Here is a 144,179-nt window from a genome sequence, read left to right as displayed (position 1 = left end):
ACTTATATTTGAGCTCTCCATTCCTGTCCTTAACAAGAAAATCATGGGCTATCATGCTATTATAGTCTAGATAAGCATTAGACAACAATTTTTCTTCTCTCTCATAATGTCTAATAGCTATGTTAAAGTGTGCAGCAAGGCGAGAAGCATAATTGCCTCCAAAGATGGGGCCTTTAGTACGGTTCAAACTCAACCTCCTAGCAATAATTCCGCCCATACTGACAGTGTTGTCGCGGTATAAACCATGGAACAGAATAATAATATCAGGAACACGTTCCCACAGTTCCCACGACCAATCAAGCATCGACTAGCAAATAAAGCAAAATAGTGTAACACAGGAAAACGTATGCTAGTGATTCTTGCATCAGAAACCTTCCTGGTTTCTCCCACAGAGATAAGGTTAATAAATGGTTCCAACTCTTTACGAGGTGGTTCCTCTAAGATACCATCAGGAGGTATGTTGCAGACTGTGCAAAATTCAGACAATGGCATTTTCTTCACAACATCATATAAATGAAACTCTACTGAAGGAGGTGACTCTTTAGGGAAAAAGTAGAAGTTTTGCACAAAAGTATTTGTGAGTAAGAGATACTGTGGATGTTGGTCGCGGACGAAGTCGGTGAGGCCAGCATTCTTAATCAATGAATAGAAATCCTCATAAATCCCGGCCTCTCTCAAGAAATTATCAGAAGGCCATTCACACGGCCGGATCTCCGCGATACGAGGCAAATTATATTTGGGCCTCTGAGCTTCTTCATTTTGTTTATCCTTTGAGCTTCGACTCGATGAGCCCCTCAAAAATCTCTTCATTATTTTTCTGAAATAATCTGAATTTTTAGTAACTTCAAACAAAAATGAACCAACTTTAATAAAATTGATAGCAACTACTCCTACAAGTGCCTAGAGCCTATATCAAGCATTAGAACTACTTAGAACCATATAAATTTGACATGCAAGCTCAAGAACATGGTCACCTATGCAGCACAAATTTGCAAAGAATAAAGCACTAGAACAAAAACTAATTGGACCAATGGAGGAGTCACATACCAGGGAACAGTCTCCCCAAGCAGTTTTGCGAGAGGTGCTTTGAGCAAGGAGATCGAAAATCACAACAAAAGTGGCTGGAACTCGTGCTTGAGTTGGTTTTTCGGGTTTTTGTGAGATAGAGGAAGAAGATGGGTGCTGGGATAAGTGGAGGAGGGCCACCGTGGGCACACGAGGCAGGGGGGGCGCCCTAGGGGGGGCGCCCATCACCCTCGTGGCCAGGTGGCAGCTCCTCCCGCGGTAATTTTTGCACAGTAAATCCTCAAATATTCCCAAAAAATCATATTAAATTGGCATGGCATTCTGAGGACTTTTATTTTCGGGATATTTTTATATTGCACGGATAAGTCAGGAAACAGACTGAAAATAATATTTTTACTTTATTTCTACTAATTAACAGAAAGTATAGAGAGGGTACAGAAGTTTGTGCTTCTAGTTTCATCCATCTCATGCTCATCAAAAAGAATCCACTAATAAGGTTGATCAAGTCTTGTTAACTAACTCATTCTGATAATCATGAAACCGGAGAAATTTCGAATAACACTAAGTTACCTCAACGGGGATATGCACATCCCCAATAATAAGAATATCATATTTCTTCTTGACAGTAGGAAGAGGAAATTCAAAACCTCCAAATATAATCAATGGAATTTTTCCAATAGAGTTGATACTATGAACTTGAGGTTGTTTCCTCGGAAAGTGTACCATATGCTCATTACCATTAACATGAAAAGTGACATTGCCTTTGTTGCAATCAATAACAGCCCCTGCAGTATTAAGAAAAGGTCTTCCAAGAATAATAGACATACTATCATCCTCGGGAATATCAAGTATAACAAAGTCTGTTAAAATAGTAACGTTTGCAACCACAACAGGCACATCCTCACAAATACCGACAGGTATAGCAGTTGATTTATCAGCCATTTGCAAAGATATTTCAGTAGGTGTCAGCTTATTCAATTCAAGTCTACGATATAAATAGATAGGCATAACACTAACACCGGCTCCAAGATCACATAAAGCAGTTTTAATATAATTTATTTTAATGGAGCAAGGTATAGTAGGTACTCCGGGGTCTCCAAGTTTCTTTGGTATTCCACCCTTAAAAGTATAATTAGCAAGCATGGTGGAAATCTCAGCTTCCAATATATTTCTTTTATTAGTAATGATATCCTTCATATATTTAGCATAAGGATTTGTTTTAAGCACATCAGTTAATCACATACGCAAAAAGATAGGCCTAATCATTTCAGTAAAGCGCTCAAAATCCTCATCATCCTTTTTCTTGGATGGTTTCGGAGGAAAAGGCATGGGTTTCTGAACCCAAGGTTCCCTTTCTTTACCATGTTTCCTAGCAACAAAGTCTCTTTTATCATAACGTTGATTCTTTGATTATGGGTTATCAAGATCAACAGTAGGTTCAATTTCTACATCATTAGCATTACTAGGTTGAGCATCATCATGAACATCATTATTAATATTTTCATTAGGTTCATGTTCATTACCATATTGTGTTTCAGCATCAGACATAGAAATATCATTTGGATTATCAGGTGGTTCAGCAATAGGTTCACTAGAAGTTTGTACAGTTCTATCATTTTTCTTCTTCTTCTTTTTAGAAGAACTAGGAACATCAATATTATTTCTTGGAGAATCTTGCTCGATTCTCTTAGGGTGGTCTTCAGGATACAAAGGTTCCCGAGTCATTCTACCAGTTCTAGTAGCCACTCTAACAACATAATCGTTTTTCTTACTATTCATTTCATCAAGCACTTCTTTTTGAGCCTCAAGTACTTGTTCTACTTGAGTGGTAACCATAGAAGCATGTTTGCTAACAAGTTTAAGTTCACCTTTAATATTAGCCATATAATCACCCAAGCATCTAATCATATAAGCATTTTCTTTTAATTGTCTACCAAAATAAGCATTGAAGTCGTCTTGCTTAAACATAAAGTTATCAAACTCATCCAAGCACTGACTAGCAATTTTAGTAGGAGGAACTCCAGCTTTATCATATCTATAGAGAGAATTTACCTTTACTACCTGTGTCGGGATATCGGGATCAGGAGGTTCTTCAGTAAATAAAGAATTGAGATCATATGTTTCTTCAACAGGCGGTATATTAAGACCATGTATTTCTTCAATAGGAGGTAAATTCTTAACGTCTTCATCTTTAATACCTTTCTATTTCATAGATTTCTTTGCCTCTTGCATATCTTCGGGACTGAGAAATAGAACACCTCTCTTCTTCGGAGTTGGTTTAAGAATAGGCTCAGTAATTGGAGCAGGAGCTGGCTCAGGAGGTGCCCAATTATTTTCATTTGTCAACATATTATTCAATAGAATTTCAGCTTCATCCGGTGTTCTTTCCCTGAAAAGAGAACCAGCACAACTATCCAGGTAATCTCAGGAAGCATCGGTTAGTCCATTATAAAAGATATAAAGTATTTCAGGTTTCTTAAGAGGATGATCAGGCAAAGCATTAAGTAACTTGAGAAGCCTTCCCCAAGCTTGTGGGAGACTCTCTTCTTTAATTTGCATGAAGTTGTATATTTCCCTCAAAGCAGCTTGTTTCTTATGAGCAGGGAAATATTCAGCAGAGAAGTAATAAATCATATCTTGGGGACTACGCACACAACCAGGATCAAGAGAATTAAACCATATCTTAGCATCACCCTTTAATGAGAACATGAATATTTTGAGTATATAAAAGTAACGCGATCTCTCATCATTAGTGAACAGGGCAGCTATATCATTTAACTTAGTAAGATGTGCCACAACAGTTTCAGATTCATAGCCATAAAACGGATCAGATTCAACCAAAGTAATTATATTAGGATCAATAGAGAATTCATAATCCTTATCAGGAACACAAATAGGTGAAGTAGCAAAAGCAAGGTCGGGTTTCATTTTATCTCTAAGTGATTCTTTGTTCCATTTAATTAATAACCTCTTAAGCTCATATCTATCTTTGCAGGCTAAAATAGCGGCAGAAGATTCCATATCAAAAAGATAACCCTCAGGAATAACAGGCATATTTTCATCATCACTATCATCATCGTATTCAGATTCAATAATTTCTTTTTATCTAGCCCTAGCAATTTGTTCATCAAGAAATTCACTAAGGGGCACACTAGTATCAGGCATAGAAGTAGTTTCATCATAAGTATCATGCATAGCAGAAATGGCATCATCAATAACATGCGACATATCAGAACGAATAGCAGAAGCATGTGTAGGTGTCGCTAGCCTACTCATAACAGAAGGTGAATCAAGTGCAGAGCTAGATGTCAGTTCCTTACCTCCCCTCGTAGTTGAGGGATAGATCTTGGTTTTTGGATCTCTCAAGTTCTTCATAGTGTCCAGCAGATATAAATCCCAAGTGACTCAAAGAATAGAGCTATGCTCCCCGGCAACGGCACCAGAAATTAGTCTTGATAACCCACAAGTATAGGGGATCGCAACAGCTTTCGAGGGTAGAGTATTCAGCCCAAATTTATTAATTCGACACAAGGGGAGCCAAAGAATATTCTCAAGTATTAGCAGCTGAGTTTTCAATTCAACCACACCTGGAAACTTAGTATCTGCAGCAAAGTGTTTAGTAGCAAAGTAATATGATAGTGGTGGTAGCAGCAACAAAAGTAAAGACAGCAAAAGTAGTGTTTTTCGTATTTTGTAGTGATTGTAACAGTAGCAGCAGGAAAGTAAATAAGCGAAAACCAGTATATGGAAAACTCGTAGGCACCGGATCAGTGATGGATAATTATGCCGGATGCGGTTCATCATGTAAAAGTCATAACATAGGGTGACACAGAACTACCTCCAATTCATCAATGTAATGTAGGCATGTATTCCGTATATAGTCATACGTGCTTATGGAAAAGAACTTGCATGACATCTTTTGTCCTACCCTCCCGTGGCAGCGGGGTCCTATTGGAAACTAAGGGATATTAAGGCCTCCTTTTAATAGAGAACCGAAACAAAGCATTAGCACATAGTGAATACATGAACTCCTCAAACTATGGTCATCACCGGGAGTGGTCCCGATTATTGTCACTTCGGGGTTGCCGGATCATAACACATAGTAGGTGACTATAGACTTGCAAGATAGGATCAAGAACTCACATATATTCATGAAAACATAGTAGGTTCAGATCTGAAATCATGGCACTCAGGCCCTAGTGACAAGCATTTAGCATAGCAAAGTCATAGCAACATCAATCTCAGAACATAATGGATACTAGGGATCAAACCCTAACAAAACTAACTCGATTACATGATAAATCTCATCCAACCCATCACCGTCCAGCAAGCCTACGATGGAATTACTCACACACGGCGGTGACCATCATGAAATTGGTGATGGAGGATGGTTGATGATGATGATGGTGACGAATCCCCCTCTCTGGAGCCCCGAACGGACTCCAGATCAGCCCTCCCGAGAGGTTTTAGTGCTTGGCGGCGGCTATTGGAAATATTCCCTAGAGGCAATAATAAATTAGTTATTATTATTATATTTCATTGTTCACGATAATCGTTTATTATCCATGCTAGAATTGTATTGATAGGAAACTCAGATACATGTGTGGATACATAGACAACACCATGTCCGTAGCAAGCCTCTAGTTGACTAGCTCTTTGATCAATAGATGGTTACGGTTTCCTGACCATGGACATTGGATGTCGTTGATAACGGGATCACATCATTAGGAGAATGATGTGATGGACAAGACCCAATCCTAAGCCTAGCACAAAGATCGTGTAGTTCGTATGCTAAAGCTTTTCTAATGTCAAGTATCATTTCCTTAGACCATGAGATTGTGCAACTCCCGGATACCGTAGGAATGCTTTGGGTGTACCAAATGTCACAACGTAACTGGGTGGCTATAAAGGTTCACTACAGGTATCTCCGAAAGTATCTGTTGGGTTGGCACGAATCGAGACTGAGATTTGTCACTCCGTGTAACGGAGAGGTATCTCTGGGCCCACTCGGTAGGACATCATCATAATGTGCACAATGTGATCAAGGAGTTGATCACGGGATGATGTGTTACGGAATGAGTAAAGAGACTTGCCGGTAATGAGATTGAACAAGGTATCGGGATACCAACGATTGAATCTCGGGCAAGTATCGTACCGATAGACAAAGAGAATTGTATACGGGATTGATTGAATACTTGACATCGTGGTTCATCCGATGAGATCATCGTGGAGCATGTGGGAGCCAACATGGGTATCCAGATCCCGCTGTTGGTTATTGACCGGAGAGTTGTCTCGGCCATGTCTGCATGACTCCCGAGCCCGTAGGGTCTACTCACTTAAGGTTCCATGACGCTAGGGTTATAGCGAAAGTATGTACGTGGTCACCGAATGTTGTTCGGAGTCCCGAAATTATCCCGGATGCCACGAGTAGTTTCGGAATGGTCCGGAGGTAAAGATTTATATATGGGAAGTCATCATACGGTCACCGGAATAATTCCGGGGGTTAACGGTATTGTACCGGGACCATTGGAGGGGTTCCGGGGGTCCACCGGGAGGGTCCACCTGCCCTGGAGGGCCCTATGGGCTGTGTGTGGAGAGGGACCAGCCCCTTAGTGGGCTGGGCGCCTCCCCCCCTAGGGCCCATGCGCCTAGGATTTGGGGGAACCCTAAAGGGGGGGGGGCGCCCCCTTGCCTTGGGGGGCAAGGCAACCCCCCTAGCCGCCGCCCCCTCCTCAGATTGGATCTAAGGGGGCCGCCCCCCCTCTCCCTTGCCCCTATATATATGTGGGGGGTGGGAGGGCAGCCGCACCCAAGTTCTGGTGCAGCCCTCCCCCTCTCCCAAGTCCTCCTCTTCTCCCGCGGTGCTTGGCGAAGCCCTGCAGGATTGCCACGCTCCTCCTTCACCACCATGCCGTCATGCTGCTGCTGGACGGAGTCTTCCCCAACCTCTCCTTCTCCCCTTGCTGGATCAAGGCATAGGAGAGTCACCGGGCTACACGTGTGTTGAACGCGGAGGCGCCGTGGTTCGGCGCTTAGATCGGAATCAACCGCGATCTGAATCGCTACGAGTACGACTCCTTCATCCGCGTTCTTGCAACGCTTCCGCTTAGCGATCTACAAGGGTATGTAGATGCACTCTCCTTCCCCTCTTTGCTAGATTACTCCATAGATTAATCTTGGTGATGCATAGAAAATTTTAAATTTCTGCCACGTTCCCCAACAGTGGCATCATGAGCCGGGTCTATGCGTAGTTTCTATGCACGAGTAGAACACAAAGAAGTTGTGGGCGTCGATATTGTCAATTTACTTGCCGTTACTAGTCTTATCTTGATTCGGCGGCATCGTGGGATGAAGCGGCCCGGACCGACCTTACACGTACTCTTATGTGAGACTGGTTCCACCGACTGACATGCACTAGTTGCATAAGGTGGCTAGCGGGTGTCTGTCTCTCCCACTTTAGTCGGATCGGATTCGATGAAAAGGGTCCTTATGAAGGGTAAATAGAAATTGGCATATCACGTTGTGGTTTTGGCGTAGGTAAGAAACGTTCTTGCTAGAAACATATAGCAGCCATGTAAAAACTTGCAACAACAATTAGAGGACGTCTAACTTGTTTTTGCAGCATATGCCTTGTGATGTGATATGGCCAAAAGGATGTGATGAATGATATATGTGATGTATGAGATTGATCATGTTCTTGTAATAGGAATCACGACTTGCATGTCGATGAGTATGACAACCGGCAGGAGCCATAGGAGTTGTCTTAATTTATTTATGACCTGTGTGTCAACATAAACATCATGTAATTACTTTACTTTATTGCTAAAGCGTTAGCCATAGTAGTAGAAGCAATAGATGACGACAACTTCAAGAAGACACGATGATGGAGATCATGGTGTCATGCCGGTGACAACGATGATCATGGAGCCCCGAAGATGGAGATCAAAAGGAGCAAAATGATATTGGCCATATCATGTCACTATTTGATTGCATGTGATGTTTATCATGTTTTACATCTTATCCGCTTAGAACGACAGTAGCTTAAATAAGATGATCCCTCACTAAAATTTCAAGAAAAGTGTTCCCCCTAACTGTGCACCATTGCGAAGGTTCATCGTTTCGAAGCACCACGTGACGATCGGGTGTGATAGATTCTAACGTTCGAATACAACAGGTGTTGACGAGCCTAGCATGTACAGACATGGCCTCGGAACACATGCGAAACACTTAGGTTGACTTGACGAGCCTAGCATGTACAGACATGGCCTCGGAACACGGAAGACCGAAAGGTCGAACATGAGTCATATAGAAGATACGATCAACATGAGATGTTCACCGTTGATGACTAGTTCGTCTCACGTGATGATCGGACATGGCCTAGTCGATTCGGATCATGTTTCACTTAGATAACTAGAGGGATGTCTATCTGAGTGGGAGTTCATTAAATAATTTGATTAGATGAACTCAATTATCATGAACATAGTCTAAATTGTCTTTGCAAATATGTTGTAGGTAAATAGCTCACGTTGTAGCTCCCTGTTTCAATACATTCCTAGAGACAGATTAAGTTGAAAGATATTGTAAGCAATGATGCGGACTAGGTCCGTAGTCCGAGGAGTGTCCTCACTGCTACACAGAAGGCTTACGTCTTTGATGCACCACTCGATGTGCAAACCCCTACAACGTCGTCTGTGGATGTTGTGAACACCTAACAGACACATTCTGATAACTACCTGATAGTTTAGTGCACCATACTTTACGGCTTAGAATCGGGATTCCAATGACGTTTTGAACGCCATAGAACATATGAGATGTTCCAAGAGCTGAAATTGGGATTTCAGGCTCATGCCCGTGTTGAGAGGTGTGAAACCTCTGACAAGTTCTTTTGCCAACAAGATGGAGGAGAATAGCTCAGCTAGTGAGCATGTGCTCAGAATGTCTGGGTGCTACAATCACTTAAATCAAGTGGGAGTTAAACTTCCAGATAATATAGTGATTGATAGAGTTCTCTAGCCACTATCACTAAGCTACTAGATCTTCGTGATGAACTATGACATACAAGGGATGGAGTTGATCCCGGAGCTATTCACGGTGCTTAAGACCGTAAAAGGTAGTAATCAAGAAGGAGCATCAAGTGTTGATGGTTTAACAAGACCACTGGTTTCAAGAAGGGCAAGGGCTAGAAGGGAAACTTCATGGATGGCAAACCAGTTGCCGCTCCAGTGAAGGAACCCAAGGTTGAACCCAAACCCGAGACTAAATGCTTCTATTGTAAGGGGAACGGTCACTGGTAGCGGAATTACCCCAAATACATGGTAGATAAGAAGGCTGTCAACTTCAACAAAGTATATACGTGTTATTAATGTGTACCTCACTAGTAGTCCTGGTAGCACCTGGGTATTGGATACCGGTTCAGTTGCTATTATTGGTGACTTGAAGCAAAAGCTACAGATTAAACGGAGACTGGCTAAGGGCGAGGTGACGATGTGTGTTGGAAGTGTTTCCAAAGTTGATGAGATCACCATCGCACGCTCCATCTGCCTTCGGGATTAGCATTGAACCTAGATAAATGTTATCAGGTGTCTACGTTGAGCATGTATATGATTAGATCATGTTCATTGCAATACGGTTATTCATTTAAGTTAGAAAATACTGGTTATTCTGTTTACATGAATTATACCTTTCATGGTCATGCACCCTATGTGAATGATTCATTGAATCTCGGTCGTGGTAATACACATGTTCACGCCAAAAGATGTAGAGTTAATAATGATAATACCACTTTCTTGTGGAACTGCCGCTTAGGTCATATTGGCGTAAGATGCATGAAGAAACTCCATGTCGATGGATGTTTGGAGTCACTTGATTTTGAATCGCTTGACACATGCGAGCCATGCCTCATGGGCAGGATGACTAAGACCCCGTTTTTAGGTACAATGAAACGGGCAAGTGACTTGTTGGAAATCATACATGCAGATGCGTGTGATCCAATGAGAATTGAAGCGTGCGGTGGATATCACTATTTTCTCATCTTCACTGACGATTTGAGTAGATATAGGTATATTTACTTAATGAAGCACAAGTCTAAAATGCCTGAAAAGTTCAAGCGATTTCAGAGTGAAGTTAAGAATCATCATAACAAGAAGATCAAATTCCTACGATCTGATCAATGAGAATTTCTGAGTTATGAGTTTGGCAAACACTTAAGACACTGTGGAATTGTTTCACAGTTGAAGCCACCTGGAACACCACAGGGTAATGGTGTGTCCGGATGTCGTAATCGAACCTTATGAGATATGGTGCGATCTATGATGTCTCTTATCAATCTACCGTTTTCATTTTGAGGTTATGCGTTAGAGACAGCTACATTCACTTTAGATAGGACACCATCTAAGTCCGTTGAGACGATGTCGTATGAACATTGGTTTGGCAAGAAACCAAAGTTGTCGTTTCTTAATGTTTGGGTTGCGATGCTTAAGGCTTCAGCCGGAGAAGATCGAACCCAAAAGCGGACAAACACATCTTCATAGAATACCCAAAGGTGACAGTTGGGTATACCTTCTATCTCAGATCCGAGGGTAAATTGTTTGTCGCTAAAACGGGTCCTTTCTCAAGAAGGAGGTTCTCTCGAAAGAATTGAGTGGGAGGAAAATAGAACTTGATGAGGTTGTCGAACCTTTAGTGATGCAACACAGAAAGATGTTTTATGTGGAGCCTACATCTGTTGAATAGGAAGTTAATGATAGTGATCATAAAGCTTCGGATCAAGTTGCTATCGAACCTCGTAGGTCGACAAGGTTATGTACTACTCCTGAGTGGTACGGTAATCCTATCTTAGATATCATGTTGTTAGACAACAATGAACCTATGAGCTATGGAGAAGCGATGGTGGGCCCGTATTCCGACAAATGGTTAGAAGCCATGAAATCCGAGATAGGATCCATGTATCAGAACAAAGTATGGACTTTGGTGGACTTGCCCGATGATCAGCGAGCCATTGAGATAAATGGATCTTTAAGAAGAAGATGGACGTGGGCAGTAATGTTACCGTCTATGAAGCTCGACTTGTGGGAAAGAGTCTTTTCACAAGTTCAAGGAGTTGACCACGATGAGAATTTCTCACCCATAGCGATGCTTAAGTCTGTCGGAATCATGTTAGCATTAGCTGTATTTTTCGATTATGAAATCTTACAGATGGATGTCAAAACAAGTTTTCTTACCAGTTCTCATAAGAAAAGTTGTATGTGATACAATAAAGGTTTTGTCGATCCTAAGGATGCTAAAAGGTATGCTGGCTCCAGCAATCCTTCTATGGACTAGAGCAAACATCTCGGAATCGGAATATATGCTTTGATAGAGTGATCAAAGCTTTTAGGTTTATACAATGTTTGCTAGAAACTTGTATTTACAAGAAAGTGAGTGGGAGCACTACAACATTTCTGATAAGTATATGTGGATGACATATTGTAGATCCGAAATAATGTAGAATTTCTGGAAAGCATAAGCGGATGTTTGAAGAGTGTTTTTCAAAGGAAGACCTGGATAAAGCTGCTTACATATTGGGCATCAAGATCTATAGAGATAGATCAAGACGCCTAATGATACTTTCAAAGAACACACACCTTGACATGTTTTTGAAGGAGTTCAACATAGATCAGTCAAAGAAGGGGTTATTACCTGAGTTGTAAGGTGTGAAGTTGAGTAAGACTCAAAGCTTGACCACGGCAGAAGAAAGAGGAAGGACGAAGGTCGTCCCCTATGCTCTTGTCATAGGCTCTATACGGTATGCCATGCCGAGTACCGCACCAGATGTGTGCCTTGCCACATGTCTGGCAAGAGGGTACAAAGGTGATCTAGGATTGGATCACCAGATAGCGGTCAAAATTATCCTTAGAGGAATAAGGAAATGTTTCTCGGTTATGGAGGTGATAAAGAGTTCGACATAAAGAGTTACGTCGATGCAAGCTTAACACCTATCCGGATAGCTCTGAGTAGAGATACCGGATACGTATAATGGAGCAACAATTTGGAATAGCTCCAAGTGGAACGTGGTAGCAGCATCTACGATATGACATAAAGTTTTGCAAAATACATAGGGATCTGAATATGGCAAGACCCGTTGACTACAACCTCTCTCACAAGCATAACATGATCAAACCTAGAACTCATTGAGTATTAATCACATAGTGATGAGAACTAGATTAGTGACTCTAGTAAACTCTTTGGATGTTGGTCACCTGGCGATGTGACCTGTGAGTGTTAATCACATGGCGATGTGAACTAGATTATTGACTCTAGTGCAAGTGGGAGACTGTTGGAAATATGCCCTAGAGGCAATAATAAATTAGTTATTATTATTATATTTCATTGTTCACGATAATCGTTTATTATCCATGCTAGAATTGTATTGATAGGAAACTCAGATACATGTGTGGATACATAGACAACACCATGTCCGTAGCAAGCCTCTAGTTGACTAGCTCGTTGATCAATAGATGGTTACGGTTTCTTGACCATGGACATTGGATGTCATTGATAACGGGATCACATCATTAGGAGAATGATGTGATGGACAAGACCCAATCCTAAGCCTAGCACAAAGATCGTGTAGTTCGTATGCTAAAGCTTTTCTAATGTCAAGTATCATTTCCTTAGACCATGAGATTGTGCAACTCCCGGATACCATAGGAATGCTTTGGGTGTACCAAACGTCACAACGTAACTGGGTGGCTATAAAGGTTCACTACAGGTATCTCCAAAAGTATCTGTTGGGTTGGCACGAATCGAGACTGGGATTTGTCACTCCGTGTAACGGAGAGGTATCTCTGGGCCCACTCAGTAGGACATCATCATAATGTGCACAATGTGATCAAGGAGTTGATCACGGGATGATGTGTTACGGAACGAGTAAAGAGACTTGCCGGTAACGAGATTGAACAAGGTATCGGGATACCGACGATCGAATCTCGGGCAAGTATCGTACCGATAGACAAAGAGAATTGTATACGGGATTGATTGAATCCTTGACATCGTGGTTCATCCGATGAGATCATCATGGAGCATGTGGGAGCCAACATGGGTATCCAGATCCCGCTGTTGGTTATTGACTAGAGAGTTGTCTCGGCCATGTCTGCACGACTCCCGAGCCCGTAGGGTCTACACACTTAAGGTTCGATGACGCTAGGGTTATAGGGAAAGTATGTACGTGGTCACCGAATGTTGTTCGGAGTCCCAGATGAGATCCCGGACATCACGAGGAGTTCCGGAATGGTCCGGAGGTAAAGATTTATATATGGGAAGTCATCATACGGTCACCGAAATAATTCCGGGGGTTAACGGTATTGTACCGGGACCACTGGAGGGGTTCCGGGGGTCCTCCGGGAGGGTCCACCTGCCCCGGAGGGCCCTATGGGCTGTGTGTGGAGAGGTACCAGCCCCTTAGTGGGCTGGGCACCTCCCCCCTAGGGCCCATGCGCCTAGGGTTTGGGGGAACCCTAAAGGGGGACGCCCCCTTGCCTTGGGGGGCAAGGCAACCCCCCTGGCCGCCGCCCCCTCCTCAGATTGGATCTGAGGGGGCCGGCCCCCCTCTCCCTTGCCCCTATATATATGTGGGGGTGGGAGGGCAGCCGCACCCAAGTTCTGGCGCAGCCCTCCCCCTCTCCCAAGTCCTCCTCTTCTCCCGCGGTGCTTGGCGAAGCCCTGCAGGATTGCCACGCTCCTCTTTCACCACCATGCCATCATGCTGCTACTGGACGGAGTCTTCCCCAACCTCTCCTTCTCCCCTTGCTGGATCAAGGCGTAGGAGACGTCACCGGGCTGCACGTGTGTTGAACGCGGAGGCGCCATGGTTCGGCACTTAGATCGGAATCAACCGCGATCTGAATCGCTACGAGTACGACTCCTTCATCCGCGTTCTTGCTATGCTTCTGCTTAGCGATCTACAAGGGTATGTAGATGCACTCTCCTTCCCCTCGTTGCTAGATTACACCATAGATTGATCTTGGTGATGCGTAGAAAATTTTAAATTTCTGCCACGTTCCCCAACAGCGGCTCCGTATCGTAAAACGCGATGATTTCTTCTCTCCGATTTTTCTCTCTCTGAAAGCAAATATATAGAGTTGGAGTTGGCGTCGGAGGGCATCCAGGGGGGCCACGAGGTAGGGGGCGCGCCCTAGGGGGGGGGCCCACCCTCGTGATAAGGGTGTGGCCCCCCTGGTCTTCATCTTTGGCGAGGATTTTTTATTGTTTTTTCTAAGATGTTCCGTGGAGTTTTAGGTCATTCCGAGAATATTTGTTTTCTGCACATAAAACAACACCATGGCAATTCTACTGAAAACAGCGTCTGTCCGGGTTAGTTCCATTCAAATCATACAAGTTAGAGTCCAAAACAAGGGCAAAAGTGTTTGGAAAAGTAGGTAGGACGGAGTATCAGGTATGTCGACCATTTCATCGAAAAAATGATATCTCGAGAAAGATGATAGAGGTGAGGAGGAGTGGGGCGTGGTGGTGACTGGTGGTCGGACTGGGCGGAGGCATGGGGATGGACGGCGTCGGCAACGGCCACCATGCCAGATTGTTCCAGAGACTTCCTTTTTTAATTGCTGGGCAACAAGGTTGTGGGAGATAAGGATGAACGACGCAAGGCCTTATCTGTAAATGTGGAGAGGTGTGGGTATCTTTTGTAAAATTGCCATAGTTTGCTTTCTATCTGTCAGATATAGATCGGACAGTCTATATTATAAGATGGCAGGCACACCATCATCACCAACTCGATTTTTTCTCTACTCCTACTCCTATAAAAGACTCAGTTGGTGATGATGGTGTGTCTGTCATCCGCCATTTTTGACCATTAGATCTGCATCTAATGGTTGTGATGTAAGTTGTGGCCTTTTGCAACAATTCCCACTTCTCTGCTCCAGTTTACACAAAACCCCTTAGTATCTTGAAACCAACCACATTCCTCCCTTACTTCATCAAAACAGCCCAAGGAATATATTTGGAGTGAAACATAAGATATTTTTAGTGATATGTATATCAAAAGTAAACTATTTTCTTTCAAATTTGTGAATATGTATTATTCTACTTTGGATCCGTTGCAACGGACGGGCTCATTGTTATAAAGGTTTATCTCTTGCATTCTCCCGAACCAACACCTAGTGTACTGGTCCGGGCCGGATGCTCGCAGCATGATGACCTGAGTTCGAATTATGTCCTAAACTTTAGCTTTTTTAATATATACTCTTTCGCTACTGTACTGGTAGTGGAACCCACAGAGTACTTAGAATAAAAGATTAAGGATGGATTTGTTTCTTTTTAACTTTCTGTACGAATCTGTAGCCAGCCTGCAAGTCATGTACACTGTACTGACAGTGGAACCCATAGAGTACTTAGAATACAAGATTAAGGATGCAATTAACTTTTTATAGAGGGAGAATCATACACTGTAACGCCTCGATGCGGCTATATCTCCCACGTGTCGAAGCACGACTTAGAGGCATAACCGCATTGAAAGCAATGTCGCAAGTGAGGTAATCTTCGCAAAACAACCCATGTAATACATAAACGGAAAGAGATACATAGTTGGCTTACAATCGCCACTTCACACAATACATGAATAAAGCATTACATCATCCAGATACACTCAAGGTCCGACTACGGAACCAAAATAAAACAAGACTACCCCAAATGCTACACAGATCCCCGATCGACCCCAACTGGGCTCCACTACGGATCAACTAGAACGAAAAAACACAAAGGACAAGATCTTCATCGAGCTCCTCCTTGAGCTTGGTTGCATCACCTGCTCGGTAACATCGGCACCTGCAAACTAGTTTTGGAAGTAACTGTGAGTCACGGGGACTCAGCAATCTCACACCCTCACAATCAAGACTATTTAAACTTATGGGTAGGTAAAAGGTATGAGGTGCAAGCGACTAGCATATTTGGTGGCTAACATACGCAAATGAGAGCGAGAAGAGAAGGCAAAAGCACGGCCAAACAACTATGATCAAGAAGTGATCCTAGAACAACCTACGTTAAGCATTACTCCAACACCGTGTTCACTTCCCGGACACCGCCGGAAAGAGACCATCACGGTAACACACGCGGTTGATGTATTTTAATTAAGATAAACTTTAGGTTTTATACAACTGGACATTAACAAATTCCCATCTGCCCATAACCGCGGCACGACTTTCGAAAGTTCAAAACCCTGCAGGGGTGTACCAACTTAGCCCATCACAAGCTCTCACGGTTAATGAAGGATATTCCTTCTCCCAAGACAATCCGATCATACTCGGCATCCCGGTTACAAGACATCCTTGACAATGGTAAAACAAGTCCAGCAAGACGACCCAGATGTGCCAACAAATCCTGATAGGAGTTGCACATATCTCGTTCTCAGGGCACACCGGATGAGCAAGACGTCGGGTGGGCCAGCCCAGAGTTCCCCTGGTAGCTCCAGACATCGCTCAGTTTGGACCAACACTTAGACAAGCTCTGGCCCGGGGGGGGGGGGTAAAATAAAGATGACCCTCGAGATGTGTGACTCCCAAGGGAAAAAGGCTGGGTGGCAAATGGTAAAACCAATGTTGGGCCTTGCTGGAGGAGTTTTATTCAAGACGAACTGTCAAGGGGTACCCATTATAACCCAACCGTGTAAGGAACGCAAAATCCGGGACCATAACACCGATATGACGGAAACTAGGGTGGCAAGAGTGGAGCAAAACACCAGGCATAAGGCCGAGCCTTCCACCCTTTACCAAGTATATAGAGGAATAAATTAAATAAGAGATATTGTGATATCCCAACAAAATATCCATGTTCCAACAAGGAACAAACTCCAATCTTCACCTGCAACTAGCAACGCTATAAGATGGGCTGAGCAAAGCGGTAACATAGCCAAACAACGGTTTGCTAGGACATGGTGGGTTAGAGGCTTGACTCAACAATATGGGAGGCATGATAAGCAAGTGGTAGGTATCGCAGCATAGGCATAGAAAAAGAGCGAGCAACTAGCAAGCAAAGATAGAAGTGATTTTGAGGGTATGGTCATCTTGCCTGAAATCCCGCAAGGAAGAAGAACGAGTCCAATAAGAAGACAAACAGATGTAGTCGAACGGGTCCTCACCAACGCGACGTTATCGGAACCAACCCGAAGAAGCAACACCAGAAAGAAGCAAACCACATAGTAAACAACCACCACATGAACATGGCATGATGCACAATCAAGTATGATGCATGTCCGGTTTAATGAAGCATGGCATGGCAAAGTGCACAAGCAATCCTACAAATTAAGTGGAGCTCAACATGCAACTCCGGTGCATATTGACGAAACACCACATTCAAGTTATTTAGTTCGATCTCGTTTATGTACCCAACAATATTCAATGTTGTTAGCATGGCAAGAGTTGAAGCAAATGAAAACTACCTATCTAGGCAAGTTTAAATGAGGCCGGAACAACAAGAAACAAGTCCGGAAAAATCCTCATGTGCATATCTTGGTTATGGTACTGATCTGCCCTAAACCATATTTTAGAATTGTTAAACATGCAAAGTGTGGCCACCATGTTAAACTAGGCATTTTTCCACCCCATTTACATATAAAGTTTGTTAGGTTTGGAGCTACGGTTATTAAGTTATGAATTAAAGCATTTCAACATGGCATAGGAGCAAATTTAACCAAACGTCATCTTAAACATTTTAAACATGGATGAAAGTGGCATATTATGAAACTAGACGAAAAACTAAGCATTTTACATATAAAGTTCGTTTTAATCCAATGCACGATTCTGAAGTTATTATATGCATGAAGCACAAGGGGTTTTCTGTAAAACATGCAAACTCTGGATATTTAGGAAAATCCAAGGCGCTGGAAAAAAAACATCGCGGGCCGAACCTAGAACAAGATCATGGGAGCGGAATAGTATGTTGCACCCAGTGCGTTGTATAGGTGGGGGCAGCTCACCATGGGCTTCGGCCCAGCTGGCAGCAGAGGAGGCCGGCGATAGCGTTTCTGGGCCTCGGGCCGTGCGTTGGGCTGGATGAAGCTAGGGCGGCGCTGGGCCTTGGCGCCTGTCGATGGAGGCGGCCCAGTTCAGTGGATCTGGAGGCCAACTGGCTTGGCGCTGGGCCTTGGCGCGATCGAACCAGGTGGCAGGGCGTGGTCAACGCGCCCACGACCACGACGAGCAGAGGACGCCCCGGTTGCAGAGGAGGCAGGAAACGAGGCACTCCGACAAGGAAGATGGCCGGCACGGGCTCTCAGGCATGGGGAAGCTTAGAACAAATGGATCCAGGGCGCGGAAAGCCCGTTCCCGATGGCGGTGGGCTTGACGAAGAAGAGCAGCAGCGAACAGGAGCGGCTCAAGGAGGGGAACTTGGCAAGGGGTTCCGCAGGCGCGGGAACACCGCAGATGGCTGGGGATGCGGGGACTGCGTCGGATCCGGCCGGCGGGAGCCCGTCTCTGAAGATGGTGGCACCGGCTGGTTTCAGGCGCAGGGAAGGGGCACCTGGCACGGATTGCGAGGAAGCTGGAGGGCGATGTGCTCGGGTGTGAGCTCGTGCTCGATGAAGACGACGAGGAGGCAGCAGCCTCGGGCAGGGAGGAGCTCCGGCGGGGGTCGCGGCTCCACGTCTAGTGATGGGGTGCTCGGGTTTTGCTGTTGCTGCGGGCACGAGGAGAAACAGAGGAGGCTAGCGACACGAGGTGGCTTGTCTCTTTAGTGGAGCTTGCTCCGGCGAGGCAACCGGAGGCGCTGGTGGCGCTAGGAGCTCGGGGAGGCTGTCTTTAGCGGGGAACAAAGGCATGGGCGTGATGCAGATCGGGCACCGGGTGAGACAGGTAGGAGGAGAAAAGGATGCGGGGCATGGCGCTGGTTGGTTGGCGGCAGAAAGCAAGGTGGATGGAGGATGGATCAAGGGGAGGCTCGGCCATGGTTGGCTGGTGGATCGGGGTGGATCCCGATGGGGATTTGGGAGAGAGGCTGCGACGGAGGGATGGGATTGATGGGACAAGGTCCCTATAATTTAGGGTTAGGGGCTATAAATATAAGGAAAAGAGGGAGTTTGGATCATCCGATCAAAATCGGACGGTTCAGAAAGAATAGGCTAGGGAGTCCAAATAATAAAACGGTGACGTTTTGTAGATGTTTGGGGATGATCCGGACACAACGGTCACGACTGCTCGGGTCGGGTCCGGGACAATTTTCGGACGCGCGCGAGGGGGGGCTGCGGGCTGACGAGAGAGGTTAGGTTGGACCTGGCGGTAGGTAGTGAGCTGTGTAGACGGTCTCGAGCTGAGAGAATAGAAGAGAGGGAGGCCCGCGACTGTTTTCGAAGACCGAAAACGTCCGACGTTAGACCGGCTATATTGCCGCTATAGTTTAACGGTTGGGCTATCAAACGAACTCCGAATGCGATGAAACTTGACAGGCGGTCTATCTACACTATAATAAGACCACACGCCAACTTTCAACCCAATCCGAGAACATTTTCCGACCACTTATAAAATAATATTTTGGACGTGCCGCGGGCGCGTGCAATTGTGTTTGGGCTCAGAACGGACAACGGACGGAACTAGGGGAACCCGGACGGATGCAAGTTTTGAAAACATGATGATGCAATGCACATGATGACATGACAAGATGCAACACGCAAGCGAATGACATGGAAACGACGGCGAATAACTGGAAGACACCTGGCGCATCGGTCTCGGGGCATCACAACACTCCACCACTACGAGAGGATCTCGTCCCGAGATCTAGGATGGCACTGGAGGGAAAAGGAAGAGGAAGAGAAGAGGTAAAACAAATTGCTTCTTTGACAATTGAGTGAAACCAAAGAACCTTGCGAGGTTGAACAAATTCGAGAAAAGAATACAACGAAGGTGAACAAAGTTGAAACCTCCGTTAGAGAAGAGGAACAAGGAACCTTACTAGACCCTTGTAGGTTGAAAGACATAAGAAAAGTGTTACAATGGACAATAGGTACATGCAAGCACTCCGATTGAAACGAGATGTTCAAGAAACGATAAAGATCAATTACGACAACACTCCGGTTGGACATGGAAGGTAAGGAATATAAACTTTGCCAAACAAAAGCACTTGGATGAGACTCTGGTTAGAAGAGGAATGATAAAAAATGACACTTCGGTTAAAACAAGATAGGGAAGGAAAAAGAATGATATAATTTGGGCAGCATTCCGACTGAAAAGAAAAGGAATTGAATAAGAACTTGACAAGATGAGAGTATGCTTGATGAAATCAACAGAACATTGTCTTCGGAACAAAAGAATGGAAGTTGGATCGTTGGAAAGGAAAGAGTTGAGAATAAAATGACATCTTCTACCACAATAGAATTTGAGAAGTATCCTTAGAAAGAATTATGGAACGGAGTTGTTGGAAAACCAACAATGAAAATGATAAGCTTGAAGTGGGCTTATGGAAAACATCCCAAAATTATGAGGTGAAATTCGGCCACTAACGGAAAATAATGGATTTGAATTGATATTAACAAGAAGACGAGAAACTAATTTCACCGGGAGGATAAATGAAGAACTTGGGTCATTTAAAAGCACCATAATTGCAACAATCCTTAGGGAAGGCTTTAGGTGAAACATGACACAAGATAACTCCAATTAAGAGGTTGATGGATTTAAAATACCTCATTCTTAACAACATGTGAATCATGAAACATGAACTCAAATTATCAAGAATGACATAATACCACCTCCAATGATACGGAAGAAAGAATTGCACTCCGGATTGCAAGATGAAGAATGCTTGAGCTCCTTTGAAAAGAATCTTGATGAACGCTTCGAGAAGGAAATAAATCCTTGATGAACCATCGTGTAGAACCTCCATGAAGAACTCCGGCAACAAAAGAATGATCACACGAAAAGAAGGATGAAAAGAATAAGGTTGAAGCCTTGCGATGATTTAGACGGAGCTTCGCGATGCTATACTTGAGAGAGCTTGGAATTCCGGGAAGAAAAGATGAAACAATTGAAACCGAGAATTTGATGAGCCTCCGGAATAAGGAATTGAATAAACTCGATGAAACAAGAATAAGAATTACATTATGTTTATCCTTCACCAATTAAATTAATGACAATCAATGGATTAGGCATATTACTTATTCTCGTAGAAAAGATTAAGAGAGATATAACATAAACTTGAGAAGGTCTTCGACGAACCACCGGTAGGATTGGAAAGAATGAATGAATTGATATGATAACCAAGGAAGAGAACTCTTGAACGAACCATCGAAAGAATTGAAAATGAATGAAGAAAAGATAAGGAAACACCGGGAAGAATTAGCAAATAAACGAAGATGCTTGAGAGAATTTAAATACATGAGAATGAAGATATGACGAGCTAATTAGAAAACACTTGAACGATGCACCTGTAAGATTTGTATAATGATAGTTGAAAGCCGAGAATGAATAAATCTGAGATGATGGGCTTCGGAGAATCAAACTGAAAAGACTCCTGAATTACTCCGGAAGGGTGAAAAGAATTCTCACAATCAAAAAACAACTATGAGAGGATGGCAACAAGCTAGAATGACGAATCTTTGAGAGAATGGATAAGATATGGAGGAAAAAATCTTCTTCGGTCTTCAAAATCCAAGAATGACGATGCGAAACACCACCATGAATTGTTGAGGCACTCCGGAATGACGAATAGAAAGGTTGCACCGACGATGGAAAGAAATTGCTGGCTCTTGGAGAAAAAGCGTTTGACTGATGATAATTCATACTTACGTCAAACTTCAAAAGAATTTAGGATAGCTCCGGGAAAATAAGAAGAGTCGGGTAAGATCCTGGAAAAAGACCTGTGGGTTAGGGTCCACTCAAAAGAAACACCGTTGAAATGATTTAAAGAGAGAGATTGCGCCGGTTGAATTAAATAGCTTGAATGAGATAACAACCTCGAGATAGGTTTGAACGGATCTTGAATGAAAAGACAAGCCTTCTGAGATATCTTCAGCACTCCGGAAAAATGAATAGTGAGAAGTTAAATATTATGAGGTGCACCGGTATGAGAAGGCATTTGAAGCAAGGAAAAGAATATGATCAACATAGAAAACTTGAATTGAAACCACCGGAGAAGAAAAGAATGGAGAATGAAGAACAAGTAGAGCATCTTCATGAGAAACACCGGGTAAGAACATGAAGGAAAAAGAATGGAGAGACTTCCATCAATAAAATGGATAGTGATTAAGAAATCTGAATCCTTGAAGAAAAAGGGGCGGGTGGGTGGGAAAAACAAAGGCAACTTGAGGACAGATGAAACGAACAACGTTGAGAAGGACTGATAATTGATCTTGCGAAAATTGACAAGATTTGACCCACTTGAAGAGAAACACACCAGTTGAAAAGGATTGACAAGACAATCTCGATTATTAGGAAGGATTAGTATTCACATAGGAACATGAGAACACCGCTTAAGAAAGGTATGGAATCAACATTTGACTTCGAAGAAACTCGAATACCATGACTCAAAACAAAACAAAGGATTGGCTTGCAGAATAAGCCGAAACAAACATATGCTAGAGATTTTGTCAGGACCCCGACTCGATGTCACATCGATCTAGCCGGTAACACTTCATATCACTTTGCGGCCTCACGCACGGTATTCCCACGGGTGTCGCCTTACCTTTGCCCGGGACCGTTTGCGCCTTTTGGCTCACGTATATGATAGTGTCGCTAGCATCCATATGATAAAGAGCCCGGGCTGACATGACTAGTCGTAAACCCAAAGCGGCACAGACTTACAGGGACAGGCATCCATGACCCAGCTTCGAAGGTGTCGGTCATCAGCAAGTGGGCCCGGGCTGTAGCACTGGGCTAGCAGGACTCCGGTAAACCGGGCTGTAGCGGGCTAACAGGACTCCGGTACTCAAAGCGTGACATTTCCCCGAAGGGACAGACACAGGAACGAAGAAGGACACATGCCGGCCAGCCTAAGTGTTCCAGAGCAGTAGCAAGCTACCATGGCTCAGCGGTAACACTAGGAGACATTTCCCGGTAAGAGAGGCTACTAAAGATAAACAACTAGATAGTCAGATCCCACACATACCAAGCATTTCAATCATACACACAATATGCTCGATATGTGCAAATACAACGAAGCATCACAACATGACTCTACGACACAAGTACTTTATTTAGGGCTCAGAGAGCCATACATAACATACACACAAAGGTACGGGTCTCACGACCCAACATACAAGTCATACAGTCATACAAGCCAACAGCGGAAGTACTTTGTCTGGGTACAGACAACTAGTAAAATAAAAGAGGCTTGGAAGCCTAACTATACTACGTGGTCCATCACAAGCTCAGGGTCACCACCTGGGTCTTTAGCCTACTCGTTGATGTCAACGTCTACATAGAACCCATCAGAAGGGGTTGCAGCGTCTTCTGTAAAAAATGTAGATTATAGCAACATGAGTACAAAGGTACTCAGCAAGACTTACATCAGATCCTACATACATGCATAGTATCAAGAAGGGTTGGTGGAGTTATTGCAGCAAGCCAGCTTTGACTCTTGGCTAGACTATCCTACGATACACCAACTTGAAATGTTTTGCGCACACGAGTCCACTACTCACCACTTCAATACACTACCGAGGATCCACCTCCGTCTTCCTACGGAAGAGCCATCCTCGGCACTCACACTTATCTTGAGGCTTTTAATAGTTTCCATTTACTTGTCTATGAACTGTATAGGCAACCAAGTAGTCCTTTACCGCGGACGCGGCTATTCGAATAGATCATGTTAACCCTGCAGGGGTGTACTTCTTCATACACGCTCTCACCACTTATCGTCGTTTACACGACATGTACTCGGCAACCTTCAAGCGGAAGCCCAACGTGGGTGTCGGCCACGACCTACCTAATCACCTAAGCTTCCAGTCCAGGTTTATCGCCTATTCAGGTTCCATCCGCAGGGAGTCCGGCCGAGGTTTCCCATACGGCCCCGAACGATGTGAACAGGGTTCCCGAGATACCTAACGGGTATTCGGTACACCCGGCCACGTACCTACCGCATCACAGCCCACCCCTACGGTCAGCGCTGTCCACGGCCTCCAGTAGGCTACAAACACCAGAAACTACTTGCAACTCCTGGACGGAGAACTAGGGTGAATAAGAAGTCGAGAGGGTCCATTGGTTTCGGGCCCAATGCATGGTAGTAGCTGATTCTTAAATCACACATACAGATCTCAGTGCTTAAGGTCGGCTTCAATGAAACAACCCACCATGTACTCCTACATGGCCTCTCATCGATACCTTTACCAAATCGTGTTCACCACGCCACTCTCATTACCGACATAATCATTTCACTCTAGTCCATCACCCAGATGAACCAGACCTGACACGACTCTAAGCATAGCAGGCATAGCAAGGTAGGAACAACACATACATATGGCTCAATCAACTCCTACACATGCTAGTGGGTTTCATCTAGTTACTGTGGCAATGACAGGTCATGCAGAGGAAATGGGTTCAACTACCGTAGCACACAGCAGTTTGAATCGCGTTGTCTTAATGCAGTAAAATAGAGCAGGAGCGAGAACATGGGATTGTATCGATATGATCAAATGGTTGGTTGCTTGCCTGATGGTTCGTTGCACGGATACGATTCCTCGTTAGGGTAATCACGGTACTCCTCGGGAACAGATCCTGTCGCAAAGGATAACGATACACAGGCATTACCAAACAATGTGCAACAATATGATGCATGCATGAAACATGGCAATATGAGTGTGTTGGGCTAATGCAACTAAACCAGATGTGTTTGAGCAAATTTGAATCAAAGATTCAAATTCCAATTCAAATATGGCCTTTTAAAGTGCCTTTTCTTGTTCTGATTGAAACATCAAGTTAACTTGTTTGATCATGCATGAAAATAGTACAGATGGATAGATTGGATTTTTCTGATCATTTTTCATATATTATTTGTCCAATTTGGAGTTACAGAATAAAAGTTATGAATTTTTGAAGTTTAAATAATATTCTGGAATTTCCTGATTTAATTAAATCCAGAAATATCATTTACTGCGTCAGCCTGACATCACAGTGACATCAGCAGGTCAACAGGGCTGGCTCGGGTCAAACCTGACGTGTGGGGTCCACACGTCAGTGACCAGGTGCTAATCCCGCGTTGACCCCGGGCTGGTTAGCTTTGACTAACCCCTGGGGCCCACTTGTCAGCGTCAGTAGGTGATGGATTAGTGGTTAATCAACTAGGCCACGTCAGCTCGCCGGAGTTCTGGCCGGCGGCGACCAACAGTGCGGCGGCGATAGTGGTTTTGGTCGTTTCGGCCACCAAATGGAACGTGGCGACCACCGGAGTGAAGCTGAGGACGACCCGCGGCTCTTGGCGGAGTCCGTTGGGGTCGGGGTGGCCGGAGTCGACGCCGGCGACGACTTTGGCGGCCACCGAGGTTCGGTCGGAGGTGAACTTGGTGCTAGAGGGTTCGGTGAGGCTCGTGGAGTGGCTAGCTAGGTGCTGTGGAACGCGGTGAGCAAGATGGACACCATCTTGTGGCCGGAGGATGACCGGGAGCACGTCGGCGACGAGGTCCACGGCGGTGGGTGCGGTTGAGCTCCGGGAGGTTGCTACACGGCTCGGGAGCAAGAACGGAAGGGAGGGGAAGATGGCTAAGCTCACAGTGAGTGCGACGGAGTCCTTGGTGCGGTCGGAGATGGACCGGAGCGACGTCGGCGTTGAAGGGGATCTCCGGCGACGGTGAGCTCGGGCGAGGTCGGTGCGGTGGTCTCGGGCGTTGCGAGCGCTCGGGGCTCGGCTGCTCGATGAAGTGGACAGCGGCGAAGCTCCTGGACACGGTGAGACGGCGTGGAGACGACGGGGAGCACGGCTACGACGGTGGTGCGGCGATGGTGGCGTCGGCCATGGCTGGGGCGTGCGAGGGGGAGGAGCTGGAGAGGAGAGGGGGTGTCTGGGGGGTTCGGGGGAGAGAGGGAGGACGATCCACGTCGTCACCTGGCGAGGGGAGCGGCGAGGCGGCGAGCAGGTGCGTGGCGCACGCCGCGGTCGCCGTCGGGCACCTGCCTGCCTGCCTGGCCGAAGCAGCTCGCTGGAGCGGTGCTGGGCTGGGCCGGCAGGTGGGCTGGCTAGTGGGCTGCGGTGGCGCCAGGTAGGGTTTTCCCTTTTTTTTCTATTTTCTGTTTTATTTAATAATTCTGCAACTTTGTTGAGTTAAATAAAATACCTAGGCAACTCCAAAAATCACCAAACTACTCCTGGTCCATAGTTGGAATATTTCCAACATGAAACATTTCAGTTTGGAGATATTTGAGCATTTAAATATTTTATATTATTTCAAATGCCCAAATTCAAATATCTATGATTTAATTCAAAGACCCTATGATGGCCTAGAAAAATGTGCACCACTTTTGTCAGAGGTTCTGAACCAAGGCTAAAATGATGGACATTTTAGAAGGGCATTTCAGGTTCATTGAAAAATTATTTTAGTAACCCTAATTGGTTTCAGAGGGGACTGGGGGTTCTGTCATCCCCATTTCAAGTTTCTGATGAAAGAATAAACATGATGCAACACTCTAATGCATGACTAGCTAGGGTGTGACAACTCACCCCCACTCAAAAGAATCTCGTCCCGAGATTTGGGTTCCTCCGAGAAGAAGGCAGGATATTCAAGTCGAAGACGATCCTCCCTTTCCCAAGTTGCTTCATCTTCAGAATGGTGCGACCATTGAACCTTGAGAAACTTGATATTATGACGTCGCGTGGTACGTTCGGCTTGATCGAGGATACGAATGGGGTACTCTCGATATGTAAGATTATCTTGGAGATCAAGCGTTTCGTGGTCCACTTCACGGATAGGATCCGAGAAGCAACGCCTGAGTTGAGAAACGTGGAAGACATCGTGAACTCTGGAGAGGTGCGGAGGTAGTTCCAATTGGTAGGCAACTTCTCCTCGTTTGGCAAGAATGCGAAAAGGTCCAATGTAACGAGGAGCCAATTTGCCTTTGATACCGAAGCGATGGGTTCCCTTCAGAGGGGTGACCCGAAGATAAGCCTTCTCGTCAACCTCGAAAGTCATAGCCTTATGTTTTCGGTCATATTGACTCTTTTGACGGGATTGGGCTGTTTTCAACTTTTCACGAACGATACGAACTTGTTCTTCTGCTTCCTGAATCATATCCGGGCCAAAGAATTGTCTTTCCCCGGTCTCTGACCAGTTAAGGGGTGTTCGACATCGTCGTCCATAGAGAACTTCAAAAGGGGCTTTACCCAAGCTAGATTGATAGCTGTTGTTGTAAGCGAATTCGGCAAATGGAAGGCACTTCTCCCAGTCCATTCCGAAAGAGATAACGGAGGCTCGAAGCATGTCTTCTAGAATTTGGTTGACGCGTTCCACTTGACCACTTGACTGAGGGTGGAAAGCGGTGCTAAAGGAGAGACGGGTTCCCATAGCATTTTGGAAACTTTCCCAAAATCGAGAGGTGAAAAGACTTCCTCGATCCGAATTGATTTCCAAAGGAACACCATGGAGGGACACTATCCGGGAGATGTATAAGTCTGCCAGTTGACTAGCGGTTATACTCTCACGAACAGGTAAGAAATGAGCTACCTTGGAAAGACGATCGACCACGACGAAAATAGCATTATTCCCTCTTTTGGTCCTGGGAAAACCGGTAATGAAATCCATACCAATTTTATCCCATTTCCATTCAGGAATAGCTAAGGGTTGAAGGGTGCCAGCAGGCCGTTGATGCTCTGCTTTTACACGACGACAGACGTCGCAATTGGCAATATACTGAGCAATTTCTCTCTTCATCCTAGTCCACCAGAACCTCTGGCGTAGGTCCTGATACATTTTAGTACTACCGGGATGAATGGTGAGAGGAGATTCATGGGCTTCCTTAAGGATTAATCGCCTTAGGTTGCGCACTTTGGGAACTACTAATCGATCCCCGAAGTACACGACTCCTTGATCATTAACGGAGAAACAATTCGCAATTCCCTTCTGAATGTTCCTCTTGATGCGGGAGATTCCCGGATCTACCTTCTGTGCTTTGATAATTTGATCCGTAAGGGTAGGTTTTGCCACCAAGGTGGAGAGAAAACCTTGAGGAACAATGTGAAGGTTAAGCTTCCGAAATTCCTCATGGAGAAGCGGTTGACTTTGTTGTAACATCAGGTTGTTACAATAAGATTTACGACTTAGCGCATCAGCCATGACGTTGGCTTTCCCTGGGGTATAGGTTATCCCTAAGTCGAAGTCTGTGATCAATTCAACCCAACGTCTTTGCCTGAGATTCAAATCCGGTTGGGTGAAAATGTACTTCAGACTTTGGTGATCAGTGAATATTTCGCAACGATTACCGAGGAGGTAATGTCGCCAGGTCTTAAGGGCATAGACTACGGCTGCAAGTTCCAGATCATGAGTAGGATAATTCTCCTCATGTGGGTGCAATTGCCGTGAAGCGTAAGCAATTACGTGTCGATCTTGCATAAGGATGCAACCTAGTCCTTGTCGCGAGGCGTCGCAGTAGATAACAAAGTCCTTGGAGAAATCTGGCGGTACCAGCACGGGAGCAGAAGTCAGGCGTCTTTTCAGTTCCTGAAAACTGTGCTCACATTGTGGAGTCCATTCGAACTTCTTATCCTTCTTGAGGAGTTCGGTTAGGGGTTTAGCAACTTTGGAGAAGTTCTCGACAAAGCGACGGCAATAGCTCGCTAAGCCTAGAAAACTCCGAACTTGCTTGACCGATTCGGGTGGAGTCCAGTCAAGGACAGCTTGAACTCGCTCAGGGTTAACAGCAATACCTTTACCAGATATTACGTGACCCAGATAGGTCACTTCTGGCAACCAGAATTCACATTTTGAAAATTTGGCATAAAGGCGATGCTCTCGAAGTTTCTGCAACACTAGCCTTAGATGTTCGGCATGTTCTTCCTCGTTCTTGGAGTAGATGAGTATATCATCGAGATAAACTACGACGAATTTATCCAAATACTCCATGAAGATTGAGTTCATTAACCGAGAAAAGGTGGCTGGAGCGTTGGTTAAACCGAAGGACATGACGGTGTACTCGTATTGGCCGTAACGAGTAACAAAGGCCGTTTTAGGAATGTCCCCGTTTCTGATTTTGATTTGATGGTAGCCCAACCTCAAATCCATCTTGGAGAAGACTGAGGATCCAGCGAGCTGATCATACAGATCGTTGATCCTGGGAAGTGGATATTTGTTCTTGATTGTGACCAAATTGACAGGTCGGTAATCTACAACCATCCGGTCCGTACCATCCTTCTTCTTGACGAATAGGACGGGGCAAGCCCACGGAGATGAACTAGGGCGGATGAAACCCTTTTTCAAGGATTCATCGAGTTGCTTCTTAAGCTCGGCTAGTTCTAGGGGTGCCATCTTATAAGGTCTTCTAGCAATCGGAACGGTACCTGGAATGAGGTCTATTACGAACTCAACATCCCTGTCAGGTGGAACACCTGGCAATTCCTCTGGAAAGACATCCGGAAAATCACGGACTACCGGAACGTCCTCAAGGTCTGGCAAAGGGCTGGCGTTAAGAGAATATAACTGCCGCTTGGCTATTCGGGTCAAGACGTTGACTATCTTTCCCGAAGGATGGGTGAGTTGAACAGTCCTAGAGAAGCAATCGATTTTGGCATGATGAGCTGACATCCAGTCCATACCCAAAATGATATTAATGTCTGAAGATTTAAGGGCTATCAAAGATGCGAGAAAAACAAGTCTGTCGACTTGGATTTCATTTCCATAACTTACCCTAGAGGTCTGCCATCTAGACCCAGGGGTAGAGATTTCCATAGTGGACGGCAGATCACAGAATGCAACGTTATGCAAACGAGCATAATTTTCAGATATAAAGGAATGAGAGGCTCCTGTATCGAAAAGAACAGATGCCGGGTGGCAATTAACAAGAAGCGTACCGAGAACGACGTTGGGATCCTCTTGAGCTTCTTCGGCAGAGACACAGTTGACATGGCCACGTGAAGCGGTGACCGGTTTGGCATGGAACACCTTCCCTGTCGGCTTGCCACGGCCAACAGCTTTAGCAGATTGATTGGGGTTGGTCTGGGGACACTCACGCATATAATGACCAGATTCCCCACACTTGAAACAAGTCACGGAACTGGTACGTGGAGGAGCATTATTGGATGGACCCCCATAGGGCTTGGCTGGTGCAGACTGTTGAACAGGGCGAGGCGCCTGAAAAGATGGCCTCGGTGTGAACCTGGGTGGCAGGGCGGTATTGGGTACCCACACGCGGCGCTTCTGAGGACCAGCACCGGATGAGGAACCCATATCACGTCCATGCTTGCGTGTTGCGTCATAATCAGTCTGACCAGTTTCAGCACTGATGGCTTTGTTGACAAGTTTCGAAAAAGATGTGCACTCATGCAGACGGAGGTCGCGACGAAGCTCAGGACTAAGGCCCTTACGGAACCTTGCTTGCTTCTTGGCGTCAGTAGAAACTTCCTCGGTTGCATATCGTGCAAGATTACCAAACTCCCTGCTATAGACATCCACAGAAAGTCGGCCTTGGGTGAAATTGCAAAATTCTTCACGCTTACGGTCCATGAGACCCTCCGGAATGTGATGTTCACGGAAAGCCTCGCTGAATTCAGCCCAAGTTGTGACATGGCCCGCTGGGCGCATAGCTCCATAATTCTCCCACCATAGACTGGCGGGGCCTTCAAGGTGATATGCAGCAAAGGTGACCTTGTCAGCCTCAGCTACCAGCGCGGAACGCAGCTTGTGAGAGATACTGCGAAGCCAGTCATCAGCGTCGAGAGGCTCGACGGAGTGGTGGAACGTGGGTGGATGCAATTTAATAAAATCACTGAGTGACACCACGTTAGCCCTCTGATGGTGTGCTGTATTCTGTTCAATACGCTCCAACAAACGGTTTGTCTCCCGCTTGTTTCTCTCAGCTTCCATCATCACCTCGGCTAGTGAAGGAGGATGAGGCAGATTTTCATTTCTGGCTTCACTGCCTTCGGCCTGCTCTTGAGAAGCAGGGTTGGCGCGCGTGTTGACCATCCTAGGTAAACAAGCCAATGATTTAGTCAGAATGATAAAATTCCGACATAGGATACATAATGCAAGGAATAACTCGGAATGCAAGATGATCATCCGTATGACATGGTAGATACAGAAACTGCTTCTTTATTCCATCGTCATACACACCATACAAGGTTTAGTACAAGACCAAACAAAGTACTATTACGGTGAAAAGGGATTACATCTCATCGGAGGCATTCCAAACTCCTATACATTATTTTTCTACAACTCCGGAAGAGTACAAACTAGGTCATATCCCACGAGTCACGCGGGACGACAGACGACACAGCTAGTGCGAACTAGTGATACTACTACTAACTCAGACCGATCCGTAGTAGTCCTCGTAGAAGTCACCTCCATAGCCCGGAAGTTCAACATGATCATCCGGAAACAGACGGTCTCGCGGAGCTTGTGGACCATAGGGGCTAGGATGAGGTCTTGGACCAGCAAACGGTGGCCTGCGGGGACCGCGAGGTGGGGTGATGCCTCCTACATCACGCCAAACCATCACGTCTGGCAGAGCAGATCTCACAGGATAGAGATCGCGCATGTCTGAATATCCAGCTTGCACTGCCGGTGCGAACCGAGTCAAAGTGGCCCAGTGGTCAGCACGGGTATTGAAGAGCTCTAACCTTAAGGCCCGATTTTCACGGTCCTTATCCTCGAGCATCTCAGCAGTGGTGCGAGTCCGTGAATCCTCCTGAGTGGAGTCAGCATATATAGCCTGAAAATATCCTTGTGCTCCCGGAAGTGATCCTGGCATATACCGGAAGTCAGAGTCCCGAAATAACCCAGATCTGACTCGCATAATGGTCATCATAGAGTAGGCGGCATCCTGCACAGCCATCTCGATAGTAACCCCGAGTCCATAGGAGCAGTGAAGAGGCTCAGTGGATCCAGGATAAGAAGGAAATATCCTGACAGTGCAGAGATACTGGCTTTGATTAAAATCTCGGAATTGCTCTTCGACCGTGTACTCAGGATACCAGCGGTATCCAGCCTCAGTCATTACCCTGACCAACTTAGCAGTATGGCCGGGTACATCTAGGCATCGAGTCAGGCGAACCACTTGATTGAGGTCGCGAGTGGCCATCTGAAAGCACAATTATAATGCAAAGGCATTAGAATTTCTAGCAAAATTTCGGCAGCATAACAGCTGTAAATGCTCAAAAAGGATATTGAGACATTTGACAAAGGATTTCGTACACACTCAACATCATCATATCAAGTCTTGAAACCATTCTTACAACATAATGTGGTAGTAGAACTGGACTAGGCTTGTAACCATCAAACTTATAAGGTACTACTGATCAGTAACACGTGATCCTGATAGAGAGAACAGATCCTAATTCCTTAACCCCCGGTGGAAGAATGGACTGACTCAGATCAGAATGTCATAAGATATAAGGAGTAAAAAGAGCCTTACGTTCCAACCCACAAACAATTCCCCTACATATAACTAAAGAATTTCTAGACTCAACATCGACCAGTTTGGCTTGGAGAACCTACAGGCAGTCCGGCTCTGATGCCAACGCTGTCAGGACCCCGACTCGATGTCACATCGATCTAGCCGGTAACACTTCATATCACTTTGCGGCCTCACGCACGGTATTCCCACGGGTGTCGCCTTACCTTTGCCCGGGACCGTTTGCGCCTTTTGGCTCACGTATATGATAGTGTCGCTAGCATCCATATGATAAAGAGCCCGGGCTGACATGACTAGTCGTAAACCCAAAGCGGCACAGACTTACAGGGACAGGCATCCATGACCCAGCTTCGAACGTGTCGGTCATCAGCAAGTGGGCCCGGGCTGTAGCACTGGGCTAGCAGGACTCCGGTAAACCGGGCTGTAGCGGGCTAACAGGACTCCGGTACTCAAAGCGTGACATTTCCCCGAAGGGACAGACACAGGAACGAAGAAGGACACATGCCGGCCAGCCTAAGTGTTCCAGAGCAGTAGCAAGCTACCATGGCTCAGCGGTAACACTAGGAGACATTTCCCGGTAAGAGAGGCTACTAAAGATAAACAACTAGATAGTCAGATCCCACACATACCAAGCATTTCAATCATACACACAATATGCTCGATATGTGCAAATACAACGAAGCATCACAACATGACTCTACGACACAAGTACTTTATTTAAGGCTCAGAGAGCCATACATAACATACACACAAGGTACGGGTCTCACGACCCAACATACAAGTCATACAGTCATACAAGCCAACAGCGGAAGTACTTTGTCTGGGTACAGACAACTAGTAAAATAAAAGAGGCTTGGAAGCCTAACTATACTACGTGGTCCATCACAAGCTCAGGGTCACCACCTGGGTCTTTAGCCTACTCGTTGATGTCAACGTCTACATAGAACCCATCAGAAGGGGTTGCAGCGTCTTCTGTAAAAAATGTAGATTATAGCAACATGAGTACAAAGGTACTCAGCAAGACTTACATCAGATCCTACATACATGCATAGTATCAAGAAGGGTTGGTGGAGTTATTGCAGCAAGCCAGCTTTGACTCTTGGCTAGACTATCCTACGATACACCAACTTGAAATGTTTTGCGCACACGAGTCCACTACTCACCACTTCAATACACTACCGAGGATCCACCTCCGTCTTCCTACGGAAGAGCCATCCTCGGCACTCACACTTATCTTGAGGCTTTTAATAGTTTCCATTTACTTGTCTATGAACTGTATAGGCAACCAAGTAGTCCTTTACCGCGGACGCGGCTATTCGAATAGATCATGTTAACCCTGCAGGGGTGTACTTCTTCATACACGCTCTCACCACTTATCGTCGTTTACACGACATGTACTCGGCAACCTTCAAGCGGAAGCCCAACGTGGGTGTCGGCCACGACCTACCTAATCACCTAAGCTTCCAGTCCAGGTTTATCGCCTATTCAGGTTCCATCCGCAGGGAGTCCGGCCGAGGTTTCCCATACGGCCCCGAACGATGTGAACAGGGTTCCCGAGATACCTAACGGGTATTCGGTACACCCGGCCACGTACCTACCGCATCACAGCCCACCCCTACGGTCAGCGCTGTCCACGGCCTCCAGTAGGCTACAAACACCAGAAACTACTTGCAACTCCTGGACGGAGAACTAGGGTGAATAAGAAGTCGAGAGGGTCCATTGGTTTCGGGCCCAATGCATGGTAGTAGCTGATTCTTAAATCACACATACAGATCTCAGTGCTTAAGGTCGGCTTCAATGAAACAACCCACCATGTACTCCTACATGGCCTCTCATCGATACCTTTACCAAATCGTGTTCACCACGCCACTCTCATTACCGACATAATCATTTCACTCTAGTCCATCACCCAGATGAACCAGACCTGACACGACTCTAAGCATAGCAGGCATAGCAAGGTAGGAACAACACATACATATGGCTCAATCAACTCCTACACATGCTAGTGGGTTTCATCTAGTTACTGTGGCAATGACAGGTCATGCAGAGGAAATGGGTTCAACTACCGTAGCACACAGCAGTTTGAATCGCGTTGTCTTAATGCAGTAAAATAGAGCAGGAGCGAGAACATGGGATTGTATCGATATGATCAAATGGTTGGTTGCTTGCCTGATGGTTCGTTGCACGGATACGATTCCTCGTTAGGGTAATCACGGTACTCCTCGGGAACAGATCCTGTCGCAAAGGATAACGATACACAGGCATCACCAAACAATGTGCAACAATATGATGCATGCATGAAACATGGCAATATGAGTGTGTTGGGCTAATGCAACTAAAGCCAGAAGTGTTTGAGCAAATTTGAATCAAAGATTCAAATTCCAATTCAAATATGGCCTTTTAAAGTGCCTTTTCTTGTTCTGATTGAAACATCAAGTTAACTTGTTTGATCATGCATGAAAATAGTACAGATGGATAGATTGGATTTTTCTGATCATTTTTCATATATTATTTGTCCAATTTGGAGTTACAGAATAAAAGTTATGAATTTTTGAAGTTTAAATAATATTCTGGAATTTCCTGATTTAATTAAATCCAGAAATATCATTTACTGCGTCAGCCTGACATCACAGTGACATCAGCAGGTCAACAGGGCTGGCTCGGGTCAAACCTGACGTGTGGGGTCCACACGTCAGTGACCAGGTGCTAATCCCGCGTTGACCCCGGGCTGGTTAGCTTTGACTAACCCCTGGGGCCCACTTGTCAGCGTCAGTAGGTGATGGATTAGTGGTTAATCAACTAGGCCACGTCAGCTCGCCGGAGTTCTGGCCGGCGGCGACCAACAGTGCGGCGGCGATAGTGGTTTTGGTCGTTTCGGCCACCAAATGGAACGTGGCGACCACCGGAGTGAAGCTGAGGACGACCCGCGGCTCTTGGCGGAGTCCGTTGGGGTCGGGGTGGCCGGAGTCGACGCCGGCGACGACTTTGGCGGCCACCGAGGTTCGGTCGGAGGTGAACTTGGTGCTAGAGGGTTCGGTGAGGCTCGTGGAGTGGCTAGCTAGGTGCTGTGGAACGCGGTGAGCAAGATGGACACCATCTTGTGGCCGGAGGATGACCGGGAGCACGTCGGCGACGAGGTCCACGGCGGTGGGTGCGGTTGAGCTCCGGGAGGTTGCTACACGGCTCGGGAGCAAGAACGGAAGGGAGGGGAAGATGGCTAAGCTCACAGTGAGTGCGACGGAGTCCTTGGTGCGGTCGGAGATGGACCGGAGCGACGTCGGCGTTGAAGGGGATCTCCGGCGACGGTGAGCTCGGGCGAGGTCGGTGCGGTGGTCTCGGGCGTTGCGAGCGCTCGGGGCTCGGCTGCTCGATGAAGTGGACAGCGGCGAAGCTCCTGGACACGGTGAGACGGCGTGGAGACGACGGGGAGCACGGCTACGACGGTGGTGCGGCGATGGTGGCGTCGGCCATGGCTGGGGCGTGCGAGGGGGAGGAGCTGGAGAGGAGAGGGGGTGTCTGGGGGGTTCGGGGGAGAGAGGGAGGACGATCCACGTCGTCACCTGGCGAGGGGAGCGGCGAGGCGGCGAGCAGGTGCGTGGCGCACGCCGCGGTCGCCGTCGGGCACCTGCCTGCCTGCCTGGCCGAAGCAGCTCGCTGGAGCGGTGCTGGGCTGGGCCGGCAGGTGGGCTGGCTAGTGGGCTGCGGTGGCGCCAGGTAGGGTTTTCCCTTTTTTTTCTATTTTCTGTTTTATTTAATAATTCTGCAACTTTGTTGAGTTAAATAAAATACCTAGGCAACTCCAAAAATCACCAAACTACTCCTGGTCCATAGTTGGAATATTTCCAACATGAAACATTTCAGTTTGGAGATATTTGAGCATTTAAATATTTTATATTATTTCAAATGCCCAAATTCAAATATCTATGATTTAATTCAAAGACCCTATGATGGCCTAGAAAAATGTGCACCACTTTTGTCAGAGGTTCTGAACCAAGGCTAAAATGATGGACATTTTAGAAGGGCATTTCAGGTTCATTGAAAAATTATTTTAGTAACCCTAATTGGTTTCAGAGGGGACTGGGGGTTCTGTCATCCCCATTTCAAGTTTCTGATGAAAGAATAAACATGATGCAACACTCTAATGCATGACTAGCTAGGGTGTGACAGATTTCGTCTGAAGTTTTCGTGGTGGGGCCTACACGGGCTCGATCGTACAACACCATCATGTACAAGGCAGTGCACATGACATACGAAGCGTCCCCGAGTCGGCATAGCCAATGACTCTTTAAGACACAACGAGACCACTATATAACCAACCGTGGATAGGCGGACCACTAGACGTCGAACCCCAATTTCATATCATACATCTGTCGGAAAGATATCCTAAGAGCTACTTGAATTCGCACTTATAAACTCCCGAAATTCTCCCAGTTATGCAATCAGGTGTTGGGGATACAGGGGAAGCATAATATCTCAACCAAAACTAACAAATCCTACATCCAGCTGTATCCATCCTTCAAAACATAACCAAGAAACCTTCGGAAACCGTTTACCTCAACCTTCGAAAAGCATCCGTTATACGAGTTATAGCAATACTCCCGAACTCCCGCCCCAGTACTGGGTGGCGTCGAGGTTATCTCACCAACAACTGCATAAAAGAGATTTTCGACGTCGGCGAACTCAGGTATTCCAGAATCTCAACGATAAAATTGTGACGACAACACCTCGGAGCTCAACTCCCCGAGACACTGCCACAACCCCTAAATGTCAGGAGGCACCAAGAACAATGTTCTCGTCACAAAACCATCAGAACGATTCCAAGATACCCGCGTCATCCTAAATTTTTTTAGTGAAATTTGAGAAGAGAAGAGTCAAAACTCTACGTCAGGATGCCTCACCAGAGCGACGAAGGGACTGAGGAGTAAAAAGAACCCTACTCTCCGATATACATAATCCTAAAAGACTCAAAACTTTTTCCTAGACTCAACAACGCCAGCGATTCGATCAAGCAGGGGGATCCTAAGTCGGGGAAGGCTCTGATTACCAACTTGTAACGCCCTCGATGCGGCTATATCTCCCACGTGTCCAAGCATGACTTAGAGGCATAACCGCATTGAAAGCAATGTCGCAAGTGAGGTAATCTTCGCAAAACAACCCATGTAATACATAAACAGAAAGAGATACATAGTTGGCTTACAATCGCCACTTCACACAATACATGAATAAAGCATTACATCATCCAGATACACTCAAGGTCTAACTACGGAACCAAAATAAAAGAAGACTACCCCAAATGCTACACAGATCCCCGATCGACCCCAACTGGGCTCCACTACTGATCAACTAGAACGAAACAACACAAAGGACAAGATCTTCATCGAGCTCCTCCTTGAGCTTGGTTGCGTCACCTGCTCGGTAACATCGGCACCTGCAAACTGGTTTTGGAAGTAACTGTGAGCCACGGGGACTCAGTAATCTCACACCCTCACGATTAAGACTATTTAAGCTTATGGGTAGGTAAAAGGTATGAGGTGGAGCTGCAGCAAGCGACTAGCATATTTGGTGGCTAACATACGCAAATGAGAGCGAGAAGAGAAGGCAAAAGCACGGTCGAACAACTATGATCAAGAAGTGATCGTAGAACAACCTACGTTAAGCATTACTCCAACACCGTGTTCACTTCCCGGACACCGCTGGAAAGAGACCATCACGGTAACACACACAGTTGATGTATTTTAATTAAGATAAACTTTAGGTTTTCTACAACCGAACATTAACAAATTCCCATCTACCCATAACCGCGGGCACGGCTTTCGAAAGTTCAAAACCCTGCAGGGGTGTCCCAACTTAGCCCATCACAAGCTCTCACGGTCAACGAAGGATATTCCTTCTCCCAAGACAATCTGATCAGACTCGGCATCCCGGTTACAAGACATCCTTGACAATGGTAAAACAAGTCCAGCAAGACCACTGAGATGTGCCGACAAATCCCCATAGGAGCTGCACATATCTCGTTCTCAGGGCACACCGGATGAGCAAGATGTCGGGTGGGCCAGCCCAGAGTTGCCGCTAGTAGCTCCGGACATCGCTCAGTTTGAACCAACACTTAGACAAGCACTGGCCCAGGGGGGTTAAAATAAAGATGACCCTCGGGATGTGCGACTCCCAAGGGAAAAAGGCTAGGTGGCGAATGGTAAATGTCAGCGTTCTGGGAACGGGGGTCCCCAGACTTGCCTGTCTGCGGCCTACGGCGTGGCTCAAGCGGGGCCCAGCGCGGCCCATCTTCATCAGCCCAAGCTCAAGACCCTCGCGAGGGGCAAGCCTCGCGGGGCGGACGACAGGAAGCTTCCACAAGAGCGGCCTCATCAGGCAGGCTCACGAGGAGGCAGAGAGATCAAGGCAAGGGTACCTCGCGAGGATCCCATGATGCAAGCCATGACGATCAAGGCCAGGCGGGCGCCAGGCAGGCGCCGGCCTGCGCAGTGTCCTTGTTTCCCCTTTGGTGCAAAGGGGGCAAGCACAGTCCAAGGCATCAGGCAAAGGTTACCATTCTGGTGCAACGAGACCGAGACCAGCCGGACGACAGGACGGAGGTCACCGTGGAGCCCAAGACGGCGTCATCGTCAGTGCTTTTGGCAGCCGAAGACCACCTTTGGTCAGGATAACTTGTACTACATGTTCCCCTTTGAAATGGCCAAGTGTTGGCGCCCTTCCCGCTCAATTATTCGGGGAGAGGCCCAGGGCCTCAATAAATAGAGCTAGCCTCCGCAAAGGAAGGGCGACACCGAGGAAAGGAAAAATCAGGAGACATCTAGAGATCTGGTAGAACCCTAGCAGAGAGAGAGAGAGGCGACTGGACTCACCCTAGTAGTTCATCGCACTAGCTGAAGAACACCTCTCGCGAGGCTGTTCTTCCCTTGTATTGTCCATCATCAGCCCCAGAGGCAATCCACCACACCATACACTGGAGTAGGGTATTACACCACAACGGTGGCCCGAACCAGTATAAATCCCATGTCTCTTGTGTTGTTCATCATTTTCATCTTAGTTGGCACGAGAGGATCGGACATAGATCGGTAGGGGAGAGATCTCCGCGCGCACCCCAGTGTTCGAACCTCAAGGGTCTACCGGAACCCGAAACCCGACATTTGGCGCGCCAGGTACGGGTGCGCCAGAATCCTTCTTCCATTGTTCGCGTGTGATCTTCCATCGTGTCCATGGCTGACGCTCGTCGGGCTCGCGCCGAGCGCCGAGCTGCTCACGCTACTCGCGTTGCCCAGACGGCGCCCGTCGGCGGCCCCCTTCATCGTTCCCCATCGCCCGCCGCCAACGCCGCCACCGGCCCGGCGGGGAACGAGCAGCAGGCCTCGTCCCAGCACCCCTCGGTGCGGCGGGATGGCCGCACCGCCACCACGTCGCTGACTCCAGTTGGCTCGTCGTCCCACGCCCGTCGCGCACCCATGGATGCGCATGCCTCACTGTTCTTGGCACGGGAGCTCCTGCACTATCGCCCCATCGACGACCTCTACGAGGACTGGCTCGCCCGCATCACCGAGCTCGTCAGTGCCGTAGGGGGCTCCCCCTTGCGGTCCCTCTCGTTGCCTCGCCCTCCATCCCGTGCAGGGGGCAAGGATCAGGAGGCGCCTCCGCCGCCTCCTCCCCAAGAAGGTGCCTTGGCTCCAAGGCGCGCAGCCCCAGGGTGAGACCCTCCACATTCGGCGCCTGCGTAGCAAGAAGGGAGCTGCCAAGAGATCCCACGTCCCCGGAAGGTGCTCGCGCGCTCCCAGCGCCGGCGCGCCAAGATCGCTCCCCAGTGCCTCCACAACAAAACCCCGCGCTGCTCCCAGTGGCGGCGCGTGGTGACCCGCAAGAATGAGTCCAGCACCAGCAAAGGGCGCCGGTGGCCACGGCGGGCTGCCTCGCCTTCACCCCCGAGCTACGCGGTGTCACATGGCCAGGCAAGTTCAAGCCTGACCTCCCTCCCCGCTACGATGGCACAGCGGACCCCGCAGACTTCCTGCAGCTCTATGAGCTGGGCATCGTAACCGCCAACGGAGACGAGAAGGTCATGGCAAAATGGTTCCCCATGGCGCTCAAGGACGGCGCCCGCACCTGGCTCCTGAACCTGGCTCCCGGCACGATCTCCTCCTGGAGCGAGATGCGCACCCGCTTCATCGCCAACTTCCAGGGCACTCGCGACCGGCCCCCGGCCGTGAGCGACCTGCGCCGCATCAAGCAACAGCCAGGAGAAACCCTGCAGAAGTACATCCAGCGCTTCAACTACGCTCGCCTAAAGATCCCAAAGGTGACTGAAGAAGCCATCATCTTAGCCTTCTCCGACGGCGTGTGCGACGTCAAGATGAAGGAAGAGCTAGCAATCCATGAAGACCTCTGCACATCCCTGGAGCTGTTCAACTTGGCGACCAAGTGCGCCAGGGATGAGGAAGGGCGTCTCTCCCTCCTCGAGCTCCCGGTAGCCGACCTGGAAGAAAAGAAGCTCAAGGCCAAGGACATGAAGTGCAAGGGGTCTGCCATGCTAGCAGCGGAACCGGACACCAAGCGAGGAAGGGATCAGCCTGAGTCATCCAAGGGCGGACGGTACTGCGTGTACCACGACCTCCACACCCACAACACCAACGAATGTCAAGAGCTCAGAGCCGTGTGAGATGGGCGAATCGGCCGACGCCCAGGGCGCAACGACAGGGGCTATGGCCGAGGAGGAGGAAGAGGTGGTGGACGATGGGAAGACCGTGGCCTTCGTCAGGGATGGCGTGACCGCCCTCGTGAGGACCGCTGGCTGGACCAGCCTCGCGAGGGAGGCTGGAGGGACTAGCCTCGTGAGGGCCACCCGCACGGCAATGCGGGCCTCCCTCCTCTGCCGCCTCCACCAAGGAGGAACGAAGACGAACACCAAGACGATGGGGCTAGGGGCTTCCAAGAGCCGTGTGCAATTGCTTGCATCTTGGGCGGCGCCCAGGCCCCAGCCTCACAGCGCATCTTCAAGCAGTTTGCTCGTGAGGTGAATGCAGTCCTTCCCAAGCTTGAGGCCACGCGCCCTCTCAGGTGGTCTACGTGCGCGATCACATTCAGTTCCGCAGACCAGCTCAAGTGTGCGGCAACGGCCGGAGTCCTCCTGATGCTTTGCTCCCCAGTCATCAGCAATGTGCAGGTCACCAGGACCCTCATCAATGGCGTGGCAGGACTCAACGTCATGTCCGTCGAGACGTTCGACAATCTCCAAGTGTCGTACGACCAGCTTCAGCCGACCAAGCCTTTCTTGGGAGTCACCGATGGTTCCACTATTCCAATTGGCCAGGTTCGCCTTCCGGTCACCTTCGGGCAACGCAACAACTACCGCACCGAGCTCATCGACTTCGACGTCGCTCACATCCTCCTGCCGTACAATGCCATCCTCGGGTACCCAGCCCTAGCCAAGTTTATAGCAGTGACTCACCATGGTTACAATGTCCTCAAGATGCCAGGAAGCGGTGGAGTCATCACCGTACCCTGTGAAGAAAGGGACGCAGTGTGCTCGCTCTAGTGTGCGTTCCAAGCCGCAGCAATCAAAGACCCAGATCACAGGAGCGGGAGGCCTCCTGAGGCGACCCTCAAGAAGAAGAAGACTTCACCTGGCCTGAGCCGCAAGGAAGCAGGCACCTCTAGAGGTATTGCATCAGGATTCGCGCCCGATCAGGGAGCGCCACCCTCTCGCGCATAGGAAGGCGCGCCCGGTGCCCTCCTTAGACAGGGCTCGGGGGCTTTTTCTTGGAGAGTCGCCGACCTTGCCAAGGTCACGGGGGAGGCTCTTGGGCACCACTTGGAGGGGTCCTTTCAAGCACGCTTCCCTCGGAAAGGTACAAGTCAAAGGAGACCAAACCCTCAGGAGTTCATCCCAAGGAACACCCAAGAGCTACAAGAGTCCAGAGTCATGCGCAGCAGCATCCGCTTACCTGCCGTGGCCCCACATCCAGGCGAGGATGGAGGACTGCACGTCTGCGTCGATGTACCAGGGCTCAACCGAGCTGTGTCCCAGGAGTGCCTATGGCCTTCGGCCGTAGGGCGTTGCGTGGGACCACCTCACAGCTATGTTTGCATGCCCTTCGGCCTGCCGAGCGCGGTCTCCGCACATCAGCGCCTATTGAGGAGCATTCTGGAGGCTCAGGAGGTCAGGCATCGCGCGGTCCTGGCGGAGGTGGCGATGGTCCCCGAAGACCTGCACGTGCCACTAGAGCCTCCCGAGGCCCCTGGGCCTGGTGGCTCATGAGGGCCGACGTCTTCACTACGCATCGCTCACTTCCTCAGCATCACTTCGTCTTCAATAGCACCAGGTGACATCTTTCAGAGTTCTACTTTCAGCTGGGAGCGCCCACAGGGCTGCACCATTCCCAGGCCGCGTGGGTCCATCCCTGTGGCATGTATCCATTTTGGTTATGCTCTTTTATTTACCTTGTTGGGGCGCCCCTCGGGCTGCATCATCCCCATGCCGCTCGGGCCCGACCCAGCGGCGGTTGCTTTTACCTGCGCTTGCTTGAAATTGGATTCCCTCCTATGTGCTTAACATACCTGACCTAATCACCTACTCGATCGACGCCTATTTGAAGAGCCGCTCACTCTGGCACAGTGCGTGCGCACGGGTCCGTCCCTGCAGCGTTGATAAACCTGAGTGGTCGAGCTCTGGCCGCGGCAGCCTCGCACGGTGCCACCTCACCAGGCCCTCAGTGCCCTGACCGCTCCCTCCGAGTGACCATAGGTTGGCCGGCGACCGTAACGACAGGCCTTGTTTCTCCTCATGATTGGTGTGCGGGACCTACTCCAGGAGCAACGTTGGGGGCATCGTGAGCTCTCTCTCCCTCTCTTCGGCACGGACCGCTTGCACGTTAAAAGGGGGGTACCTGAGCATCGCGACTCATGTGCTCCTACTGGCTCTCCAGCCCTCACCCCCTGGCCTTGACCCACGGCATCGCGACCTGTCATACCAGCTCCGGCTGAGCTCACTCGAGGGCCGGGACCTGAGGACGTAGAGCGTTAAGGAAAGTGCGGGGGAGTGGGAAGAAGCTCGCGAGGGCCTAACCTAGCAGTACCTCGACCACCGCCTCTCGGGCCAGGCGCCTCTCCGAGGAACTACGTCAGACACACAAGATAAGTCGCGCCGTTGCAAAAGCTAGATCAACGCAGCACTAAATCCCTGCCCAGTGCAACTCTGTCACGGCGACGCTACCTTCCTTTCTCGCCCAGCAAGTATTGCTTGAGCGCTAAAGGGGACCTCCCGAGCATCGCGACTCAGGGGCTCTTACGGGACCTCGGGCCGCTCACCTCCTGGCCTTGACCACGGCATCACGACCTGGCATACCAGCGACGGCTGAAGCCTGCCTGGGGACTGGGACCTGTCAGTGTAGAGCGCCAAGTCCTCGTGAGGATAGAAAGGGGGAGCTTAGCTGGAACAGAAAGGACACCTCACGCCAATTCATATTAAGGATATAGTAATTACAAAAAGCACGGCAGACGCCTTACATACCCCCGCGAGGTGTTGCTTTGATTCCTTGCAGGGAACAAAAGGTGCTAACCCTAAGGAACGCTACTTGCTAGCACCTCCCCAGGCGACGCCATCATCAACAGTTGGCTGCCCAGTGCCGGCACCAATCCCATCCAGATCAGTGGCGTCGGCGGCCCGATGCAGCTGCCTCACTCCGAGCGCGGTGCGAGCTCGGAGGCTCGTAGCTGTCGTCGCTCGTCTCCGGGGTCGCGAGGAGTTTGGGGGGTGCCGCTGAAGCCCGCAGTCCCTCCGCTGCTGCTTGAGGGGCTGCAGGAGGACCAACGGGCGGGGCTAGTCCTCGCCAGTTCGTCACCACTGCCGCTTCCCTTAGGGCAGCATTCCAGCCGGTGTCCTTCTGCATCAAAGACCTTGAAGAACATCAAGGAGGTGCCGTCATATTCAAGATGGATCACCAAGGCGCCGTCCGCTTGATAGACCCGGGCAATCTCACCCCAGACCCGGGTCATGAAGACCTTGCCTGGAGCGACGACCGCGACCTCCTCTCTGGTTGCAGGGGTGCCATAGTCGGCGTGCTGCAGCCAGAGCTCCAGGGCCCCGCTCGGCGGCATCTCAAAGGCGAAGGAGGGAGGAAGGCGAATCCACAAAGTTGGAGGCATGGTGGCGTGGAGCACAAGCTCGCGAGAGGAGCGCTCCGTGTGGACTCCAGGGGGGACGACGCACACCACTGTGACTCACCGGCGTCGGTGGCGACGCTGTCGGTGTTGCTCGGCGCCCTCCCCCCTGGGGCCTACGACACGGGCGTGCAAGGGCAGCGGAAACCAAGGTGGCGGCCGCTTGTACAACGGCCTCGACACCACCTGCCAAGCGCCTTCGTCCCGGTGACAGAGAATTGGCCGCTTCTTCGGTGGGAGTGGGTCAGGACCCTCTCTCGGGGCCTTTCCCTTCTCCTTAGCTAAAAACCGGCGGATCGGTGCCATTGGTGCAAGAGGAAGCAAGGGTGAGGAAGAAGAAGATGAGGAGTAACGGAAGGGGTGAACTGGCGAAGCTCACGCAGCCCCGTACTTATAGCCGGGGAAGGCCAACCACCGAGCACCATGACCTCAGGTAATCATGACCCATATCTTTGCATGCAGGGACTTGTCAAGTCATGCAGTTGCTGAGGCTTCGTGGGAAGTGCAGACGCCCACGCCTAATCAACCGCCATGAGGCGCCCAAGGCTGCAGGCTGTTAGGGCCCGCGGCACTTCGCGCTTGCCCCATCGCTTTTCTGCTAAGGCAAGCCCGCGCACGCCTTGGGCCCGGGGGCTACTGTCGGCGTTCTGGGAATGGGGGTCCCCAGACTTTCCTCCCTATGGCCTACGGCGTGGCTCAAGCGGGGCCTAGCGCGGCCCATCTTCATCAGCCCAAGCTCAAGACCCTCGCGAGGGGCCATGCCTCGCGGGGCGGATGACAGGAAGCTTCCACAAGAGCGGCCTCATCAGGCAGGCTCGCGAGGAGGCGGAGAGATCAAGGCAAGGGTACCTCGCGAGGATCCCATGATGCAAGCCATGACGATCAAGGCCAGGCGGGCGCCGGCCTGCGCAGTGTCCTTGTTTCCCCTTTGGTGCAAAGGGGGCAAGCACAGGCCAAGGCATCAGGCAAAGGTTACCATTCCGGTGCAACGAGACCCAGACCAGCCGGACGGCAGGAAGGAGGTCACCGTGGAGCCCAAGACGACGTCATCGTTCGTGCTTTTGACAGCCGAAGACCAGCTTTGGTCAGGATAACTTGTACTACATGTTCCCCTTCGAAATGGCCAAGTGTTGGTGCCCTTCCCGCTCAATTATTCGGGGAGAGGCCCAGGGCCTCAATAGATAGAGCTAGCCTCCACAAAGGAAGGGCGACACCGGGGAAAGGAGAAATTGGGAGACATCTAGAGATCTGGTAGAACCCTAGCAGAGAGAGAGAGAGGCAACTGAACCCACCCTAGCAGTTCATCGCACCAGCTCAAGAACACCTCTCGCGAGGCTGTTCTTCCCATGTACTGTCCATCATCAGCCCCAGAGGCAATCCACCACACCATATACAGGAGTAGGGTATTACACCACAACGGTGGCCCGAACCAGTATAAACCCCGTGTCTCTTGTGTTGTTCATCATTTTCATCTTAGTTCGCACGAGAGGATCGGACGTAGATCGGTAGGGGAGAGATCTCCGTGCGCACCCCAGTGTTCGAACCTCAAGGGTCTGTCGGAACCCGAAACCCAACAGTAAAAACAATGTTGGGCCTTGCTGGAGGAGTTTTATTCAAGGCGAACTATCAAGGGGTTCCCATTATAACCCAACCGTGTAAGGAACGCAAAATCCGGGAACATAACACCGATATGACGGAAACTAGGGTGGCAAGAGTGGAACAAAACACCAGGCATAAGGCTGAGCCTTCCACCCTTTACCAAGTATATAGAGGCATTAATTAAATAAGAGATATTGTGATATCCCAACAAAATATCCATGTTCCAACAAGGAACAAACTCCAATCTTCACCTGCAACTAGCAACGCTATAAGAGGGGCTGAGCAAAGCGGTAACATAGCCAAACAACGGTTTGCTAGGACATGGTGGGTTAGAGGCTTGGCTCAACAATATGGGAGGCATGATAAGCAAGTGGTATGTATCGCAGCATAGGTATAGCAAAAGAGCGAGCAACTAGCAAGCAAAGATAGAAGTGATTTCGAGGGTATGGTCATCTTGCCTGAAATCCCGCAAGGCAGAAGAATGAGTCCAATAAGAAGACAAACGGACGTAGTCGAACGGGTCCTCACCAATGCGACGTTATCGGAACCAACCCAAAGAAGCAACACCGGAAAGAAGCAAACCACATAGTAAACAACCGCCACATGAACATGGCATGATGCACAATCAAGTATGATGCATGTCCGGTTTAATGAAGCATGGCATGGCAAAGTGCACAAGCAATCCTACAAATTAAGTGGAGCTCAACATGCAACTCCGGTGCATATTGACGAAACACCACATTCAAGTTATTTAGTTCGATCTCATTTATGTACCCAACAATATTCAATGTTGTTAGCATGGCAAGAGGTGAAGCAAATGAAAACTACCTATCTAGGCAAGTTTAAATGAGTCCGGAACAACAAGCAACAAGTCCGGAAAAATCCTCATGTGCATATATTGGTTATGGTACTGATCTGCTGTAAACCATATTTTAGAATTGTTAAACATGCAAAGTGAGGCCACCATGTTAAACTAGGCATTTTTCCACTCCATTTACATATAAAGTTTGTTAGGTTTGGAGCTACGGTTAGTAAGTTATGAATTAAAGCATTTCAACATGGCATAGGAGCAAATTTAACCAAACGGCATCTTAAACATTTTGAACATGGATGAAAGTGGCATATTATGAAACTAGACGAAAAACTAAGCATTTTACATATAAAGTTTGTTTTAATCCGATGCACGGTTCTGAAGTTATTATATGCATGAAGCACAAGGGGTTTTCTGTAAAACAGGCAAACTCTGGATAATTAGGAAAATCCCAGGCGCTGGAAAAAAACATCGCGGGCCGAACCTAGAACAGGAGCATGGGCGCGGAATAGTATGTTGCGCCCAGTGCGATGTATAGGTGGGGGCAGCTCACCATGGGCTTCGGCATAGCTGGAAGCAGAGGAGGCCAGCGATAGCGTTTCTGGGCCTCGTGCCATGCGCTGGGCTGGATGAAGCTGGGGCGGCGCTGGGCCTTGGCGCCTGTCGATGGAGGCGGCCCAGTTCGATGGATCTGGAGGCCGACTGGCTTGGCACTGGGCCTTGGCGCGATCGAACCAGGAGGCAGGGCGTGGTCAACGCGCCCACGACCACGACGAGCAGAGGACGCCCCGGTTGCAGAGGAGGCAGGAAATGGGGCACTCCGACGAGGAAGATGGCCGGCGCGGGCTCTCAGGCATGGGGAAGCTCAAAACGAACGGATCCAGGGCGCGGGAAGCCCGTTCCAAGTGGTGGTGGGCTTGATGAAGAAGAGCAGCAGCGGACAGGAGCGGCTCGAGGAGGGGAACTTGGCGACGGGTTCTGCAGGCGTGGGAACACCAGAGATGGCCGGGGACGCGGGGACTGCGTTGGATCCGGCCGGGGGGAGCCCGTCTCTGAAGATGGTGGCACCGGCTGATTTCAGGCGCAGGGAAGGGGCACCTAGCACGGATTGTGAGGAAGCTGGAGGGCGATGTGCTCGGGTGTGAGCTCGTGCTCGAGGAAGACGACGAGGAGGCAGCAGCCTCGGGCAGGGAGGAGCTCTGGCGGGGGTCGCGGCTCCAGGTCCAGCGATGGGGTGCTCGAGTTTTGCTGTTGCTACGGGCAGGAGGAGAAACAGAGGAGGCCAGCGACACGAGGTGGCTCTTGTCTTCAGTGGAGCTTGCTCCGGCAAGGCAACCGGAGGCGCTGGTGGCGCTAGGAGCTCGGGGAGGCTGTCTGTAGCGGGGAACGAAGGCATGGGCACGATGCAGATCGGGCACCAGGTGAGACAGGTAGGAGGAGAAAAGGACGCGGGGCATGGGGCTGGTTGGTTGGCGGCAGAAAGCAAGGTGGATGAAGGATGGATCAAGGGGAGGCTCGACCATGGTTGGCTAGTGGATCGGGGTGGATCCCGATGGGGATTTGGGAGAGAGGCTGCGGCGGAGGGATGGGATTGATGGGACAAGGTCCCTAGAATTTAGGGTTAGGGACTATAAATATAAGGAAAAGAGGGAGTTTGGATCATCCGATCAAAATCGGATGGTTCAGAAAGAATAGGCTAGGGAGTCCAAATAATAAAACGGTGACGTTTTGTAGATGTTTGGGGATGATCCGGACACAACGGTCATGACTGCTCGGGTCAGGTCCGGGACAATTTTCGGACACGCGCGAGGGGGGATGTGGGCTGACGAGAGAGGTTAGGTTGGACCTGGCGGTAGGTAGTGAGCTGTGTAGACGGTCTCGAGCTAAGAGAAGAGAAGAGAGGGAGGCCCGGCGACAGTTTTCGGAGACCGAAAACGTCCAACGTTAGACCGGCTATATTGCCGCTATAGTTTAACGGTTGGGCTATCAAACGAACTCCGAATGCGATGAAACTTGACAGGCGGTCTATCTACACTATAATAAGACCACACACCAACTTTCAACCCAATCCGAGAACATTTTCTGACCACTTATAAAATAGTATTTCGGACATGCCGCGGGCGCGTGCAAGTGTGTCTGGGCTCAGAACGGACAACGGACGGAACTGGGGGAACCCGGACGGATGCAAGTTTTGAAAACATGATGATGCAATGCACATGATGACATGACAAGATGCAACACACAAGCGAATGACGTGGCAACGACGGCGAATAACTGGAAGACACCTGGCGCATCGGTCTCGGGGCGTCACATACACGCAATTAACTCAAATGGATTGGACGTGACTCTATTATTCTCCAAGGGCAACCGGCAAATTTCCTCCCGCGAGCCGGAGTAGGTTTCTCGGTTTGCATGCGTGTTTAACGGAGGGGTTTGATGGAGGCGAGGAGGCGTGTTCAGCCGGGCTTACAGCGGACGGCATAGTACTATTCGATTTGACATCTACAACTAGTATATTATGAAAAGCAAAGAAGAGTAGTAGAGATAGAGATAAGAAAGAGACTACGGAGGAGAACCATCTACTGCTTCGTGGGCTACTCCTATGCTCCATTCGGCGGCCGCAACGTCCCCTACAGCCACTCCCTCCTGCGCTCCATTCGGCGGGCGCTGTTGAAATTTGGGGAGCGCACTCTCACGACTGCTGGAAGCGACGATTTCACCAACGACGACTTCTTCCCCGACCTCGGCAATCTCTTCCTCAACGACATGGGCGACAACCTCAATGCCAACGGTGCTGCTCCCGTTGCACCGTATGTGTTGCTGTCCTTCCTATTCGAAATTGTGGTAGAATTCATGTTTTTAGTCTGTGTCCTAGATTCGATCTATTAATCTACTATGCTAGTCCACATGATTAATTTAATCTCTGTTATAGCCGTCATGATTTATTTTGTGCTTATTCGGACTAAATCTCGTAGTAACTTGCTCATATATTCAACTGGCGGAACATCCCCTACAGCCACTCCCGTTTCATGGACGGCCTGGTCGATGCCTCCAAGGATCCCTTCGTCTACTGCTATGAGTGCCCGATGCCATTTTGGGGCTCGCCGGCAGACATCATGCATCACCTCACGCAGGCGTGTGACGATCACTACTGGCCCTTGGCGGAGAACATCAAGTACGAGATGTGCTACCCGTTCACCGTGTCGGAGTCGCTGGAGGATCACCGCCGCATGCTAGTCTCAGAGGAGGACGACAGTGTCTTCCTCTTGATCGTGGGCACCAGCGAGGCCCGCGCAGGCCGCCGCCCCGTCTCTATAGTGTGTGTCAGGGGCGACGCCGCTGACACTGACACTGACACGAGGCTGATGTACGGGTGCGTGCTCACTATTACTACCCCTTGAAGGTACGTGGGCGGCGACACTGGCTATGTCAAGCTGACTTGGACTCTGCCGAGTTGAGACTTTCCGGCCGATGTGGACATGGAAGACGCATGATATGATTTGACCCCCAACAATGTGCATGGGGCCTCCAATGAGGTTCACCTGGACATCTGCATTACCAAGTTAAATATAATCCGCTGTCTAAGCATGTGGAGACTTCCATGCATGATATTGCTCTATTGGAGTATCGTGCATGAATGAAAGTGTATCCATTTATGGTTTAGTCTAGAATCTTCCATGTATGAATTTTTACTACAGTACTGGTGAAAGACTTATGATGAACCATTTCTTACATCTCCTCTGCCCCCTTCCAAGTCATCCTGATTTAATCCCTCCGTCTAGGTGTATAAGGGCATGGTTAATACTTAAATAGTATAGCCAACTGTTGACTATAAGAAAGTGCCATGTCATCTGTAGCTAACATGTATAACAATGGATACTCAAAAACTAATTCTTGAAGATCATTTCTTGCAAAGAACAATAAGTGTTATTTCTTCACAAGTTTTGGATGCAGGTTGAACAGTTGAACGCTTTTGTTTGCAAAAGATACTTTTTTATCTATTTCACTCGGATGTTTGTGAGCTCTAGAGATGAAATAATATCCGAAGAAACCTATCGATACCCGTTACACATGAGATGACCCCCACATCCTTTGTCAAAATTAACAACTCCCTGATCAATGCATTTCACTCTTCCATGTAACACACGGGCACCTTACTATAGATTAGTACGACCAAAAATTGAACTAACATTATATATAGTACAATAAATGTTGATGCATGTAACCTAAAACTATATCATTGAAAACTATGTTCAAATACGAATCCAACGATATTGTTTTTGTCGACATGCACTAACATTTTGTCAGTTAAATCTTCGGTCAAATCAATGGGGGATAAACCATGACCGATGTAGTACTAGTGTAGAGGGTGGCGCTGCACGGGAGTCTCACCCTGCTCATGGCGCGGCAGTAAAGCCGTCATATCAAAAAACCCAACCACTCCTAGTAATAAGTGTCCTGGTAAAATAAACGGACAAGCAACCATCACATCCCTCCGTCTTTTTTGCATTTCATCTCTCTGCATTTACTTTATCCGGTTCATCTCACGCACTCGATCCCTAGCTACTACTCCTAGGGCCAGTTCTTTTGGCGGCTTTTCCCCAGCTTTTCCCATAAGACTAGTCACAGTGGAGAGTAACATTAAGGCGCCTCACTCATTTATTTGGGCTTCTAAACTACTACTAGTACCTCCGTCCTGGTTTATTCTTCACCATTGTAATTTGTGCTAAATTTTGACCAAAGATTTAACTGATAAAATGTTAGTGCATGTGACATGCACTAACACTTCATTAGTTAAATTTATGATCAAAATTTGACACAGATTACAATGGGGACCAATAAACCAAGATGGAGGTAGTAGTTATGGGATTACTAATCTGGAAGCCTAAAAGAACTGGCCCCTGGTACTCCTACTAGTAGTAGTACTCAAGTTGGAATTCCAATTGCACGGCACAACTTGTTAGGCAAAAAATTCAATACAGGGTGTAGGAAGCGGTTTGGGAATTTGCATGCCTTTCCGACCAGTGAGATACTTCATACAAAGTACGACAGAGAAATAACCACGGAGAAGGAAGCTAAAAGTAAACAATCAAATGAGCATTTTTGCATTTGTTTTGCATTGAATCGTTTCACAAGCTGGACTAGTGCTATTTTTCTACTTTTACAAAAATCGTATCATAATGTTAAAACGTGTATTTGCATGCACATAAGTAATAGTAGTACTCCCTCTGTCTAGGTGTATAAGTCTTCCCTCCTTCTTGGTCATGGTGCACAACCAAAGATGACTTATTCACCTGGACGGAGGGAGTAGCACAGTCTGCAAGCATATATAGAGAGAGACGTGTAGTGCGATAGTATATAGTAAAGTTTGTGCTATATGCACGTACTTACAAAATGCGTACGGATACACAAGGTTTCCAAACTTTCCCTTTTACATACTTAATTAAGGACGCTAATAATTCCTGAACGTTCGGGACTTACCATTTGCATCCCAAAACTAATGAGATCGCCTTACGAAACTAAATTATACTCCTACAAAAAGCCACGATGCTCGCAGGAGTGCTTGCGGCGCGCCACGAGTGCCCTGGTGCGCGGTCATTTCCCAGCGCGCCGACACAACGCCTCTTCCTCATCCTCGCAACTCGAGAGGTGCTGATTGGCGGCTTGCCGGCGGGCGAGCGCGATCTCACCGGTGTGGTGATCCGGCGCCAACAGGTACTCCTCGTTGTAAGCGTGCACCCGGTCCACGTACCGCCAAGTGTAGATGAGGCGCTTGGGCCCGACTGCACTCAGGGCTTTGGCACGGGCATCCTCCGCCACCCTCATGGCCCTCGCACGAGCCTTCTGCCAAAGAGCCCATTGCCTGACTCTCTCGGACGCGACATAGGCCTGCCAGGCAGCTTGCCCCATGGCACGCTTCTCTTCCTCAGCCTTCTTCTCCGCCTCTATTTTGGTGCGCTCTGCCGGAGGCAAAGCCTCCCACAAGGCGACATCCATTTCTTTCCAAAGCTCCTCAAGGCTGGGGGGCTCGGCGGGAGGCGCGGTGGTCTCCTCATAGCGGGGAGCCGACGCGTCCTCTGACGCGCGTGCTGGCAAGATTGGGAACGCCGACGCATCCACCTCGACGCGTCACAGCGAGGAGCGGAATGCCGACGCGTCCTCCTTGACTAGTGGCGGCGAGGAACTGAACGGCGACGCATGACCGTCCGCGCGGTGCAGCAAGGGGCGCCTAGGGCTTGGGAGGGGCGATGCCATGGTGGTCGACATGAGAGGGAGGGGGAGGAGATAGCGATGAACGTGAGCGTTCTTCCAAATGCCGTGGGAGGCGTAGTATTTATAGCGAGCAATGGCACACCTATGTAAGATATGGACTGGGCTTCACTGACTTAACTGCAGGTCCAGTTGCATCACTGACATGTGGGCTAGACCCATGTTGGGCCCATATGTCAGTGACCCAATGCACCTGCAGTTAAATAACTGAAGCAACGTCCCGTAAGATATGTTGCGTGATTAACGTAATAGCTACATGGGCATATTTGTTGGAGTAAATTACGGGGGAGGGAAGGGGTGGAAATATTGCTGGTCACAACGGATTGGACGAGCGCGGGGGGAGGAGAGTCATGCATGCAGATTTTTTCCACACGGGGTGGAGTGGTGGGACTGCCGAAGGGAGAAGGAGAGTCAAGCAGGCATATTGTTTTCACACATGGAGAGGAAAATATTTGGAGACGAACGGGTTTCCTACAGTATGGGGAACGGTGCATAATAAGTCATCTTGCATGCCGGGCTAGGTATAGTCTCAAGTCATTAAAAACATACACGCCCCACACATGTTCATGTTTCAAGGTGCACTAAATTATTGCATGCGATGATTAAGGCTGGCCATAATGGTGGTACCGTAGCTGGTATCATGCACACGGGCATAGCAAACATGCTGATGTGGCAAAGAATTAAAGAAGAGAGGGGGGTTAGAGTAACTAGTGTTCATGCATGCATGCAATGCGATAATGCATTGGTAAACACATTTTTTTGTGAAGAACGACAGCATTAGTTGAGTACTTTTGCATACTACAAAAACTATTCCACCGCCTCTATCTTGGTAAGAGTAGGTGAAAATTTTGAATCGAGCCCTTCAAACTAGAAGGGAGGTTGTAGTGCTCTAATAGCTAACCTTGTTGTGATGACTAGATAGGACATGGCACGCACCTGGACGGAGGAACTAGTCTGCATTGTGCATTTAAGTTTTGTCAGAAGTCAATGTACCTCTACTTTGACCAAACTTATAGAAAAATGTATCAACATTCACAATGTCAAATCAATATTTTTATACTCATTATGAAACGTAGTTCTTATACTCATTATAATCAGTATTGTAGATATTGATATTTTTAGTATAAATTTGGTCAAACACTTTGCAAACGGTTGACGGAAGTAAAAATGACCAAAGGGACTATCATGCATGCGGACTAGACAAAAAAATTGCTCATTTATAGCCGGTCGAAGTCTCAAAGGGTGCGTCCGCGCGAGGGAGGCGAAGGTCGTGGGAGGCGCGACGGTTGATGGAATTAAGTTAAGTTACATCCACGCGCCGGCATGGCGTGCGAACAGGCAGAAGCTATACTGCCAGGCCTACAATATGGGTCTAGTAGACATGACATCTAGTGGGTCCCGCATAGTACTCGAGAACTCTTTGAGGGCTTGCATCCGTTTATCCACCGGGCAAGCCAACAATCCCACGCCGTTCGCACACCCTACTCGTCACCGTATTCTACTACTACTACCTTACAACATGGTCACCAAACCCTCCTCCAAAATCCATGGCCTCCAAAATCTCCATGGTCACCGTTGAGTACCAGGTTAGAGCCATCACCGGTGATGAGTTCATCATCATCTACACACATGTATCCGTGACGGTGAAAGCATGCCTTGCTCGCTTCCTACACATGTTCAACAGTTCAAAGGATGAGTGGGTCGCTGGGCTAGATGTTGAGTACACCACAGTCCTGGAAAGAGAGAAGATTCTAAAGGAGGCAGAGAAGAAGAAGCCCGCCGTGATCCAGGTTTGCGTACATAACGTGTGCTTGGTCTACCACATATGCCATGCCGACGTTGAGTGCCAGGATTTTAAGAACTTCCTCAAGGACGAAAGAGTGAAATTCGTTACTGTAGACTTTAGGAACGACAGGGATGTCCTGGGTCGGATAGGCCTCGTTGTAGGCCAGCCCTTCGATCTCCAGAAGGCAAGCCTGGTGTCCTCCTCTCAGCCTTCAATGCTGACCCTGGCAGCAGCCATGATTGATCCTTCGTACGCTAAACTGAAGAAACCTCACCACGAGTTTCATCATGCATGGGAGTCGAAGACATTAGATGAAGATCACATCCTGTACGCAGCAATGGATGCCTACCTTTGTTTAAATATCTACAAGGGTTGGATGAAGAAGCAGAGCCCAGTGTCCGGTTCAAGCAAAGAAGCGTCGGCGAAGAGGAAGAGGAAGAGGGACGAGGACGAAGTCGAGGACGTGGACTCGGACTCGGACTCCGAGTAAGGTGGCAGTGCCGTCGCTCATGCTGGTTCTACTGCAGTGTCAAGCGGACTAGTTGCTTAGTTTTATTTCAGGGGTGTGTTGTGCTGAGCCCCCAGCAGAACTATGTTTATGTTCTTTCTCGTTATTTGAACTTTATGTTCTTTCTCGTTATTTGAACTCTTTAGTACGTACAGTAGTACTAGTACTATGTCTTACTATTGTTCTTCTTGCAGTTGGTACTACTGCTCATATCTTCGTGTTCCTACTGTACTTAATACGTTCGTACTAGTAGTATAATTTGGGTCAGTCGATTTGTGAAAGAAGTTCGACGGAGCGAAGGAAGAAGACGACAGAGAAGCTACCCCAGTATCTATATTAGGGTGGCAGGGTGCCCATGATCTATCTTATGAGTGTTGGTGTGGAATGCAGTTCGCCGAAAAAAATGGATCGTGCCCGGGGTTAAACGGATGGCAGCGGCGGGGGGAAGCATGGTGGTGCCAGGCGGTTCAGGGGAGGGCGGGGTGGCGGCGGCAGGCGGTTAGGCGTGTGGCGGGCTGAGAAGATGAACAGTGCATCAATGTGGAGGTTGAAGAAGCCCTTCTAGCCATCCATGCTGCATCCAACGGCTCGCCAGAGTTGACTGACCCAAATTGCTCCTTCAGATTGCAGGATCCACATGGCATTCAAGGTCTCAGAGGAAGATTCCGCGTCCGCACCCGGTTTGCGGGCTCGGCGCGAGCGCGACCAGCTTCCGCTGCGACATCCACCATGCGCGCCTCCTCCGCGCGGGCGGAGACGACAATGACACGCTAGTTCCTCCTTGCTGGCATGCTGGAGCACGCGTTTGTCCTCCTCCTCGTACGCTGCGTGCATAGACGCAGCTCCACCAGCTGCTCGCGTCCTTGGCAGCGCGGAGACATTGCGAGGAGGGACTGCAGACGATGTGAGCGGGCGAGCCTTCGGCTTCATGGCACGGGGATGGCGGCTACACGGCGGTGATGGGCGAGAAATTGTTGGCCGGAGCAGGCGGGCGCCGGCATGCGCAACGGCGGCGGCGGCATATTGATGAGTGCGCGTATGGGAGCTTAGTTTAGTTTTATATAGGGTTGGTCAAACTTAAAAGAAAACCATACTAGTACACGTAAACATTAGACTGAGGTAGTGCTTATATTAGTTACCACAGCCACGATACGGAATCATGTGCAAGCGCGTGAACCGCGGCCGCGTGGTCGATCGAACTGGGCGTCATCGTGTCGCGCTCGAAGGACATCCACTGAATCTTTTTGTGTGTGTGAAAACAATCCCCGAATATTACTCAACTTTTTTTCCTGGAAAAGTTCTTGACGCTACAATATTTCCATATATTTGAATTTAGCTCCAGTTCGTGTTTATTTGGATTTGGACATTTTAGGTGTGCCCTAGTTTTTTTAATACTGATTTTGTGTGTATGACTGAGAGAGAACGTGTGTATGTGTCCATATGTATGTTGTGGCGGAAGGGCAATGTGGAGACGGTGTGCGTGTGATAGAGACATAGAGAGGTGTGAATGTGCAAATGATCATGCATGAGTGAGACATAGACAGATGCCGATACGTTGTGTATACAGGAGAGAACGGTCTTCTATTTTACTTGTGTGTGTGAGAGAGAGGGGGGAGCATCCGTAACACAACAACCATCTCTCCCGATTCGTCCGTCCCTCGCACGATCGCATGTAACACATGCATCAACGCACACATTTTGACACCCTCACCCGGCCCCTGCCCACCTCAAGGCCCGCACATCGCTCTCTATCTCGCACGCACAATCTCTTCGTGAAAACCCTATTTAGCATGTAGCTTTCCGTCACATACACACACATTTCTCTCCATAGGTTTGATTTCTCTCAATATCTGACACACACACACACACACCGCACACACACACACACACCCTCCCCCGAGCACACAATTCATCCCCATCCAAGGTTATATGGCGACCACTCTCGCTTGTGCTTCTCTACACCCCAGCATGCACAACACCTCAATCTTCAAAGAGGGCATCGAGGAGATCGAAGACGGCGACCACACTGCACTAGAGAATGCGGGGCCATTTGGAAGCAGGATGATGTGACGACGGCTGACTGACTCCTCCCCCCTCTCTCTCCCGCACAAAATTACCAATCCCTCTCTCCCCCGCACAAAATGATCAATCCCTCAACCCGCGAGATCCTTCCCCTCTCATCCATGTTTTTCCAGCTCTCTCATCAAACATGTTGTCTCTTCTCCTTCCACGTGTACAGAATCCCGATGCACACGCATCTCACGCATATTACATGTCTCCATCTTTCTCACAGACCTAACTTCTTCCTTTCTCTTTCTCTCTGTCTCTGTCTCGTTAGGTTTGTCTCCTACTCTCTCGTCCACATACATACAATATTTCCCGCCCTATCTACTCCATCTTCGCAAGCTCTCTCTACATGTTTCATTCCTACATTGGGATGTGTTCAAAATGTTGCTTTTATAATGGATGATGTAGAGTTATGGTTGGTTTTGTTGCATCCTACAAAGTAATAACTATGAAATGCATTTAGATTCTCATTTGACTGGGATTATGTGAGTTTGAGCATATTGTGAAGTACTATAGACCCCGTATACATCTTGAAATTCAACAATGATTGCGACTATTGAATTGTATAGACCATTACATTCGAAGTCAGTAGCCTAATATATTTATTTCACAATTACAACAAATGATTAATTCATTACAAACTAAGAAAACAAATGTGTACTCCCTCCATTTTTATTTAAGTCCATGTATTAGCATTGGTCAAAGCCAAGTTTTGTAAACTCTCAGAAAGTTTATAACAAAAAATATTAACATATACAATACAGTAACAAATAAATACCATTAGATTCATTATTGAATGTACTTTCACATCATACATATTTGTTATGGTAAATGTTTATATTTTTCTATAAACTTGGTCAAACTTTAGGAAGTTTGACTTCTCGTAAATGTTTATATTTTTCTATAAACTCGGTCAAACTTTAGGAAGTTTGACTTCAGTCAAACCTAATATGCAAAGTTAATAAAAACAGAGGGAGTACTAGTAGTTACTAGTACTACCCGCTAGTTTCTTAGCCCAATCACCCAGCACGCCACACGGGGAGTTCACTGTCACAAAATTTTAAGGTCGGCAGGAAAATCTCCCGTGACCCTGATTCGAGCAGTGCGGAGTTACCATCATAGCCTTCGGAACAGGCCTACGGATGACGCTTGTTAGGGGGCTGTTTTTGTAACTTCAGGTTCACCCTACCCAGCCAACCCCACCCCGGCACCCAGAGTAGTACACCTGAATACTCCCCATTTTCTATACCCACTGCAAAATAGACTTCTCCATGGCACTGCAGCCTTCGTGCTCCTCCCCTTCTACATCGGCGCACTCATCCACCGCAACCCATCTGCCTCATTGATGACCTCGTACGCCGCACTGGAGCCGGTCCACCGTCGTCGTCATACATGGAGCCTCTTCCATGGCACCATCTTCCACGGTCTCGGCTTCCCAGAAGCCAACGCCAAGCGCAGAAGCACCACCGTCGTGGAAAATGAACTGACTCCCATTGCAAACCATGATGCACAGAGGCCGCCGCGACCATCGTTCTCCTCCTCGATTGGTAATGTGTGTATTGAATCACTTAGCAGTACATGTGCAGTTCCAATTTTGTTCATACCTACCCTTCGAATTTCCTGGTTACTATTGTTCCCGTAAAAGTAATTGGTTATAGCCTCCATTATCCAACAGAATATCAGCTTGTAATTGTGCGTCGCTCCTGTATCGCGCTGTGCTTGGGTAGGTTCTTCATCTGCAACCAGTAGTGTGGCAAATGATGAAAAGTTTTTTAGAACTAGCAAGATGCCCATGTGTTGCACGTATCAAGATGCATTTGTATGAGTAGTTTATCTTGTGGGAGAAATGGATGAACAAGGGAAGGCCTTATTTGCAAATCTGGAGAGGGGTGTGGGTATCTTTCTACAAAATTGCGATAGTTTCCTTCCTATCCGTCGGATATAAATCAGACTGCCTATATTGCAGGATGGCAGGCACACCATCATCACCAACTCTGTTTTTTATAAGAGTAGAGAAAAAAAGAGTAGAGAGTAGAGAAGTAGAGATAAATATTAGATATAAAATAAATATAACAGTAGGGAAGAGAGTAGAGATAGCAGGGACGTCGGGAAAGGATCACGCGCGCGCGGGAAAAATCGGTCGGGCGCGTGCTAGTTTTGGCGCGCGGTGTCCGTCGCGCTTTATAAAATCCAACACCCTCCCGACGCTCTATGCCTTGCCAACGCTCTCTCCCCGCTCTTTTTCGCCTCGCTGTCGCCGCGCCACCATGCTGCTGCATCACCGGGAAACTTGGGGATACCATGGCGTCCGCGCGCGCCCCTCTGGTGGCTTCTCCGCCGAGATCTCGTTCCGCGGGATGCGCCTCGGCCTCGGCAATTTCGACACCACCAACGAGGTCGCCCGCGCGTACAACGCGTCAGCATGGCACCTCCGGTGGCCTCGTATAACATTGAACTTCCCCAACGTGCCGACGCGGGAGCGGGCGTAGGAGCTCGCGCCTCTACCGCGGCTTATCACCAACGAAGATCGTCGTGACAACCGGAGGCGGGAGCACCGTCTCGGCATCGCCGAGATGGATGAGGAAGCCATGGCGCTGTGGCGCCAACACTTCCCGCAGGACATCGTCAACGAGCGCGAGTTCTACGCGCAAAGGAGGGTGGAGAGGGAGAAGAGGAGGGCGGAGCGAGCCGCCTATCACGAGGAGAAGCGTACGCGAAAAGCGGACGCTCAATTCAACATGAGGCTAGGAGCAGCGTCGCCCTGGGAATCCGACGATGATCGGTATCTTCACGCCTACATTGAGACGTCGGAGGAGGACATCACCGAGGAGTCGTCGGACGACGAGGAGTAGTTTAAGTATATATTTTTGTCTATCTATGCTATATCTGTGCTGAGAACTATCCTCTACTCTCTATCTCTACTTCTCAATCTCAGCACTGTAAACGCTTTTTTAAAGCGCCGCGCGTTGGGCTTCTGTTGGAGATGCTCTAACATGGCAGACGAGTGCTTTAATGTTGCCCACAAGATGCGTGAGTATTACTAGTAGTATATTTTTCTTGCCATGTTGAGATTTTAAGACCACGAATGCGAACATGCAGAGGAGCAATGAAGACCAAACACGGGATATTGGAGACATCTTCAAGAAGCATGGCAAGTTAAAGAGGAGCTGCACCAAACCTGTAAAACGAGCTTTGGTAAGTAACACCCTTTCAATTACTTTCGTTTCGCCTCGTGTTCTTCGATGTCTATATGTTGTAGTTTCTGTTTCTCTTAGCCTCGTGTTCTTCGATGTGTAATAAGAAGAGTCTTAATCGTCCTAATGCTTTCGTTTTTAGCTTGATGTGGGAAGTGGGTGTTCTCACCTTGTAGTTTGTTTTTATATTTTTCCTTTTGAATTCACTTCTGCGAGTCATGTTTATCTGGCTTCTACTAAATGGATCTGGGTTGCTCTGAGTATTGATCTAAAAAAGAAGTAACTTCATGTCAGGATGCAGTTCCTGCGAGGAGGGAAGTATGGTCAACCTCGAGATCATGTTTCCAAAATGAGGTTGGATTACACACAAGGTGCCAGTTCCCTAATGATGATGGATTACGCACAAGCCAGGTGGAGCCGTCAGCTGTTCGTGTCCTCGTGGCTCTAGTAAAGGCTGAAAGAAAGCGTGCAGCAGCCCTTGAGAATGTAGTTGAGTTCCTGAAGAAGCAAAACGAGCAATCAGATGCTCTCTTCACCCAAGCCAAAGAAGAGATGGAAGAAGCTAGAAATAAGCTAGCAGAGGCAGAGCAGGCTAGGCGTCTCCTGCTATCTAAAAACTATTGTCAATACAAAATTTCCTTCATAATAGCTAGGTTCAAATGTTTATCCAGTCAGATGCCTATTGTGATGTCCGTGCATCTACTGATGTGGCACAAAATAATTTTTTTCGGGTCATGTAATAATAGCAATTACTTTCCAAACAATAATAGACGAAGCATTGGACATGGTATAGTTCACGCGCAAGCCCGACATTCCAAGTTCAACTTCCACATCAAACTCATGTTCACAGATATCTGCACATTCGTAGATAATGTCCACAACCATGATTCACTTCAAAGGCAAAAAAATGTGAGGAGAGTTATAAATAAAGAAAAACCTTTAGTTCCTGCTACCACTGCGAGCACAACAAGTCAAGACCATGCGTAATTAATTATATTTTGGTCATTTTTTGTGTTCTAAAATGCCGGCCGGCTCGCGGAAGGACGTGTTGCCAGCACATGCGCGGATTCAATGGAGGCAGGCGGGGCAGTCTGAGCCGGTTGCATGCAGCGAGGAGGCGTGTTCAGCCGGGCTTGCAGCGAGTGGGGCCCTCTTGGCCGGTGCACCGGTTCAATGCCTGTGCTATGAGAGGTCGTGTCCGTGTCACAACAATCACTCCCTCCGGTCCTCTTTTGCTTGGGTATAACAAAATTTCGTTTCCTGTTCACATTTTACAAGTAAAATTCGTGGACAAACTTTGACCCAAACTACGATGGGGACTAGTAAACTGGAATGGAGGTAGTAGTTTTTTAATCAAAGAAGGGTTTCCCCCTTCTGATTTTCATTACAGAAAACCAACATCTAAACTGTAGTATTTTCCCTAGAACTACCAGGTTCACCATCTCGCAACATAAACCCATACAACCATACGCCAAGGAGGTAGTAGTTATGTATTCAATTTTTGCTCCATACAAATAGTTCTAAAAACTACTTAGTACTTATAATGCGCCATTGAATATAGGAAGTCTTACCCCGCTAAAAAATGATATTTTAAACGTGGCTACTCGATCTATGGCAACTGGCGAGCCACCGCCTCCAGGTCGTTCACCTGTGGCCCCGACCATCAACTCCTACAGATCAAATTATCACGCGAGCTGACTATTCCTACAAAGGTGCGCTGCACCACGTAGCCGGTACCCACGCATGCAGCAATTGTGCACCTAGGGTTTTAGGGTTTATTTGTTAATGGTGCCTTTACGTAACTCTCATGTGTGCGAGACAGCGAGAGACCGGCTGCGTGCGTGCGCCTCTTCTCTTCGTATATGTACTCCACCATTTGTGTGGTGTCCAAAAAATTATACAGTGGTAATAACTACTCCCTCCATTCCATAATGTAGTGCCTATAGATTTTTTGAAAAGTCAAAGCTCACAAACTTTGACCAAGTTTGTGGAGAAAAATATTTACATCTAGAGTGCGAAACATATATCACTAGATTCATCATATGATGTAGTTTCACATTATATATTTTTGCTATTGTAGATATAAATATTTTTCTCTACAAACTTGGTTAAAGTTTGCAAAGTTTGACTTCTTAAAAAATCTATAGGAACTACATTGTGGAACGATGCGTTGCCACACGATCAAAGTTCATTAATACATGTTCACCGATTTGATAGAAAAAAGAGTCTAGTTTTGAAATAGGTATATCACTAAAAATATGTTATGTTTCACTCAATGTATATTCCTTTGGCGGTTTTGATGAGATAAGGGTGGAATATTGTTGGTTTCAAGATTCGAGAAGTGGTATATGTCTAGTTTCTACTCTTACTAGCAAGATGCTCATGCGTTGCACGGAACATCAAGATCTTGTGGGAGAAAGGGATGAACGAGGGAAGTCCTTATCTGCAAATGTGGAGAGGAGTGCGGGTAAATTGCTATAGTTTCCTTCCTATCCGTTAGATATAGATCGGACGGTCTATATTGCAGGATGGCAGGCACACCATCATCACCGACTATGCTTTTTATAAGAGTAGAGATAAAAACAGAGTTGGTGATGATGGTGTGCCTACCATCCTGCAATATAGGCCATCCGATTTATATCTGGCGGATAGGAAGGAAACTATGGCAATTTTGCAAAAAGATACCCACATCCCTCTCCACATTTGCAAATAAGGCCTTCCCTCATTCATCCTTTTCTCCCACAAGATAATCTACTCATACAAATGCATCTTGATGTTCCGTGCAACGCATGGGCATCTTGCTAGTTGTTGCAAAAAGCCCATGTGTGTGCGAGAGAGAGGAGGAGGACGGAGTGCATGTGTGACAAAGACACAAAGAGTGTGTGTGCGAGAGGTATCAGCTTAAAATGAGGTGATAGTGTGTGTTTGCATGATCGAGAGGGCGTGTCTCAAGAAGGGAAGAAAAATCTACATAGATACAAGGAGCGCGAGAGAGACATGTACGCGATAGTGGAAGCACGAGTGTGCGGGTGTATAAACCTATCTAGAGGCTAGTAAATAAATGTTTGTGAGAGAAATACGAGTCAGGGGTGCGAAAGCGAGAGTTTGTGTGTGTGAGAGAGAGATGGTAGTCGGGAAGGGGAGTGGAAGCAGGAGTTGTGTGTGTGAGAGAGAGGGGGGGGGGAGTTTGTCTGATCGGTAAACAAATGAATAATGTCAGTTTTATAACTGGGATGGAGACGGAAAGGAGACCGCAACAAATGTTGTGTCTGCAGGAGAGAGTAATTTTAGTGGTATGAGTCATATCTAGAGACATATAGGGTGTGTGAGAGAGCCCCATAGAGAGAAAGACAATGTGAAAGATGAGTGAGACTGTGTGTGTGGCGGTGAAAAAGAAAGCTTAGGTACCTAGTGATACCAGAGAATGATAGAGACGTGAGAGATAATGAAAACCGTGTAATGTATAACAATAGGGAGAGTGTGACACTTCTCAAGGGAGATGTCGAGAGACCATGTTTGCGAAGATAGGAGAAACATGAAGTGAGCATGCGGGTGAGCTGGAGAAAAGAGAGTGATAGCTACATGAAGGAGCATCCATGCGAGAGAGATGGGCGTGAAAGGAGTCAACATAAAAGGGATTCAAATATTTGAATTTGAGATGATGATACATGTAATTCATACTCGAACCCAAATTGATCTATCAAACATGCATACTCATATGAATTCACGCGCATCTATGTTATTTAATATGTAGATATTACTGATCCATACATTTTAGTAGAACATAATTTGGTTTAATTTTTTTGAATTCAACCTTATGATTTTGAGATCATTGTATTTGTAAATCATATTATACATATAAAGGAGCAGAATTCTTTGTTGTGCTTTTGAAAGTATATATATATATATATGATGTATATAGAATTTTATTCCAAACGAGAATGGATCCTGCCCGAACAAAAATAGAATACAAACTGGATTCGAATTGAGTTGGCACGGTAAACGTGCACTCTTGCTCTGCAAAAATTTGAACGAAGCGGGGAAAGTCGCAGTAACCGCCCGAAACCATAATCTGTGAGATGGAAATTACTGCCTATCCCTACCACGCAAAGCCTATCGGCTCGATTTCTATAGGTTTCGATAGGGGTAGGTTTGTAATTTCACTCAAACGTGACATGACCGCCTCTCACCCAGATTCATACACGGTGGGCACCAAAACACAATGTCTCCTCGGCCGAAATCGACCCCCTCCCTGATTCATACACGCTGGGTGCCAAAAACAAACTCTCGTTGGCAAATATTTGGTGTATGCAAGATTACCGTCCTATCCCCAACCGACTAATATTGTTGTGATGTAGGAAATTTTAAACGAGGGCTAAGTTTGTAAATTTCCTCACATTTGAGACAAGCGTGCCCTGAAGACATGGTTCCCCCCTTCCTCTCTCCCTCCATTTCCCCATTCGTACTCCGTGGGCGCCAAAACACCCTCTCCACCCCAGCCTCCTCCATCTGCCACCCCATCCATCGCTGTCCTCCTCCACCATGCCGGAGCTAATACCCTGATGCCATCGGCCATTACAAGAGATCGACCTCTCTCATCCACGGCTTCGGACCGGGATCCTTGCATCCCGTCCTCTCGCTTCATCCCTGCCGTCATCCACCTTGCCGGCACCGCTCCCACGACCGTCTCGTCCACCGCGCCCTGCCGCCACCGTCTACCCTCCTAGATCTGCTTCCACGCCACCGACTGCCATCACTACCGCAGCACCATCAAATTCTCAGCAGATGCATACACGGCGCCGCACCAGAGGCGGTACTCTTTCGTATCTGCTCAACTTATTTATCATAGCAAGAAAATAGATCGCAACTGCTTTACTCTGATTTCTTGACCATCACTTACTTGTTAGTTGAAAGAAAACATTGGTTGCAAAGTTGCCTTTGTCCGGTTTGCACCTTCAGATCCGCCATGGCACGCTCAACACTATACTCGCAATGCTTATGGTTTTTCCCTTTTATATTCCACACTAGTTAAATGACAGTAGACTAAATTTCAAAATTGGGTCAGTCGATTTTTGAGAGCTCGCCGGAGTTCGCCGGTGCAAAGGAAGGGGCTCGGGTGGGGACGGTGGTTGTGGGGGCGGTGGTGGGGCCTCGCAGAACGAAGAAACCTCGACGCGGGTGGTGCCGGGGCTGGGGGTGGTGGCGGAAGAGGAACACAGGCGGTGGGGGCTGGTGGTTCGGCCGACAGCCCGTGCGGCGTTCTGTATGGAAAGAATCAGAAACGAGGAAGAAGGAGGGTTAGGAGACGTAGGATCTTCATCCAACCGCCTGAAATGGTTGACTGACCCAAATGACAAAAGTCGCGCGACTTGCATGCAGACATGCCTTTATATTCAGTACCATCATCGTACCTTCTTAGCACTGCTCCTCATTCCATCAAGCTAAACATTGTGCCACTCATAATTCCAAACTTGTTGCTCAAATACGAATATGATATGATGCTGATATTACTAAAACATATAACATTTAATTGGTCAGCTAACGTTCCTACTTTACTTTACAGCAGGGAGTTTGTAGTGACCAGACCTCAAACAGTCTGATCTCTGTGCTTCAGTGTCATCCCTGGATCAGTAATGCTGACATGCACAGTACTTGAAGGATTTATAACAGAGTAGCAATCACACACTTATTACATCAAGTGTCTCAAAAGAGAACTTATTACAAATAATATGGCTTAAGGCCATCTAATAATGATAACAACGGAAGGCTTGGAAGATAAGTGAGTCCATCAACTCCAACGGCATCACTGAGTATAGAACCACGACCTAAGGCTCCTTATTCGTCGTCTGAAAAGTCTGCAACATGAACGTTGCAGCCCGAAAATGGGTCAGCACATGGAATATGCTGGCAATGTAACACATAGAGAGTAGTGAACAGAAATAGGCTATACTACATGCATATATGGCTGGTGGAAAGCTCTATGGTTACAGTTTTGCGTAAAGCCAATTTTTCCCTACTGCAAAGGAATAAATTTTATTTAACTATCATGGTGGTTGTTAAACATTGAGAGTGTAGACACCCTCTCAATCCCAATTAAACATCATCATTAAAACCCAACAAAATTAATTAAAGTCACATGATGAGATTCACATGATAATCCAAGTACTAGATACTCAAGACGTCCATAACCGGGGACACGGCTAACCATGATTAGTTTATACACTCTGCAGAGGTTTGCGCACTTTTCCCCACAAGACTCGATCTCCTCCGTTGGGATTCTCGCACTACATGGTGTTTGAGAAACGGATGACCGAGACATAGTCTTTCAGAAGTGCTAGCACCTTACGATCGGGTAGATCGTTACACCTACTTTCCCCTACATCTGCTAGTCTACCACTTTAAGAGTTCGCACGACTTAATCAACTATGCTAGAGCCCATAGTAGCTTGTGGCTGCACACGGAAGTTTCTAGCATGAATAATCTCATGATCCCTTTAAGCCTGGGTGGCGGTCCATAAAGAAAAATAGGCAATCGCTGGAATACCCAGGTGCCTCAATCCACCCAGATGTGTATTTAAGTTGCCACCTTAAGTTGAACCATTAATTAACAACCTCACATCTGTCATGAATACTCTCAAACCCAATCCACGTCTACAAGCATAGCATGGCATAAGCAAACGTAGAAGTAACTCCCAGGGTTTGATAATAAAACAGGTAATAGGTACTACCTCAACTACTTCCCAAAACCCACATATTAATTAGATCCTATTCATGCAATTGTTTGAGGATTGATCTAATGCAATAAAACTGGGTAGTAAGAGGTATGATCAAAGTGTTACTTGCCTTGCTGATGATCCGTGAAACCTAGAGATTCGAAGTAGCAAGCGGCGCACTCCGGGTACTCTAACGCAAACAAACAAACAAGCAAACAATAAGTACTCATCTAATGCACAGGTAAAACTCAAATAAGAGATCTAACCAGAAAGTTCAACTTAAGAACTCCGGTTTGCAAAAAGAAACAAATCGAACGAAACAACGAAAGTCAAACAGCGAAAGAAACAAGCTTCGATTACTAATCTGGACCTAAGTCAAATTTTACAGAAGCAAAAACTTGTTTGAGTTAGTTAAACGAAAAGAGGGTTTCGAGAGGAAACTCTAGGCGCTTGAATCGCCTGATTCCGATAAACGAGCGAAAAGTTAAACTAAACCGAAAATCGGATCAGAAATCGCGATCAGAAATAATCGCGGAAAAATCCGAGAAAAAGAAAAAATTGACGAATAGATTAACGAACGGACGTTCGTTAACTAAAATTAAACGGTGAACTCGTCCGTTAAAACGAACGAACGAGAGAACGGACGCTAAATAAGTGAACCGATAAAACCGATCTAATAAAAAAATAAAAAACCTACGGTTTTCAAAGAAAAACCGGATCGGTTTTCTTCGGAAAACCGGCGGCGGACGGCGCTGCTACCTCGTCGGACTCCGGCGGGACTCGGGGCTCCGGCGCGGTGGGGTGGAGCGCGGCAAGCAGCGGCGGCGGGCGCGGCAAGCAGCGGCGGCGGGCGCGGCAAGCAGCGGCGGCACACGGGGACGAGCGGCGGCTGCGGCAGCGAGCGGCGGGGCGGGTCGAGGTGGCGGGGTGAGGCGGCGGCGGGGGTATTTACGAGAGGGGGGCGGCGCAGCTTGGGGAAGGGGCGCCGGGTTGGGGTCGGCCTCGGGAGGCGTGCCCCGGCCGGACTCGGCGGCGGCGACGGGTCGGTCTCCCGCGGGGGAAAGGCGGCGGCGGCTTGGGCCTGGCCTGGCTCGGCTGGGCCTTCGGCCTAGTCGGGCGCGTGGTACTTTTTTTAAAAACTAATTCCGCCGAAAATAAAAAAAATTCAAGAAAATAAAATAAAATTCTCAAAATGCCAAAATAAATTTTTACCGCCTAAATAAAATATTTAGAACGAGATGAACATTTTCTTGGCCCTAAAATGCAGTTTTGAAAAACGTGCAGTTTTTCCTAAATTCAAATAAACTAGCCAAAAACTCTGAAATAAAATCTTATTTGATTTTTTTATCAAATCCTCAATAGTTCTTTATTTTGGGAAAGTCATTTTATTCCATCTCTCATATTTTTATAATAGAAATAATTGAAGATAAGACAAATAAAATCAAATGATCCTATTTTCAAAATTTGAGAAAACTCAAATATGAAAATAACGAAATCCCCAACTCTCTCCGTGGGTCCTTGAGTTGCGTAGAATTTCTGGATCAGGCTAAAAGAAAATAAAATATGATATGCAGTGATAATCTAATGTATAACATTCCAAATTGAAAATTTGGGATGTTACAAACCTACCCCCCTTAAGATGAATCTCGCCCTCGAGATTCGGGTTGGCTTGAAAATAGGTGAGGGTGGTCCTTCAGCAGATCCTCCTCTCGCTCCCAGGTGGCTTCATCCTCGGTGTGGTGGCTCCACTGAACTTTGCAAAACTTGATAACCTTGCTGCGGGTGACTCGGCTGGCATACTCAAGAATCTTGACTAGTTTCTCCTCATAGGTCAAGTCACTATCCAACTGAATCGCTTCCAGCGGCACTGTATCTCTCAGCGGTATATCCGCCATCTCTGCGTGGCACTTCTTCAACTGGGAAACGTGGAACACGTCGTGAACTCCCGACAATCCCTCAGGCAATTCCAACTTATAAGCAACTTCTCCCATGCATTCCAAAACTTTGTATGGTCCCACAAAACGAGGCGCTAACTTTCCCTTAACTCCAAAGCGCTTAACTCCTCGAAGTGGGAGATACACGAAGATAAACTCTATCTCCGGCTTCGTAAACTGTCTCCTTGCGTTTAGAATCTGCATAGCTCTTCTGCCTGGACTGGGCTACCTTGAGCCTATCGCGAATCAACTTCACCTTCTGTTCAGACTCCTTAATCAAATCTGGTCCAAACAACTGGCGGTCTCCAACTTCGTCCCACGACAATGGTGTTCTGCACCTTCTTCCGTACAAGGCTTCAAAAGGGGCCATCTTCAAACTGGATTGATAACTATTGTTGTAAGAGAACTCCGCATATGGCAAGTTGTCATCCCAACTAGATCCATAATCTAGCGCACAAGCTCTCAGCATATCCTCCAAAATCTGATTGACTCTCTCGGTCTGTCCATCGGTCTGTGGATGAAAAGCTGTACTGAACTCTAGTCTAGTACCCAAAGTTTCGTGTAACTGATTCCAGAACTTTGAGGTAAACCGGGTTCCTCTATCTGATACAATGCTCCTCGGAACTCCATGCAGACATACGATCCTGGTCATGTATATCTTTGCCAACTTAGCACTGGTGTAAGTGGTCTTCACTAGGATGAAATGAGCTACCTTCGTCAAGCGATCGACTACAACCCATATCGAGTCATAGCCTGCACGGATCCTGGGTAATCCCGTGATAAAATCCATGCCTAGCTTATCCCACTTCCATTCGCGTATCGGCAATGGCTGTAGCAATCCTGCTGGCTTCTGATGCTCTGCCTTCACTCTCTGACATACATCACAAAGTGCTACATATTCCGCAATATCCTTCTTCATACTGGTCCACCAGAAAGTGTCTTTCAAATCCAAATACATCTTGGTGTTTCCTGGGTGAATCGAGTACGGCGAATCATGGGCCTCTTGCGTAATTAGCTTCCTGATCTCTGGGTCATTAGGCACATAAACGCGGTCCTCAAACCATAAGGTATCGTGTTCATCCTCACGAAATCCTTTAACTTTTCCCTTGCTCACCTTCTCCTTTATGGTGGCAATCTCCTTGTCGGTCTTCTGAGCTTCTCTGATCTTATCCATCAGAGTAGACTGAATCTCCAATGCTGCTACATAGCCTCTCAGAACTATCTCCAAACATAGCTCACGAAGATCCTCGGCTAACTGCTTTGGTAACTCTCCGGTCATTAGTGTGTTGACATGGCTCTTGTAGCTCAATGCGTCAGCTACTACGTTAGCCTTTCCGAGATGATAATGCAATCTCATATCATAATCCTTGATGAGCTCCAACCATCTCCTTTGCCTGAGATTCAACTCCTTCTACATGAAGATGTACTTCAAACTCTTATGATCTGTGTACACCTCACAATGGTTTCCGATGAGAAAATGTCTCCACGTCTTCAAAGCGTGCACTACGGCTGCTAACTCCAAGTCGTGTGTAGCATAATTCAACTCATGGGGCTTAAGCTGTCGTGAGGCATATGAAACAACTCTTCCCTCCTGCATAAGCACTGCTCCAAGTCCTCGACGAGAAGCATCGCACTATACCTCATAATCCTTGCGCTGATCTGGCAGAATCAACACTGGTGAGGTAACCAAACGTTTCTTCAACTCTTGGAAACTGGCCTCACATTCCTCAGTCCATTTGAACTTGGTATCCTTCTTCAACAACTCCGCCATAGGTTTTGCAATCTTAGAGAAATTTTCAATAAATCTCCGATAGTATCCTGCGAGTCCTAGAAAACTCCGGATCTCTCCAACTGTTGTTGGGGCTTCCCAATTTGTCATAGTGACAACTTTGGCGGGATCTACAGCTATTCCTTCTCCAGATATAACATGTCCGAGGAATCCAACTTCCTTCAGCCAAAACTTACATTTGCTGAACTTGGCGTATAACTGATGTTCTCTGAGCTTACCAAGTACCAAACGCAAATGTTCTTTATGTTCTTCTTCATTCTTCGAGTAAACCAGAATATCATCAATGAACACTACGACGAACTTATCCAAAAACTCCATAAACACTTTGTTCATCATGTTCATAAAATAGGCAGGTGCGTTAGTCAGACCAAATGACATAACAGTATACTCATACAGCCCATACCTTGTGGTAAAAGCTGTCTTAGGTATGTCCTGCTCTCAAATATTCAACTGGTGGTATCCTAATCGCAAATCGATCTTGGAAAATACCTTAGCTCCTTGCAATTGGTCAAACAAATCATTGATCATCGGCAGTGGGTACTTATTCTTGATCATCACTTCATTCAATCCTCGATAATCAACAACCATCCTTAATGATCCATCCTTCTTTTCCACTAGAAGTACTGGTGATCCCCAAGGTGACGAACTTGGGCGAATATATCCCTTATCCAGTAACTCCTTAATATGCTTCTTAATCTCCTCCAAATCCTTTGCAGGCATTCTATACGGTCTCTTAGATATTGGTCCTGTGCCTGGCAAAAGCTCAATCAAAAACTCAATGTCTCTATCCGGTGGCATGCCTGGCAACTCTTCTGGAAATACATCCGTAAAATCCTTTACCACTGGTACCTCCTCCTGTACAACTCCTGCTAAGGAATTTACTTGAGTCCTATTCGGCACATGTTGTGATACATACTTGATCCTTCTTCCCTCTGGGGTGGTAAGCAAAATCGACTTACTGGCGCAATCGATGTTTCCTCCATACATCGATAGCCAATCCATACCCAGAATTACATCCAAACCTTGCGATTCCAAAATGATCAAATCCCAGGGAAACACATGCCTACCTATACTCAATGGCACTTGAAAACATCCTTTACTGGCCATATACTCTACTCCTGGTGAACTTACTAACATAGGTGTTCTAAGAACCTTGGTGGGCAGTTTATACTTATCCACGAATCCCCTTGATATGTATGAATGCAATGCACCAGTATCAAAAAGAATGATTGCAGCAAATGACTTAACCAAAAACTTACCTATTACTGTAACTGGCTGGGCTTCAACCTCCTCCATGTTAACGTGGTTCACCTTCCCCTGTTGAAAGGGTTCGGCTTCTTCCCAGAGCTTCCATTGCCATTTCCATTCTGGGCTTTAGGACATTCATTGGCATAGTGTTCGGTCTTCTGACACTTATAACAAGTGACTTGGCTCAGGTCTCTCTTGGTTGGGGTTGATGGGTTGGTACTGTTCTGACCGTTGCTTCCTCCATTCCCATTACCATTCTTGGGGCTATTATGATTATGTGAACTCCCTCCTCCATGGGTATGCTGAAAATGTCCTCCCGATTTCGGGGTAAAACGTGGCTTCTGCTGAGCTCCCGAATTGTATTTCCCTTGTCCATACTTCCTCTTGCGGTTCTCAATCTATTGCTGCTTCCCTTCAATCATAAGAACATGATCTACCAACTCCTGGTAGTTGTTGAAAGTTGCTACCATCAACTGCATACTCAACTCGTCATTCAGTCCTTCCAGAAACTTCTCCTGCTTAGCTGCATCCGTAGCAACGTCATCCGGGGCATAATGTGCTAACTTACTAAAGTCATCCACGTATTGGCCAACTGTCCGTCCTCCTTGGCGCAAGTTGTGAAACTCACGCTTCTTCATGGCCATAGCTCCTGCTGAAACATGGGCAGTACGGAAAGCCTGCTGAAACTGATCCCATGTGACAGTGTCGATAGGATAAGTGACTGTGAAATTCTCCCACCATGATGTTGTGGGTCCTTCAAGCAGATGTCCGACAAAACGCACCTTTTTCACATCTGTGCATCCTGCTGTGGTCAATTCTCTCCCTGTCTTGCGGAGCCAATCATCAGCCACTATCGGCTCGGTGCTACTAGAGAACACCGACGGATTCAGTCTAAGGAAACGGGTTAAGTGATCAACAGGTGGTGGTGGTGGTGGGTTGTTGTTGTTGTTCCCCTAATTCTGATTCTGGACTAGTAACTGCATCAATGCATTCTGCTGCTGGATCAACTGAGTGAGCTCCGGTGGGAAAGCAAATCCATGGTCTTGTCTCGGAGGCATCTGAGGGTTTAGAAAAGATGAGAATATAGAATAGATTGAGGCCTAGAGACAAAACACTACCCATATGCACATGAGGCAAAAGCAAACAAAATCACTTCATTCAAATCAACCAAGGGCATACAATCGGTCTAGAACTATCGTTACAAAAGTGCTTGGACTATGCTATACACATGGTGGAATTCTACTACTGTGATGGTGGTCTACTAGAAAAACTGCTCCGATGAAGACTCCATGATATCCGCTCCAGCTTCATCAACATAGTCATCATCGCTATCGTCTAGTCCGAGTCGGTGTCGTCGATGGTGATGTAGTTCTTCGGGCAAGTGGAATTGTCATCTTCTCCTCCTGGCGCGGGATCTCCCATGAAAACTCCTAGCTTCCCGGTCAGGTCGTCATTCTTCTCCACTAATACTTTGATTTCCTCCATATAGTCTTCGCGGGTAGCCTTGAGTTCTTCCTCCAACTCCGTGATTCTTGTCATCGCCTTCTTCAGATCTATCATGCTTGCGCACATCTGGTTCTCCTGACATCGAATGTGATGGTTTAACTCCTGGATAAAAGCTGCGATTGATCTATCCTTCCTGGTGCAGGTCATCTCCCATTGCTCATCTCGGCGCCTACTAATCTGGTAGATAGTATCCTTGAGATCATTGCGGTAAACTTCTCCAATACGTCCCATGGTGATGTGGGCTGCCATGCTCTTTCATAGACTCCAGGTTGGTGCATCAAAGGAAAACTCTATGGGCTCGGTGACTGGTGCGAACGTCCTTCCTGGAACTTGAACTTGAATCATCCAGCGCTCCTCCTCGGGTAAAGTGGCGTTGTAGGTCCCGGTGAAGCTTGGTACTCTGATGTTCCGGTACTTAGTGACTTCCTTCAGGTGGCATCCAAAGGGTGTATCTTCATCCGGTTGCGTGAACTTGTTCCTTGCATCCGCCATCCTAAAAGAGTAGAAAAGAAGAGAAGTCAGAAATGAGAAGAGAGTGGTGATCTAGGTCTTTATCTTAGTGGTCGTGTCCTATAGTCAGCGTGTGCTCTAATACCATCTTGTAGCGACCAGACCTCAAACAGTCTGATCTCTGTGCTTCAATGTCATCCCTGGATCAGTAATGCTGACACACACATTACTTAAAGGATTTATAACAGAGTAGCAATCACACACTTATTACATCGAGTGTCTCAAAAGAGAACTTATTACAAATAATATGGCTTAAGGCCATCTAATAATGATAACAGCGGAAGGCTTGGAAGATAAGTGAGTCCATCAACTGCAACGGCATCACTGAGTATAGAACCACGACCTAAGGTTCCTTATTCATCGTCTGAAAAGTCTGCAACATGAACGTTGCAGCCCTAAAACGGGTCAGCACATAGAATATGCTGGCAATGTAACACATAGAGAGTAGTGAACAGAAATAGGCAATACTACATGCATTTATGGCTGGTGGAAAGCTCTATGGTTACAGTTTTGTGTAAAGCCAATTTTCCCCTACTGCAAAGGAATCAATTTTATTTAACTATCATGGTGGTTGTTAAACATTGAGAGTGTAGACACCCCCTCAATCCGAATTAAACAACATTATTAAAACCCAACAAAATTAATTAAAGTCACATGATGAGATTCACATGATAATCCAAGTACTAGATACTCAAGACGTCCATAACTGGGGACACGGCTAACCATGATTAGTTTATACACTCTGCAGAGGTTTGTGCACTTTTACCCACAAGACTTGATCTCCTCCGTTGGGATTCTCGCACTACATGATGTTTGAGAAACGGATGACCGAGACATAGCCTTTCAGAAGCGCTAGCACCTTACGATCGGGTAGACCGTTACACCTACTTTCCCCTACATCTACTAGTCTACCACTGTAAGAGTTCGCACGACTTAATCAACTATGCTAGAGCCCATAGTAGCTTGTGGGTGCACACGGAAGTTTCTAGCATGAATAATCTCATGATCCCTTTGAGCCTAGGTGGCGGTCCATAAAGAAAAACAGGCAATCGCTGGAATACCCAGGTGCCTCAATCCACCCAGATGTGTATTTAAGTTGCCACCTTAAGTTGAACCATTAATTAACAACCTCACATCTGTCATGAATACTCTCAAACCCAATCCACGTCTACAAGCATAGCATGGCATAAGCAAACGTAGAAGTAACTCCCAGGGTTTGATAATAAAACATGTAATAGGTACTACCTCAACTACTTCCCAAAACCCACATATTAATCAGACCCTATTCATGCAATTGTTTGAGGATTGATCTAATGCAATAAAACTGGGTAGTAAGTGGTATGATCAAAGTGTTACTTGCCTTGCTGATGATCCGTGAAACCTAGAGATTCAAAGTAGCAAGCGGCGCACTCCGGGTACTCTAACGCCAAACAAACAAACAAACAAACAAGCAAACAATAAGTACTCATCTAATGCACAGGTAAAACTCAAATAAGAGATCTAACCAGAAAGTTCAACTTAAGAACTCCGGTTTGCAAAAAGAAACAAATCGAATGAAACAATGAAAGTCAAACAACGAAAGAAACAAGCTTCAATTACTAATCTGGACCTAAGTCAAAATTTACAGAAGCAAAAACTTGTTTGAGTTGGTTAAACGAAAATAGGGTTTCGAGACGAAACTCTAGGTGCTTGAATCGCCTGATTCCGATAAACGAGCGGAAAGTTAAACGGGCCTTTAATAGGCCGAAACTAATATCAGGCTGAATTACTAAATGGGCCTTTAGCAAGTGGGCCCAAAAGTATAGCGCCCAGTTGACGGGCCGAATCTGATATGGGCTATAATTTGGCCCAAAGCCTCTTAAAGGGACGGATCTTATCTGGGCCGTAATTTGGCCCAGAACGTGGTAGATTTTTAACGGGCCGGATCTCATATGGGCCTTTATTAGGCCCGGAACGTGGCAGGCTGTTAATGGACCGGATGAAATATGGGCCGGCATTTGGCCCAAACCATGGCAGCCTGTGAATGGGTTGACCCACTAGTGTCCTCAAAATCTTATGGGCCTTTAGCTGGGCCGACCCATTATGGTCGGCAAAATCTTGTGGGCCTTTAGCTGGGCCGGCCCATTATGGTCCGCAAAATCTTGTGGGCCTTTAGTTGGGCCGGCCCATTATGGTCCGCAATCTTGTGGGCCTTTAGTTGGGCCGGCTCATTTAACCTATATGGGCCTCTGTTGGGCCCTGCCACGTGTTGACATATCATAGGCATGTCGCCTCCAATGGACGGGCGACATCTGGCCCACCGAGGATCAGCCACGTGTTTCCTCCGGCCAATGAGAATTTTACACGTGGAAAATCACCATTGGTCCAGGCTGTTAACGGGTTATCGGATCCAAAACCGGACCCGATAGCTTAACAGTGAGCCGTTACGGTGGATGCCACGTGTCGACCACCCTTGACGAAAGCACTTCTATGACGCGTGATTTATCGTCATGGAAGTAGGCATTTCCGTGATGATAATTTTGGTGATGTCATGGAACACTTCTACGACAGCACAGGTATGACTATCTTGATTCTGTCATAAAATCGTCATGGATGTACATGCATGGCAGAAAACGTGACCTACTGTGACAAACACGTATCATCACGGAAGTGTATTTTTTTGTAGTGCATGTAATCGTCATGTCTTGTCATGGCGTTCTTAGAGGAGGATTCCAGTGCACGCTTGACAACACTGCACCGCACGCGTTTCGTTTGACCACGTGTGGGCTCGAAGAGGCGCCAAATGTATCGTCGGTGAGCCTGTTCCCACTCTACCGCATAGTTTACCGCGCAAGCTTCCCACCCAGCTAGTTTGGCCATGCGTCGGCTAGAAGAGCGAAAAATCATGGGCATTTATTGGCAAAAGGCCTTGCAAAAACAAAGTGTGTGGAATGACTTCGGTCATAAGTTTACCCATGGGTGATGAGGTCAAAGTTACACAGAAGGGTGATGATGGACACTCGAATGTGATAATTAATTCTGCACTCTATGATACGTCCATTTTGCATCATGTTTACCTACTGTTATTTATAATGTTTTTATGCATAATAATGCTATTTGGAGTAATTCTAATGCCTTTTCTCTCATAATATGCAAGGTACACACAAAGAGGGAGAATTTCGGCAGCTGGAAATCTGGACCAGAAAAGGCTACGTTAGGCTACCTATTCTGCACAACTCCAAATGTGTTGAAACTTTACGTGGAATTTTTATAGAATATATAAGAAATATTGGAGTCAATAAGTACCAGAGGGGGCCCACCAGGTGGGCACAACCCACCTAGGCACACCAGGCAGCCCAGGCGCGGCATGGTGGGCTGTGCCCTCCTCGGCCCACCTCCGATGCCCATCTTCTGGTATATAAGTCACTTTGACCTAGAGAAAATAAGGAGAGGACTTTCAGGATGAAGCGCCACCGTCTCGAGGCGGAACTTGGGCAGGAGCACTTTTGCCCTCTGGCGGAGCGATTCCGCCGGGGGAACTTCCCTCCCGAAGGGGGAAATCATCATCATCATCACCAACAACTCTCCCATCTTGGGGAGGGCAATCTCCATCAACATATTCAACAGCACCATCTCCTCTCAAACCCTAGTTCATCCGTTGTGTTCAATCTTTGTACCGAAACTATAGATTGGTGCTTGTGGGTGACTAGTAGTGTTGATTACATCTTGTAGTTGATTACTATATGGTTTATTTGGTGGAAGATTATATGTTCAGATCCAATATGCTATTTAATACCCCTCTGATCTTGAGAATGTTTATCATTTGTGAGTAGTTACTTTTGTTCTTGAGGTCATGGGAGAAATCATGTTGCAAGTAATCATGTGAACTTGATATGTGTTCGATATTTTGGTAGTATGTATGTTGTCATTCCCTTAGTGGTGTCATGTGAATGTCGACTACATGAAACTTCACCATATTTGGGCCTAAGGGAATGCATTGTGGAGTAGTTATTAGATGATGGGTTTCGAGAGTGATAGAAACTTAGACACTAGTTTATGCGCTATTCCGTAAGGGACCGATCGGATCCAAAAGTTTAATGCTATGGTTAGAATTTATTCTTAATACTTTTCTTGTAGTTGCGGATGCTTGCGAGGGGGTTAATCATAAGTAGGAGGTTCGTTCAAGTTAGAACATCACCTAAGCACCGGTCCACCCACATATCAAATTATCAAAGTAACGAACGTGAATCGAATCAACACGATGAAAGTGACTAGATGAAATTCCCATGTACCCTCAAGAACGCTTTGCTTATTATAAGAGACCGTTTTGGCCTGTCCTTTGCTCAAAAGGATTGGGCTACCTTGCTGCACTTTTGCTACTACTATCATTACTTGCTCGTTACAAATTATCGTGCTATCAAACTACTCTGTTACTTACAATTTTAGCACTTGCAGACATTACCTTGTTGAAAACCACTTGTCATTTCCTTCTGCTCCTCGTTGGGTTCGACACTCTTATCGATGTTGGAAATATGCCCTAGAGGCAATAATAAAAGCATTATTATTATATTTCCTTGTTCATGATGATTGTCTTTATTCATGCTATAATTGTGTTATCCGGAAATCGTAATACATGTGTGAATAACAGACACCAACATGTCCCTAGTGAGCCTCTAGATAACTAGCTCGTTGATCAACAGATAGTCATGATTTCCTGACTATGGACACTGGATGTCATTGATAACGAGATCACATCATTAGGAGAATGATGTGATGGACGAGACCCAATCCTAAACATAGCACAAGATCGTATAGTTCGTTTGCTAGAGTTTTGCAATGTCAAAGTATCTCTTCCTTCGACCATGAGATCGTATAACTCCTGGATACCGTAGGAGTGCTTTGGGTGTATCAAACGTCACAACGTAACTGGGTGACTATAAAGGTGCACTACAGGTATCTCCGAAAGTATCTATTGTTTTATATGGATCGAGACTGGGATTTGTCACTCCGTATGACGGAGAGGTATCACTGGGCCCACTCGGTAATGCATCATCATAATGAGCTCAGAGTGACCAAGTGTCTGGTCACGGGATCATGCATTACGGTACGAGTAAAGTGACTTGCCGGTAACGAGATTGAACGAGGTATTGGGATACCGACGATCGAATCTCGGGCAAGTAACATATCGATAGACAAAGGGAATAGCATACGGGGTTGATAGAATCCTCGACATCGTGGTTCATCCGATGAGATCATCGTGGAGCATGTGGGAGCCAACATGGGTATCCAGATCCCGCTGTTGGTTATTGACCGGAGAGTCGTCTCGGTCATGTCTGCTTGTCTCCCGAACCCGTAGGGTCTACACACTTAAGGTTCAGTTACGCTAGGGTTGTAGGGATATGTATATGCAGTAACCCGAATGTTGTTCGGAGTCCCGGATGAGATCCCGGACGTCACGAGGAGTTCCGGAATGGTCCGGAGGTAAAGATTTATATATGGGAAGTCCTGTTTCGGGCATCGGGACAAGTTTCGGGGTTATCGGTATTGTACCGGGACCACCGGAGGGGTCCCGGGGGCCCACCGGGTGGGGCCACCTGTCCCGGGGGGCCACATGGGCTGTAAGGGGGTGCGCCTTGGCCTAATGGGCCAAGGGCACCAGCCCCACATAGGCCCATGCGCCTAGGGTTAAGAGGGGGAAGAGTCCTAGGAGGGTAAGGCACCTCCTAGGTGCCTTGGGGGGGAGGGAAACCCCCCTAGGCCGCCGCACCCCTAGGAGATTGGATCTCCTAGGGCCGGCCACCCCCCCTTGGCACCCCTATATATAGTGGGGGAGAGGAGGGACTTCATACCTTGAGTCCTTGGCCTTTGGTTGCCTCCTTCTCCCTCCCCAACAACTCCTCCACCTCCTTATTGCTTAGCGAAGCTCTGCCGGAGTACTGCAGCTCCATCAACACCACGCCGTCGTGCTGCTGCTGGTGCCATCTCCCTCAACCTCTCCTCCCTCCCTTGCTGGATCAAGAAGGAGGAGACGTGGCTGTTCCGTACGTGTGTTGAACGCGGAGGTGCCGTCCGTTCGGTGCTAGGATCTCCGGTGATTCGAATCACGTCGTGTTCGACTACATCATCCCCGTTCTTTGAACGCTTCCGCTCGCGATCTACAAGGTATGTAGATGCATCCTATGACTCGTTGCTAGATGAACTCCTAGATGATCTTGGTGAAACGAGTAGGAAAATTTTTGTTTTCTGCAACGTTCCCCAACAGTGGCATCATGAGCTAGGTCTATGCGTAGTTCTTCTTGCGCGAGTAGAACACAATTTGTTGTGGGCGTAGATTTGTCAACTTTCTTGCCGTTACTAGTCCTTTCTTGCTTCAGCGGTATTGTGGGATGAAGCGGCCCGGACCAACCTTACACGTACGCTTACGTGAGACCGGTTCCACCGACTAACATGCACTAGTTGCATAAGGTGGCTGGCGGGTGTCTGTCTCTCCTACTTTAGTTGGAGCGGAATCGATGAACAGGGTCCTTATGAAGGGTAAATAGAAGTTGACAAATCACGTTGTGGCTTTAACGTAGGTAAGAAAACGTTCTTGCTAGAACCCTAATTCAGCCACGTAAAACTTGCAACAACAATTAGAGGACGTCTAACTTGTTTTTGCAGCAAGTGGTTTGTGATATGATATGGCCAAAGTTGTGATGAATGATGAATGATCTATATGTGATGTATGAGATGTTCATTCTATTGTAATAGGATTCACGACTTGCATGTCGATGAGTATGACAACCGGCAGGAGCCATAGGAGTTGTCTTTATTCTTTTATATGACCTGCGTGTCATCAAGAAACGCCATGTAAATTACTTTACTTTATTGCTAAACGCGTTAGCCATAGTAGTAGAAGTAATAGTTGGCGAGCAACTTCATGGAGACACGATGATGGAGATCATGATGGAGATCATGGTGTCAAGCCGGTGACAAGATGATCATGGAGCCCCAAGATGGAGATCAAAGGAGCTGTGTGATATTGGCCATATCATGTCACGTTTATTATTTGATTGCATGTGATGTTTATCATGTTTTGCATCTTGTTTACTTAGAACGACGGTAGTAAATAAGGTGATCCCTCATACCAATTTCAAGAAGTGTTCCCCCTAACTGTGCACCGTTGCGACAGTTCGCTGTTTCAAAACATCACGTGATGATCGGGTGTTTTATTCAGACGTTCACATACAACGGGTGTAAGACAGATTTACACATGCAAACACTTAGGTTGACTTGACGAGCCTAGCATGTACAGACATGGCCTCGGAACACAGAAGACCGAAAGGTCGAGCATGAGTCGTATAGAAGATACGATCAACATGAAGATGTTCACCGATGTTGACTAGTCCGTCTCACGTGATGATCGGACACGGTCTAGTTTAACTCGGATCATGTAATACTTAGATGACCAGAGGGATGTCTAATCTAAGTGGGAGTTCACTAATAATTTGATTAGTTGAACTTAATTATCATGAACTTAGTCTAAAATCTTTGCAATATGTCTTGTAGATCAAATGGCCAACGTAGTCCTCAACTTCAACGCGTTCCTAGAGAAAACTAAGCTGAAAGACGATGGCAGCAACTATACGGACTGGGTCCGGAACCTGAGGATCATCCTCATAGCTGCCAAGAAAGATTATGTCCTACAAGCACCGCTTGGTGACTCACCCGTTCTCCCTGCAGAACAAGATGTTATGAACGCTTGGCAGGCACGTTTCGATGACTACTCCCTCGTTCAGTGCGGCATGCTTTACAGCCTAGAGCCGGGGCTCCAAAAGCGTTTTGAGAGACATGGAGCATATGAGATGTTCGAAGAGCTGAAAATGGTTTTCCAAGCTCATGCCCGGGTCGAGAGATATGAAGTCTCCGACAAATTCTTTAGTTGTAAGATGGAGGAAAACAGTTCTGTCAGTGAGCACATACTCACTATGTCTGGGTTGCATAACCGCTTGACTCAGCTGGGAGTTAATCTCCCGGATGATGCGGTCATTGACAGAATCCTCCAGTCGCTTCCACCAAGCTACAAGAGCTTTGTGATGAACTTCAATATGCAGGGGATGGAAAAGACCATTCCTGAAGTATTTGCTATGCTGAAATCAGCAGAGGTAGAAGTCAGAAAGGAACATCAAGTGTTGATGGTCAATAAAACCACTAAGTTCAAGAAAGGCAAGGGTAAAAAGAACTTCAAGAAGGACGGCAAGGAGGTTGCCGCGCCCGGCAAGCAAGCTGCTGGGAAGAAGCCAAAGAATGGACCCAAGCCCGAGACTGAGTGCTTTTATTGCAAGGGAAGCGGTCACTGGAAGCGGAACTGCCCTAAGTACTTAGCGGATAAGAAGGCCGGCAAAACAAAAGGTATATGTGATATACATGTAATTGATGTGTACCTTACTAGTGCCCGTAGTAGCTCCTGGGTATTTGATACCGGTGCAGTTGCTCACATTTGTAACTCGAAGCAGGGGCTGCGGAATAAGCGGAAACTGGCAAAGGACGAGGTGACGATGCGCGTCGGGAATGGTTCCAAGGTCAATGTGATCGCCGTCGGCACGCTACCTCTACATCTCCCTTCGGGATTAGTTTTAAACCTTAATAATTGTTATTTAGTGCCAGCTTTGAGCATGAACATTGTATCAGGATCTCGTTTAATTCGAGATGGCTACTCTTTTAAATCTGAGAATAATGGTTGTTCCATTTTTATGAGAGATATGTTTTATGGTCATGCTCCTATGGTGAATGGTTTATTCCTTATGAATCTCGAACGTGATGCTACACATATTCATAATGTGAGTACCAAAAGAAGTAAGGTTGTTAATGATAGTCCCACATACTTGTGGCACTGCCGCCTTGGTCACATAGGTGTTAAACGCATGAAGAAGCTCCATGCTGATGGACTTTTAGAGTCTCTTGATTATGAATCATTTGACACGTGCGAACCATGCCTTATGGGTAAAATGACCAAGACTCCATTCTCAGGAACAATGGAGCGAGCAACCAACTTATTGGAAATCATACATACTGATGTGTGCGGTCCAATGAGTGTTGAGGCTCGCGGTGGCTATCGTTATGTTCTCACCCTCACTGATGATTTAAGTAGGTATGGGTATATCTACTTAATGAAACACAAGTCTGAAACCTTTGAAAAGTTCAAGGAATTTCAGAGTGAGGTTGAAAATCAACGTGACAGGAAAATCAAGTTTCTACGATCAGATCGTGGAGGAGAATACTTGAGTCACGAGTTTGGGGCACACTTAAGAAAATGTGGAATAGTTTCACAACTCACGCCGCCTGGAACACCTCAGCGTAATGGTGTGTCCGAACGTCGTAATCGCACTCTGTTAGATATGGTGCGATCTATGATGTCTCTTACCGATTTACCGCTTTCCTTCTGGGGATATGCTTTAGAGACTGCCGCATTCACTTTAAATAGGGCTCCGTCGAAATCCGTTAAGACGACACCGTATGAATTATGGTTTGGGAAGAAACCTAAGCTGTCGTTTCTAAAAGTTTGGGGATGCGATGCTTATGTCAAGAAACTTCAACCTGAAAAGCTCGAACCCAAATCGGAAAAATGCGTCTTCATAGGATACCCAAAAGAAACTGTTGGGTACACCTTCTACCACAGATCCGAAGGCAAGATCTTTGTTGCCAAGAATGGGTCCTTTCTGGAGAAAGAGTTTCTCTCGAAAGAAGTAAGTGGGAGGAAAGTAGAGCTTGATGAAGTATTACCTCTTGAACCGGAAAATGGCGCAACTCAAGAAAATGTTCCTGAGGTGCCAGCACCGACTAGAGAGGAAGTTAATGATAATGATCAAGATACTTCTGATCAAGCTCCTACTGAAATTCGAAGGTCCACAAGGACACGTTCCGCACCAGAGTGGTACGGCAACCCTGTCTTGGAAATCATGTTGTTAGACAACGGTGAACCTTCGAACTATGAAGAAGCGATGGCGGGACCGGATTCCGACAAATGGCTAGAAGCCATGAAATCCGAGATAGGATCCATGTATGAAAACAAAGTATGGACTTTGACTGACTTGCCCGTTGAACGGCGAGCCATAGAAAATAAATGGATCTTTAAGAAGAAGACAGACGCGGATGGTAATGTGACCATCTATAAAGCTCGGCTTGTCGCTAAGGGTTATCGACAAGTTCAAGGGGTTGACTACGATGAGACTTTCTCACCGGTAGCGAAGCTGAAGTCCGTCCGAATCATGTTAGCAATTGCCGCATTTTATGATTATGAAATTTGGCAAATGGACGTCAAAACGGCATTCCTTAATGGTTTCCTTAAGGAAGAATTGTATATGATGCAGCCGGAAGGTTTTGTCGATCCTAAAAATGCTGACAAGGTGTGCAAGCTCCAACGCTCGATTTATGGGCTGGTGCAAGCATCTCGGAGTTGGAACATTCGCTTTGATGAGATGATCAAAGCGTTTGGGTTTACACAGACTTATGGAGAAGCCTGCGTTTACAAGAAAGTGAGTGGGAGCTCTGTAGCATTTCTCATATTATATGTAGATGACATACTTTTGATGGGAAATGATATAGAACTCTTGGACAGCATCAAGGCCTACTTGAATAAAAGTTTTTCAATGAAGGACCTTGGAGAAGCTGCTTATATATTAGGCATCAAAATCTATAGAGATAGATCAAGACGCCTCATAGGTCTTTCACAAAGCACATATCTTGATAAGATTTTGAAGAAGTTCAAAATGGATCAGTCCAAGAAAGGGTTCTTGCCTGTTTTGCAAGGTGTGAAATTGAGCTCAGCTCAATGTCCGACCACGGCAGCAGAGATAGAAGAGATGAGTGTCATCCCCTATGCCTCAGCCATAGGTTCTATTATGTATGCCATGCTGTGTACCAGACCTGATGTAAACCTTGCCGTAAGTTTGGTAGGAAGGTACCAAAGTAATCCCGGCAAGGAACACTGGACAGCGGTCAAGAATATCCTGAAGTACCTGAAAAGGACTAAGGAAATGTTTCTCGTTTATGGAGGTGACGAAGAGCTCGTCGTAAAGGGTTACGTCGACGCTAGCTTCGACACAGATCTGGATGACTCTAAGTCACAAACCGGATACGTGTATATTTTGAATGGTGGGGCAGTAAGCTGGTGCAGTTGCAAGCAAAGCGTCGTGGCGGGATCTACATGTGAAGCGGAGTACATGGCAGCCTCGGAGGCAGCACATGAAGCAATATGGGTGAAGGAGTTCATCACCGACCTAGGAGTCATACCCAATGCGTCGGGGCCGATCAAGCTCTTCTGTGACAACACTGGAGCTATTGCACTTGCCAAGGAGCCCAGGTTTCACAAGAAGACAAGGCACATCAAGCGTCGCTTCAACTCCATTCGTGAAAATGTTCAAGATGGAGACATAGAGATTTGTAAAGTACATACGGACCTGAATGTAGCAGATCCGTTGACTAAACCTCTCCCTAGAGCAAAACATGATCAACACCAGAATTCCATGGGTGTTCGATTCATCACAATGTAACTAGATTATTGACTCTAGTGCAAGTGGGAGACTGTTGGAAATATGCCCTAGAGGCAATAATAAAAGCATTATTATTATATTTCCTTGTTCATGATAATTGTCTTTATTCATGCTATAATTGTGTTATCCGGAAATCGTAATGCATGTGTGAATAACAGACACCAACATGTCCCTAGTGAGCCTCTAGTTGACTAGCTCGTTGATCAACAGATAGTCATGATTTCCTGACTATGGACACTGGATGTCATTGATAACGAGATCACATCATTAGGAGAATGATGTGATGGACGAGACCCAATCCTAAACATAGCACAAGATCGTATAGTTCGTTTGCTAGAGTTTTGCAATGTCAAAGTATCTCTTCCTTCGACCATGAGATCGTATAACTCCTGGATACCGTAGGAGTGCTTTGGGTGTATCAAACGTCACAACGTAACTGGGTGACTATAAAGGTGCACTACAGGTATCTCCGAAAGTATCTATTGGTTTATATGGATCGAGACTGGGATTTGTCACTCCGTATGACGGAGAGGTATCACTGGGCCCACTCGGTAATGCATCATCATAATGAGCTCAGAGTGACCAAGTGTCTGGTCACGGGATCATGCATTACGGTACGAGTAAAGTGACTTGCCGGTAACGAGATTGAACGAGGTATTGGGATACCGACGATCGAATCTCGGGCAAGTAACATATCGATAGACAAAGGGAATAGCATACGGGGTTGATAGAATCCTCGACATCGTGGTTCATCCGATGAGATCATCGTGGAGCATGTGGGAGCCAACATGGGTATCCAGATCCCGCTGTTGGTTATTGACCGGAGAGTCGTCTCGGTCATGTCTGCTTGTCTCCCGAACCCGTAGGGTCTACACACTTAAGGTTCAGTTACGCTAGGGTTGTAGGGATATGTATATGCAGTAACCCGAATGTTGTTCGGAGTCCCGGATGAGATCCCGGACGTCACGAGGAGTTCCGGAATGGTCCGGAGGTAAAGATTTATATATGGGAAGTCCTGTTTCGGGCATCGGGACAAGTTTCGGGGTTATCGGTATTGTACCGGGACCACCGGAGGGGTCCCGGGGGCCCACCGGGTGGGGCCACCTGTCCCGGGGGGCCACATGGGCTGTAAGGGGGTGCGCCTTGGCCTAATGGGCCAAGGGCACCAGCCCCACATAGGCCCATGCGCCTAGGGTTAAGAGGGGGAAGAGTCCTAGGAGGGTAAGGCACCTCCTAGGTGCCTTGGGGGGGAGGGAAACCCCCCTAGGCCGCCGCACCCCTAGGAGATTGGATCTCCTAGGGCCGGCCACCCCCCCTTGGCACCCCTATATATAGTGGGGGAGAGGAGGGACTTCATACCTTGAGTCCTTGGCCTTTGGTTGCCTCCTTCTCCCTCCCCAACACCTCCTCCACCTCCTTAGTGCTTAGCGAAGCTCTGCCGGAGTACTGCAGCTCCATCAACACCACGCCGTCGTGCTGCTGCTGGTGCCATCTCCCTCAACCTCTCCTCCCTCCCTTGCTGGATCAAGAAGGAGGAGACGTGGCTGTTCCGTACGTGTGTTGAACGCGGAGGTGCCGTCCGTTCGGTGCTAGGATCTCCGGTGATTCGAATCACGTCGTGTTCGACTACATCATCCCCGTTCTTTGAACGCTTCCGCTCGCGATCTACAAGGTATGTAGATGCATCCTATGACTCGTTGCTAGATGAACTCCTAGATGATCTTGGTGAAACGAGTAGGAAAATTTTGTTTTTCTGCAACGTTCCCCAACAGTGGCATCATGAGCTAGGTCTATGCGTAGTTCTTCTTGCGCGAGTAGAACACAATTTGTTGTGGGCGTAGATTTGTCAACTTTCTTGCCGTTACTAGTCCTTTCTCGCTTCAGCGGTATTGTGGGATGAAGCGGCCCGGACCAACCTTACACGTACGCTTACGTGAGACCGGTTCCACCGACTAACATGCACTAGTTGCATAAGGTGGCTGGCGGGTGTCTGTCTCTCCTACTTTAGTTGGAGCGGAATCGATGAACAGGGTCCTTATGAAGGGTAAATAGAAGTTGACAAATCACGTTGTGGCTTTAACGTAGGTAAGAAAACGTTCTTGCTAGAACCCTAATTCAGCCACGTAAAACTTGCAACAACAATTAGAGGACGTCTAACTTGTTTTTGCAGCAAGTGGTTTGTGATATGATATGGCCAAAGTTGTGATGAATGATGAATGATCTATATGTGATGTATGAGATGTTCATTCTATTGTAATAGGATTCACGACTTGCATGTCGATGAGTATGACAACCGGCAGGAGCCATAGGAGTTGTCTTTATTCTTTTATATGACCTGCGTGTCATCAAGAAACGCCATGTAAATTACTTTACTTTATTGCTAAACGCGTTAGCCATAGTAGTAGAAGTAATAGTTGGCGAGCAACTTCATGGAGACACGATGATGGAGATCATGGTGTCAAGCCGGTGACAAGATGATCATGGAGCCCCAAGATGGAGATCAAAGGAGCTGTGTGATATTGGCCATATCATGTCACGTTTATTATTTGATTGCATGTGATGTTTATCATGTTTTGCATCTTGTTTACTTAGAACGACGGTAGTAAATAAGGTGATCCCTCATACCAATTTCAAGAAGTGTTCCCCCTAACTGTGCACCGTTGCGACAGTTCGCTGTTTCAAAACATCACGTGATGATCGGGTGTTTTATTCAGACGTTCACATACAACGGGTGTAAGACAGATTTACACATGCAAACACTTAGGTTGACTTGACGAGCCTAGCATGTACAGACATGGCCTCGGAACACAGAAGACCGAAAGGTCGAGCATGAGTCGTATAGAAGATACGATCAACATGAAGATGTTCGCCGATGTTGACTAGTCCGTCTCACGTGATGATCGGACACGGTCTAGTTTAACTCGGATCATGTAATACTTAGATGACCAGAGGGATGTCTAATCTAAGTGGGAGTTCACTAATAATTTGATTAGTTGAACTTAATTATCATGAACTTAGTCTAAAATCTTTGCAATATGTCTTGTAGATCAAATGGCCAACGTAGTCCTCAACTTCAACGCGTTCCTAGAGAAAACTAAGCTGAAAGACGATGGCAGCAACTATACGGACTGGGTCCGGAACCTGAGGATCATCCTCATAGCTGCCAAGAAAGATTATGTCCTACAAGCACCGCTTGGTGACTCACCCGTTCTCCCTGCAGAACAAGATGTTATGAACGCTTGGCAGGCACGTTTCGATGACTACTCCCTCGTTCAGTGCGGCATGCTTTACAGCCTAGAGCCGGGGCTCCAAAAGCGTTTTGAGAGACATGGAGCATATGAGATGTTCGAAGAGCTGAAAATGGTTTTCCAAGCTCATGCCCGGGTCGAGAGATATGAAGTCTCCGACAAATTCTTTAGTTGTAAGATGGAGGAAAATAGTTCTGTCAGTGAGCACATACTCACTATGTCTGGGTTGCATAACCGCTTGACTCAGCTGGGAGTTAATCTCCCGGATGGTGCGGTCATTGACAGAATCCTCCAGTCGCTTCCACCAAGCTACAAGAGCTTTGTGATGAACTTCAATATGCAGGGGATGGAAAAGACCATTCCTGAGGTATTTGCTATGCTGAAATCAGCAGAGGTAGAAGTCAGAAAGGAACATCAAGTGTTGATGGTCAATAAAACCACTAAGTTCAAGAAAGGCAAGGGTAAAAAGAACTTCAAGAAGGACGGCAAGGAGGTTGCCGTGCCCGGCAAGCAAGCTGCTGGGAAGAAGCCAAAGAATGGACCCAAGCCCGAGACTGAGTGCTTTTATTGCAAGGGAAGCGGTCACTGGAAGCGGAACTGCCCTAAGTACTTAGCGGATAAGAAGGCCGGCAAAACAAAAGGTATATGTGATATACATGTAATTGATGTGTACCTTACTAGTGCCCGTAGTAGCTCCTGGGTATTTGATACCGGTGCAGTTGCTCACATTTGTAACTCGAAGCAGGGGCTGCAGAATAAGCGGAAACTGGCAAAGGACGAGGTGACGATGCGCGTCGGGAATGGTTCCAAGGTCAATGTGATCGCCGTCGGCACGCTACCTCTGCATCTCCCTTCGGGATTAGTTTTAAACCTTAATAATTGTTATTTAGTGCCAGCTTTGAGCATGAACATTGTATCAGGATCTCGTTTAATTCGAGATGGCTACTCTTTTAAATCTGAGAATAATGGTTGTTCCATTTTTATGAGAGATATGTTTTATGGTCATGCTCCTATGGTGAATGGTTTATTCCTTATGAATCTCGAACGTGATGCTACACATATTCATAATGTGAGTACCAAAAGAAGTAAGGTTGTTAATGATAATCCCACATACTTGTGGCACTGCCGCCTTGGTCACATAGGTGTTAAACGCATGAAGAAGCTCCATGCTGATGGACTTTTAGAGTCTCTTGATTATGAATCATTTGACACGTGCGAACCATGCCTTATGGGTAAAATGACCAAGACTCCGTTCTCAGGAACAATGGAGCGAGCAACCAACTTATTGGAAATCATACATACTGATGTGTGCGGTCCAATGAGTGTTGAGGCTCGCGGTGGCTATCGTTATGTTCTCACCCTCACTGATGATTTAAGTAGGTATGGGTATATCTACTTAATGAAACACAAGTCTGAAACCTTTGAAAAGTTCAAGGAATTTCAGAGTGAGGTTGAAAATCAACGTGACAGGAAAATCAAGTTTCTATGATCAGATCGTGGAGGAGAATACTTGAGTCACGAGTTTGGGGCACACTTAAGAAAATGTGGAATAGTTTCACAACTCACGCCGCCTGGAACACCTCAGCGTAATGGTGTGTCCGAACGTCGTAATCGCACTCTGTTAGATATGGTGCGATCTATGATGTCTCTTACCGATTTACCGCTTTCCTTCTGGGGATATGCTTTAGAGACTGCCGCATTCACTTTAAATAGGGCTCCGTCGAAATCCGTTAAGACGACACCGTATGAATTATGGTTTGGGAAGAAACCTAAGCTGTCGTTTCTAAAAGTTTGGGGATGCGATGCTTATGTCAAGAAACTTCAACCTGAAAAGCTCGAACCCAAATCGGAAAAATGCGTCTTCATAGGATACCCAAAAGAAACCGTTGGGTACACCTTCTACCACAGATCCGAAGGCAAGATCTTTGTTGCCAAGAATGGGTCCTTTCTGGAGAAAGAGTTTCTCTCGAAAGAAGTAAGTGGGAGGAAAGTAGAGCTTGATGAAGTATTACCTCTTGAACCGGAAAATGGCGCAACTCAAGAAAATGTTCCTGAGGTGCCAGCACCGACTAGAGAGGAAGTTAATGATAATGATCAAGATACTTCTGATCAAGCTCCTACTGAAATTCGAAGGTCCACAAGGACACGTTCCGCACCAGAGTGGTAAGGCACCTCCTAGGTGCCTTGGGGGGGAGGGAAACCCCCCTAGGCCGCCGCACCCCTAGGAGATTGGATCTCCTAGGGCCGGCCACCCCCCTTGGCACCCCTATATATAGTGGGGGAGAGGAGGGACTTCATACCTTGAGTCCTTGGCCTTTGGTTGCCTCCTTCTCCCTCCCCAACAACTCCTCCACCTCCTTATTGCTTAGCGAAGCTCTGCCGGAGTACTGCAGCTCCATCAACACCACGCCGTCGTGCTGCTGCTGGTGCCATCTCCCTCAACCTCTCCTCCCTCCCTTGCTGGATCAAGAAGGAGGAGACGTGGCTGTTCCGTACGTGTGTTGAACGCGGAGGTGCCGTCCGTTCGGTGCTAGGATCTCCGGTGATTCGAATCACGTCGTGTTCGACTACATCATCCCCGTTCTTTGAACGCTTCCGCTCGCGATCTACAAGGTATGTAGATGCATCCTATGACTCGTTGCTAGATGAACTCCTAGATGATCTTGGTGAAACGAGTAGGAAAATTTTGTTTTTCTGCAACGTTCCCCAACAATCGAAAAGGCTACAATTGATCCCATATACTTGTGGGTCATCAAGGCTATTTTCTGGCGCCGTTGCCGGGGAGTGAAGCGTTCTTCATAAGTGGAAATTGCTAAGGAAAAATCATTACTATGTGTTGAATTTTATTGTCACTTGTTACTATGGGAAAATCCTTTGAGGGGTTTGTTTGGGGTATCTTTGCTACCTCTTGAGCACTTGTGTTGGTTTTCCCTTGAAGAGGAAAGGGTGGTACAGCAAAGTAGCGTAAGTATTTCCCTCAGTTTTTGAGAACCAAGGTATCAATCCAGTAGGAGGCTACGCGCCAGTCCCTTGCACCTACACAAAACAAATAAATCCTCGGAACCAACGCGATAAGGGGTTGTCAATCCCTACACAGTCACTTACGAGAGTGAGATCTGATAGATATGATAGGATAATATTTTTGGTATCTTTATGATAAAGATGCAAAGTAAAATAAAAGTCAATGAAAGTAACTAAGTATTGGTAGATTAATATGATGAAGATAGACCCGGGGGCCATAGGTTTCACTAGTGGCTTCTCTCAAGAGCATAAGTATTTTTGCGGTGGGTGAACAAATTACTGTTGAGCAATTGACAAAATTGAGCATAGTTATGAGAATATCTAGGTATGATCATGTATATAGGCATCATGTCCAAGAAAAGTAGACCAACTCCGGCCTGCATCTACTACTATTAGTCCACACATCGACCACTATCCAGCATGCATCTAGAGTATTAAGTTCATAAGAACAGAGTAACGCTTTAAGCAAGATGACATGATGTAGAGGGATAAACTCATGCAATATGATGAAAACCCCATCTTGTTATCCTCGATGGCAACAATACAATACGTGCCTTGCTACCCCTACTGTCACTGGGAAAGGACACCGCAAGATTGAACCCAAAGCTAAGCACTTCTCCCATTGCAAGAAAGATCAATCTAGTAGGCCAAACCAAACTGATAATTCAAAGAGACTTGCAAAGATAACCAATCATACATAAAAGAATTCAGAGAAGATTCAAATATTGTTCATAGATAAACTTGATCATAAACCCACAATTCACGGTCTCAATAAACACACCGCAAAAGAAGATTACATCGAATAGATCTCCACGAGAGAGGGGGAGAACATTGTATTGAGATCCAAAAAGAGAGAAGAAGCCATCTAGCTAATAACTATGGACCCGAAGGTCTGAGGTAAACTACTCACACTTCATCAGAGAGGCTATGGTGTTGATGTAGAAGCCCTCCGTGATCGATGCCCCCTCTGGCAGAGCTCCGGATCAGGCCCCAAGATGGGATCTCGTGGATACAGAAAGTTACGGCGGTGGATTAGGATTTTGGTCCCGTATCTGATTGTTTGGGGGTACGTACGTATATATAGGAGGAAGGAGTACGTCGGTGGAGCAACAGGGGGCCCACGAGGGTGGAGGGCGCGCCTGGGGGGTAGGCGCGCCCCCCTACCTTGTGGCCTCCCTGTTGGTTGCTTGACGTAGGGTCCAAGTCTCCTGGATCTTGTTCGTTCCAAAAATCACGTTCCCGAAGGTTTCATTCTATTTGGACTCTGTTTGATATTCCTTTTCTTCGAAACCCTAAAATAGGCAAAAAAAATAGCAATTCTGGGCTGGGCCTCCGGTTAGTAGATTAGTCCCAAAGATAATATAAAAGTGTATAATAAAGCCCAATAATGTCCAAAACATAAGATAATATAGCATGGAGCAATCAAAAATTATAGATACTTTGGAGACGTATCAATCTTCACCTCGAACGGAACCACAATTAGTTACCCCTGAACCTACTGCACCTACTGAAAATATTGAATATGAAATTCCTTCGGGTATGACAGAACAAGTGCTAGCTAATCCTTATGCAGGAGATGGAACCGAACATCCTGATATGCACATGATATATGTGGAAGAAGTTTGTGGATTGTTTAAGCTTGCAGGTTTACCCGGAGATGAAGTTAAGAAGAAGGTTTTTCCCTTTATCTTTGAAGGGAAAAGCATTGGCATGGTATATGTAGGATCTAGAAGTAGATGTGTCTACAGGGGGGGTGATTAGACACTTAGTGCTAAAGTTGCAATTTTTAGGCCTTTTTGGTTTGAGTGGAGTTTTAGGCACAATTTCATTATACACAATACATATCAAGCAAGCATGCAAAGAGTGTATAGGCAGCGGAATGTAAAGCATGCAACTTGTAAGAATGTAAGGGGAAGGGTTTGGAGAATTCAAACGCAATTGGAGACACGGATGTTTTTCCCGTGGTTCGGATAGGTGGTGCTATCCTACATCCACGTTGATGGAGACTTCAACCCACGAGGGGTAACGGTTGCGCGAGTCCACGGAGGGCTCCACCCACGAAGGGTAATGGTTGCGCGAGTCCACGGAGGGCTCCACCCATGAAGGGTCCACGAAGAAGCAACCACCCACGAAGGGTCCATGAAGAAGCAACCTTGTCTATCCCACCATGGCCATCGCCCACGAAGGACTTGCCTCACTAGCGGTAGATCTTCACGAAGTAGGCGATCTCCTTGCCCTTACAAACTCCTTGGTTCAACTCCACAATCTTGTCGGAGGCTCCCAAGTGACACCTAGCCAATCTAGGAGACACCACTCTCCAAGAAGTAATAAATGGTGTGTAGGTAATGAACTCCTTGCTCTTGTGCTTCAAATGATAGTCTCCCCAACACTCAACTCTCTCTCATAGGATTTGGATCTGGTGGAAAGAAGGTTTGAGTGGAAAGCAACTTGGGGAAAGCTAGAGATCAAGATTCATATGGTAGGAATGGAATATCTTGGCCTCAACACATGAGTAGGTAGTTCTCTCTCAGAAATAGGATGCTGGAAGTGTAGGCTTAGTCTGATGGCTCTCTCTACGAATGAAGAGGAGGTGGAGGGGTATATATAGCCTCCACACAAAATCCAACCATTACACACGATTTACCAATCTCGGTGGGACCGAATCAACAAACTCGGTCAGACCGAAATAGGAAACCTAGTGACCGTTAGAGATTTTCAGTGGGACCGACTGGATCAACTCGGTGGGACCGATGTGCTAGGGTTAGGGTAAATCCAAAACTCGGTTTGACCAATTACTCAAACTCGGTGGGACCGATTTGGGTAATAAGTGAAACAGAGAGTTGGCCAAGCAAACTCGGTGGGGCCGATTGCATATCTCGGTGGGACCGAAAATATTGCAATAGGTAACAGAGAGTTTGCAAGCCCATCTCGGTGAGACCGAGATCCCATCGGTGAGACCGAACTGATTAGGGTTTCTGGCAGTGGCTATGACAGGTGAAACTCGATGGCGCCGGATAGGAATAATCGGTAGGTCCGAGTTTGGCTTTGGGTTTAGGTCGTATGTGGAAGTGGGAAAGTAGCTGAGGATTTTGGAGCATATCATTAAGCACATGAAGCAAGAGGCTCATTAAGCAACACCTCATCCCTCCTTGATAGTATTGGCTTTTCCTATGGACTCAATGTGATCTTGGATCACTAAAATGTAAAATGAAGAGTCTTGAGCTTGAAGCTTTAGCCAATCCTTTGTTCTTAGCATCTTGAAGGAGTTCCCACAACCTTTAGTCCATGCCACTCCATTGTTGAACTTATCTGAAACATGCTAGATAGAAATGTTAGTCCAACAAGATATGTTGTCATCAATTATCAAAACCACCTAGGGAGCACTTGTGCTTTCAGTATAGGATATGCGATGATATTGGATCTTGGAATTGGAACCGGTTGAAATTGGAGTTTCACCAAAAAAAATATCCTATGCATCTAGTTCATCGTGATCGGAATTATATATATAATTTTTGGCCTCGTGAAGGAGAAATTATCGCTCTAGCTTGGGGGAGGCTTAAGTCAATGTTATATTCATGCCCCAATCATGAGCTCTCAAGATAAATTATTATTCAAAACTTCTATGCTCGACTTTCTCATGATGATCAATCCATGCTCGATACTTCTTATATTGGTTCATTTATGAAGAAGACTATTGAATTCCGATGGGATCTTTTAGAAAGAATTAAACATAAATCTGAAGATTGGGAACTCGACGAAGGTAAAGAGTCAGGTATTAAGCTTAAGTATGATTGTGTTAAATCTTTATGAATACTGATGCTTTTCAAAAGTTTAGCACTAAATATGGACTTGACTCTGAGATATATAGTAGCCTCCTTTTGTGAATCATTTGCTACTCATGTTGATCTCCTTAAGGAGAAGTGGTTTAAATATCACCCACCTATTAAAGAAGAAATTAAAGAAGTAGTACTAGTTAAAGAGGAAACTATTATTTATAATGTTGATCCAGTTGTTCCTACTTCTTATATTGAAAAACCACATTTCCCTATTAGGATCAAGGAACATGCTAAGTTTCAACTGTGGTCAACAAAAGTTATATGGGAACACCTAAACCTGATGAACATATCAAAGCAGAACCTAGTGTTTCTATGGTCAAGGATCTCCTGGAAGAAAATATAGATGGGCATGTTATTTACTTCTGTGAAGAACTAGAATTTCCAAACACAATAAAACGGATAAACATAGACCTGTTGTTGGCATGCCCGTTGTCTCAGTTAAAATAGGAGATCACTATTATCATGGTTTATGCGACATAGGTGCTAGCATGAGTGCTATTCCCTTTACTTTATATCAGGAAATTATGCATGACATAGTAGCCGCAGAGATAGAAGACATAGATGTTACTATTAAACTTGCTAATAGAGATACTGTATCACCAATTGGGATTGTTAGAGATGTTGAAGTCTTGTGTCAGAAAATAAAATACCCTACTGATTTTCTTGTTCTTGGTTCCCCACAAGATGATTTTTGTCCCATTATCTTTGGTAGACCTTTCTTGAACACCGTTAATGCTAAAATAGATTGTGAGAAACAAACTGTCGGTGGTAGCTTTGGTGATGAGTCTCATGAGTTTAAATTTTTCAAGTTTAGTAGAAAGCTTCATGAAAAAGAATTGCCTAGTAAGGATGAAATAATTGGTCTTGCTTCTATTGTTGTACCCCCTACTGATCCACTAGAATAATATTTGCTAGACCATGAAAATGATTTACATATGCATGAAAGAAATGAAATAGATAAGATTTTCTTTGAACAACGTCCTCTGCTTAGACACAATTTGCCTATTGAAACTCTAGGAGGTCCTCCTCCACCTAAAGGTGATCCTGTGTTTGAATTAAAACAATTGCCAGAAACTATGAAATATGCTTATCTTGATGAGAAGAAGATATATCATGTTATTATTAGTGCTAACCTTTTAGAACATGAAGAAGAAAGATTATTGAAAGTTCTAAGGAAGCACCGAGCTGCCATTGGATATACTCTTGATGATTTAAAGGGCATTAGTCCCACTCTATGGCAGCACAAGATTAATATGGAACCTGGTGCTAAACCCGTTGTTGATCACCAACGTCGGTTAAATACAAAGATGAAAGAAGTGGTAAGAACGGAAATATTAAAACTTCTGGAAGCAGGTATAATCTATCATATAGCTGATAGTAGATGGGTAAGTCCTGTCCATTGTGTCCCTAAGAAACGAGGTATTACTGTTGTTCCTAATGATAAGAATGAACTTATTCCACAAAAAATTATTACAGGCTATAGAATGGTAATTGATTTTAGAAAATTAAACAAAGCAACTAGAAAAGATTATTACCCTCCGCCTTTTATTGATCAAATGCTAGAAAGTTTATCTAAGCACACACATTTTTTGCTTCCTTGATGGATACTCTGGTTTTTCACAAATACCTGTTTCTCAACCTGATCAAGAAAATACCACTTTCACTTGTCCCTTTGGAACTTATGCCTATAGACGTATGCCTTTTGGTTTATGTAATGTGCCTGCTACCTTTCAAAGATGTATGACTGCTATATTCACTGACTTCTGTGAAAAGATTGTTGAGGTTTTCATGGATGACTTTTCTGTTTATGGGAAGTCTTTTGATGATTGTTTAAGCAATCTTGATCGAGTTTTGCAGAGATGTCAGCAAACAAATATTGTCTTGAATTGGGAGAAGTGCCACTTTATGGTTAATGAGGGTATTGTTTTGGCCATAAAATTTCTGAAAGAGGTATTAAAGTGGACAAAGCTAAGGTTGATGCAATTGAGAAAATGCCATGTCCTAAAGATATCAAAGGTATTCATAGTTTCTTAGGTCATGCTGGTTTCTATAGGAGATTTATCAAAGACTTCTCTAAAATTTCTAGGCCTCTTACAAATCTTTTGCAAAAGGACGTTTCTTTTGTTTTTGATGATGATTTTTTAGAAGCCTTCGAAACACTCAAGAAAGCCTTAATTTCTGCACCTATTGTTCAACCACTTGACTGGAACTTGCCTTTTGAAATTATATGCGATGCTAGTGATTATGTTGTTGGTGCTGTTGTAGGACAAAGAGTTGATAAGAAACTAAATGTTATTCATTATTCTAGTAAAACTCTAGAAAGTGCACAAAAAAATTATGCTACTGCTGAAAAAGAATTTCTAGCAGTGGTGTTTGCTTGTGATAAATTCAGATCTTACATTATTGATTCAAAAGTAATTGTTCACACCGACCATGCTGCTATTAAATATCTTATGAAAAATAAACATGCTAAACCTAGACTTATTTGATGGGTTCTCTTGCTACAAGAATTTGATTTGCATATCACTGATAGAAAAGGAGCAGAGAACCCCATAGCTGATAACTTGTCTAGGCTTGAAAATGTGCTTGATGACCCACTACCTATTGATGATAGTTTTCCTGATGTGTCGGGGGTTGGGTGCGACATATGCCAATGGATGGCTTATCATGGTGGGGGCGAGTAGAACGTCGCCGGTGCCCGAAAACAGGATCAGGCGTAGACACGAACGCCGGCGTACTTTACCCAGGTTCGGGGCTCTCCTAGGATATAACACCCCTAGTCCTGCTCTGCGGGGTCTCCACATGATCACTAAGGCAAAGTGATTACAAGGGCACTCCTCGAGCTAAATGCTGAAGGTAGGAGAAGGCAGGGCTAGCTCCCTCCTCCCTCTATGATCTAGTCTAGTTCTAATGGGTCCAACCCTTTGCATGGGTGCCCTCGGGGGTTTATATAGGCCTACCCCCAGGGGTACAATGGTAAAAGGTCTGGGCGCAGGGCCCAGCAGTCAGTCTCTTCGCCTACCAGCCCTTCCGTCGACTACTGGGGCCCACGACTGGTGGGCCCCACTGACTGGTCTGGTACGGAGCCGACAGGCCTTACCCGCTGCTTGCGGGTCTTGTCGGCTGCTGATTACTGTAGCGGTGCTTCTAATGACGCAGGCTTGGTCATGCGGTCGTGGCTACAGCCACGCCATCTGGCGGGTGATCACTGTAGCTACTCCCTATCTCATCTGGTTAATGGCGCGGGGAACCCGTGGGAGGGGCAGGCCGACTCCCGGGGGCCGGCTCCCTACGGGTCCGACTGGTGGCGCTCTTGCCGTCTTCTAGACTCTCACTGACCGGTAGGGCCCGTCGTCCGTGGACCGTACTGATAGGCCATCGTGGGCACAGGACTCCGCCCACTGTTGCTGATGTCAGGGATGGTGTGGCAACAATGCTGTGCCAGACGGAGATCTCCGTTGGTACAGCGCACTGTGGCCTAGCCATCTCCTGGAAAAGGGGAGGGAGTGGGCTTCACTACTGCCACTCCCCGTCCCATCCCCCCTGAGGAGGGCATGGGTTTTGTTGGTGCCGTGGGCCGACTCCCCGTGGTCGGCTTCTCTGGAAGCCGCCAGGCGGGAGTCGGCCGATCTTGACCTCGCCTCTAGGACTCGGCTGCATGCGGGCAGCCGACTGTTCCTTCAGCCGTCCTCCAGAAGGTGGCTCTTCATCTCGCGTCTCGAGGGGCGCAGTCAGCCCCGATGTCTTAAAAGGTTTTGGGCCTCGGGTTAGCCTACCCGTGGCCCATTACTCCGACAGTAGTCCCCGAAGCTGATGAGGCGCCGTGGACGATCAGCCGAGGAGCCTCGGCAGTTTCTTTCTCCGATTGCTTGAGGTGAAAACCTCGTTCAATTTCTTCCGGGCCGACTGGCAGGAGTCGGACTCGCCCAATTTGACTCGTCCAAAATTTTCGAACGCCCCGGCGGGATCCCAGTGGCGTGCTTGCTAAGCTTCCAGGCCGCCACCCATTTCGGGCTCGTCACGTGGCAACAAGCGGCCGGGCCAGGCTGGCCATCCACATGCGCAACGGGACATGCCTATAGGCAGGGCCCGCCACTACCACGCCTCAGCGCGCGAGCGGATCCGCTGCGGCCGAAGTGGACGGTTGAGGTTCCCGCGGAGTTACTGCGCGCAGTAACTTTGCGCGATAAACATGGGGGCGTGGGGTAGTGGGCGCAGTAGATCCCACAACCGCCCCCTCGGCTTCGCAGCCCATGAGGCTATAAGTAGGGGGAGGAGGGGGAGCGGCGGAGCACGCGCGCCCCGCCTCCTCATACTTTCTTCTTCTTCTCCCTCTCGCCGCTGCGCCTCAAGCTACGTCGAGCGCTGCGGTGGTCCGCTCACAATGAGCTCTTCCTCCGCCGTCACGCCCCCTATGGCGCACTCCTGCACCTGGGACGGTTCGGAGGTCCACGACGATCACGTCGATTTCCTCCGCAAGACGCGCTGGCTGCCCGGCGAGGACCTCGTGCGAGTCCGTCTCGCGCGGAGGGGGGAAATCTCGCCAGCATCGCAGGAGGACGAGCGGGTCGTCTTCCGCTCGCACTGCCTACGCGGCCTTGGCTTACCGGCGAGCAGCTTCTTCCACTCTTTTCTTGAATTCTATGGTCTCCAGCCACACCACCTCACCCCCAACACGGTGGTGCTACTGTCCCCCTTTCACCTTGTGCGAAGGCTTCCTCGGCGTTCTCCCCACCATCGAGCTCTGGGGGGAGTTCTTCTACTCCAAGCTCTGCACCCAAGCCGCGGGTGTGTCGGCTCAGTGCGGCGCGTTCATCGCCATGCGGAGGTCAGGGGCCGACAACCCGTTTCCCTCCATCAAGCTGATAAAGTCAGTGAAGATGTGGCAGTGGTCGTACTTCTACGTGAAGAACGTCTCCGCGGAGGGCGACTGGGTCAATCTGCCGGCCTACGTAGCCGGCCCGCCGGCGGGGAGGCAGCCCAACTGGTCGTATCGGGCCAGGACGCTGACGCCCGCAAGAGCCGGCGCCGTCGCGCGACTCCGAGTGCTGACGCGGTCGGAGGGCCTGACCGGGCCGGATTTGCTGGCCGCCTTCATGGCGCGCCGAGTGCTCCCACTCCAAGGTCGCCCCCACATGATTTTCCAGATGAGCGGGCATCGAGACCCGAGTCGGATGTGCACCAAGGAAATGCCTCACGAGGAGGTAGCCTATATGGTGAATTATATTGCGAACTGCGACCTCAAAGTGGCAGTTCGGCAAGGAGCCTTATTCACGTGCCGTCCCTCCGCCTCTGGTGAGTCGTTTCTTTTTCTCTTTTCTTTGACTCTCCTGCCTTCTTCGTTGCCGAGTCCATCTTGTCCGATCTGACCAGTCGGCTTTGGTCAGAACCCCCTCCTCCAGCCAGCAGCGAGCACCGTGGGGCCAGACCGCGAATTCCTCCCCGACCGAGCGGAGAGCGACGTTGACGACCCTGACTTGGGGGCGGCGGCCCTGGAGGACGACGCCGAGGGAGGAAGCAGCGTAGCGGGTGGCCCGAGACTTGGGGCCAGTCTCGAGGACTGGCCTGACGATGACGAGGAGGTCGCCCCGCACCACTAGCCAGGAGCCGGCCAGCCAGGCGCGAGCTCGTCTGCCGCGCCAGATGCCCAAGGCGGTGCTAAGAAGCGCAGGGCCGGGACGAGCCTGTTCGGCAGCCAGCCGAAGAAGCCCAAGGGCTCAGCCACGGCGACCAAGCGGGACGAAGGGGCCGCAAAGGCCAACCACTTCCGCAAGGTGGTGAAGACGCCGCAGCTGGTTTCTGCGTAAGTGCTACATTCCTTTGCACCTTCACTTTTTCTTTGTTGACTCCGTCTGAGATTCATTTGCTTTACATTCTTGACTTTAGGGCCCCGCTCTCTCTTGAGAAGTCGTCTGTCAACTCCGTCGTGAAGTCGGCGGAGACCTCCTCCACCACCCGGCGGATTGATCCGGCCGCCGACCTCTGGGAGGGGATGGAGCGGAACACGTGCGAGGAGCGGGAAGCCGCCCTCCTGAAGAAGGCGGAAGCTGACAAGGCGGAGGCCGCCGCCCTGAAGAAGCTGGCGGAAGCCGAGGCCGCTGACGCGGAGAAGAAGTGTGCTGAAGAAGCCTCACACCGCCAGTCGGCGGTGTTCGTCGTCCCTTTGAACTCTGTGCCGCCACCACCGGAGTTCACAGCGCAGACTGGGGAAGTAGGCGACGAGAACCCGATCATGGAGAGGGACGGCGACGACATCGCCACACCGGACGTAATCGTTCTGCCACCGCCACCGTCCGGGAGCACGCCAGGCGGGCAGCCGGCGGACCCGCCGGTGCCGCCAACTAAAGACGTGGTGGCAACGGGCCTGGCTCTCGAGGTCGGCACGCCGACGCGCCGCCGTCTCACAAAGGCGGCCTCGGTGCCGCGCCCTCTGGAGATCGGTGCCACGAGCTCCACGATCCCGGACACCGAGGCGACGAGCGCCATGTCAACTGGGTGGGTGCGGGGAGGCGGGACGGGCCCATTGAACCGGGCGCTTTTGGACGTCCAAGCCAAGCTCCGAGGCGAGGGTGATGCCATCAAGGAATGCACCAAGGCATATCTGGCATCGGGAGCAGCCATCCGGGTACGCGTCCTTCCTTCTTTGTTTCTGTTTCTTGTTCTTCTTTGTGGGGGCGCGCCAACGCACCCACTGGGTGTAGTCCCCGAGTTTCGGGTCGGCTGCTGAGCAGGTGGCTCGGAACTCTAATCGGCGAGTTCCAAGTACCAACACTTTGTCTGAAATTTTGTTGCAGGATTACCACAATCTTCGTGTGACCGCCTTCAACGCCAATGTTGAGGAGCTGGCCAAGCGGACCACCGACTTGTCGGACAGCCGGGGTGAGTCCTCTTCCTTCTCTGCAAGGGCGCGCTGGTGCACCCGCAGACTATAGTCGCCGAGGTTTGGGCCGACTGCTGAGCAGTCGAGCCAGGTCTCCCCGACGACTATTCTTCTTTGTTGATGATTCCTTTCTTCACGGGGACGCGCTGGCGCACCCGCGGGCTGTAGTCCCCAGATTCGGGCCGACTGCTGAGCAATCGGGCCGGATCTCCCCGGCGACCTTTCTTCGTAGTTGACGACTGACACCTTTTCTTCTTCTTCAGAGGCCAACAACGCCCTGCAGCAGCAGCTGGGCGAGGCCAACACTGTGCTGCGTGTCAAGGAGGAGGAGTGCGGCCAGCTGGCGGAGGAGCGCGACCGGCTGGCTACGCAGCTGGCGGAGCAGAAGGAGCTGCTCAAGAAGGCCCAGAAGGAGGCGGAGGACAAGGAGACCACCCTCCTTGCCGAATTTGCGTCCGAGCGCTCCTCCTGGACCGACACGGAGGCAATGCTGGTCTCCGGCTTCCATGCAATCAAAGATCTCGTCGACGGTGAGCTTCCCCTCATTTTCCTTTTCTAAGCTGCCGACTGCTAGTTGAGTCGACCTCTAGTCTTTAATCTTGTTCTTCGCTGCTCTGCCTTGGCAGACTTCTTCCCTGGCCACTCGGTCGCTGCCAACCAAGCCATCGAAGCGGATCGCGAAGGGCGGACGGCAGACGGCACGTAGATCGCCGTCGACGCTCCCCGAACTCTTGGCGAGCAGATCCTGAGCATCGAGGCCCGCCTTCGGCCGGCTCACCGGATGCTGCGCCGGCTTCAACGTGTCGGCGCCCAGGCGATTGCTGCCCTGTGGCCGGACATGCAGGCGCCACGCACCCCCAGTCATACTGCCGACTGGATGGAGGAAGCGGCTGGCCGCCTTGAGGCCTGGAAGGGCTCTTCGGCCCGGGCTGGAGCGTGCCGGGCCCTAGAGTTCGCCAAGGCGTGGTATCCTGGGCTGAGTCTAGCCCAGCTAGCCACGTTCCGGCTAGAAGCTTAGGCGGAGTTGGCGGTCGTGGAAGACGATCTCGTCAAGTGCGCAGCGTCGATCGACGAATATACCGACACCAGTGTCTTCGTCCCAGAGCGGGCTGAGAACAGCGAGGAGGCGCCGCCGGAGTGGTTCGGGCTGAACCCAGACGACGGCGAGGACTCGGCAGAGGTGATTGACTCCAGTGGCAAGGAAGAAGGCGGGGAGGAGGAAGGAGACGAGGATGAGGCGCCAGAGGTCGGAGCAGACGGCCAGCCCCAGCTCGACCGCGCCTCTAGCAACGAGCCGCGCCCAACCGAGCCAGCTGCTGCCAGAGGTGACCAAGTGGAGACCAACCAGCCGGCTGCTCCGGCAACTGGCACCGCCGACCCCCCCGGTCCTCCGAATACGTCTGTAGTTTCCTAGGCTGCCACTTTGATACGTCTCCATCGTATCGATAATTTTTTATTGTTCCATGCCAATGTTATTCAACTTTCATATACTTTTGGCAACTTTTTTATACTATTTTTGGGACTAACATATTGATCCAGTGCCCAGTGACAGTTCCTGTTTGTTGCATGTTTTTTGTTTTGCATAATATCCGTATCAAACGGAGTCCAAACGGAATAAAAACCGACGGAGATTTTTTTGGAATATATATGATTTTTGGGAAGAAGAATCCACGCAAGACGATGCTCGAGGGGCCCACGAGGTAGGGGGGCACGCCCCTGACCCTCGTGGCCACCCCATAAGGCGGTTGATGCCCTTCTTTCGCCACAATAAAGCTAATTTCCAGATAGAGATCATGTCAAAATTTCAGCCCAATCAGAGTTACGGATCTCCGGGAGTATAAGAAACGGTGAAAGGGAAGAATTTGGAATGCAGAAACAGAGAGAGACAGAGAGACCGATCCAATCTCGGAGGGGCTCTCGCCCCTCCCTTGCCATGGAGGCCATGGACCAGAGGGGAAACCCTTCTCCCATCTAGGGAGGAGGTCAAGGAAGAAGAAGAAGGAGGGGGGCTCTCTCCCCCTCGCTTTCGGTGGCACCGGAGTGCCACCGGGGTCCATCATCATCACCACGATCTACACCAACACCTCCGCCATCTTCACCAACATCTCCATCACATTCCCCCCTCTATCTACAGCGGTCCACTCTCCCTCAACCCGATGTACCCTCTACTTGAAGATGGTGCTTTATGCTTCATATTATTATCCAATGATGTGTTGCCATCCTATGATGTCTGAGTAGATTTTCGTTGTCCTATCGGTGGTTGACGAATTGCTATGATTGATTTAATTTGCTTGTGGTTATGTTGCTGTCCTTTGGTTCCCATCATATGAGAGCGCGCGTGGATCACACCATAGGGTTAGTTGTATGTTGATAGGACTATGTATTGGAGGGCAAGAGTGACAGAAGCTTCAACCTAGCATAGAAATTGATGCATACGAGATTGAAGGGGGACCAACATATCTCAATGCTATGGTTGGGTTTTACCTTAATGAACGTTAGTAGTTGCGGATGCTTGCTAATAGTTCCAATCATAAGTGCATAGAATTCCAAGTCAGGGATGACATGCTAGCAGTGGCCTCTCCCACATAATACTTGCTATCGGTCTAATACAGTAGTCAATTGCTTAAGGGGCAATTTTGCAACTCATACCACCACTTTTCCACACTCGCTATATTTACTTTATTGTTTCTTTATCTAAACAGCCCGTACTTTTTATTTACGCACTCTTTATTATCTTGCAAACCTATCCAACAACACCTACAAAGTACTTCTAGTTTCATACTTGTTCTAGGTAAAGCGAACGTCAAGCGTGCGTAGAGTTATATCGGTGGTCGATAGAACTTGAGGGAATATTTGTTCTACCTTTAGCTCCTCGTTGGGTTCGACACTCTTACTTATCGAAAACTGTTGAGATCCCCTATACTTGTGGGTTATCAAGACCTTTTTCTGGCGCCGTTGCCGGGGAGCAATAGCGTGGGGTGAATATTCTCGTGTGTGCTTGTTTGCTTTATCACTAAGTAATTTTTATTTGCTGTTCTTAGTTGTTCTTTATCTTTAGTTATGGATATGGAACACGAAATACCAAAAAAATTAGGTGTACTTGCTACTCATGGAGATGGGGAACCTCCTAAAATCCGCGATGCTGGTTATGTGAAAAATATTATGTACTACATTAATAATCCTGAGAAAACCCCATTCAATTATGTAATGGGAGTAACGTTGGATCAACGTGAATACTTTAGGGATTATCACTTGACACAAAAATGGAAACTATTATGGGATAAAATTCATATATTGAATTGGTATGCTAGGCAACTATGCTTGAGATATGATTATACTTGTTGCTCGAGGATGAAGGCTCCACACCTTCCCTTTTTATGCAAATTTAATGATAATAAAACCTTAGCTTCTTATGCTAATGGTATATATGATTACTATGATGTGGAACAAATAGAAGAATTTGTTGCTTTTATGGGTGCTTATGAAATTGAATCTATGTTTAAAGAGTTTGAAGATTTTGATGATTCGGTTTACAGACCTAAAAATTTAGCTATCCTTAAATATTGCTATGAGAATTATGAATACAATTACGATATTAATGCACTTATTGAGAAAGTCTCCGCTGTCCAAGAAGAGACTAATATTTTGTAGGAGTCTATGGAAGAAGAAATTGATGAAACTGTGAGCTCATTGGATGAGAAAGATGAGGAGAAGAGCGAAGAACAAAAGGAGGAAGAGCGGATTGATCACCCGTGCCCACATTCTAATGAGAGTAACTCTTCAACTCATACATTGTTTAATTCCCCTTCATGCTTACTGAAGGATGAATACTATGATAATTGCTATGATCCCGTTGATTCTTTTGAAATATCCCTTTTTGATGATGCTTGCTATGCTTGTGGCCAAGATGCCAATATGAATTATGCTTATGGATATGAACTTGCTATAGTTCCTTATATTAAACATAAAATTGTTGCTATTGCACTCACGCATGATAGTCCTATTATCTTTTTGAATTCTCCCAACTACACTATATCAGAGAAGTTTGCCCTTATTAAGGATTATATTGATGGGTTGCCTTTTACCTTTACACATGATGATTTTGATAGATATAATATGCATGTGCTTGCTGCTCCTACTTGCACTTATTATGAGAGAGGAACTATATCTCCACCTCTCTATGTTTCCAATATGATAAAATTGCAAGAAACTATTTATACTATGCATTGGCCTTTACTTTGTGTGCATGAATTGTTCTTTTATGACATGCCGATGCATAGCAAGAGAGTTAGACTTCGTCATTATATGATATATGTTGCTTTGTGCTCACTACTAAATTACAAATCATTGTTAATTAAAATTGGCTTTGATATACCTTGGGATCCGGGTGGATCCATTACTTGAGCACGATATGCCTAGCTTAATGGCTTTAAAGAAAGCGCTACCAGGGAGACAACTCGGAAGTTTTAGAGAGTCATTTATTTCTGTTTAGTGCTTTTATATATTTTAAAAACAACAAAAATAAAGAGGGGAACCCAAAACTTTTTCAAAAAGGAAAGCGAAAGTGAGAAAGACAAGCATTGTTGAAGTCGGAGCTAGCCTTGAACTTTGTTCATGCTCATGGAAACTTTGTGAATCTTGATTACAGAAACTTTTCAACAAAAATAATTATCCCCTTGTACAATTCCATTGTATTATAAAAATAATGTGCCAAGGTTTGCCTTTAGGATGTTTACATTTGCTTGATAGTTTGTATGGTGCAGGACAGAAACTTTGGCTGTAGTGCGCGATTTTACATTTTTAGCTGGACATCAAATGGTTATGATTCTCTTTGAAATGTCTTCCTATACAAATTGTTTATTTTTCCTAATTTTGGTAGAATTTTTCAAGTATCAGAGGTATGGTGAATGTTCATATTATTACAGACTGTTCTGTTTTAGACATATTCTGTTTTTGATGCATAGTTTGCTTGTTTTGATGAAACTAGCGATTCATATTAATGGATTAAGCCATGAAAAATTTATATTACAGTAGAAACAATGCAAAAACAAAATATGAATTGGTTTGCAATAGTACTTAGAGTAGTGATTTGCTTTATTATACTAACGGATCTTACCGAGTTTTCTGTTGAAGTTTTGTGTGGATGAAGTGTTCGATGATCGAGAAGGTCTCGATGTGAGAAGAAGGAAGAGAGGCAAGAGCTCAAGCTTGGGGATTCCCGAGGCACCCCAAGTAAATATTCAAGGAGACTCAAGCGTCTAAGCTTGGGGATGCCCCGGAAGGCATCCCCTCTTTCTTCAACAAGTATTGGTATGTTTTCGGATTTGTTTCGTTCATGCGATATGTGCAATCTTGAAGCATCTTTTGCATTTAGTTTTCATTTTCATTTTATGCACCATGCTGGTATGAGATAGTCCTTGGTTGATTTATAGAATGCTCTTTGCACTTCACTTATATCTTTTGAGTATGGCTTTATAGAATGCTTCATGTGCTTCACTTATATCATTTGAAGTTTGGATTGCCTGTTTCTCTTTACATAGACAACTGTCATTTGTAGAATGCTCTTTTGCTTCACTTATATTTGTTAGAGCGTGGGCATATCTTTTGTAGAAAGAACTAAACTCTCTTGCTTCACTTATACCTATTTAGAGAGATGGCAGGAACTGGTCATTCACATGGCTAGTCATAAAATCCTACATAAGACTTGTAGATCACTGCATATGATATGTTTGATTCCTTGCAATAGTTTTGAGATATAAAGATGGTGATATTAGAGTCATGCTAGTGGGTGGTTGTGAATTGTAGAAATGCTTGTGTTGAGGTTTGTGATTCCTGTAGCATGCACGTATCGTGAACCGTTATGCAACGAAGTTGGAGCATGAGGTATTTATTGATTGTCTTCCTTATGAGTGGCGGTCGGGGACGAGCGATGGTCTTTTCCTACCAATCTATCCCCCTAGGAGCATGCGCATAGTACTTTGTTTCGATGACTAATAGATTTTTGCAATAAGTATGTGAGTTCTTTATGACTAATGTTGAGTCCATGGATTATACGCACTCTCACCCTTCCATCATTGCTAGCCTCTCTAGTACCGCGCAACTTTCACCGGTACCATAAACCCACCATATACCTTCCTCAAAACAGCCACCATACCTACCTATCATGGCATTTCCAGAGCCATTCCGAGATATATTGCCATGCAACTCTCATCATCATCATATACATGACTTGAGCATTCATTGTCATATTGCTTTGCATGATCGTAAGATAGCTAGCATGACGTTTTCATGGCTTGTCTGTTTTTTGATGTCATTGCTACGCTATATCATTGCACATCCTGGTACACCGCCGGAGGCATTCATATAGAGTCATATCCTTGTTCTAGATATCGAGTTGTAATATTGAGTTGTAAGTAAATAAAAGTGTGATGATCATCATTATTAGAACATTGTCCCATGTGAGGTTATCAAAATAAAAGTGGCCAAAGAAGCCCCCCAAAAAAGAGAGAGAGGCCAAAGAAGCCTACAAAAAAAGAAAAAAAGAAAAAAAGAAAAAAATGAGAGAAAAGAGAGAAGGGGCAATGTTACTATCCTTTTACCACACTTGTGCTTCAAAGTAGCACCATGTTCTTCATATAGAGAGTCTCTTGAGTTATCACTTTCATATACTAGTGGGAATTTTCATTATAGAACTTGGCTTGTATATTCCAACGATGGGCTTCCTCAAATGCCCTAGGTCTTCATGAGCAAGTAGGTTGGATGCACACCCACTTAGTTTCAGTTTGAGCTTTCATATACTTATAGCTCTAATGCATCCGTTGCATGGCAATCCCTACTCACTCACGTTGATATCTATTGATGGGCATCTCCATAGCCCGTTGATACGCCTAGTTGATGTGAGACTATCTTCTCCTTTTTGTCTTCTCCACCATCATATTCTATTCCACCTATAGTGCTATGTCCATGGCTCACGCTCATGTATTGCGTGAAAGTTGAAAAGGTTTGAGAACGTCAAAAGTATGAAACAATTGCTTGGCTTGTCATCGTGGTTGTGCATGATGTGAATATTTTGTGTGGTGAAGATGGAGCATAGCCAGACTATATGATTTTGTAGGGATAACTTTCTTTGGCCATGTTATTTTGAAAAGACATGATTGCTTTATTAGTAGGCTTGAAGTATTATTGTTTTTATGTCAAATGATAGACTATTGCTTTGAATCACTCGTGTCTTAATATTCATGCCATGATTAGATATGTGATCAAGATTATGCTAGGTAGCATTCCACATCAAAAATTATCTTTTTTATCATTTACCTACTCGAGGACGAGCAGGAATTAAGCTTGGGGATGCTGATATGTCTCCGTCGTATCTATAATTTTTGATTGTTCCATGCCAATATTATTCAACTTTCATATACTTTTGGCAACTTTTTATACTATTTTTGGGACTAACATATTGACCCAGTGCCCAGTGCCAGTTCCTGTTTGTTGCATGTTTTTTGTTTCGCAGAATATCCATATCAAACGGAGTCCAAACGGAATAAAAACTGACGGAGATTTTTTTTTGGAATATATATGATTTTTGGGAAGAAGAATCCACACGAGACGATGCTCGAGGGGCCCATGAGGTAGGGGGCACGCCCTGGGGAGGCAGACGCGCCCCTGACCCTCGTGGCCACCCCGTAAGGCGGTTGATGCCCTTCTTTCGCCACAATAAAGCTAATTTCCAGATAGAGATCATGTCAAAATTTCAGCCCAATCAGAGTTACGGATCTCCGGGAGTATAAGAAACGGTGAAAGGGAAGAATCTGGGAATGCAGAAACAGAGAGAGGCAGAGAGACCGATCCAATCTCGGAGGGGCTCTCGCCCCTCCCTTGCCATGGAGGCCATGGACCAGAGGGGAAACCCTTCTCCCATCTAGGGAGGAGGTCAAGGAAGAAGAAGAAGGAGGGGGGCTCTCTCCCCCTCGCTTTCGGTGGCACCGGAGTGCCACCGGGGTCCATCATCATCACCACGATCTACACCAACACCTCCGCCATCTTCACCAACATCTCCCTCACATTCCCCCCTCTATCTACAGCGGTCCACTCTCCCTCAACCCGATGTACCCTCTACTTGAACATGGTGCTTTATGCTTCATATTATTATCCAATGATGTGTTGCCATCCTATGATGTCTGAGTAGATTTTCGTTGTCCTATCGGTGGTTGATGAATTGCTATGATTGATTTAATTTGCTTGTGGTTATGTTGCTGTCCTTTGGTGCCCATCATATGAGAGCGCGCGTGGATCACACCATAGGGTTAGTTGTATGTTGATAGGACTATGTATTGGAGGGCAAGAGTGACAGAAGCTTCAACCTAGCATAGAAATTGATGCATACGAGATTGAAGGGGGACCAATATATCTCAATGCTATGGTTGGGTTTTACCTTAATGAACGTTAGTAGTTGCGGATGCTTGCTAATAGTTCCAATCATAAGTGCATAGAATTCCAAGTCAGGGATGACATGCTAGCAGTGGCCTCTCCCACATAATACTTGCTATCGGTCTAATAAAGTAGTCAATTGCTTAAGGGGCAATTTCGCAACTCATACCACCACTTTTCCGCACTCGCTATATTTACTTTATTGTTTCTTTATCTAAACAGCCCCTACTTTTTATTTATGTACTCTTTATTGTCTTGCAAACCTATCCAACAACACCTACAAAGTACTTCTAGTTTCATACTTGTTCTAGGTAAAGTGAACGTCAAGAGTGTGTAGAATTGTATCGGTGGTCGATAGAACTTGAGGGAATATTTGTTCTACCTTTAGCTCCTCGTTGGGTTCGACACTCTTACTTATCGAAAACTGTTGCGATCCCCTATACTTGTGGGTTATCACACTTCATCTTTGTTTTTATCTGCTTAATAGTCTCAATGAACTTGTTAATTTGCACAATTCCACCCGTGGGGTGTATCTTGAACTTCTGTTTAAAGATTCGGCCAAGGGCCTTTTCTATGTAAATATTTCTCCGTGTTCTATTTCTTTGCCCATTGCTCTTTGGCTTTTTCCTTTGCCGCCTTCCCTTGGTTGCCGTCTTGCCAGTCGGACAACCACTCTGCGGACTGTTGCTGGATCAAGTACTTAGCTTTTTGGGAAGGCAAGTACTTAGCCGTTTAGAGTTTTTTAGCAAATTGATTAGAAACGGTGAGCCGGCTGCTCAAGAGTCGGTTGTAAAAGGCTGGAAGCCGGCTTAAACTATGTACATACTTTGAGTCCTTAGCCATTTTTCATGTGGACACCCATTCTACCTTACTCCTGCCCACCACACAGTCGCTCTGCGAGCTGCGACTTCTAACAGGAGACGGCTTAAGTGCCACACACTACTTGTCCGGCTGCAGGAAGCATTTCATAGTTCAAGACGGCAAGTCCCCGGGCCGACTAGTCGAATCCGGTGCCAAGCGGCATAACAAAGAATAACATACTCATAGGCATAATTCTTATCATATTGATAAAGGGGGCAGTCCCCGAGCTCTTCTCGGGGGGCCCAAAATCTTCGTACTTTAATACAAAAGGTAGCGTGGTACATACTGCGTTAACTGTGAAATCTTCGGAGGAGATTTGCATTCCATGGCCGCTCCGTCTCTTTGCCAGAGTTGTCCCTCTTGCGTGCTCGGGACTTCTGAGCGTCGATCAGGTAGTAGGAGTCATTGCCCAACACTTTGCTGATGATGAAAGGGCCTTCCCAAGGTGCTGAGAGCTTGTGATGGCCGGCTGTTCGCTGGATCAGCCGGAGCACAAGGTATCCTTCTTGGAAAGATCTCGGCTTGACCTTATGGTTGTAGTATCGGCACAGGCTCTGCTGGTAGATGCTGGACCGGCAGAGTGCCAACAGCCGGCCCTCTTCCAGCAGATCGACGCCATCTTGACGTGCTTCTTCTGCTTCCTCTTTGGTGTACATGGTGATTCGAGGGGAGTCGAATTCTATGTCCGTTGGGATGACGGCTTCGGCACCGTAGACGAGGAAGAAGGGTGTGAAGCTGGTTGACTTGTTTGGAGTTGTGCGCAGGCTCCAGAGGAAGGCTGGAAGCTCGTCGAGCCAACAGCCAGTCGAGCGCTCCAGAGGCTCGACCAGTCGAGGCTTGATGCCGGACAGGATGAGGCTGTTTGCTTGCTCTACCTGGCCGTTGGACTGCGGATGGGCAACGGACGCTAAGTCCAGTCGAATGCCCTGCGTCACGCAGAAACGGGCCAAGGCACCTTTGGCAAAGTTCGTGCCGTTGTCGGTGATGATGTTGTGCGGTATGTCATACCGAATTGTGATGTCAGAGATGAAAGTCACAGCAGTCGGACCATTCAACTTCTTGATTGGTTTTGCCTCTATCCACTTGGTGAACTTGTCCACCGCGACAAGTAAGTGAGTCAAGCAGCCTCGTGCCGTCTTGAATGGTCCCACCATGTCCAGGCCCCAAACAGCAAAGGGCCAGGCAATGGGAATAGTCTTGAGTGTAGAAGCCGGCTGATGTGGCTTGGAGCAGAACTTCTGGCACCCTTTGCATTTTTGGACCAAGGCCTTGGCGTCTTCAAGAGCAGTCGGCCAGAAGAAACCATGGCGGAAGGCTTTGGCGACGAGTGCTCTTGAAGCCGCATGGTGGCCACACTCGCCTTGATGGATGTCCTTGAGAATTGCTTGGCCTTGCTCCGGCTCCACGCAGCACTGGTAGACACTAGTGACACTGCGCCTTACAAGCTCCCTGTTGACTATGGTGTAGGCTACCGCCCGGCATTGCACTTGTCGAGCTAAGATCTCATCAGTTGGCAGCTCTTTATTCACCAGGAATTTGAGGATGGGCTGGGCCCACAAAGGGGCTGCAATTTCTGCAACTGTCAGGACTGCGACTTGGACGAGGGCGGCTGGGCCGGGAGGCGGTGGGTTGGAGTCGGCAGCCGCTTGCTGTGTCGATGAAGTCCCTGGGCCGATTGGCGCAGTCCTCGGACCGGGCTGTGGAGTCTCCGGGCCGACCGTCGCAGTCCCTGGGCCGGGTGCGACTGCCACGATCCCCGCGCCGCCTGCCGGAATACTCGTGCCATCTGCGGGGGCTTCGAGTTGGATCCGACTGCTTCAAGAGGAGCCGGCACGAAGATAGAGTCTGACTCTGGCGATGGCTTGACAGACGGCTTGAGGAGGCGTTGAAGGGCGACGCCGGACGGTATTGCTTGACGGGTGGAGCCGATTCGTGCCAGGGCGTCTGCTTGGTCGTTGTCGTTTCTTGGCACATGGAGAAACTTGCACCCCTCAAAATATCCACTGAGTTGTTGTACGAGGAAGCGGTAGCTCGCCATGTTTGCGTCTTTGGCGTCCCAATCGCCTGACGACTGCTGGACCACCAAGTCGGAGTCACCATAGCACAGGATCCGGCGAATGCCGAGCTCTTTGGCCAGCCGGAGCCCATGAATGAGTGCCTCGTATTCGGCGACGTTGTTGGAGGCGGCAAAATGGATTTGCAGCACATATTTGAGCTTGTCTCCTTTGGGAGAGGTGAGGATGATGCTGGCTCCCAAGCCAGTGCACATCTTGGAGCCGTCAAAATGCATTCGCCAATGGGTGGAGTCGGGCGCTGGCGGCAGATACTGGGTCTCGGCCCAGTCGACGAGGAAGTCGGACAGCGCTTGCGACTTGATGGCGGTGCGAGGCTGGTAGTAGATGGTGTAGGGGGCCAAATCTATGGCCCATTTGGCCACTCGGCCCGAAGCATCCCGGCTCCCGATGATCTCGGCTAGTGGAGCCATGCAAACCACAGTGATTGGATGCTCTTGAAAGTAAGGCTTCAATTTCTTGGTGGCAAAGTGCACGCCGTAGCACATCTTCTGGTAGTGGCGGTAGTTTTGCTTGGAGGTCGACAGTACTTCACTCAAATAATATACCGGTCTCTGGACTGGTAGTGCCTTGCCTTCCTCCTTGCGCTCTACTATGATGACTATGCTGACTACTCGGCTGGTGGCGGTGATGTAGAGGAGCATGGGTTCCTTAGGAGTCGGAGCCGCCAGGACAGGTGGAGTAGCCAACATCTTCTTCAGTTGGAGAAAAGCTTCATGCACCTTGTGGTTCCACTTGAAAAAAGTGGTCTTCTTCATGAGTTGGTATAGGGGGAGAGCCTTCTCGCCCAGCCGACTGATGAATCGGCTGATGGATGCCAAACAGTCGGTGAACTTTTGTACGTCCAGCAGTCGGCTGGGTACCTCCATCCTCTCAATGGCCTTGATCTTCACAGGGTTGCACTCTATGCCATGTTCAGAGACCAGGAAGCCAAGAAGCTGGCCGGCTGGTACTCCGAAGACGCATTTCTCTGGGTTGAGCTTGATTTGAAATCGGCGCAATTTCTCAAAGGTCTCCTTGAGGTCTTCCAGCAGTGTTCCACGCTTCTCCGTCTTCACCACCACATCGTCCACGTAAACATGGGCATTTCTACCGAGTTGCATGAGGAGGCACTTCTGCATGCAAAGTTGGAAGGTGGCGCCGGCGTTCCTCAAGCCGAACGTCATGGTCAAGTAGCAGAAGGCTCCAAACGGCGTGATGAAGGCGGTCTTCAGCCTATCGGCCGGGTTCAACTTGATCTGGTGATATCCTGAATATGCATCCAAGAAACTCAACAGCTCGCATCCTGCTGTGGAGTCTATCACTTGGTCGATCCTTGGCAAAGCGAACGGGTCCCTGGGGCATGCTTTGTTGAGGCTAGTGTAATCAATACAAATTCGCCACTGCTTGTTCTTCTTCAGTACCAGGACCGGGTTGGCTAGCCATTCTGGAAAGAACTCTTCCATGATGAAGCCGGCTGCTAGCAGCCGGGCTATCTCTTCTCCAACAACTCTTCTCTTCTCTTCTGACAAGCGGCGCAAGGGCTGCCTGACTGGCTTGACATCAGACCGGACATGTAATTTGTGCTCGGCGAAATCCGTCAGGACACCTGGCATATCTTTGGGGGACCATGCAAAGATGTCCCGATTCTCATGGAGGAAATCGATGAGCTCGCCTTCCTATTTGCTGTCGAGGTTTGCACCTATGACAGTGTACCTCTCCGAGTGCTCCGGGTCCAAGGGTATCTTCTTCGTTTCTTTGGCCGGCTTGAACGAGCCCTCAGCTTCCGACTCCCTGGGATCGGGCGACATCTCTGGCCGCTTGCTTGCCATCGCCACAACCCGGTCAAGGAGCCGCTTCTCAGCTGCGATCACGAGGGACTCGGCCAGCCGACTGCTCTCTGCTGCGCAGGCGGATGACTTCTTGTAGTCGCCAGTTATGGCCAGAATCCCCTTGGAACTCGGCATCTTCATCTTGAGGTAGGCATAGTGGGGGACAGCCATGAACTTGGCCAGGGAAGGCCGGCCAAGTAACGCATGGTATGGGCTCTCAAGGTCCACCACCTCGAACCAAATTGACTCTCGCAGAAATGATCTTTGTCTCCAAAGAGGACGTCAATCAAGATCTTGCCGATTGGTGAGCGGGAAAGGCCAGGAACTATGCCATGGAACACTATCTGGCTGGACTGAAGCTGCCTCTATCTGATTCCTAATTTCTCCATGGTATCCTTGTACAGGATGTTGATGTTGCTGCCGCCGTCTATCAGGACTCTGGAGAAGCGAGCAGCTCGCTTGTCCGTTGCAAAGGTGGCGTCCAAAACCAAGGCATAGGAGCCGGGTTTGGGCATTACTTCCGAGTGGTCAGCTCTGCTCCAGCTGATGGGCTTCTCAGACCAATGCATGAACTCTGGTGTCTCAGATGCTACTGCATTCACCTCCTGCTGCTGCAGCCGCCTGCTGCGTCGATCATCGTCCACGCTGGTGAACACGACATAGGTTTCATGCTCTTCTGGGTACTTGTCGTGTATCGCACCGATTGGTCTGACCGCCGGCTGCTGGGGCGGAGGAGGAGGCGGCTGCCCAGTAGGTGGGGGAGGCAAAAGGCCGTCTCCCTTGGCGATCCTGGTGAGCCTGTGGCACTTCCAAGTGGTGTGGTTGGACGGCTTCGCGCCACTATGGAATTTGCAGGGTCCATCCAAAGTCTGCTCATATGAGAAAGCCGGCTGCCAGTTGGGCTTGCCGTCCTTCTGGCGTTTGGGCGGGGGATGCCCTTCCGGCTGCTGGTCTTCAACTGTCGCCACCTGCCGACTGGTGGAAGCCGGCTGTGGGGCTTTGCGCTTGTGGTCGTTCTGCTGTTGACGCCGACTGGCGTCTCCAGCCGGGGTTCGATGAGCCTGAGGAGCCACCTTGCTTGTCGCACTAATTTCGATCTCCGTCTTCATGGAGGAGTCGGCCGTGGCATATTTGTCTGCTATGATCAGCAGCTCGTCGAGGGTCTCTGGCTCATCGCAGGGAAGCCTGTGCTTGAGGAGGATGCCCTCTCGGCATCCTGCAGTGAAGTACTCAATGGCCTGCACCTCGTGCACGCCCTCGCAGGAGTTGTGGAGCTCGACCCAGCGTGTGAGATAGTCACGAGTTGACTCGTTGGGGCCTTGCACGCACAAGGAGAGCTAGCGAGGTTTGGGCGGCCGCTTGTACGTGCTGGTGAAGTTGCGGACGTCGGTGAAGTCGGCCCAACTGTTGATGCTGCGGGGCCTCAAGCTGTTCAGCCATGTCCGGGCCGTGCCCTGGAGCATGAGCAGAACGTACTTCACAGCAACACGCTTGTTGCCGTTTGCTATGCTGACGGTCGTGGAGTAGTCAACTAGCCAGTCTTCTGGCTTCACGGAGCCGGTGTATTTGGGTGTGTCTCTTGGGAGCGTGAACCCTTTGGGGAAGGGCTCGTCTCGAATGCAGGGGCTGAAACATGGCGGACCCAACTCATCTTCTTCTTCAAGCGCCAGGGATCGGTGGAGACGGTCGATCCGGTGGCGGGCGTCATTCTCTCCGACTCCCTCTCGGCGGCCAAGGCGGTCGCCGAGCATCGGGTGATCAACAGGCAGCAGGGAGACTCATCTTTCCCTGCGAGGGGGAGGAGGCGGACAGTCGTCCCGTCGTTCCACTATTCTTGGGCGGCCGTCTTGGCCGCGCTCTATGGTGATGCGAGTCTGACTGCGGCTGGCAGCCGGCTCTTTGTCTTTTCTTCTGCGGACGCCACCAGTCGGCGTCCGAGATGTCGCGCCTTGGTCTCGGCGGGGAGGCAGGTCGTCATTCTGTCGGTGCGGCGCATCAGTGCGGCAGCCGGCCTCGTTCTGCTCTGCAGCCGCATCAAGGAGTCGCTGGACGCGCTCTGTCATCAAGCGACGTTCTTCGCCCTCGAATTTGTCCAGCTCGTCCGCCGCCGCCTGGGCAGCTCGGATGTTCTCCGCAGGCGTGATGTAAATGGGGCGATTTGCCCCGAACAGGTCGGCGATGGCAACGCCGCACTGCCGGACCATGCCAAGACGGCTAGGTCCAGCTGGAGACGGCGGGTCGCCCACAGCGCGGTCCATCTCGCGCTGGTAGGCCTCTGATAGGCATCTCATGTTGGCCAGCTTCTTGGCGCCTTCGACTAGCTGAAGGCGGCGTGCCTCCAGCGTCTCGGCGTCGGCATCTTCGGGAATGGGCGCTGCCAGATCTTGCAGCGCCGTGCTGAGCGGGTCATAATCACCCCCGCCGGAGTGCTCGCCATGATCAATCACAAGCACTTCCGTGACGGTGCTTCCGCCACTCTCCGCGCAAGGGGGCGGCTCGTTGTAGACCACCACGTTGGTGGGGAACGTGTCAAGCGATGCGGTGTCAGAGTCGACCGACATCGGATCGGTGGAGCCTACGGACTCCAAGTCCCCAGCTGGCTCGCTGGCGACGTGGAGTTGATCGAGGAGGCCCGCGAGGAGGCTCTCGGGGCCGCCTGTGCCCGCGTTGGATGGGGATCGTCGGAGAGGCGGACCACACCGACAAGGTCGGCGAGGCAACTGGTCGTGCAGGCAATTTCAGCGCCATGCAGCGTGTCGGCGCAGACTCCGTCTGGCGTGCCGGGCTGGCTGCGCTCGTCAGGGAGGAAAAGGGTTCCCGTCCAGAACAGGTCTTCGGACGACGGTGCACCGGGCCCCACGGTGGGAACAAATGTCGGTGGTTGGATGCGACATATGCCAATGGATGGCTTATCATGGTGGGGGCGAGTAGAACGTCGCCGGTGCCCGGAAACGGGATGAGGCGTAGACACGAACGCCGGCGTACTTTACCCAGGTTCGGGGATCTCCTAGGAGATAATACCCCTAGTCCTGCTCTGCGGGGTCTCCGCATGATCACTAAGGCAAAGTGATTACAAGGGCGCTCCTCAAGCTGTATGCTGAAGGTAGGAGAAGGCAGGGCTAGCTCCCTCCTCCCTCTATGATCTGGTCTAGTTCTAATGGGTCCAACCCTTTGCATGGGTGCCCTGGGGGGGTTTATATAGGCCTACCCCAGGGGTACAATGGTAAACTGTCTGGGCGCAGGGCCCAGCCGTCAGTCTCTTCGCCTGCCGGCCCTTCCGCCGACTGGTGGGCCCCGCCGACTAGTCTGGTACAGAGCCAACAGGCTGTACCCGCCGCTTGTGGGTCTTGTCGGCTATTGATTACTGTAGCCGTGCTTCTAATGACGTAGGCTTGGTCATGGGGTCGTGGCTACAGCCCCGCCGTCTGGCGGGTGATCACTATAGCCACTCCCTGTCTCGTCTGGTTAATGGCGCGGGGAACCCATGGGAGGGGCAGGCCGACTCTCGGGGGCCGGCTCCCTACGGGTCTGACTGGTGGCGCTCTTGCCATCTTCTGGACTCTCGCTGACCGGTAGGGCACGTCGTCCGTGGACCGTACTGATAGGTCATTGTGGGCACAGGACTCCGCCCATTGTTGCTGATGTCAGGGATGGCGTGGCAACAGTGCCGTGCCAGACGGAGATCTCCATTGGTACAGCGCACTGTGGCCTAGCCATCTCCTGGAAAAGGGGAGGGAGTGGGCTTCACTGTTGCCACTCCCCGTCCCATCCCCCCTGAGGAGGGCATGGGTTTTGTTGGTGCCGTAGGCCGACTCCCCGTGGTCGGCTTCTCTGGCGGCGGGAGTCGGACGATCTTGACCTCGCCTCTAGGACTCGGCTGCATGCGGGCGGCGGGCAGCCGACTGTTCCTTCAGCCGTCCTCTAGAAGGCGGCTCTTCATCTGGCGTCTCGAGGGGCGCAGTTAGCCCCAATGTCTTAAAAGGTTTTGGGCCTCGGGTTAGCCTACACGTGGCCCATTACTCCGACATGATGAGTAGTTAGCTGCAATAAATGTTTCTCATAATACTCCTTGGTATGCTGACTATGCTAATTATATCATTGCTAAATATTTACCACCTAGCTTTACATACCAACAATAGAAAAAAATTATTCTATAATTTAAGACATTACTTTTGGGATGACCCACATCTTTATAAAGAAGGAGTAGATGGTATTATTAGACGTTGTGTACCTGAGCATGAATATGGACAAATCCTACGGAAATGTCACTCTGAAGCTTATGGAGGGCATCATATGCGGGAGACAGAACTGCTCACAAGGTATTCCAATCTGGGTTCTATTGGCCTACTCTCTTCAAGGATGCCCGTAAGTTCGTCTTATCTTGTGATGAATGTCAAAGAATAGGTAATATCGGTAAACGTCAAGAAATTCCTATGAATTATTCACTTGTTGTTGAACCATTTGATGTTTAGGGATTTGATTACATGGAACCTTTTCCTTCCTTTAATGGGTATACACATATTTTGGTTGTTGTTGATTATGTTACTAAGTGGGTAGAAGCTATTCTAACTAGTAGTGCTGATCACAACACCTTCTATTAAAATAATTAAGGAAGTTATTTTCCCAAGGTCTGGAGTCCCTAGATATTTAATGATTGATGGTGGTTCACACTTTATTCATGGTGCTTTCCATAAAATGCTTGCCAAGTATGATGTTAACCATAGAATTGCATCGCCCTATCATCCTCAGTCTAGTGGTCAAGTTGAACTTAGCAATAGAGAAATAAAATTAATTTTGCAAAAGACTGTCAATAGGTTCAAGAAGAATTGGTCTAAGAAATTAGATGATGCACTTTGGGCTTATAGAACAACATATAAAAATCCTATGAGTATGTCTCCATATAAAAGGGTTTATGGAAAAGCTTGTCATTTGCCTCTTGAGTTAGAACATAAAGCTTATTAGGCAGTTAAAGAACTCAACTATGATTTCAAACTTGCCGATGAAAAGAGGTTATTTGATATTAGCTCATTAGATGAATAGAGAACCAAATCTTATGAAAATGCCAAGTTATTTAAAGAAAAAGTTAAAAGATGGCAAAAGAATCCAAAAGCGTGAATTCAAAGTTGGAGAATATGTTCTTTTGTACAACTCTCGTTTCAGATTCTTTGCAGGAAAACTCCTCTCCAAATGGGAAGGACCCTATGTTATTGAGGAGGTTTATCGGTCTGGAGCTATCAAAATAAATAATGCCGAAGGTACTAACCCGAAGGTTGTTAATGGGTAACGAATAAAATATTATATCTCGGGTATGCTCAATAATGTCGAAAGTAATATTATCCAAACTATGACACCGGAAGAACACATAAAAGAGACCTTCCAAAACTCTTCAGAATCGTGAAAAAGAGGAGGTACGTGATACGGTAAGTAAACGGACTCCGAAAAATCTGCAAAAATATTTTTTTTCAGTTTTGGAATATAAAACATTTAGGAAAATAAGAAACTACCGCGAACGCGACCCTGGTGGGCACAAGACACCAGGGCGCGCCGGCGCGCCCAGGTGGGTTGTGCCCACCTGGGGTACCTTCCAGACTCCATTTTTTTCGTTTGCTTGTTTCCCAAGATAAAAAAAATTATATACCCCCCAAACCTATTGATCACCATATCGCGGAGAAATCCCTTATTTTATTTTCTTGCTGTTTTCCTGATAGATCTGAAAATATGTCATCCCAAGACTCTGAGGGTGAGAGCTAAGTTGCTGATTTTATTGCAAACCCCAACTCTTATGGGGATGGGGTGCACTATGGCTGGACTTCGGGGGAAGGGGAAGACTATTATCCTAGGGAGAAGGAGGAGACGAGCTCAGACGAGGACGGAGCCCCATTTCCTCAATCAGGGGACATGCATGTGAAATTCAAGAAGTCAAGCCTCCCCAACAAAGCAAAGAGGCCTAAGGTTCAGTTTATACCCTTCCGCCTTTTGCAGGAAAATAAGCAAGATTTATGCAAGAAGGTACTGGAGCTTGAGCAGGAGGTGGTGAATTGAAGGAGGAAAATTCCATCCTCAAGCGTAAGCTGAGGAAGAAGGACAAAGCCCCCACTTCATCACCACCACCTTCTTCTTCATCACCAAAAGGAAATTGAGTATCGGGTATGGGCACTCCCCTTGGCTTCCGCCAAGCTTGGGGGAGGTGCCCCGGTATCGTATCACCTCCATTATCTTTTGCCTTTACTTATCTTAGTTCGATCCATAGTTATCTTTTGCTTTAGATGAATAAAAGTTTAGTTCGATTCTTTTTTTTAGAGTTTGCTTAGTGCCTATCCTTGTAATCGTGTGCAAGATATATAATAAAGTTTAGTTTGGATCCACCGATGCAGTTAGTTCTTAGGGTTTCATGCTTCCAATAAGCCACTAATGATATTCAGCTCAAGCGGCTAGCAACTCACATTAACTAACTTGAAGTCTCGGGTTTGATCCCATCCAAGCGCTTTATTCTAAGAAACTACACACTTTATTTAAGTCATAATGCTGCATCTACGCTGTTCGTGGCTAAATTCACAAGCCTGGAAAATGGATACGTCAGTATTGAATCTCCTTCAAAATCATGCAAACGTGATTTATCTGTGATTTTTACACCGCACTGTTTGTAACCTCATTGATTGGGGGTCACGTGCCTGCAAATGGGCTGGCCTAGTTGGGCTCCCATGTGCGAATAACCTCCTTCTTGATGCATATTTGGGCTCCCTTGTGCGAACATTCTCCTATTTGAAGCAATAGGCGTCAAATAGGAGGTTCCTTGTGAACATCCTACAAGGTATTGCCTGGGGTTTTCTTGTTTTCTCTTCCTATCTTTTTTCCCTTTCATATTTTCTTTAGTTTTTTATATATTTTCTTTCTTTCTTAAATTACTTTAATTTTGAAACTCCTGAATAGTTTTTCAAATTCATGAAGATATTTCTAAATCTGTGAACACTTTTTAATCCACCCCCCCCCCCCTCAAATCATGATGTTTTTAAAAAAAATCATGAATACTTTTGAAATTAATGCGCCTCTTTCAAAACCCACGAACACTTTTGAAATTCATGAATATTTTTATATTTTGTGAATATTTTTTTCGAATTAACAAACATTTTTCAAAGATAAGATTTTTTTATTCTGTGAAAATAAAAAATTGACTTTTTTCCCCCAAAATCCAAGCTTTTGTTCTTTTACTCATATGCGTAGCTTCGAGTAATTTAGGCAGCCAATGAGGCAAGCATACCGAAGCGCTATTTTAAGCCCCAACTCACTGGCATGCGAGCAAGCGCTACTGCGCGAGCAGCAGCTCGCCAACTATCGCATAAGGCAGGGACCTCCTACTTGGTGCTTATTTTGATTTTTTTAGAGATTAAATATAATTTTAACTTACAAAAGACAAATTCAAATAAAAACAAAGTTCAAAATTAACAAAAATTGCAAGGTTGAAAAAGGTTTGCGAGTTTCACAGACCAGAAAATAGTTCGCGAGTTTTAAGAAAAAGTTCACGGATATGAAAAAGTTCATGTTTTTAGAAAATCCACGAATTTATATGAACCCCAAATTTGAATTGGTTCGTGAATTATGAAACATTCACAATTTTTTAAAAAAATCGGAGTTTTAAAAAGTTTACAGTTCACGGATATGGAAAAAGTTTGCGGATTTGAAAAAGGTTAATGACTTTCAAAAACCTCATAGATTGGAAAAAGTTTGCTAATTCTAAAATAATACATGAATTTGAAAAAGTTCATGAATTTGATAAGGTTCACCAAATTCGAAGAAATAATTTGTGAATTGGAAATAAGATCATGAATTTTAAAAAATTCATAGAATTTGAAAAAAAAGTTTGCAAAATAGGGAAAAGTCGACAAAGAAATTAAATCATGATTTCAAAAGCATTTTTGAATTTGAAAAACTTTCATGCATTAATAAAAGTGAAAGAAAAGAAAATAAGAATAAAAAGGAAAAAAATAAAGCCAAAAAATTAGACAGCGCCAAAATGGAAAAACCGGAAATGTAAAGGAAAAAAGGAAACCAAAAACTTCCGAAAACCAAGTTGCGAAGCTTTTGGAAGCTTCCAAAACTGAATGCGTCAGCGGCTCACTAATCTTGTACGCGTTGTTTATTGTTGACGGATGGGTGGAGTGGAAAAAATATGTGCCCAACCTAGGAGGATAGAGGGGTGTGCGTCAATTTGCAATAATAGTAAGAACCTACGCCTTGAGCGCAATATAGGCGCCTTAAGTGTTTGTTTTCTATTGTTTTGGCAACTTGGCGCATACCCACTCAGTCCTGAGCTCAGCCCTTTTTTTCAACCTTCAAAAAATAGGTGTACGGCGACGATTGGAACACCAACACTCAAGGCTTAGTTATACACCCAGTTATGATTTACAGTTTTACACTGAAGCCATCGCCTGCAATTTGTTGATCTGTAGATAGTATTGTTTGTCTTGTGTACATAGGATAACAGTGTTTTTTTTTCGCGAATATGCAAAAGGCTTGCGTATCATTGCATTGATAGATAGAAAGTAGTAAGGATTACATGGATGATACATCAAGGAGGAGGGTGGGGTGGGGGGGGGGGGGGGGGGGGGGTTCTGTCGAACATGGGCGCAAGGATGGCAAGTGGGTGCGCCAACCATAGGATAACAGTGTTGTTCTCTGAACGTTGGAATTGGGCCAATTCATCTCCCAGTTCCATTGATCACGACATATTGATACAGTAGGAAAATAAAAAGTGATCCCGTAACAAGTAATTTTGGAATTTTTAATGGCACTAGCCCTATGCCCGTACTTTTCATGCATTTGTGTATTTTCTCGTATTCGATATGATCTATTCCCTTTGTTTCAAAATATATGACCCAACTTTGTACCAACGAATAAAAAAGAAGGGGCTTGGTAAAGGTTTACACATTCCCAGTTTATGAGCTAGTCAAAGCCCCAACAGCACCGCCATGACTTGCATGGACCGTGCGTCAAGCGCAAAGTTTCTATTCCAGCCGCTGTAACCAACCGGGACAATGTACTAGTTCCCGCTTACTTATTTTTTCTCTCCTTGCGCGTCAAAAGTAACAGTACAAAACCTGCAGCACTTCCCCTGTGGTTATTTTTTGGCTGGTTTTACTTTGTTTTTGTTTTTTTAATTTTTTCTTCCCTTTTTCTTTTCTTTTGTTAATTCACAAACTGTTATCAAATTCATGAACTTTCAAAATTTTGCAAACTTTGTCCACATTCACAGACTTTCCTCAAATTCTTGTACTTTTTTCGATTCATACTCTTTTTCCAATTCATGAACCTTTTCGGATATATGAACATTTCTTGTAAATTTGTGAACCGTTTTGAAAAATCATGCATATTTTTTCAAATCCGTGAACTTTTATTCAAGTCCGCGAACTTTATCAATTTCGTTGTTTTAAAACCCTCAAAGTTTTGTTGAAAATCCATGACATTTCTTCAAATTTGCGAACAGTTTAAAAATCTGTGATGTTTTTAAAAAATATGTGAACTTTTGTCAAATTCATTTACCTTATTTCAAAGTTGCGTACTTTTCCAAATTGTTGATTTTTTTTTAATTTTGCAATTTGCTACAATTGACAAACTGTTTTTGAACTCGTGAAATTTGCGTACTTTAAAAAAATGGTGAACCCTTTCAAATTCATGAGTTAATTTAAACCTGTGATTTTTTTTAATTACCAAATATTTTTTCCGAATCGGAGAACTCTTTTTATAATTTGTGAATATTTTTTAAATATGTTATTTTAAATAAATCCGATCATGAAAAGTTTTAATAAATGCATGAATATTATTGTTCATTTAAAAACTGATAACACCTTTTTTTCATAAAACGATAGGGCGGCGGCCCACGAGGGCAGCTGCAGGCGCTAAGTGACTAGTTAGAGCCGAGTACGGACCATGATGGTAGTGTAACACCCACGATGTCTTTACGGTTTCCGGTTAACCGTTGGAGTATCAAACGGACTCCAAATGGCACGAAACTTGACAGGTGGTCTACCCGTGGTAAACCAAGGCCGCTTGGCAAATCTTGGTCCATCCCAAGAATATTTAACATCCGCACACGAAAAGAGGCAAAAGAGGGCGCCGGAGGACATAGGAGTGCCGGATTGAGAAACGGACAACGAGGAAAAAGATCAGATGCATGAGACGAACACGTATGCAAATGCGATGCACATGATGACATGATATGAAATGCATGACACGCAAACAAATGACAAGGCAACAACAGCGAATAACTAGAAGACACCTGGCGCAACGATCTCGGGGCGTCACAACACTCCACCACTATAAGAGGATCTCGTCCCGAGATCTAGGATGGCACCGGAGGGAAAAGGAAGAGGAAGAGAAGAGGTAAAACAAAGTTGCTTCTTTGAAAAACGAGTGAAACCAAAGAGCCTTGAGATGTTGAACAAATTAAAAGAAAGAATGCAATGAAGATGAACAAAGTTGAAAACACTCCGTTAGAAAAGAGGAACAAGAAACATTACTTGAACCTTGTAGGTTGAAAGACATGAGAAAAAAGTTGCAATGGGCAAGAAGTACATGCAAGCACTCCGGTAGAACGAGATGTACAAGAAACGATAAGGATCAATTACGACAACACTCCGGTTGGAAATGGAAGGTAAAGAATATGAGCTTGGCAAAATGAAAGCACTTGGATGAGAGTCCGGTTAGAAGAGGAATGATAGACACAACACTCCGGTTAAACAAGATAGAGAAGGAATAAGAATGATATAAATTTGGGCAGCATTCCGACTGTAAATGGAATGAATTGAATATGAACTAGACAAGATGAGAGGATACTTGATGAGATCAACAACACACTGCCTCCGAAACTAATGAAATAATGGCACAAGGGGTAAGAACGATTTCAGACTGCACTCCGGTTGAGAAGGGAGGTAAAACTTGATAAGATGAGAGAGCTCGAATGAAAACACGACACTCCGGTTGAATGGATAAGCAAAGGCAAGAACATGATCTTCACAGTACGAGATGATGAGTGAAGAGAGCATCATCACAATGCCTCCGGAAGAAATGAAAGAATGCAATGAAAAGAACGGGGATGAGAGAACCAACATCTCTCACAACTGAACTTGAGAGAGCACTGTTATGAAGGGTTGAACGGAGTTGTTGGGAAATCAACAATGAAAGGAAGCTTGATGTGGGCTTATGGAAGACATCTCAAAAATTATGAGGTGACAACCTGCCGCTCACCAAAAAGAACAATGGATTGGATTGATATGAACAAGCAGACAAGAAACTTATTTCACTCGGAGGATAATTGAAGAACTTGGATCATTTATAAGCACCATAATTAGCAATAATCCTTAGGAAAGTTTTAGGTGAAATATAACCCAAGATAACTCCAATGAAGAGATTGATAGATTTACAATATCTCATTCTTGACAAAATTTGAATCATGAAACCTGAACTCAAATTGTCAAAAATGACATAACACCACCACAAAAGATAAGAGGGAAAGAATTGCGCTTCGGAATACAAGATGAAGAAAACTTGAGCTGCTCTGAAAAGAATCTTGATGAACGCTTCGAGAAGGAATTAAATCCTTTATGAACCAACATGTAGAGTCTCCATGAAGAACTCTGATAACAAAAGGATGATAAAAAGAAATTGAAGTTGAAAACACAAGGTGAAGCCTTACGATGATTAGATGGATCTGATGAGAGCTTGTAACTCCGGGAAAAGAAAAGATGAACCACTTGAAACCGAGAATTACTTCATTGTGAATAAACTTCGCAAGAATGAATCCATCATTTGGATGAAGCAAGAATAAGGATTATGTTATGCGTATCCTTCACCAATTTAAATTGATGACAAGCAACGGATTTGGCATACTACTTATTCTCGTTGAAAAAAAAGATGAAGATAGATATAGCGCAACTTGAGAAGGTCTTCAACAATCCATCGGTAGAATTTGGAAAGTACGAATGCATTGATATGATAAACGAAGGAAGAAGAATCTTGGAAGAACCACCGTAAGAACTGAAAAAGAACGAAGAAAAGAGAACGAATCGCCGGAGGGAATTAGAGAACGAATGACGATGCTTGAGGGAATTTAGATACATGAGAACGAAGAGATCATGAGTTGATTAGAGAATACTTGAATGATGCACCCTTAAGATTGGGAAAAGAGAGATGAATGCTGAGAATGAAAAAATTCTGAGATGAAGGGCTCCGAAGAATCAAACTGAAAGACTCTTGAATTGCTCCGGATGGGTGAAAAGAATTCTCACAATCGAAAACAATTATGAGAGGATGGCATCAAGCTTGAACTTCGCATATTTGGAAGAATGGGTAAGATTTGGTGTAGCGACCCGACCCGAATGGATCAAGTCTCTGTGCTTTCGTGTCATCCCTGGATCGGTATGCTGACACACACAGTACTCGAAGGATTTATAACAGAGGTAAATCACATGTATAAAGTAACGTAAAAACTATTACCTCAATCCAAAATATAGCGGAAGCAACAAGGTTGTGGGTTCCCATCAACACCAACGGCAAAGTTGAGTATAGGAAATCGTAACCCTACGTACCACTTACTCGTCGTCTGAAAAGTCTGCAACATGAAAAGTTGCAGCCCGAAAACGGGTCAGCACATGGAATATGCTGGCAATGTAACACATAGAGAGTAATGAAAGAATGGGCTATACTACATGCATATATGGCTGGTGGAAAGCTCTATGGTTACAGTTTTGCGAAAAGCCAATTTTTCCCTACATCAAAGGAATAATTTTGTTTAACTATCATGGTGGTTGTTGAACATTGAGAATGGTTGACAGCATCCTCAATCCCAATTAAAAGTACACATTAAAACCCAATAGCTTTTATTAGAGGTAACATGTTGAGATTCACAAAGATATTCAAGTACTAGATACTCAAGTTGTCCATAACCGGGGACACGGCTAATCATGATTAGTTTGTTACTCTGCAGAGGCTGCGCACTTTTCCCACATGACTCGATCGCCTCCGTTTGGTTTCTCGCACTACATGGTGTTTGAGAAACGGATGACCAAGACATAGTCTTTCAGAAGCACTAGCACCTTACATGTGGGGTAGACCGGTACACCTACATCCCCTACATCTGCTAGTCCACCCCGTAAGAGTTCGCACAACTTAGTCAACTATGCTAGAGCCCATAGTAGCATGTGGCTGCACACGAAAGTTTCTAGCATGAAAGATCTTATGATCCCTTTGAGCCTGGGTGGCGGTCCGAAAAAAAACAGGCAAGTCCCGATAGACATCAGGTGCCTCAATCCATCCAGATGTGTGTTTAAGTTGCCACCTTAGATAAACCATTAAAATTATCAATCTCACATCTGTCATGGATATCACTCACCCAATCCACGTCTACTAGCATAGCATGGCAATATAAGCAAACGTAGAGTAACTCCCAAAGGCTTCATAATACTACAGGTAATAGGTACTACCTCATCTACTTCCCAATCCCACAATTTAATTTAGATCCTAAACAATGCAAGTGTTTGAGGGTTGGATCTAATGCAATAAAACTGGGTAGTAGGAAAGATATGATCAAGTGTTACTTGCCTGCAATGTTGATGAAGATGATGCGCACTCAAAACTCTTGATAGATCTAATCGTCATACTCCGGTCAATCTATCGTAAGCAAACAATAGTAACCACACAATAAGTACTCATCTAATGCACAGGAAAAAAATCGAACAAGAGAACGAACCAGAAAGTTCAACTTAAGAACTCCGGTTGCAAAGAAAGAACGAACCGAACAAACTACGAAAAACAAACGGCGAAAGAAAACAACTTGGTTCTAGCAAGTTGAAACTAGGTCAAATTTTACTGTAGCAAAAGCTTGTTCAAGTTGATTAGACGAACGGCGGTTTCGAGATGAAACTCCAGGCGCTTGAATCACCTGATTCCGATAAACGAGCGAGAAGATAAACTAGAACGAAGATCGGATCTGAGATCGCGATCGCGGAATAAATCCGACGAGAAGAAAAAGAAGAACGGTTATACGAACAGACGTCGTTAACCGGGAAATAATCGGTGATCACGTTCGTTGAGACGAACGGTCCGAAAGAAGAACGAAAACCAATCTAGGGTTTTCAGAAAAGAGATCGAAACGAAAAACCGATCTAGAACACCGGAACGGTTTAGCGAAAAATCGGAAAGAAAACGAATCGGTAGAGAAGAAAAGAATCGGAACGGTTTATAAGAAAAACCGAACCGAGGGAAAGAAGAGACGCGACGCGGTACCTCCGGCGAACGGCGGCGACGGCGGCGTTGACGCAGGGCGGCGGCGGCGCGGTGACGCATGGTGGCGGTGGCGGCACTAGGGCGCGGGGTTGGGCGGCGTTGGGCGCGGCGGCGATGCACAAGGGCGGCGGCGCGGGTGAGAGGCGCGGGGTGAGGCGCGGCTTGGGTGGTGCGGCGGCGCGGCGTGGGGTGTGGCGGCGCGGCGTGGGGCGGCGGAGAGGAGAGGAGAGGTGTTGGTTTGATGTGTTTAGAGGGGGGGGTGCTTGGGTATTTATATTGGGGAGGGGAGGGTTTTGCTTGGGGTAGGGGACAAGAAATAGATTAGGATTAGGAATAGATCTAGGATTAGGAAACAAAAGAGGGAAAAGATCTAGAAAAAAAAACGAAAGTAGATGAATCCTACTAGGAATAGGAAAAAGGGGTGGCTCCCTGGCGCCTTGCGCCTGGTGCGTGCGCGCGATGGCCTTGGCCTTGGCCGGCCGGTGGCTTGGCGGCTTGGGCCTTTGGCCCAAGGCGCTGCAGTTTTTTTTTTTTTAAAACGGTCTCGCGCGCAGAAAAATAAATAAAAGAAAATCTAAATGAACTCCAAAACTAATAAAGTAAATTTTCCCCGACTCCTAAAAATGAGCCGAACAAAATGAACTTTACTCCGGGCCTAAAAAGCAAATTTTGAAAACGCACAATTTTCCCTATCCGAATAAAATGCGAATAAACACCGGAAAACAAAGTTTGATCTATTTATTAAATCTTCATTTTTCCTATATTTTGGGAAAGTCATATTATTCCCTCTCTTATATTTTTTTGATAACGGAAAAAATTATTGAAGATAAAATAAATAAATCAAATGACCCTCTTTTCAATTCGAGAAAACTCTCAAATATGAAAATAACGAAATCTCCAACTCTCTCCGAAGGTCCTTGAGTTACGTGAAATTTCTAGGATCGACCAAAATGCAAGAAAATAAAATATGCATGATGATCTATTCCAAAATAAATTCAAAGGGGCTTTGAATTTAATTCTTTGAAACTCCCAACTCATATTTCATATAATTTGAAGAAGTCATTTTATCTTCTCTCGTGAAAATCATTGAGTCGCATAAAGTTTCAGAATTGGAATATTTCCAAATGAAATTCAAATATTCTCAACACCCCTTGTCATTTAAATAAATGGAAGAAGTCATGTCATCTTCTCTCCGGGGTTTTGTGTTGAAAAGAATTTGAATTCACGAAGATCAGAAAACCAATATGAAAGTTTGGGAAAGTCCTTTTATTCCCTCTCATTTAACTTTCAAAAAGAATTCGAATCTCACTCAATTCACGCAATCAATCAAACAATCAATCAAATCTATCTATTTGTTTATAACATTCCAAAATTTAGAATTTTGGGATGTTACATTTGGAGGAGAAACTCTTCTTCGGTCTTCAAATGCAGAGAATGACGATGAGAAACACCACCATGAATTTTTTAGGCACTCCGGAATGAAAAATAGAAAGGTTAAACCAACGATGAAAATAATTTGAAAGATCTTGGTGAAAGACATTTGACTGATGATAACTCATTCTTATGTCAAACTTTGAAATGAATTTGAGAATAACTCCGGGAAAATTAGAAGAGTTAGGTAAGATCCTGGGAAAAGACCTGCAGGTTAGGGCCCACTCAAATGAAACATCGTTGAAAGTAATTGCTTAGGAAGATATAATGCACCGGTTGAATTAAATGGTTTGAATGAGATAACAACCTCAAAATAGCTTGAACGGATCGAGAATGGAAATGTGAATCTTCTGAGATATATTCAGCACTCCGGAACAATTGAATAGCAAGCGAGGAATGATTAAGAGGTGCACCGGCATAAGAAAAGCATTGGGCAAAATGAAAGGACTATGCTCAATACCAAGGCTTGAATTGAATCCACCGGAGAAGAAAAAAATGAAGAATGATGAACTAGTAGAGCATCTTCAAGAGAACCACCGGGTAAGAACATTGATTGGAAAGAATGAAGAGAGTTCACATGAATAAAATAGATGCTTGATTAAGAAGTTCGAGTCCTTGAAGCAAAAGGGTGGGAGGGTGGGGAAAACAAAGACAACTTGGGACGGATGAATCAAATACTGTTGATAAGACTTAGAGTTGATCTTGGGGATGTTGAAAAAGATCAGATCCACTTGAAGAGGGGCACGTCGGTTGAAAAAAGATTGACATGACAATCTTGATTATCATGAGGGGTTAGTATTCACATAGAAATATGAGAACACCATTTAGGAAAGGTATGGAATCCACATTTGAGTTCGAAGCAACTCGAATACCACAACTCAAAACAAATAAAAGGATCGGCTTAGAAAATAAGCCGAAAACAAACATAAGATAGACCCCATGTCGTATCATGTGTCTGTTGGAAGGATATCCTACGATATACTTGAATTCCCACTTATAAACTCCCGAAACTTTCTAGTTATGCAATCGGATGTCGGGGATACAGGGGAAGCATAATATCTCACCCAAAACTAGCAAATCCTACATCCAGCTGTATCCATCCTTCAACACATAACCAAGAAACCTTCGGAAATCATTTACCTCAACCTTCGAAAAGCATCCGTTATACAAGTTATGGCAATACTCCCGAACTCCCGCCCCAGTACTGGGTGGCGTCGAGGTTATCTCACCAACAACTGCATAAAAGAGATTTTCAATGTCGGCGAACTCAGGTATTCCAGAACTGCAACGATAAAATTGTGACAACAACACCTCGGAGCTCAACTCCCCGGGACACTGCCACAACCCCTAAATGTCAGGAGGCACCAAGAATAATATTCTCGTCACAAAACTATCGAAACGATTTCAAGATACCCGCGTGATCCTAAATTTTTTTAGTGAAATTTGATGAGAGAAGAGTCAAAACTTCTACGTTAGGAGGCCTCATCAGAGCGACGAAGGGACTGAGGAGTAAAAAGAATCCTACTCTCCGATATATATAATCCTAAGACTCAAAAAATTTTCTTTTAGACTCAACAACGTCAGTGATTCAATCAAGTAGGGGGCTCCTAAGTCGGGGAAGGCTCTGATAACCAACTTGTAACACCCACGATGCCTTTACGGTTCCCCGGTTAACCGTTGGAGTATCAAACGGACTCCAAATTGCATGAAACTTGACAAGAAGTCTACCGGTGGTAAACCAAGGCCGCTTGGCAAATCTCGGTCCATCCCGAGAATGTTTAACACCCGCACACGAAAAGAGGCAAAAGAGGGCGTCGGAGGACACATGAGTGCCGGATTGAGAAACGGACAACGGGGAAAAAGCTCGGATGCATGAGACGAACACGTATGCAAATGCGATGCACATGATGACATGATATGAAATGCATGACACGCAAATAAATGACAAGGCAACAACAGCAAATAATTGGAAGACACCTGGCGCAACGGTCTCGGCGCGTCACAGGTAGTGTGTGGAAATCGCTATGGAAGACAAAGGTACCAGTCAAAGTACAGATGTTTTTGTGGAGACTCACGAGGCAATCTCTGCCAACTGAGGACGTCGGATCACATAGAAATATGTCAACGACAAGCTCATGCGGTTTGTGTGGAGCTTCGGATTCCTGGAGGCACTCGTTGTTGGAATGCACTTCAGCAAGATGTGTTTGGGCCCTAGCTGATAATGAACTATCTAAAGAGCTCAGTACTTCAACAGAACCGAATGCCAAACACCGGCTCTTCATGATGATGGAAGTGCTCTCGCATTCTGCCTTTGTAAAGCTAACAGTGACTCTCTAGGCTATATGGTGGGCTCGACGGCAAGCAATTCATGAAGGAATTTTCCAAAGCCCATATGCCACTCACGGTTTTATTGAGAAATTCATAGGGGAGCTGGAGACTATTGGAATTAGTAAACCAAATGGCAACACGGCAGGAACAACACATACAAATGCTACAGCTACTGCTCGGCTTAAGGCACCACCAGCAGGTTTTGCCAAAAACCATGTCGATGCCGGCGTTGCACAGCACAATAGGGGAGGAACGGCGGCAGCAATCTGCAGGGATGACAGCGGCAATTACTTGGGTAGCTCAGCATTGGTAATCCTATGGATATGTGATGTGGCGACACTGGAAGCAATCGCTTGCAGGGAAGCGCTTGCGCTGGCTGAAGACTTGCACGTTTATCAATTCATCATAACTTCAGATTCAAGGCAAGTGATCAACGACATAAACAACAGCTAAAGAGGAAAGTATGGTGCGATTATCTCTGAGATTAACCAACAAGCCTTTGTTTTCAATTGTATTTTTACTTTTGACGGCTGGGCGTCGAACGACGATGCCCATAGACTAGCTAGATCATCACTTTCTTTACAACAGGGGCGCCATCTTTGGCTTGTTCATCTCCATGCAAATTGTATTTCACAAACTGTGGCCTATGATCAATAAAGTTTGGTTTACCCCTCAAAAAAAAGTTAGAGCCGAGTGCGCCAAATAGGACCTCTCAACATTTATGAGACAAGTCCCAAGCAATTCCTATTCGGCGCCCGTTTCTTTTTCTCTTATTTTTATTTAACAAATCATGACCTTTTCTTCAATTCACAAACTTTGTTTTCAAATATGTGATTTTTTTCAGAGTAGAAGAACTTTTTATGAATTGATTGATTTTAAAAAAATTGTGAACTTTTTCTCGATGTCGATGAATTATCTTGCAAATTTGTGAACTTTTTTCAAATTTTGATGATCTTTTTCCCAAATCAATGAAGCTTTTTCGAACCCGTGAATATATTTTTTCAAATTCGTGAAATCAATCAACTTTTTCAAATCCATGTATGTTTTTCAATCTGTGAATTAAAAATCGTGGGCTTTTTCGAAAAAATCATGAACTATTTTAAAAATCACAATTTTTTAGAACCATATTTATTTTTCAAAGTCAACCGGTTACTGTTTTGAATGTTGTACAGTGAAGCAATCGTACGCCATTCATTTTCTCAAGCGAAGGAGATGACCGAGCGAACGACCAGCGAAGGAAGGAAGGAGTTGACCTTTCTCGCAAAAAAAGGAGCGATCGACCAGCTCGCTTGCTAGGCCGGCCACGCGAGACGTCTGTGTGAACGCCAGCTTAGCGAGTTGGCGCCTGAATCGCCAATTAGGAGCTCCCCAAGCCCCTCCCTACGAGATACATTTGCGAGTCCAAGTTTTTTTTCCTGAAGGGGTATTTGCGAGGCCAAGTACTACATGCCACTTTATGAGCATCTCCCATACTCGTAGGGTAGTTTTCCCTCTAGTTAGGGTTTTGGTTTTCTCCCGGAGGCGACCGAGCCGCCGTCGAGACTTTATCCTCCCTGCTACGTTCCTCTATCTCCGGCGATCTTTTTCGACGCTGGGAGCGGTTGTGTGCCGCTGCCTTGCTTCTGCTTGGCTAGGGGGCGGTGGAGCTAGGGTTTCCCCCAAGAAACAACCCGATCTGCTACCCATCGGGTTATGGTTTCGATGTCTTCGGACGCGGCGGCGGACGCAGCGGTAGTAGATGATGTTGAGGCAATGATGAGAGAGCTGGGATTGAAGGAGGAAGACCTTGATGATGTGATATTTGATGAGAAGGAGGCCCCCGCAGACGAGCCTAGATGGATCATGCTTGCCAAGGTCAATACCACCAAGACGTATAGCCAGACCTGGTTCTACAGGAACATGCGAGCGGCGTGGGATGCTGCACATGCAGTGAAGTTCAAACCCCTTGAAGAGAACCTGTACACCATCCAGTTCTCATGCTTGGGAGATTGGGAGAGGGTGATCAATGATGGGCCATGGAATTTCAGAGGAGATGCGGTTGTGATGGCTCGTTGTGATGGGATCTCGAAGCCGTCGACGGTCAAGCTGGAGATGATCGACATATGGACTCAAATCCACGATGTGCCCGACTTGTATGCTCATATGATTACGCCTGTGGCAGCAAAGGTGGGGGAAGTTCTGTTTACGGAGCCCTCATCACACGACTTCATTGGCAACTTCTATCGGGTGTGGGTTCGGATCAATGTGTCTAAGCCTTTGAAGATTGCAGTATCCATAGTCAGAGACGGGAAGAGGCAGATCTACATGATCAAGTACGAGAAGCTACCTGACTGGTGTGCCGTGTGTGGTATGCTCGGCCATCTGTATAAGGAACATGGGAACGGGATCCATCCCCCGTCTGCCTTAGTTTTTAAGGATCTGCACGCGAGTTGGGCTATGCGGACTGGCAGAGGCCTGGGGGAGGCCGAGGCAATCGTGGAGGACGAAGAGGAGGTCGCTCGGGTGGTAGAAACAACAACAGAGATGAGGAGGGCAACACTAGCTACTCTGGTGCTAATGCTATGGGAAAAACAGGGATGGCCACAGCGCCGGCTACAGATGATATTGACATGGAAGAGTTGACCAGGAAAAGGCTTGCGGCTGGGCTGCTAGAAGGTACCCAGAATGACACCGCAGGTCAGTCAAGGACTACAGAAGATGGGATTAACCTAGCAATGGTGCCCGTTGGAAGCTCTGTTGTCAGTCCACCACCGAGGAGAGATCTGAAAAGACCTAAGACAGTTGAAGAGGGGAAGGAGGAATCAATTTCAGCAGTTAAAAATTTGGCGGGCTCTTTCAAGGAGCGCCGCCATGCCCAATGAGTGCCATGTGCTGGAACTGCCACGGAGCGGGCAAACCTGCGGCGGTCCGAGAGCTTCGCGAGTTCGCGATTAAGTTTGCCCCTACCCTGCTTTGTATTGTAGAAACACAGATTGAAGGATCTAGGGTAGAATCTTTAGCAAGTGCGATTGGATATGATAATTCTTTTGCAATTGATAGTCAAGGTAGGAGTGGAGGGATTTGCCTTTTTTGGAATAATGAAATAAAGATTGAAATTCTCGGTTACTCTGGGTATCATCTCGATGTGTCAGTAGAAGAACAAGGGGAGGATAAGTGGAGGTTAACTTGTGTGTACGGTGAAGCTCAAACCCATTTGCGCCACCAAACGTGGACAACCCTGAAAAACATTAGCACTTTGAGCAACTTGCCATAGCTGTGCATGGGAGATTTCAACGAAGTATTACGTCCAGATGAGCACGAAGGAGTTGGACAACGCAGCAATGCAGAGATACAGGCTTTTCGAGACACAATTGATGTTTGCATGTTGCTAGACTTGGGCTATCGAGGCCGGTTTTGGACTTTCGAGAAGAAAGTAACGGGCGGCTCCTTTACTCGATGTAGACTTGATCATGCCCTGGTGAATACAGATTGGATGGCAAGGTTCCCTATGGCAGTGGTAACGCACGAAGAAGCGGCGACATCTAATCATTCAGCGATTATGGTTAATTGGGGCGTAACAAAAGGAAGACCGAAGGCACGCGACTTTAAGTACGAGTTGATGTGGGAGTCACATGAAGGCCTTCAGGGTGTGGTCAGGGACGGTTGGGACTCGGGACCGCCTTGTACCACTGTTGATGAGTTGCACCAAAAGCTAGGTAATCTTGCGGGCGGGCTGTCACATTGGAGCAGTGACACTTTTGGTAGCGTCCGGAAAGAGATTAAATGCTCAAGAAAAAACTGGAGGAACTACAGACGGACCCGCTGCGGCTGGGACCTTCCCATATAGAGTTAAAAATTAATGAATGACTAATAGAGATGTATCATCGAGAGGAAGTAATGTGGCGCCAGAGGGCAAGGGTTCAGTGGTTAGCAGCCGGAGACAAGAATACAAAGTTCTTTCATCTAAGAGCAAGCCTACGGCGCAAAAGGAACATGATAAAAGCATTGAAAAATTCTTTGGGGACAATTGTTGTTGACCCAGATGAACTTAAAGCCATGGCCAATAGTTTCTATCAACACTTATATACCTCAGAGGGGGTACATGATATGGAGGCCGTGTTGAATCATGTTCCTAGAAGGGTGACAGATGAAATGAATGCAAGTCTGAATGTTGAATACACATCTGAGGAGGTCAAAACAGCATTGTTCCAGATATTCCCAACAAAGGCACCGGGACCTGATGGTTTCCCTGCACACTTTTATCAACGCAATTGGGATATCTGTGGTGAGGATGTTACGAGGATTGTGCTGCATATAGTACGGGGGGAGGAAAGCCCGGAAGGAATAAATGATACAATCCTGGTTCTAATACCGAAGGTAATCAGCCCCTCTTTGTTATCACAGTTTCGTCCTATAAGCCTTTGCAATGTGCTATATAAAATTGCTTCAAAGGTTGTGGCCAACAGACTGAAGTTAGTGCTGCCTAACATTATATCTGACGTGCAATCAGCCTTTGTGCCTGGTAGGCTTATAACAGACAACATCATATGTGCTTATGAGTGTTTGCATTTTATGAAAAAGTCAAATCAAGTCAACACTTCTGTGCATTGAAGTTAGATATGATGAAAGCATATGATAGGCTGGAGTGGGCATATCTGAAGGGTATTATGGCTAAGCTGGGATTCTCACAGCAATGGATCAATACAGTTATGAGTCTTGTTTCTCCGGTATCCTTCTCAGTTCTTTTCAATGGAGAGAAACTAGAATCTTTTAAGCCGACGAGAGGTATTCGGCAGGGAGACCCAATATGCCCTTACTTATTCCTTATTGCAGCAGAGGGCCTTTCATGCCTCCTGAAATCCAGTTCCGAGTCATCAATTGCAGGTATTAAGGTGGCCCCCACAGCACCCACCATAAACCATCTTTTATTTGCAGATGACAGCCTGCTGCTATTCAAGGCTACATATTGTAAGGAGGGATCAGTTGCAGTGTCAAACCTGCTAGATACATATTGTAATGCCTCAGGACAGAGAATAAATCATGATAAATCTTCAATCTTCTTTAGCAAGTGTTGTCCCACAAATCTAAAGGAAGAGATCAAAAACTCATTGCATGTACACAATGAATCATTGAGTGAACATTACTTGGGAATGCCTACTGATGTAGGACACTCAAAAAATGGCACTTTCAAATATCTAAGAGATCGGGTCTGGGAAAAGATCAAAGGGTGGATGGAGAAGTTGCTGTCGGTGGCTGGTAAAGAAGTGCTGATTAAATCTATTGCGCAAGCTATTCCCGTGTTCTCTATGTCATGTTTCCGTTTGCCACGGGGATTATGTGAGAATATTACATTGATCATACGGCAGTTTTGGTGGGGAAGCAAGAATGGAAAAAGGAAACCCAGCTGGGTGGCATGGGATATGACGACGAAGCCAAAACACTTGGGTGGTCTAGGTTTTCGTGACTTGGAGATCTTCAACTTAGCACTCTTGGCAAGACAATCTTGGCGACTAATGACAGATGAGAATTCCTTGAGTGCCAGAGTGTTGAAAGCTGTGTATTATCCACAGTGTACCCTTCTGGAAGCCGAACTGGGAACACGACCTTCACAGATTTGGCGTGCAATTTTAGATGGAAGGGATATCTTGGCCCAATGGATTATACGGAGGATTGGGAATGGAGAGGAGACTGATGTGTGGGTACAAAACTGGATCCCTAGAGAAAACTTCAAACGTCCGGTCACATCACTTGTTCCTAACCCTCCATCAAAGGTCTCCAATTTCATTCATCCAAATACTGCTGAATGGAAGGAAGGGTTAGTACGGACAGTGTTCACACCCTTCGATGCTGAAGAGATCTTGAAAATACCTCTGTGCACAAGGAACGTGACGGATTTCTGGGCCTGGCATGAGGAAAAGCGAGGTGTTTTCACCGTACGGTTGGCATATCACATGATCATGAGAACAAAACTGAGCAGGGAACGTTGGCTGTATGACGAAGAAGGGACATCAACAAGGGAAAGCGAGAAGTGGAGCTCTATTTGGCACATACAGGTCCCATCGAAGCTTCGGATGTTTGTATGGCGACTCGCTAGGCAGTCCATGCCGACTGGAGAGGTTCTTAATCACCGGAACATGGCCGATGAGGATACTTGCAGACTCTGTGGGGCTAAAGATACATGGAGACATGCGTTGCTGACTTGCTCCATGTCGAGAAGCATATGGGCTCTTGCACTGGAGGATTTTGTAGAAAAATTCATCCATATCCAGGAGGAGGATCCGAAGACGTGGCTCTTTACGTTACATGAAATACTGGATACAGAGGAGTTCACTCTCTTGGTGGTTACGGCCTGGGCAATTTGGGGAGCGCGGAGGAAAGCGGTATATGAAGAAATTTTTCAATCTCCATTCTCCACCAACAGCTTCATAACGCACTACTTGCTAGAATTAAAGAAAGCTTGTTGTCGAGTTCAACGACCAACGAGAATTCCTGATCCAAGACCGTCAACCTGGCTGCCTCCAACTCAAGGGTGTGCAAAACTAAATGCAGATGCAGCTCTCTCCGTACGCAGCAGGTATGGCGCAGTTGGCTCAGTTTGTAGAGATCAGCATGGGGTTTTCCTTGGAGCATCGGCCATGGTTGTCAAACACATCACCGACCCAGCAACACTTGAGGCAATGGCGATTAGGGAAGCTTTATCCCTCGCGGCAGATCTTTATATCCAGGACATCCATGTTGCATCAGACTGCAAGACGATGGTAGATGACGTGAAGAAGGGCACGGCCGCGGTTCATGGGTCTGTTATCAAAGAGATTATAGGCAGGTCTTCAGAGTTTCATTCTTGTAATATAGTTCATGAATTTAGGAGCTCAAATTTCGAAGCTCACAATCTTGCAAAGCATGCACTTACACTCCAAGTTGGCCGCCATGTTTGGTTAGGTCAGCCTGCAAATCTTATCTTCGTCCCTGTAAACATTGTGAGGTTGTCTCAAAAAAAGTCTCCCATAGTCGTCGAACGCGTCGCGCGTTTAAAAATATTTTGTCGCGCGCCCATCGTCTGATTTAGTGCGGCGTACAGCGCTGACTCCAGCAGCCGCGCTAAAATGCAGCGCACGCAGCTCCAGCAGTGCGTAAAAATGCAGCACGCGACTCTCGCACAAACAACATATGCATTACAAAACAGAAGCTAAAAGATCAAACACATACAAAAATAAATCGAAATAAATAGTTCAATTTCGTTATTACAACTCAAACAAATAGTTTATCGTTCAATACAACAAATAGTGCAATAAAACACAACAAATAGTTCAACAATACAATATCAAACGCAGAAATCATGATGCTCTTTGTCGTCCATTCCATGCCCATCACTCCTCAATGAGATCCTTTTGAAGATTATTATGCGCTGCGGGATGTCGAATGGCATGATAGGAGGCAACAAAACGGGTCACCCTTTCAGCCCTCCGTCGCGCTCGCACGGGATGTCCCAAGAGCTCATACTGAGAGTAGTCTATATCTTGGCCACGCTCATTCTCGATGATCATGTTGTGCATGATCACACAAGCATGCATGATGTACCAAAGCATTTTTTGATCCCAAAATCTAGTCGGTCCTCTCACAATAGCAAATTGGGCTTGCAAAATCCCAAAAGCTCTCTCCACATCTTTTCTAGCCGCCGCCTGAGCATTGTGGAAATCAAGATTTTTCTTACCTTCCGGCTTTTTCAACGGCTTCACAAAAGTTTGCCACTTTGGATAGACGCCATCCGCTAGATAATAGCCATAGTTGTATGTACGGCCATTTGCTACAAACTGCACCGGTGGCAAATCACCATTTGCAATCTTATTCATCAGTGGAGACCGGTTAACAACATTGATGCCATTCAAAGATCCAGGCATTTCAAAGAATGCATGCCAAATCCAAGTCTCTTGATCGGACACTGCTTCAAGAATTATAGTGGAACCCTTTTTTGGCCGTGGAATTGCCCATGCCATGCCTTTGGACAATTCTTCCAACTCCAATGCATGCAATCTATTGGGCCAAGCATACCAGGAAAGCCGCGAGCTTTGTTCTTCTCCAATAGCCTTGCGACACCTTCAGCATTGGGAGATCTCAAATACTCCTGGCCAAACACTTGCACAATTCCGACTGCGAAGCGCTTGACACAGATGATGGCTTGGCTCTCACCCATAGCCAAGTGATCATCAACTAAATCAGCCGGGATACCGTATGACAACATACGCAAAGCGGCTGTCACCTTATGAAAGGTGCTATGCCCGAGCTCTCCGGTGGCATTCCTCCTTTGCTGAAAAAACCGATCATGGCTCGCTAGTTTCTCTGCAATGCGCCTGAACAACTCAGTGCTCATCCTAAACCGGCGACGAAAGTACAACTCCGGGTATGTGGGATTCTCCACGAAATAGTGCATCATCAATCTGCTATGGGCATCTATCCTATCCCTCCAAATTTTCTGCCGACCCATAACCGAACCACCGTGCTTTGGTTTTTTATTGATGTGCATAGCTAGGATCATTGCAAGATCCCCCTCATCTTCCATATCAAATTCTTCTTCGGAAGAATCATACGACGAACTCATCTACAATGTTCAATACTATGCTATAAAAATAAACTACAATCAACATGCACCAAATTCATGAAGTTTGAGCAATACATACCTTGCAGGCGTTTTGTCGAACACCTTGCGGGCGTCGAGCGGCAGCAAGCACCCGGGAGTTGTTCCTCAGAGGATGGACGCGCGTGAGCAGCAGCGGTGACTAGAGGGGGCGGAGGAATCCGCCGCGGTGCGGGGATAGGCCGGGGAAGCGCCGGATGGCGCGGGCGGCGGTGGCGCCACGGTTGGAGGGGGGTGAGTTGCAAGCGAGTGCGCGAGAGTGCAGCGCGCGGGAGCGGGCGCAGCAAATAAGCGGCGTGCGATGGAGTTTCAGCCCGCGTGTTGAACTAGGTATGCCACGCGCGTGGTTTTTGTGCGCCCGCTGGAGCCAGTATACCGGTTGCGCGCGCGCTAAAATGGGCAATTCTTGCGGCGCGGCGTGATACGTCTCCAACGTATCTATAATTTTTGATTGTTTCATGCTATATTATATTCTGTTTTGGACATTATTGGGCTTTATTATACACTTTTATATTATTTTTGGGACTAACCTATTAACCGGAGGCCCAGCCCAGAATTGCTGTTTTTTGCCTATTTCAGAGTTTCATAGAAAAAGAATATCAAACGGAGTCCAAACGGAATGAAACCTTTGGGAACGTGATTTTTGGAACGAACGTGATCCAGAAGACTTGGACCCTATGTCAAGAAAGCAACCAGGAAGGCACGAGGTAGGGGGCGCCTACCCCCCCCCCCCAGGCGCGCCCTCCACCCTCGTGGGACCCATGTTGCTCCACCGACGTACTTCTTCCTCCTATATATACCTACGTACCCCCAAACTACCAGAGACGGAGCCAAAAATCTAATTCCACCACCGCAACCTTCTGTACCCGTGAGACCCATCTTGGGGCCTTTTTCCGGAGCTCCGCGGGAGGGGGCATCGATCACGGAGGGCTTCTACATCAACACCATAGCCTCTCCGATGATGTGTGAGTAGTTTACCTCAGACCTTCGGGTCCATAGTTATTAGCTAGATGGCTTCTTATCTCTTTTTGGATCTCAATACAATGTTCTCCCCCTCTCTCGTGGAGATCTATTCGATGTAATCTTCCCTTGTGGTGTGTTTTATTGAGACCGGTGAATTGTGGGTTTATGATCAAGTTTATCCATGAACAATATTTGAATCTTATCTGAATTATTTTATGTATGATTGGTTATCTTTGCAAGTCTCTTCGAATT

This window comes from Triticum aestivum, chromosome 6A, assembly GCF_018294505.1.
Source record: "Triticum aestivum cultivar Chinese Spring chromosome 6A, IWGSC CS RefSeq v2.1, whole genome shotgun sequence".
NCBI lineage: Eukaryota > Viridiplantae > Streptophyta > Magnoliopsida > Poales > Poaceae > Triticum > Triticum aestivum.
This window is presented reverse-complemented; position numbering follows the sequence as displayed.